Source organism: Amblyomma americanum, chromosome 2 (genome assembly GCF_052857255.1).
Source record: "Amblyomma americanum isolate KBUSLIRL-KWMA chromosome 2, ASM5285725v1, whole genome shotgun sequence".
NCBI lineage: Eukaryota > Metazoa > Arthropoda > Arachnida > Ixodida > Ixodidae > Amblyomma > Amblyomma americanum.
This window is the reverse complement of record NC_135498.1, coordinates 37,945,008-38,047,243: the sequence shown is the minus strand read 5'-3', so window position 1 is coordinate 38,047,243 and position 102,236 is coordinate 37,945,008. Positions and strand designations below refer to the sequence as shown.

At 45.5% G+C, this 102,236-nt stretch overlaps 1 protein-coding gene and 1 pseudogene across 5 annotated transcripts; one reads left to right on the top strand and one right to left on the bottom strand.

Moving 5' to 3' along the window:
* The first annotated feature begins 4,551 nt into the window (after positions 1-4,551).
* LOC144121020 (lithocholate 6-beta-hydroxylase-like) lies at positions 4,552-79,002 on the top strand. 5 transcript variants are annotated; one of them, XM_077653926.1, is made up of 15 exons: positions 4,552-4,928; positions 11,993-12,089; positions 13,043-13,095; positions 13,464-13,560; positions 14,995-15,114; positions 16,659-16,747; positions 18,787-18,932; positions 19,428-19,543; positions 22,190-22,277; positions 24,592-24,749; positions 25,035-25,123; positions 27,635-27,772; positions 28,977-29,139; positions 31,152-31,261; positions 32,773-34,491. In XM_077653926.1, the coding sequence occupies exons 1-14, from the start codon at positions 4,876-4,878 to the stop codon at positions 31,242-31,244; spliced, it is 1,500 nt and encodes a 499-aa protein (XP_077510052.1). In that variant the 5' UTR covers positions 4,552-4,875; the 3' UTR covers positions 31,245-31,261; positions 32,773-34,491. The 5 variants fall into 5 exon arrangements, with proteins under 5 accessions (XP_077510052.1, XP_077510053.1, XP_077510050.1 ...); XM_077653927.1 differs by having other exon boundaries at positions 31,152-31,272; XM_077653924.1 differs by lacking the exons at positions 11,993-12,089; positions 13,043-13,095; positions 13,464-13,560; ... (9 more) ...; positions 31,152-31,261; positions 32,773-34,491 and adding exons at positions 55,070-55,166; positions 56,015-56,067; positions 56,371-56,467; ... (8 more) ...; positions 77,384-77,546; positions 78,812-79,002 and having other exon boundaries at positions 4,593-4,928.
* Positions 79,003-86,453: 7,451 nt separating this feature from the next.
* Positions 86,454-87,882, bottom strand: LOC144118486 (ubiquitin-conjugating enzyme E2 Z pseudogene; annotated as a pseudogene).
* Between the last annotated feature and the right edge of the window lie 14,354 nt (positions 87,883-102,236).

The following is a 102,236-nucleotide window of genomic DNA, read 5'->3' as shown; positions in this document are numbered from 1 at the left end:
TGAGTTGCCCCGATTACTAGCGTTGCCTGGGTCAGCGGTGACGACTGGAAATTCGATGTAAACGTAGTGAACTCACACTGAAGAGACGGTGCCAGAAACTGTAACACAAAGAGTGTTACTCCAGCTTAACATGACGACTTCGTTTATAGCGTTTATATCTCTTTGTTTATAGCTGATACACGGCTAGCACGCGGATGTAAACGCTCAGAGGAGTTAATATTCAGACGACCCGTTTCAAATTAAGGCGTCACAACTGCCGCAAACGGTCTGAGTAAAGACCCAAGTCACTCGTAAGTTCACTGCTGAAGCTTAGAACCATTTGTGAGCACTAATTGTAAAAATAAGCGAGGAGCTGACGGAACTTACCGAAACTACAGAGCTTAGTGTGCCTCAAAGACCAAGGCAGAAACCATGGATGTCACATAACAACACATACAGTTTGATATCCCTGACGACTTGTCCTACGATTCCGAACAAGTTTTTTTTTTTTCTGTCCGTTCGCGCAGGTACCTCTGAAGCACCAGCCACGCCAAATTCACCCCGTCACCGATGGTCCTGTGATGCTTAAGGCCATTTCGCGCACCACTACCGTCAACTGAAATTGATATTTAACGTTATGGTACGTACAGAACTTGGGAGCGACATTGGCCTGCATGGGGGTATAAGGACAATGTTTAAAGTGCGGCCACTTCTCCTGAAGCAGGAAGATTATAATAAACTGACATTTAACGTCGGCTTATAGTTGCATACGACGAATGAGATATGCTTATTCGCGCATTGCTCTGCAAAGCAAACTTGGAATATAAAGATTGGTTGCACAAGCGAGAGCAGATGCCATATTTTGTAACGGTTCATCCAGTTTTACTTTCATTTGACTCTTTGCAACTGGTAACTGCTGCCAGGGACGCGGGCTTTGAGCGATCATTTCACGGTGGAGGTTGCAGGAACACGCCCATGATCCCACTTGAATAAACGCGCTCCATGCCAATGCTGCACTGGCGGACTAACACAGAAGGCTGCCGCATTTGACACATACGACGTGCTTTATCGGCGCTAATCCTGTCCCGCCCAAGAATTTGTGTATTGGTTGTGCTACAAACTGGCTCAACGAAGACCGCATCCAGCCCGGCTGTGTCAGACTTGTGCCAGGCACTGAAGAACAATGCCTAGTCAAAGCAAAAGAGCAAAAATTCCTTGGAATATGGTTTCCACGAGGACCTAAGTAATCATCTAAGTGCTGAGCTGGCGCGTACTGTAGGTGTCCCAAGTAAGATAAAATGCTTAGTTCCACTTTGGCTAAAGAAGCAAATGTAGCAACCACTTTTCTATTCCAGGTCGTGCTACGGCATATTGGTGTGCGGTACAACTACACTTGGAAATTATAAGAAGCTTTTAATCTTACGAAAAAAGTCCTTAGATGCTTTTAAAATTACCATGGAAATCCACATAGGCCAACCGCCCCTTTGTTTTTTAAAATATGACTTCTTAAAAGCAGACCAGCTTTATTACTTTAAATTACTTTACATCCATGACTCAGGCGATTGCCTTAATTATCAAATTAGACAGAAAAAACGGCGCATGCCTAAAATAAGAACAAATTATTGCAAACAATTCAGCGTATACCATGTAAACCTTATGTTAAACAAAACAGAAGGAAAAGTAAACTTGCTCTCATCCTCCAGTGCATTAAAAACCGCATTAAAAGTTTTATGCTTGCAACAGGTATTCATTATGAGAATTGACTACCTGTCCTTGTGCTTTTTGCCCTTATACTTCTGTATCTTACTTCGATGTTTTCATTGGCTGTGTACTTGCCTAAACAGACTGTTTTTAGAATGTATTATGTAAATACATTTTCAATCTCTGTTTTTCCCACATGTGAGACACCACTTTTTGTTCAGGTCCTATGATAAAGGGATCACTGTCCTTATCTGTACATGTTTACGACTTTTTTTGAGAATTTTTATGTTTTGTACTTAAAAATCTGTGTGTTACAAAGTTATATATGTTTTCGCGTGATATGTGAGTTTTCTGTTGCATTGAAAACAACCCCTAGATCTGCTTGCCCCTTTATTTCGTCTTTTTTCCCTGTACGCGCACTGCGCTCGACTGCAGGGGGACAGAGGCCTCGTCAGGCATTGTAACCTTTAGCCTCTGCCCCTGCAGCAGGCCCTGTATGTCTGTTCAAAAAAAATAAAAATAAAATAATAATAATATAGGGTGGCTAGAGGTAGCGCCACATGTAGACCGGCCCTGCCCTTGATTCTTTGTTTACGTCCCAGCTTTCTGTTGCTTTCTCCACGAATTACGTCAGGACAAAGTCCTATAAAATTGAAGTGGAATGTCGCAATGTACGGCTTCAGGACAGCGAAAATATTTCGGAACGATTCCATCAAGTGAGATGCAAACTACTCAGAAGGCCCTCGAGACCATTCTGTCAAGACCGCGTCTCGCAACCGTGTTAAATTGCAACGTAACAGTTGTCCGTGTGTCATAACAACCGCTGCAACCTTTAACGTTGTTATCACCTTAACTTCTGGGGCTTGGTTTGTACTTCAGTCACATTTCGATAGTGAGGAATCCTCTGGAAATTGTATTAAAAGAACCAAAGAGAGATAACTGGTCCGAGAAAAAGAGCACGGGCAAAGTATTCTGCCCATCGGTGCAGTAGTACATTTTTTATCCCAGCAGTGACACCTCCTGTTTATGCAATATCTTTTTTTTCTATATGTGAGAATTTTTCCGCACTTTTCATAGAGGCGTCTAGAACAGGAGATCCTGCTCTTTCACCTTTTGCTGGACTGAGAGAGAAGATTGATATAGAAGACGGAGCGTGGTGTGGAATATGATGTACAAGAAGCCTGCCACACTAAGCGGGAGGGTGCATTTCTCGTGTGATATCTGCAGCCGACGGGAGTGCATTCAAGTAACCCAGCTTCCGAAATTCCACACTTTCACGAGTACATCGGCTGCTCTGAGAGTTGCTGATTCAATGGCAACTCAGACAAAAAAGATTGCATGGAATGCTTTTCACACGTTTGAAATTTGATGAGCACAGTCTACAAACTCACTTTTCTTCAGATGTTCTAATGGGCAGAGACCATGCAAAAATATATTGACTATATAGTTACTGCGTCCAATACGTAATAATAGAGGTAGCAGGAACCAATGTATGAAAAGTAGCAAGCAGTATGTCAGCCTCTTGCAGGTGCTTCATTTGTGACTAAATATGCGACTGTTCTGCGGTGGAACGGCTCCATTGGAGAAATTAAAACGCCATAACTTTCTCAATTCTTGTCTTGCGCACATGATAGCTCTCCTCAAAGTTTTAACGCTTTGTGATGTGAACAATCAAAACAGAGTGAGAGCGTCATGAAAATAAACACGTGTGACATAACTGCGCTGTCTTTAGAAAAAAAAAATGTCCCATTTTTTTTTCTTTTCCAAAGAGGTAGCCTCAGTTGATGAAATGCTGTTTTTATAACGCACACAAACACACGTCGCTGCTAGCCGCAACTATTCTTATGGAACCTGCGCGACACAAAGCGCAAGTTCGCTTTGTCTCCTCCCTTCATCTAAGTCGTATCACCAATCTCGGTTCACAACTTTGGGACCATGTTCTGACATTTTTTTCTCGCGTATATCTGCGAAAGGTGCCGGATTTCAAAAATATTTTTGCAATACCAGCGTTCTTTTCATGCCCTCCTCTCTTCGCCTCTTATCGGTTTTGCCTGTGCAGTCTAAACTAGAAATAGCTTTTCTACCACATGACCTTTTCTCGCACCTTTATTAATTGCGGCTCCTTGGAGGTCCTCAAGTGAAGGCATTAACTCTTCTGCGAGTGCCCAAGATCCTTTTAGTCTCAGCCTGACGGCCACTAACATCTGTTCTCAGCTAAAGCTCTGAAGTCATTGACAAGATATCTATAAACGTACGTTCACAGCGTATCTTGCAGGAACTGCGAATGGCTAAGCATATAATATCTCGAAGGACGTGGAGAGCTGCTTACTATCGTTAGTCAGAGCGAGCTTCGTTATCGAAAGAACACCATTTCTCAGGTTCTTTTGACACCTCAGCATACCCTGAGCGCTTCGCCTGAAGCATCAGCCCTTCTGAGTGCACGCTTGTGTAAACTGGGTAATTGCTTACGTGGAAATGATAGTAATTCACCCGCTAAGGCAATGTAGCGAAACCAGAATAGAAACAGCTCCAGTCGCAGGAAAGCCGGGGTACAGAACACTAGTGCATTGTTTTATTTACCATATTACTTGATGACTGACGCAGACAGTTTCCGAAAGACACCTTGCAGTAAAGCTGAAGTCTGGTAAATGCCACCACTCTAGGGCCTGTTTCATCGAAAGCCGTCTGCTGCTCAGCCGCGCGCGTCCGTGCGACGCAGCCTACTGACAGCCGTTCCATCCGGTTGTTCTTTTCTCTTTCTTTTCCTTTTCTGTATTATCTCTTGCTACTTTGTTCTCCAGACTGCTAGCCGGCGCCGCGCTGTAGGGGCCCTCTCCCTTTGGCCAAGGACTCGTTACGTAAGAGCGTGCCTTCCGCTGTGCGGGCCCGCAGAGAGTGCGGAGCTTCAGCCGTCGCTTTCAGAGACGCCACTTCCAGAGACGCCACAGATCGAGTCTCTCCGGGTGCTCCTTCGCAACTTCGCAAGTCAGTGCGCTCTTGGCTGATCGTAGCAGCATACACTTCGGTCGGTGGGGCGGATCGCGTCCGCGTATTTGTGCGACGCAAACGGCACTGTGGATAACGACGATTTACCAGCTTTCCGAGCAAAAGTTTGGCTGTTCGGGCGATTTACGAAAGGGACAGCGTCCAGGAGTTTCTCCTCAAAACGGAGTCCTGCCTTGACGACCATAGACCATGCTGCACGTAATCTTCACGCTTGTGGTCCTCCTGACATCACTTCTGTTTTGGTAAGTAACTTATGCATGGTCGGTTTATTCTTGCCTCGAAGCGAACATATGCATCCAGCGTTTGCGATAGTTAAAAAATGCCCCGGCGTTTTTGATATTGCTTTTGTTTTTCAGCCACTGGATCTTGAACATTTCACTGTCCTAACATTAAATGTCGCTGCTTTTTGCTCATCAACAGTTAGGGAACTTTCACTTCCTTAAATGGAATAAAGCAAAACAAGCTGTCCCTTACCGTATTTTAAACGGAAGTTGTACTTAGCGAATTAATGTTCAGTTGCACCAAAACAGTGAACCTGGTACAGTTGAGGACATGGGCAGATCGGATATGATCGAAGGGCGCAATGCCACTCTGCTTGTACTGGGGGTCAACTAAAGTTGGCAGGCAAAGTAGATTTTTTGAATTGACAAAGTTTGAAAACAGTCATGTCAACTAGCACTAACATGTATTAAGCAGCTACTCATTGACACAGAAACGTAGCAATCTTAAAGTTACAAGGCCGTCTTGAAAACAAAAGATCAAATTCATTAAACAAACCTCTTGGCCACTACTCAAGCAACAGGTGTCGAAAATGTGTTCAGTCGAAGGTACTCGAGCTTCAGATAAAAGCAATTATGGCGTTGTGAATATTCTCAGAAATTTTTTGTTGTGCAGTGAATTTGGTTGTGGCACCATCAAGGGAGAACAAAGCAGTGTGAAGATTCAGTGGTTCATCCTGTTACACGAAAAAAAAAAATCTCCTCGCATATTTGGACCGGTGACTCATTAAAATTTTCGCGCTCTATGTCTGCATTCTATAAACGGAACGGAGGCACCATATCTGAACATATATACTGTACAAAGTTCTAGTAGGAAGAAAACAGACGCGAAAATCAGCTGGGGGATTTTTAATTGAGCATAAATGAAAAAAAATTCCCGCATGTTGCATGTTCCCGCATTTGAGTGGGCCTCGTAGATAATGGTGGCGATGGTTCACAAGACATATCCCAATTTCTTAGCTTTGGCCTTAAAGGTGATGAATAACCTCTTGAAAGCTCAGCAGTAAAAATTAGAAACAAGCAAGCAAGCCATTATTCTTCACTTGACCGAAATATGACAAGTTCAGTGGCTATTGTGGTTCAAACACAAAAATGTGGCAACTGCTTCATTGTGAACTGGTATGTGACACGCAACTTGAGTCGGGGGAAAAAAGCCAGAAGACCAATGCAATTCGTGATAATGAACCTGAAGCAGCAAAACTAGCGGCCGTAGTGGCATTATCTATATAATAATGACAAGTTTAATGCTCTGCAATAAGGAAATATGCTAAAAATTCCAATTACAAAGTCCAGCGCTCTGTAGCAAACCAGGAATAGCCTAGTTTTTTAGCCGTAGCTTAATTCTCAATGTATTCCGCGCAGTTGACTAAGGATAGGTATCGAACATAACGGGCATCATATCATCATTGCGCTGCTGTGGTATCTGCTGGAATGGCATATGTAGTTATCATAGCCGCCCCCCCCCCCCCCCCCCCCCTCAAAATACTTTTTCGGTATCATACCTCTCATACTTACTTCTTACGATCAATAACTTTCTTGCAGAAAATTTTCGCGTATCTCCAGCGTTCTTCAGTGGTCAAATGTAAACACTGTTTGGCTCATAAGTATGCGTGAAACTTCGCAACGATCTTTTAAACGCTTGACTCATCCTACTTGGCACGCCCGCTGAGGCAGTCGAAACGCTACAAATAGCTTCATTTTAAAGCTGCGCTCAGAACACGTTCATGCGAAGGATCCGCCTCCGTGGTTTCTTTCCTTTATTTTTATTTCGTTTCTGCTGACTGAGTCATGCTGCGCAAGCGGACGGGCGCGTTCGTGTACACAAACTCAACGCCTACGTGCCAAGGCTAGCACTCAATAAAGGTACCAAGTTTCTTTTTTGTTTCTTCCATGTTTTGCTTAGAAGGCTCCCCTCTTTACGGAGCCTAACCCAAGCGGCGGCTGCATAGACCTGGCGTAGGCGCAAGGTCGCAGCCCGCGCATAACACCGACACCATGTGCGTCGAATGTGCTAAGACGCAGGAATGCAGTGCGGCCCTTGTCGCACCGCTGGAGTCAGACGACATGTTACTTTCTTTTTTTATAGCTCTTGCTACGCAATTTCCCTTAGCTCCTTAACTGAGGTCTTCATACTGAGCTGTTTTCTTGTACTTTTTATTTCTGTGTGCCCACGTCACAGAGATGGATGTTTAGAAACTTGGCCAAATCTCCAACCTGTTTATATTTTTAAACTACGGACTTCTTGCGCTTTCATTGCACCGAAGGCACTTTCGATTCCATCACTTAATAAAGAAATCACATCAAAAGGAGGCGAACTTACTAAACGCTTGTCGCACAACAAGCAGCGCTGTAGGTGTGATCTGTTACTGCCCTGTCGCGCCGTTTAGCAGTGGGAAAGGCCAAGTGACTGTGGTCAACGGGAAATGCAGCACTGGGCGTATATGTCTGACCGCTCTTTTCGTTGTCCCTTTACACTGTTTCCTGCCTGTTACATGCGGTGTGTAAGCCCTCGTCGTCCAGAGAAGCACGTCCTCCAAGACAGACTGTCAAGTGCTAAATACACATAGTTCTTCTCATTATTCTTGAGAACTGATTTTTTAGGAAAAGCAGCTGATAGCCAGGGGCCTACCGGTGTGTTTGGGTGTTCTTCAGGCGACTACTAGCTTTCTGGTTATTGCAAAGGCATTTCAAGTGCAGCGAACAACTGAGACTTGTCGGCAAATTTCAGTCGAACATTCCAGCAGCAAGGCACATGCAGCGAACCATGAAGGAGGCGCCTGCTACTGGACAAAAAGATTAAAAGCTAGAAAGCCGAAACGCTGCCACTCTGCACATCGATGCCTGGGCTCCTCGCGTTTGACCTGGCTGTTTTCCGAATGCGCTCGGTGCTCGGCTTTTCGTTAATTGAACCGTTAGGACTACTTTTGTCGGTCCCTTCCTCCAACATTTATAGGTGCCGGGTACGAACCTACTTTTACACCCATTAGTTTCCGCTCTACAGGAACATGAAGGAACCCAAATTCAAAAGTGTTTCTGCAACATAGTCAGAAGGGAAACCACTAGTGCCGAAAAACACACACACACAGAAGAACGACGTAGGACGCCGTAAGTCGTTCTTCTGCTGTGTGTTTGTTTTTCGGCGCTACTGTTTTCCTTTCTCGAGTACAATGAACAGTCTAGCCATAATAGAAGTTCTTCTAAACATAGTCAGCTTCCTCCCATCCCATCTGGCTTCTACTGGTCCCTACGATCAATCTTTCTGTCGAAGAGATAATTAGAAAGCGCGACATAATGATACTTGCGGTTCAGGAGCTAACACTGTAGCAAATATACATGTGGTATAGCGATCACGTTGAAGCATGTACTAAAGGCTCAGTTACTGGAAACTCATCGACGTCTTCATACGTACCTTCCGAGCAGAATGAACGGCTAGCATTTAAACTGGCTTACGCAACAGCATGAATGACAGCTGAGATTCCCGCTATTTATTTCACACAACAGTTCGCAGCAACAGTACGAGATTCTGGTATGTGGGTGATCTTCAGCGACTGAGAGGACGCAGTGAAGTCCCTCGACAGCGCGAGATCGATATTGTAGAAGATAGGCGGATGTACGAAACACTTAGAGAATTCTCCAAGGCTACAAACGAACAGCATGTCGTAGTCTTCTGGTCGATACACCATCGTGACCTTATTCCTGGAAACACCGATGCAGATGCAGCGTCTAGGTAGAGAGAGAGAGAGAATGAAAAGGAAACGCAGGGAGGTTAACCAGATGTGAGTCTCCGGTTTGCTACCCTACACTGGGGATGGGGGATAGGGGTTAGAAAGATGACAGAGAGGAAAACGAAAAAAAAGGAACGTGCACACATGGAGACACACACACACAAGGCGTTCCAGTTAGTCTTTCACACAGGCCGGTAGATTGTAAGAAGCGCAAAAGCGCTTGCACGGCCTTCTTCTGCGACGGTAGGTCATTTCGATGTTGTAGAATTCTTTTTTCGGATAGCGGTTGGTCGTCCAGTTGGTCAAGGTCGTGGCTAAGGCATGCCCTCTGTGGTCTGTACTGCGGGCAGGAGCACAATATATGGCCAATTGATTCTTCATGGCCGCAGTGGTCACAGGTTGGGGTGTCGGTCATCCCTATGCGGAAGGCATAGGCTTTAGTAAAGGCAACACCCAACCAAAGTCGATATAAAAGCGTGGCGTCTCTACGGCGAAGCTGTGATGGCGCTCGAAGACTTAATGTTGGATCAAGTGAGTACAGTCGCGTATTTCTTAAATGTGGCTCATTCCATTGCGACTCGGTGTACTGCCGAGCAAGTAGGCGGAGCTTCCGTGCCGCGTCAGTTCTAGAAAGAGGAATTGGGACGTGGCGCTCCTCAGTATGGGCTGAGCGGGCAGCGTGATCCGCCCGTTCATTGCCGATAATCCCGCAGTGACTTGGAAGCCACTGGAACGTTATTTCATGGCCGGCATCACTTATATGGTGTAACGTCTCTGTAATATGGAAGATTAGTTGTTCGTGCGATCCGCGTCGTAGAGGTGACAGTAGAGACTGCAGTGCCGCCTTCGAATCGCAGAATATTGTCCATTTGTGTGGCGGTTCATCACCAATGTGATGAAGGGCAGTTAAGAGCGCTGCGAGCTCTGCTGCCGTCGATGTTGTCGCGTGGGTCGTCTTAAATTTGATTGTTGTAGCTTTCGCTGGAATGACGATTGCCGCCGCGGAGCTGCTTGGAAGGACAGATCCATCAGTGTAAATATGCGTTGAGTCACGGTAGTTCTCGTACAAATGTAGTAGCGTGAGCTGTCTAAGGGCTGGTGATGAGAGATCAGCTTTTTTCGAGATACCAGGTATTGCGAGGTTGATTTTTGGCTGAGCGAGGCACCATGTAGGGATCGAAGGTCTCGCAGCCGGAGTGAAACAAGCTGGCAATGATTCTTCATATGCAGTTATCGTTTGGCTGAAAGATGTGTGTGGCCTGTCCGCTGGTAGAGAGGCTAAATGGTGACGAGGATTCCTGGCTAGATGCCTTATATGGGTCCTGAGTACTTCAATTTCAATGTGGGTCTTGACAAGGTGGTCTCTAGCGATTGCTATCGTAGCCACTGTTGAAGCACTCTGAGGCAGGCCAAGATAGATCCGGAGCACTTGACCCTGGAGACTTTGTATTGTGCGTAGATTCGTTTTGTCTGTGTTGTTTATTGCTGGCAAGCTGTCTAGGTAAGCTAGTGCCAATGTACTTCACCTTCTTTTCTTCCAATCCAAGGAAGTAAAAGGCTCAGTTCATTAATGATCGCGTGAGTTGGTGCGAGCGTAAATATCTGGTTCGAAGCAGATTATAGAAGTTAGGACCTTTACCACATCAATTCATTGTCACGGCTTACAATTCCGCTATCACTTAACAGTTGTTTGGAAACACTCATTCAACGCTTACGGTCGGGAACGGCCTACATGAAAACTTTTCCACATAACATTAGGCGTCCGGGCAGTCGACGATGTGTGTCTGTCAATGAGGACAAGAATGTAACTCATCGCTTGCCGAATTGCCTTGATCATGGCGATGTAGGACCCAACTGAAGAGGTATATTGACCACACTTGATAACGTGCCTTTCAGTCTCCTAAAGCTGTTACGTCCATAGCTAACGCGTGGTCTACGAAAACAGGCAATTGTAGCGCTGAAATCTTTCCTCGGCGACAGCGGATCTTTTCGATGAACATGTTTAGACGCTGCTTAATTTTCTATACGTTAGATTCCGTACTTGAATGACCGTACTTGAATGATTCTTGCATTCTACTGTTTGTGCACAAACAGAGACACTTTATTTTTCATTATTTTTACAGTCCAACAATAATTTTTGCCTGCTGTTTGTATAGCCGGAGCATGTTCATTAGTTGCGTGGCAAACAGTTTAGTGTGTTGTCATTATGTGCCGGAGATATTACGACCTTACAGTTGCATCGTTATGTCCTGCCTTATTGTTTATATTTAACTTATTTTGGTTTAGGCTATTCATGATTTTATAGCGATTATGACGTGTACACTTTATTTTGCATTTCAGTCAGCATTTATAGCGCGTGCACTGCATAACCACTACTGCGTATTTTGCGCCGTAGCTGTGTTTTGCTGCCTATTGTGCCACCATTGCCAGTGTGGTTTACTCTTTTTTGTGAAAAGAAGTTCCGGCGATGCTTTCAGTGACCAACCTCTCCCTTTATATTCATTTCAGTAAAAATTTTGGGGGTTATTTCGACAAGCTACGTGCATTGAAAAGGTACCTCTGCCTGCAAGCTTCTCGAAAGCGCATGTATTTTGGCGCGATGTAGCCAAAATATGTTGAACCACGGCGCCGAGGGTAACCGCGTTTTAGAATTCTAAAAACTGATATGGATATTACATATCATGGGCGGTACCCCTCTCAATAATTAAGGAGCCCAACAATATAGTTCAAAAGTCCACTAATTAATATTAGGTAAAAAGCCTGCTAGTTAGCCCGTCTTAGCTGTATTCTGATGTACTACACCGCTGACAATGTCATGCAGAATAAAGCGCTCTTCTAAGGGAAAAAGCCTATGAAAAAATTTATACAGTCTTAGGTGAAGCACCTTGTATATTCGGCTGACTTCCTTGAACTCTCCTCCAAAACCTCAAAGAGAGGGGTCTTGAAGTCAGACCCCGCATCGAGTGATGCTGAACATTCAACTCATCAGGTAGGAGCGCCCAGTTTTCGAGGACAGTGCGTATAGTGACCTGTAATGCACGCCTGCTCTGCGAGATTAGTGCCTCCGAAATTTGTTCTAGAAGGAAACCCAGTATAATGAGGGTAAATAGCCTAGAATCAACAGCCACCGTGACATGTCATATTTGTAATAATTTACGTAGATTTGGCTATCGCACTTATATTAAGTGCTGTGAAGCACCTCTAGCCTCTATAACCTTTTTAGCATTGTTTTAAAACCTAAGTATTCATTTAGCTTGGTAATTGGATTTTGCGCTTTTTTTCTGTGAATTCCTTCACTTGCAGGTGGGTCCGAAAGAAGTTCACCTTCTGGAATGACAAAGGGGTGACACACCTAACCTTCTGGCAATACTTGCGATTTTGCGTCGACATCTACACAAAGGTACTTCGATAGTAGTTTGTTCCTGATGTCAAATGGAGGGTATAGAAACGTCATCTACAGACGCAATCCTTCTTAACATATTTCGATAAAGTTTATTGTTTTATCCAGATATCTTTAAGTGCCGCGTTCAGCGGAGAACCCGGCGTAGTTGGCGTAGTCGCTGGTGTGTGCGGAAAAGCCGGATTGGTCGAGAGTGTCGTGACGTCACATGTTAAGCTGTGAAATTAAGAGTGATTAAAACATTAGAAAACCGGTAATTATAAGCTCACAACATGGCTCAAACGTCTTTACAGCATGTAAGTATATAACTTAAGTGAACTGCCATGAAAAGAAAATTGGGGCAATTAGGAGCCCCTGACCTTTGGGTTGTGTGTCACACACGCTACCCCTAAACCACGCAGGCTCGTACTGTTCGGTTAAAGGGGGGCTTTATACGCATGTCGTCTGGTCTTTCACGCAATGGCCTAGAGGAGGCGCTGACAGGATCTATTAACGCTATCGTATACCCTGAAAGACAGAGGTTAAGTGTCCCCCAAATTTTTCTCTCAGTCGGGCCTTTCAAAACGGCGGTAATGAGATGTGTGGACCGTCCAGGAACCTGACCGCACGTTTTCCAGAGCCGTAAAATTCCCAATGGGTGGGGGGGCGGTACGCGTGAGAAAGTGGTGCCGGGTGAACATTGAAAGAAAAAATCACATCCTAGTTACTTGCTTTATTGCTTTTTCTTCCACAGCCACCGCATTTTAACAGTTAATTACGTTTCATATAGCCCTAAGGACGTATACAAATACTCTTTTCTGGCTCCGTTATGCACTTATCCAACCCAGAAATATTTCCCTGGTATCAAAAGATCTCGATAGAAGGCTACTGATGAAAGCCTTAGAGTTTTTGGCGACGGTCAGCTTTAGGCGTGCAAAATTCTTTCCTGCCTCTAATGTCATATCTTTTTGCAGCCCCTCAACTCTGTGATTATACGTAACTACACTCGCTACGGCCGTCTCTATGGGTGAGTACGAAATGCTCTTGACTTTGACTGCGCAGCCCTTGAAAGAGGTTTTGTTTTGTTAGGGTAAGTTTATCTAGTTTACGTCAGGCCACATAAAACGGCTCAGACAAATTTGAGAATAGTGGACATGTAAATGAATAAGCGGCCTTCGACAGATAACTCATCTGGCAAAGTCGGTGAGACAGTTCTCTGTTTTAATAATAACTACAATAACTGAAGGAAACTAACAATGAACCAACTAGCCCCAGCAAGCAACCATTCTCTGTACTCGCTTCCTAGATGATATTAATGCAAGCCTCAAACCTAGAACAGCGCAGTCCAGGCATTCGGATTTTTAAAAGCAATGGACGCAATCCCTTCCTTGACAGGTCATATCAAGGCACAGTGCCGTTGCTTGTGGTCGCAGACCCAGAGATCCTGCGCGAGGTGCTGGTCTCCAAGTTCAAGAACTTTTCAGATAGATCGGTAAGACATTACAACTTGTTCGAAGAGTACCAGAGATGGCAAAGTCCTGCGGCCGGGCTGTACTCGGCGACATCTTATTACGGCAATTACGTTTAAAGATACGGGGGCGGAGCATAACTGTGTCAATCCGCTAAATAATTCAGCTACAGGGCAGTGCGCCTGGCTATATCCAGGCAGCCTGGCACGTTTCTCGCTACTCGGTTGCTTCGATTTTTCGCTGTTGTAGCTGGTGCTATCTATAAAAACTTCTTGTAACACTACGTTCATAGAAGATTCTTTATAACAAACGAAACTGCTTTTGAAAGCACTGTGTACCACTGAAAATGGGCAGTTATATTAGAAGTATAGACTAAATAAATATTATTACTAACAACCCATGTTTTAAGGAGAAACTATTAATTTTTTCTGGACACTATATTTCGCTGCGTAGGACGAGAGCTTTGACTTCATTCCGAAGAAAATGGGTCACGGAGTATAGATAAGGAGAACTTTGAGGAATAAAAGCGCAGGGATCAGTTTTACGGAAACGTTTCTGAGAAGCTTAGCGCAAGCGTCGCTGCATTACCTACACCGTAGCGTTTGCAGCATGGTGTGAGAATCCGCCTCGCAAGTAGGTGGTGTGCGGGGTTCAATCCACAGTTCCGCTGAGTACCATTCAGTGGTGCAGTGAGTACAAGCTTTCCCCTGGCCTAATGCGTGACTTCTCGAGGTGAAGTGCTTGAAGATGGGTCTTTTATCCCCCCCCCCCCCCCCCCCCCTCTGCACAGAGAAATGCTTTGTACCGTGGCGCTCTTTGGCCAAAGCTGATTTTTCACCACCAGAATTCAAAGCCATCATCACATAGTATGTACATCACCTGTGTTTATGCAAATGAGTCAAGATGCCTGGTAATTCGACTGCTTCAAGCATCTGCACAAAGCTCGTGCTTGCATAGCGCTTTGGTCATGTGTACATCAACAATCTAGTAAGCTGTCAGGGGCCTTGTTAGAGAACCGCTGAAACCTTATCAGTGTTTTTTGTAAGCGTTTTAGACCCGCCGCGGTGGCTCAGTGGTTAGGACGCTCGACTACTGATCCGGAGTTCCCGGGTTCGAACCCGACCGCGGCGGCTGCGTTTTTATGGAGGAAAAACGCTAAGGCGCCCGTGTGCTGTGCGATGTCAGTGCACGTTAAAGATCCCCAGGTGGTCGAAATTATTCCGGAGCCCTCCACTACGGCACCTATTCTTCCTTTCTTCTTTCACTCCCTCCTTTATCCCTTCCCATACGGCGCGGTTCAGGTGTCCAACGATATATGAGACAGATACTGCGCCATTTCCTTTCCCCAAAAAACCAATTATTATTATAAGCGTTTTGGAGCTTAAATAATGTGAAACCACGTGATGAAAAACGCTTCTTGGCATCCGCTGCAAAGGGGTCCCCATTGGTCGCTGCAGGAAGCTCAGCGTGCCAGCAGTGAGGTGTGGCGCAAGTCCATCATGAACCTGTCCGGCGATGAGTGGAAGCTGGCCCGGAACATCTTCACGCCGGCACTTACCGCCAGCCGGCTGAAAACGGTAGGCACCTTCTGTCGCTTTTAGAGTTATTCTGCTCAGCGCTTGCTTATAATGATGCATTGTCATGCTTCCCTTATTTTACTCGTGGACCAAGATGTCACCACCCTGCAAGGGCAGTACGTTATTCTTGCCACGCAAGTTCGCAAAAGTATACTGCGGCGAAGCTTCATACTGTTTGTGTTTACAGCAAGGACATTCTGGCAAGAGTAAAAAGGATATTCTTGGAGCATGGCTGTCACAGCCTGGAGCTGGCGCCCAGTTATTTTCACTGGTTTGTTCATCTGAAAAAACAAACAAACAAACATGTGGCTGGAAAACTATTCGCTGACACAACAAGATAGATAAGGAGAGGGGGGAAAGGCAGGGATGTTAACCAGAGAGGCTTCCGGTTGGCTACCCTGCACTGGGGAAGGGAATGAGGGGATTAAAAAGGGAAGGGAGAAGGAACGGGAAACACAGTTACAATCTGTCAATGAAAGCAGTCGCTCGTAAAAAAAACAGCACAGTGCCTTGTAAGCCTCGGTGGCAGTCGACTGTTGTGGCCACGGACCGAGGATCTTGTCCTCTGCGAAAGGGCAAGTTATGACAACAAGAGTTATGACGTGGTTTACAGGGTAGGCGGGAGACCACCGAATCCAAACGATAATTCCGAAGCTAAACAATTGTTTCGACAATGGAGGCAAAAATGCGGAAAATGAAGAAGTGGGAAATTATTACTGTCTAGTTAAAGTTTTGCGGTGTACGAATTTTGCACAACTGTACTGGCCTTTGTGTTTTTACTTTCCGGACACGCGAGCGCCATGCGCTGGATGGATGGAAACAAGTTTTGTTTTTGGAAACAACTTTTATTCGCCATGCGCTTTTGCGGCTTTGGATGCGTAGGCGTGAGAAGCACGCAAGTGACTGCTACAAGTTTATTGCGAGGGTGGTTGACCTAGCTAATATCGCACAGTGATGGTGGTGTTCTTGAAATCACCGTGTGCTCATTTCACTTTGTTCTTCGAAATGCGCTATCGCATCATCACAAGCCAGGAGTGGTTTTCCCATAGTTGCTGTTAAAACATAGAGAGTCAAGCTTACTTATCAGAAGTTTAAACTCGGGAACGTCTCGAAAAAAATGTTTTTTTTTTCTTCCAATTTGTGGGCTGCCTGTTGAGATCTATCTTTTGAGTGAACGGTGTGATCCATACGGCAGGACCACCACGCATGTCCTCGCCAGACATCAAATGCGTTGCATATTAATTGACTTACGCCGCCACGGTGGCTGAGTGGTTATGGCGCTCGGCTGTTGATCCGAAATACGCGAGGTCGACCCCCCCCCCCCCCCCCCCCCCCACCCTCCCCCGGGCCGCTTCGGTTTCATATCGATGGAGGCGAAATGCTAGAGGCCCGTGTTCTGTGCGATGTCAGTGTACGTTAAAGAACCCTAGGTGGTCGAAATTTCCGGAGCCCTCCACTACGGCGTCTCTCATAGCCTGAGTTGCTTTTGGGATGCTAAACCCCCTCAAACTAAACTCAAGCCAAATTAATTGACTGACTTTCAGATTCTCATCAAAATCAAAACGATCGCTGAAAGAATGACATCCCGGCTTTTGGAGGCGGCGGCGCAAGACAAGCCCGTGAACTTCTCCAAGTGAGTAACAACCGTGTATAGGACGAACAGGCGTCAGGCGTGCTTTAATTTGGGCCGAAGAAAACAGAAACACTGTTCTCTTTACTCTAAACTGGTATCTTTCGGGATCAACTATCGCTGTTAAGGGGCAAAGCCGCGAATGTCTTTTGAAGCCGTTGGCTCGCCAAGCTTACGTAATTCAGAGCACAGAAAATCGATGCCTTTCTACACGTTGAAGAGTGCCTGACACGTAATGAGGAAGAAGACATATAATACCACAAGGCGAAAAAAGAAACTCACTACCAACTATTGATTTTTAAATTTGAGGTTACATTGTGTTTCTGTACTCTTTGGGTTTCTGCGGACCTCTGGTATGGTTGTCTTTTCGAGCACTTTTATCGCCCATGCTGCACCTCAGCATGGAATTAAGATTGCTTACGTAGTGCACAGACCTCACAAAGTGACGCTTTTTGGCTTAGGCAGCCCTTTTTGCTTAATCAATTATCCTATTGTGTTCGTTTATTAACAAAAGAACGTAATAAATAAGATACTAGCTAAAAAGATACATCAAATTAATGAGCTATGACGATAAATAAGTTAGGATGTTAAATAAAGCATTCGCAGACGACGTGCACGTCAGCAATGGTGAGGTAAGGCCTTGGACACTTAAGTCTTCGCCGTTTCCCGCTTTCGCGGAATAAAAGAGCATCCTTCGCTCTTTTACCTCTGGCATTTCTTTTCTGATCCAGGCAACACCACATGTGCTAAAATAGCGGCTCAGGTGCAGTGTAAAGGTCAAAGCGAAAATTCCTCCCCCGTGCACTTTTGTTAACAGTGAATAGTGTCGCAGTGCTGTCGGCAGACATCATAAAAAAAAAGTTAATATGCTTTGGGTCCGCAAACGGTCGTTCGCACGAGATGGCCGCGGCGTGCGGTTACTGCTGGGACACATAAAAAAGCAAGCTGTTTCCGCTGCTCCACTTACCTTTCCACTCTCTTTCTTATACACTTTTTGCGAATGAAGTCTCCTAATATTGAAATGACTGTGCACCTTGTAGGCCCGACGTCACCGAAGCCAAGGAATAGCCAACGCCGTAGTGAGATGTCCTTTTCATTCACCACTCCCGCGCTTTCAGCACTCGTAGCGACACCTATATGCTCTCGCGAAAACTGTTTTTTTTTTAAACCAAGTGTAGAACAGTAAAGAGTGGTGGCGGTAATTAAAATAAACCATAACAAGGGAGCTGCGCAGTTTGTTCTAGCGACTGTAAAAATAACCGATCCCGACGACACAAGGCCAGCTTTCTCGTGCAAAAATTTTGAAACTTAATTTTAAAATTGTGAGACACTCTTATGGAAACATTGAAGGTAATGGTCCATTATTGTGATACGTAGCAAAATCTTTCTTTTAAATTGTTTCCAGCGCTCACATAGTACAGTTAAGACTGCCATAGAAAACCAATGGGGAACGCTTTTGACGATAGCACAAACGTTCAGAGAGAGAAAAAAAATACAAGACTGCCGTCTGGTGATCTGCGGCTATATTGATTTAGTGAAATCTTACATTGTATGAAACAATTGTGTACATAAACCGTTTCCTGCTAAATAACGCTTTTGTCCAGAATTGCTGGGTATGCACACAGGCATTCCAGAATTAGTTTCTTGTTCTGTTAGCCGCAAGAGATAGATTTTGTCGCGGCGCATTCGAACTTTCTCGGAATGTTGCGTTTGTCTGAGTCCGAACAGAATAAGGAACATGGGTGCTGCGGAGCGTTGCTCACTACGAAGCTCGAAGAGGCTGTTGATATCAATGTTGTCCGTAAGTGCCTCAATTTTACAAGTCGGCTGTTAAATAATCCCTAACGAAACAAACGACTTTTGTCGGCATCACTAACCTTTAGGCAAGGACAAGGGCGGATGATATCGCAGCGATGAGATAGTCAGAACCAAGATCCCTGCCCCGAGCTGCATGCTCTTTGCTTGTCTTGGAGTTCATTTATGAGATGAGCATAGATAACACGTAATCGTGAGAAAAAAACTGAGATTTATACTTTGCGCAGGTTGGCAGAACACGCATCGCTCGACGCTACAGCAGCACTCAACTACAGCGTCGACTTAGACAGCGAGAATGACCCTAACCATGCGATGATGAAGTGTGTCGATTCTCTCTTCAGCAATACTGCCGGTTGGAAGGTGCTGATGATGTGTAAGTTACTTAGTAGCATCAGTTCGGGGATTGAAGCGGAAAAAAAGTATTTCTGAATAAAGCAATGAACGAAATAAAATTGTCTCTGGAAGTGGCAAATTAACCTTTATTTTAGTCTTATAAATATGATTGAACCTGTCAAATACTTTAGCTAAAGGGCATTTCATGCATGCAGTGGGACGGGTTTTTCATGGACGGGACGGGACTTCAACCTGTCCTTTATTTTCATCATGGCAATTCCTTAGGAGACGAGAAAATCATTTTTTTTTCATTCACCTTGCTCTCAGCGAGAATGTGCGCACTGGGGTTGTGGCGGTCGGATTAACGTGTTTCCATTTCTGACTGCTCCACGCGATTTATACTAAACAGCATTACTATAGATCATCTGCTAAGAACTAAAAACGAGGCAGAAAATCATAAGCTCCGTTTGCGGAATATTGTACATGTCACAGTGACAATTGTTTACACCTTGCATGTCGCGATGCGCTCTCGCAGTTATGATGCCTGGTCTCTACAAGGCTTTGCAGCCAGACTACCCACCAAAGTCGAGCACGGATCTGTTCAAGGCTTTCGTTTCCCACCTCATGGAAGAGCGTAGAGCTAATAACAAGGTAAAACACTGCGTTGAAAAGGTCTTTGGGCTGTCCTGGCCGAAGCTTCAAGGAACTGAAACGCCTCTACGGATGTTTGCTTAGAAAGCGAGATGGTGGAAAAGCCCGGCTCTAGACCTTACTTAAACCAACGCAATGCCACAGAAAATTTTGAAGATGTTCGCTATCTAGCAGGAAGTTTCCCCGCGGTGCATGGGAACTGACTGATATCGGTTTTTATCTTTTAACTGCTGATCCGGAGTTCCCGGGTTCGAACCCGACCGCGGCGGCTGCGTTTTTATGGAGGAAAAACGCTAAGGCGCCCGTGTGCTGTGCGATGTCAGTGCACGTTAAAGATCGCCAGGTGGTCGAAATTATTCCGGAGCCCTCCACTACGGCACCTCTATCTTCCTTTCTTCTTTCACACCCTCCTTTATCCCTTCCCTTACGGTGCAGTTCAGGTGTCCAACGATATATGAGACAGATACTGCGCCATTTCCTTTCCCCCCAAAAAACCAATTATTATTATTATTATTATTATTATTATTACTATTAACTGCTGCAGGGACGCGCTTCGTATGGTTTCATTTGCTTTTAATTTCATCCGCTCGTGACCCCTGGAGGGGAGGAGACAAACGGCTGAACACATGCACAGCATGTTTGGACGTGGCGCTTTTCCTGTAGCCGCCCTTTTTTGCCGCATCCTGTCCGTTCGTGTCACAAGAACAGCGCTGTGCCTATTCTTCCCATAGACACCGAGAAGTTTGTTTCCTGAGAGGGACGAATGGCCGATAAAATTTCTCTGGCAACTCAAATGCGCCGTCCTGCTGGCTCCTTCGTCGGCGTTGGTCCGCCAGTGCGGCATGGCTGCTACGAGCTGCATGACGTCATACCCCACGGTCTACGCCACGGGGGCAGAGCAGCGGCCAGTTGAAGGGTAGCAAATAAAACGAAACTGCAATAAATCGCTACGAAATACGCGGTCCCGCGGTATGAAAAGGTTCTAAGGCGCTCTGGCTTAGACTGGTGTTGAATGCAAAAGTTTGACAGAGCTTTACAGTCAGTTCCTATCTTACTCGTAAATATAACGCACGATGTTTAAGGTTTTACGGAGGCGTATTGAATTTTGTTACCGGCTTCTAACAATTTCGCCGCTTTCTAGTGCGGGGCAGATAGCGAAGATAAGCTAAGCATTTTAATTATTATTTTATTAGTGGACGCGAAGTACAGTTTTCCTGCTTGAAGCAATGGTGACAGGCAGACATTCTTAATCGTTAGCAGCAGATTAATTTAAGGTGTTGGCCGGGCACACTACTTTGTTCTGGCCAGAGCAGAACTTTAATAGTATTTCAGAAGAGTACAATCAGCATATGCTCGGCTACTGATCCGGAGTTCCCGGGTTCGAACCCGACCGCGGCGGCTGCGTTTTTATGGAGGAAAAACGCTAAGGTGCCCGTGTGCTGTGCAATGTCAGTGCACGTTAAAGATCCCCAGGTGGTCGAAATTATTCCGGAGCGCTCCACTACGGCACCTCTTAATTTCTTTCACTCCCTCCTTTATCCCTTCCCTTACGGCGTGGTTCAGGTGTCCAAAGATATATGAGACAAATACTGCGCCATTTCCTTTCCCCCCAAAACCAATTATTATTATTATTATATGCTGCCACAGCTTCGAATGCTTCCTTGGAGATCACGCCACATGCATGCGCTTTAGGTCTGCAGCTAGCCTTTGTTTCATGATTCCGCACTTGGCCGAGTTTTGTGACGACTGGCGCAAGGCAATTTCTCTGTGCTCATTTGCAGAGACCAGTGAGGATGGCACGCAGCTCATAATTTTTCTTTGTGCTTCGTACAGACTTTCGCAGCGTGTACACGGGGAAGTCAAGGCATCCACTCTTCGGAATATTACCAACAGCTGTAGAAAGGTCCCGCTGCAATTTCCTGCGCGCTTTTGCCAGTTACACACAAATGTCGAGCGAGGAATATGGCTACCCACCCACAGGGAGCACTTTTTAGAGGGGTGATTATACGCCAGACTTGAAGGAAGTTTTAACTTTCTTCGGCCAGAAAACATTATTTTGTTCCATAGGCGACAGCTACGGGACAGAAACAGGTAGCTGCTATTATACACTATGTTTAGCGTTCTTGATATAGCATCAAAACTTCATTGCCCTCCCTCCTATTTAATAAAATGACCCTTCGGCTTTGAATGTGAAGATTGGTGACGGACTCACCTGTGCAAATGGAAGGATGGACTCAACTTTTTTTTTACATTTTTCCACGCCCACAAACCTTGGCTACTCAGAAGCGAGCCAGACCCAAATATTCTATTCCCTTCACTTTTTCCAAGCAGTCTTGACGAGCCAACAAACTGGGCAAAAATGCGCAAGTTTTTTAGTGACGGGCATTAAGCAGCCCCACATGATTGGTCTTTAATTTCTTCTTATGGAGAACTATTTCCTGACGCATATTTCATGAAGTGAAAATGACAGCCTTAATTCTAGACAAAATTAACCAACACATAGATGCCACAATATTGGATCTCAGTCCGCATGCAAAGAAATGCTCCACGGAATTTCAGGTTTTGGTATACAGAGACCAGGTTGTTGCCTTCGAATTGTTCTGTTAATATTTTGACTAACATGTGTCCTTATTTACGGCGTTTCAGAAAGAAGATGACTTCCTTCAGGTGTTTATGGACGCAGACTACGACTGGAAGAGCGATACTGACAAGACAGAATACAGTGAACAAAAGAGTGAGAGATATGGGTTTTTTATCGTATCATGACCTGAAATTTGACTCATAAACAAGCGCAGGTATTAGCACTGTGGTATTTCACATGACTCTCGGAAAACAAAAACGGCATCGAAGTGAGTTTCGTAAAGATAGATATTTTTAATATACGTCCTTAGGAAATAAATTGCGGGCAAGGGCGCCAGCCTGGTTCTAGCGATATTTTGCTTGTATTAATATGGCTCCTTCATTTCCAGGCACTTTAGAGGCATGATTTACGTAAACAATTTTAGAGATACGTAAAACCACAGTGCAAGCTTTAGTTGATGTACTCAGTGATGCAACAACTTTGTTTTCCTGAATAGCAGTGCCGACAAATTGGCACACTATATCTGTCGAGAAGCACGTGCAGTGACTTCAGTCACGGAGTAAATAAATTAGATTCTCTTTGGCTCGCGGCTTGCATAAACGTCTTTCAGATGGTACCTTTGAAAGTCTCTGTCCTGCGGCTATTGCTTGTAGCTTTTATGAAGGCACAAAAGAAAGAAGTGAGCGTGCGTCGTGTGACCTCAGTGTTGTTAACGCGCGTAAAATGCATTCGGATTCGCATTTTGGAGGACGTTTCACTCTGCGTCAAGAATCAGTCGGATAATCTTGTTAAATATAATCATTCTTCTCGGTGGTCACTGAGCGCACCGAAGAGTAATCCTTCGTTTTCAATTAGGTGATAATTTTTTTTTCTTTTATGCAGTTTTGAAGATTCGTAGATGAGCAAATTGGTCCATTTAGAAAGTTGTAAAAATTCTTGAACGGAATGCCTAGAGATAAAAAAAATTAAAGAAGTAAATCATGCTGAAAATTTGTACGTGCTACTCAAGTTGTTCAGCCTGACTGATTGGAAGGTCCCGCTCACTGATAATGATTGTAGCTGCACTCTTAAGGACGTACCACAGCGGAGATTTGTAAAGGAGAACGATCTTGAGTGAAATTCCTAAAATAATCATTCATGCCGCGGGCAACGAGATTTTTGCGTGTAATACTCAACATTTTTCATATCGCGCAGGGAAGAAAGGTGCCACAACTACAGTAATGACATTCAAGAGTTCTTTTACGACAATTTGAAACTTTTTAAAGGAACCCTTTTCTTACCTCCAACAGGTAGAAATTTTCAGACTAGCTTTTGTTGTTTACATATCTATCTAGGAAATCAAAATACACCAAAACAATCTCGCAAGCGACTACCAGCAAATTACTACTTGCGTATTATTCTTCTTCGCCCCGCCGCGGTGGCTCAGTGGTTAGGGCGCTTGACTACTGATCCGGAGTTCCCGGGTTCGAACCCGACCGCGGCGGCAGCGTTTTTATGGAGGAAAAACGCTAAGGCGCCCGTGTGCTGTGCGATGTCAGTGCACGTTAAAGATCCCCAGGTGGTCGAAATTATGCCGGAGACCTCCACTACGGCACCTATTTCTCTTTCTTCTTTCACTCCCTCCTTTATCCCTTCCCTTACGGCGCGGTTCAGGTGTCCAAAGATATATGAGACAGATACTGCGCCATTTGCTTTCCCCAAAAAACCAATTATTATTATAATTATTCTTCTAACCCGGTTTGCTTCATTCAAGATGTTGGTGATGTTGGCTTGCAGGCCTTGCTTTTCAATGCCACAGGAAACGGAATCAGCAAGTGTAGGGAGGGGGCCAGCCCCGCCGCGGTGGCTCAGTGGTTAGGGCGCTCGACTACTGATCCGGAGTTCCCGGGTTCGAACCCGACCGCGGCGGCTGTGTTTTTATGGAGGAAAAACGCTAAGGCGCCCGTGTGCTGTGCGATGTCAGTGCACGTTAAAGATCCCCAGGTGGTCGAAATTATGCCGGAGACCTCCACTACGGCACCTATTTCTCTTTCTTCTTTCACTCCCTCCTTTATCCCTTCCCTTACGGCGCGGTTCAGGTGTCCAAAGATATATGAGGCAGATACTGCGCCATTTCCTTTCCCCAAAAAACCAATTATTATTATAATTATTCTTCTAAACCGGTTTGCTTCATTCAAGATGTTGGTGATGTTGGCTTGCAGGCCTTGTTTTTCAATGCCACAGGAAACGGAATCAGCAAGTGTAGGTAGGGTAGCCTCAGTCCGCTAGGCAACGTTCGACACTTGGCTGCCCTCTCGTCGAAACGTCCTCTAGCGTATTAAGCTCATATCGCAAAGCTTGTTCATTTTGCTTTTTCTTGTCAGCAATCCCATTTTCTGTTCTTCCTTCCTCCGTGAAGCCCGGCGTTAGTCGTTAAAAGCTTGTAATAAAATGATGGCGTTGAAACACAATCAAAATGTGTTTGCAGAGATGACGCTGGACGAGATAACAGCCCAGGGGATAGTGTTCTTCTTGGCTGGAGTGGAAAGCGTCTCTACGACCGTCATCTACACTGCGTACTACCTGGCCCAGCACCCTGATGCCCAGGAAAGGGTGATTGCCGAAGTAGACAAATTATCCCCTGAGGTACGAGGGTCACACCACGGCTTACAGGGAACAATTTGTTAGCGATAGATGAAATCGTGAATTCGTAAAAACATTTTATACAGTGAAAAAAGCCCGTGCACTTGGGTGTATGAGGCGCGTTAAAAACGGCTCACGTAGTTGACATCAATCTAAAGATATTCGTGCAACCGGACCCAGGGCTGAACCCCAACTATGCTGCTTAAAAATGCAACACATTGATGAGTTGTGTGCTAGGCAATTTGCGTTTCGATTTATGCAATTTGCCTTCTTCACTATCTTTTTCAGGGCGCATTGACCTACGACGCACTTCAAGATATGGCCTACCTCGACGCTTGTATCAAAGAGACGCTTCGTCTCAGCTCATCAGAATTTTTGTGAGCATTTTAACATTAAAACATTCTATATGTGGTGTACTTATGCCAAAATATAGAGTAAGGTCAGCGACTGAGCGATGGGGTGGCTGAAAAGTTTAGGGGTTGGGTTCTCATATGAGCTGTTAGGTATCGCCCTCGCACAAAAGAAACCGAGCAGCCGCGACGGCTGCGGGAAAAGGGCACTAAGCCTAGCGGCGACTCTGCGGTCGCCGGCGCTGGCCGCTGCTCCCCGACTGCGAGTGTAAGCTGGGTGACGTAAGCCCGCGCTTTCGCCCTCCTTCCTTGCATGATACGAAGTAAGCAGGTATTATGTGCGGCGATGATACGAAGTAAGCAGGTAGTATGTGCGGCGAGCGATTTCGAGCCTTTGGAGTGCTGTCATACTTAGCGAAGGTGCAGGCTTACGTTAGCCACTTTACACTCGCAGCAGGGAGCAGCGGCCAGCGCCGAAGAGAGCAGGGCCGTCGCTCGGCTGGAAGACCGTCCCAGCTCGGCTGCTCGGTTACTTTTGGCAAAGACGATGCAGATATCGTATTGTTAGCTAATTAACTTGCTCGCGTGCACATATGGTTCGCTTCACATGTTTATTACCACAGCGAGGAAATTGTGTGCGTATTGAAATTTATGCATTGCAATTTAGTAACAGGACTGACAGTATGGGCAGTTGGAAGAAAAGTGAACAATACATGGTGCCAGGTAAAAGACGAGCGAACAATGCGGCCCGTTCATAATTGTGTCGAAATCTGTTTCCGGAATGCGTGCAATGAGAGCGACGAAAAAAAGTTTTTTTTTTCGCTGATATAGCCTTCCTGAAGCTTGTGGCTATGCCTTTACTTAATATCTCAATATACAAAATTGTATCATGCCTCTAGAGTGTTTCAGCATAAATATACACAACGACATTAAAAAGGACACCTACCGCACATGTGGTTGGTCACAGTACGTCGTGGGTTTGGCCAGCGTCTCAAGAGCCCCACTTCGCACAGATACCGGTAGAGAACGCGTGCTATGGTGATCTGCCGCAATTAAAGCTCTCGCGTATGACAAGGGCATAACAAAGTATAGCTTATTTTCTCTGGCAGTCGACTAACCACCGCCGGCCCTATTCCATATAACCGATGCTTGTAGAGGCGACTGACGAATACAGCAAATCTTAGTTTTGTGCAGTCTGGGCTCAGGATTGCAGCGCCAAGAGGAAAGCTCTTAGCAGTTTGAAATATGTCTCGATGGCAAAAATAAAATTTATAACCGAATAGGAAAAAATGTCTCAGCGATTAAGGATTTCCAATAATGCGTTTGGGGAGCCGCCACGGTGGCTGAGTGGTTATGGCGCTCGGCTGCTGGCCCGAAAGACGCGGGTTCGATCCCGGCCGCGGCGGTCGAATTTCGATGGAGGCGAAATTCTAGAGGCCCGTGTACTGTGCGATGTCAGTGCACGTTAAAGAACCCCAGGCGGTCGAAATTTCCGGAGCCCTTCACTACGGCGTCCCTCATAGCCTGAGTCGCTTTGGGATGTTAAACCCCCCTAAAACGAAACCAAAACCAATAATGCGTTTGGCTATGGCTAACACAGCTGTCTCTGCGTTCGCGAATACTGTGCCGACGTGACGCGATTGGCCATGCGTTGGTTCCTGGGCGTAGCGCGCTTAGACGGCTCCTCGATGCTGGTGACGTGCAGCGCTTAGTCATGCGTTGGTGACGTCATAATCAATGAGTTGAACTGTCCACGTGACGGGTTACGCCAACACAGACGCCAACGCTCGCACCACGAATGTCCCACTAACAGCTTCGCTGCAAGAGAAGTCAGTTGAAAAGTAACTCAGTTGTGCCAACGTCCTCAAAGTTTTAAGCACAGTCAGGTCACGTTTGGAAACTTGAAAGAAGTGCATTTTAGTGCAACGTTTAGGAGAATCTCTCAAGGTGAAGCGGATTTATAAGAAGGGGTAATTACTCATTAGCATTCACTCGAGCGAATCCATATGGCTACAGAGGCAACCTATCCAGCTTTGAGCTTTCACAGAAACTTCGCAGTTGAAGAACAAATCCGCCCGGTGCGGTCGCTTTATCAAGGAAGCTAACCAGGACGACCAGCAAGCAGATTGTAAGGCGAGACCGAATTGATGAACTCGAAGTACGAACGATTATCGTACAATGCTCAGGAGAACTCCACAAAGTGGAGTAGATTTGTATAAAGGAGTAATAACTCATTAGCATTAACCCGATCGCAATCATACGGCTTCAGAGGAAAGCCATGCAACTGCCACATTAACTTAAAATGCGGAGTTTCTGTGAAAGCTGTATAGCTTGCCTTTGTGGCCGTGCGGCAGCGCTTGAATGGATGGTAGTGAGTAATGACTCCCTTACGTGAATGTTGCGCAGCACTGTGCTAAGGACTATCATTTTTTGCGGCACCATTTTTCGTGGGTACAACGTTAATGCGGTTTTCCATGGAAGGGACTCGCACGAAGGGAGTACCTAACCTGCTTTTGCGTTGCATTTTGTTCTTCGCAGTCTGGCGCGGGTCTGCACAGAGGAGACAACAGTGGCCGGCATCCCTTTCAAGCCGGGAATGTGCGTGGACGTCCCGTTGGCGGGCATTCACCGCGACCCTGAATACTTTCCTGAACCTGAGAAGTTCAATCCAGACAGGTAGGCGAGAACGATTAGTCGAAAGAGTAAATACTGCGTACTACGCAGCAGAGATGTGATAGCGGTAGCATAGAAGCTCGCTGAGTGCGCACGACTTCGCCACAATCTGTACATAATACGTTCGCTTCTGTATTCATCGGATGTGTTTCAGGCTCAAAGAGGTGGCCTCAACGTGCGAAACGGATGCCATGTTTTTGGCTAGAAGAGTGCGGTGAGGGGCTAGTTGGTACGACATTATCGAAACAATGAATAACGGCGCAAAAAGGACGGGACAAGAGAGAAGAAACAAACACACGAGACAAGCTTGTCTCGTGTGTTTCTTGTCTCGTGTGTTTCTGTGTTTCTTCTCTCTTGTCCCGTCCTTTTTGCGCAGTTATTCATTGTTTCGATAATGTTTTTGGCGCCTGATAAAGTTGACATCTTGAATGTAAACATTTCGACAAAAATGCTCATATTTCTGGCCTTCGTGACGCGGCAGGGTTCCTTTTCCGGCACCTAGCGAGCGCGCATTGCTCGCGCGTGACTCCCACCTGCGCCCACTAGGGTGACTTCAGGCGGCGGCGATGCGTCTCCTGAAACTGTAGCAGTGGCAAAGGCGAAGGTTTGAAAGCGCCTCTCCTGCCCCAGTCTTTTAACCCTGAGGAAATAGGCACGCCTGTTCATAATCGCCGCCGGGTTTTTATTCATGAGACTTGTGGTCGGAGTGTTCGTTCCTTTCTGTATACTTGGCAGCTTATGCTCAGCTGTAAGGCAGAAGGCATAGTCAGCAAAAGGACGCATACACATTCATCGTTTCCATCTAGAATGTAAGTCAGCCAGATCCATGCAACCGTAATGTTGTTTATAAGGCAGCGGTTTCTCAGAGCCTGTTTTTATAAGGGATAAATGGGCAGTGCATTAGCACTCGACTCAAAGAGCACAACTATCTCACATAACTCCAAAACTTCAAATAGAGATTTGAGAGTTAGAATCGATTCGCGGTTGGGGAAATAAGAAACACTACAGAAGGCAAGGGAAACGTATAAGCGATACAGTCGATTTTCCACGGAATGAAATCGGTGAGTTTGTGCTTCAGCAGACCAAACGTATTTGTTTGTTAGCGTCATGTAAGGAATGGTTGGACTTAGAAGATGTCTTGCTAAGCCTTCTTTTTGTTGCTCTTTTTACGTGTATATTTATAACTGCAAATAAATTCCTTCAACAGGTTTCTGCCCGAGAACAAAGACAATGTGAAGCCCTTCACGTTCATGCCTTTCGGGAATGGACCACGCAACTGCGTCGGCATGCGGCTGGGTCTGATGCAGGCCAAGACGTTTCTGGCCTGCTTGCTTCGCCGCGTGAAACTCGAGACATGCCCTGAAACAAGGGTGAGCACATCACTCGACAAACAAGGAAGGCGCGTGACAAGTGTTTCCGAGTGCACTCTTTGACGTCCCTCCAGTCGTCACTGTCTAGATTGCTGATGTGCTCTCCGAACTGCATTATTGCATTCCTGCACTGTCTGGTTGTTTAGACTACGGAAAGCTTTTAACACACTACAGAAATTTCTCGCAACGTAGAGAGTGAGCAATACGGCATGTCACTTAGGTAGGAACTAAGTGGGTTGTTGTGAAGCGGGAAGGAAATAATGAGATGAAAGGAACGAGAAAATAAGCCCGTCTGAGTTGCGTCACTGTGTTGTGCTGCAGTGGTCACCAGCTCACTGCGGGCTCGCAGGCAACGATCGCGCTGACGGCGCAGCGATAGCGTCGCAAGGCGATGCCTCTGTGCTGGAAACTATTCCCTTTTCTCGTAGTGATGGCGCCAGACTTGTGGCTGCTGAATCCTGGCGGGCGCAACGCTCACTTTAGTGTGATTCGGAGCGTCAGTGCAATCCCTTACTTCATATCGACCTCACTTGTGACATTCGCATGCCACGCAATTTAGATAGGCGCGACCGTAATTCCTTGCACCGAATTCGCTGGGAATTTTCCTACACAAAAGTTTTTCTTCATCAAATTCGTGCATCAAGCAGCCCTCTTTGCCCGACATGGGATGTGTTCTAAGATCTTGAACACTTGGTCTGCTGCTGCTAGAATTTTAATACACATCGCAAGGTGTTGCTAAGTACTTTATGACTCCGTTAGGAAGGCGCCCTGTGCTTGGAGCATGTCCTTGGATCCTTGAGTGATGTGGCTTCGGCTGCGTGCGGGGCAAGATCCCTACTAGCTTATCTTAGTGACTCGCGTGTGATGGACACCCTTTGAACGTCCTGTGTATTTGTGAGTGCGCGAGTGTTGTGCATGCTTTATATCACCTTTCACCTCTTTCTTTACTTTCCCTCTTTCCATTCTATTCCTTCAGCCTCATTTGGAGTAGCATGCAAGGTTAACTACCACACGCACCTCTCCTGTAATCATTAAAATCTATCTCCCTCGCTCTCTCTCTCTATCATGCTTTAGCCGGAGCGCCCACAAACGAGAAGAAACGTCTTATAGAATTAGCATTTGTAAGCAACAAGGCTACATACGACATAAATATACTGTGTCTACACAATAAGGCGCCAGTAAAACCTAAAGAAGCATGTTGACGATCCTCGGAAGGCTTGGGGGAAATCAACCGATCCCACATGATGCTGCACTGTGCGTTACATTGACTCCATATATACTTTTCTTAAGCCTTTAATGTAAAAAATGATGCCTTAATATTACTATGTGCAACTTTCATGCATCTTCAGATGACTTTCAATTCAGGAACGGACGCTTGTTGGTACCAGCGTAAATAAGCTTTCCACAATGCGGATTCACCCTCCTGAACGCTTGACTGTAGTTGATATTCCCAAGAAAGAAGCTACAATGGTGTCGTTCGGTCTCTAAGGCCTTTGCGAGACCGCTGTACGGATTAAGTTAAAATTTAATGAAAGGTTAGTACAACGCCACTCTAGTTAAATAAATAAACGCCAGAAAAGCAATGCCTTCAATCATTTCACATACAACCACAGCGTGTGCACCAACATCCAGCTGTGTGTGCTAGTACACATTGCAAGAAAGTCGTGGTAGTTAAAACGCTGTAATTTTCAATGTCCCGTCGCTGCCAAATAATGAGCAGTAAAGCAGTCTACGTTGATTTTCAGAGTGACATCAGCACTGATAACTGCAGGAACAAATTATAGCTGTCAGATTCTTACGCATTGACACCAAAAACAGATCTGTACTACTGACTATATCAAGCGTTATGTAAATTTCTGGTATGAATGCGCTAGTACCTATGTTATGAGCAGGTTGGTTCGCGCATGTCTTCTGCATGGACTAACGGCATCAAAGTGAGCCTTGCAAAGTTTTTTGTTTCATTTCGTTCTAATGCTTATATATATATATATATATATATCGTTTTTGCGCAGGTGCCTTTGAAGTTCAAGTCTCGTATGCTTCTTCCTGTAGCGGATGGTCCGGTGATGCTTAAAGCAGCCGCGCGTAACACTTCGACCAGCTGATTCGCGGGAAGACAACGGTACGCCTTGAGTACGTGCAAATAGAACGCATGCGGGAATTCAGAGAAAAGTAGTTTGTGCCGGAGAAGTTTATTGGTTCTGTTGAGAAAAATTTGATTGTTCTGAATTACACAATTTTATAGAGACGGCAAACCGCTCATAGCTCAAACATGCCGAAACAAAATTGCTAGTCAGATGAAATTCTTCATTTTTGTGTGTAAAAGCTTCTATAAATTAAGCTTTTAGGTCAGCTATACAAGACTAGGAACTACTAGGACGAAACAAATGTTAGGCTTAAATCCAGTAAAATTAGCGGAATCAAAGATTGTTGAGCATGAGAATTAAATTTCATATTTTGGCAGCAGTGGTGGCCTAAGAATTTGAGAATCTTCCCCGTATGCGGGAGGTGTGGGATTCGGTCCCCCGTGCCCCGTGCCGCGGGTTCGATCCCGGCCGCGGCGGTCGAATTTCGATGGAGGCGGAATTCTAGAGGCCCGTGTACTGTGCGATGTCAGTGCACGTTAAAGAACACCAAGTGGTCGAAAGTTCCGGAGCCCTTCACTACGGCGTCTCTCATAGCCTGAGTCGCTTTGGGACGTTAAAAATCATTCCCATCGGTTTTGCAACCAGTAAAAGCTGGTTTGGTTTTATGGGGTTTAAAGACCCAAAGCAACTCAATCTATGAAGACGCCGTAGTGGAAGGCTCCTGATTTTCCCCACCAGGGGTTCTTTAACGTACTCTGACATCACACAGTACACGGACCTCTAACATTTCTCTTCCATCGAAATGCGACCGCCGCGGCCGGGATCGAACCCGCGTCTTTCGGGTCAGCAGTCGAGCACGATAACCACTGAGCCACCGCGGCTGCTGGTGTGGGTAAAAGCTTTCCCCTGCCTGGTGCTCGGCATGTCTGGGGCTAAAAATTTGTGAAATGGGCCTTTGACCCCCACTTTGTGTAGACAGAAAAGCACCTCGTAGCATGGCGCTCCTTGGCCAAAATTGGCCTCGCGTAATTACAATTCATCTTCATGATAATCAAATTTCGAATTTTCGGAACCCTGGACCGGCTTTCTTGTGTTGCTTTCTATTTGTACATTCACTTTTTAACTTTAATTATTTTATTTTCTTCAACAAAATGCGTGCCCATTTTTTTGCTGTAATTCTATGACTGGTGTTAGCCGCTACGCTGTATCGCTACAATTTTTTATGCAATTTTTTCAGTGCCCTTTCGCACCTATTAATTTTTATCCCTTCTGACATTTGCCTGAGAAAAACACCTTCTGACATTTGCCTGAGAAAAACAAAGGAAAAAATACAATAAACCTGAATTCTGAGCCGACCCTAAACCGTACCATAGGTGCTGCCCGAGCAGCTTCGGGTACTAAAGTTGTCGACTTTTATGGCCAGTGCGTTAGAATGCAGATCCGTTTGCTATGTGGTTCCTATATTTCACATCCTGATTTGCTGCTGTTCGCTCGATCCATTACTATTTTCAATTTGATCACCCTCTTACTTTTCTACATTACGCAGGTGCTGTGTGCCTAGCCACCTACTTCGGAACAAGCGAACCGCCTTTGTGACGTATTCCTTGATATGCCAGCCGACTTCACGGGAGTGACTATTATTGGGCATGCTTGAAGCTGTCTCTTAATTTCCATGCTGCAACTCCGGAATTTGAACGGCGCTGCAGCGCCGAGTCGGTGGTTTTACTGCAGCATTGAGTCGGTGATTTTACTGTATTTCATAGGTATCATAGCGCTACATGTCTATTCCTAAAAGATTACAGTGTCATCATGAAAAGTATATCTTTCAGCAAGCGCTCTTCATTTTTTTTTTAACTTAAACGTTCAAGTAGAAATGAGATCCCCTGTTTGCATGGCGGCTCGAAAATTCACGGGTATTTTTCGGTGCTAAATCTTTGCTCTCTTTCTTTTTTTGCTGGTGTGTTCATCAATGAGACACCTGCGAGATAGCAGGAAAAAATACATGGGGGGCACGGGGTAACGTTTCTTTACAGATCTTGAAAATTTTATGTCTTACTGAATCAGTGCATAAAAATTGAACAGAATCCAAAGAAGTCGCTTTGAATCATTCAGCCTACTGGAAGAATTGAAAGGAGAAGGATATTACCAAAATAGAGGCCTATTTTGTAAACTCTGCGAATAAATTCCACAAAATTCGTCCAGCAGTGTTGCCTATTTTCACTAAAATTGAGGTTACGTCTTCGAAGACGTAAGCATGACGCAACTGCATCCTGTTTTGTATCTCCCATCCAAAGCAGTTCACCTGGTGACCCAGCCAAGCTAGCTTACAAACCTCTTAATACAACTTTTAATAGCAGTTATTACAGTATATTCGCGTGTATGGTCACACTGTTACGAACAACTCTAGGTAAACTGTGACAATGCTTAGGCGACACGTTCTGGCATTTCAAGGTTGCGATTTCAGTATGGCGGCAAATTCTCATTACAAAAACTAGATTTGAGCGTGACCCTTCCCTCGCTCATTTTCGTACTTGCGAATGTGCGCTCGAAGCAGTGGCTTCAGTTTCATCTGGAGCGCCTGTGGTATTTTGGTGGTGCGTTAACTTGCAGCTTGTAGCACGCATAATTCTTTTTTGACCAGGAATTACTGCACGGCCATTGAAGTAAAGTCACTTACTCGTTTCGTTTGCCAGTGTGCTTTGAGCACGCCACAATGAAGGCCCGCAATTCGCTTTTTTCCCGCCCATTAAAGGAAAAAAAAACCGTTTTCAGGAAGAAGTTTTTTTAGCCTTGGTCTCCGGAAAATATTTAAATGACCTGTGCTATGACCTTTTAAGTTTTCTTTATATTATTTTGTATTTCAGGTTGCGGTAATTCAAATTGTGGTGTCTACCAGTGTTTCTAGCGCAATTCAAACCTGTTTAGCGTGTAGTACATTAAGGTAACGGCGCGTAATGTCCAAAGATCGAAGTTGAGGTGTTCAGAAATAGTTGCTGTTTGGAGTGAATATTTGTTGTGATGACGTCACTTAAAAAATTTTGATGTTTCACCTTTTTGTAAGCTACTAACAATGCATTTCTTATGTGCCAAGACTTCGTATCTCTGCGTGTTGTTTTAGTCACAGTGAAAACAACTGCCGTAGGCGGGTAAATCGTTTTGTATCTAAAACGTTTGTGATTGTATTAACTTCTATTTTGATTTTGTGTTTTTCAAATTAATATGCGTTCCTGTAAATTCAAACAAACAATAAAAAACTGTATACTCATTCGCAAAGCTCTTGGTTTCGACTTTACTTTGTAGATGGTTGAACTGTTGCTAAGGGTTCGCTGTTTATCCAGAGAAAATGATTGGTGACCAACTCACTTCATTCCTTTAACCCTTTCTGGACCAAAAAATTGACGTACAGAGAGTAGCATGTGAAGGAAAAAGATTATTCTAAAAGGTCAGAAAATTTAAGTTCCGTCGGTTGTTTATAAGTTTTTTTGCATGATTTCAAATGGAATGAGCGGGGCTTAGTTTGGGCGAAATGCTTAGTTTTGTGATTTCTTTATAATGCCTCAGTTGTTAGCCACCGATCTTATTCAACTTTTTCTCATGGGAAATGTGAATAAGGTCGGATGCTTCATCTTTACGCACAAGTACCTTGCTTTCGGACATCGTGGCAAATTTCCATTCGTCTGTCTTTTTTTCCTCTTAATCGCTTCCGAAGGCAGCGCCTTGTTTTCTTTTTTATGTCCAATACTCGTTCTCAAAAATTGGAGTTTTTCTCTGCAGACCAAGCATCGAGGAGTCTGTTTTCTCCTTTCTGTACTTTGTGAGCAGATAATTGCGCTCACTGCGTCTTACGAAGCGAACCACTTTGTTCTTGACATCCGTTTTAGGAGTGCGCACCCAATGACATTTCTCAATGTCCACCACACTATCAATGCTTTGCCCGATACGGTCGCCTATATTGTTTGTCTCATCAAGTGGGTCGTTCCCATCCAAGACGCCCTTTATCTGGAGGTTGTTCAGGTGAAGGTATTGTTCGAGCTGTTCACATATTTGCCATAGCCTCATATTATCGCCTTTCAATTATGTGTTCTGCCTGAAAAATTCCTGCATCTCAAGCCTAAAGTTCTGGTTTCTGTTGCAATAGCTTTTACATCATTACATATGTCAGTGCAGTAGAATATATCATTCTTAAGCCCCCGAATACCATCTCAGAAATCGCACCTCAAATTCTCGACAGCTTGCGTCATCTCACGCAAGTGTGCTGCTTCCTATTGCTCTTTCCAGCAATTTTTCCCGTCATTGAACACGCAAGCACTGGTAGAACAAAGCACAGGTGGCCACTGTCGATGGTTCAGCAGCTGTGCAGTACAAACGTTCCCTGAATGTGTGGCACAAAGTTCCTCAGCTGCGAAAACAAAGAACGATGGGCTTTATATCCGTGCTGTATGTGTACCGCTACCTAACTGTGCAATGCAGATGAAGGGGTCTATTTTATATGATGCGTTGTCTTCGAGACGCTGCCCTAGTTCTCACGGGACCAGAATTTCGGCGCTGGCGCTCTTTCCAAAGCACGTGTGGCAACCTTGAGCGAAGCGAAAACGGGAAGTTGTCTTCAATAGAACGTCAAACCTCTAAATACGCTGATGCCATGCTCTTGAAACTCTGCGTTTTTATTGTATGTAGATAATTACATATAGCAGACACGTCTTGAAAAACTGCACGAAAAAGGAAAGCTTGTAAATAGGAGAAAACTTGTACACACCAGCACAGTGGCATATTTGACAAAGCATGAAGAAAGTAGTAATTATCTTTTCAATACATTTTTTTTACACAGGCGTGTGCATTTGTAGCGAGCAACTAGATTCGTTAGTTGTTCTGTGTGTTCTATTCGCGTATGTTGGCGTGCGGATTGTGCGTGTTATAGCCACATCAATTTCTGAATCTCAGTGTGGGCTTCCGCGAAAAACGTTTGCATGGTCGATGTTATTATTATTTTTTTTGCTAGTAAATACGCGTGCTGCTCCTGGCCTTGCGAAAAATATAAAACATGTTGATATTCGTAGCGGATACGGCAGTCTCTCTCCCGTGTGCCCCAGAGCTATAGCGTAATAGCTTTAATGGCGTTATACCATCGTCTGCCTAAGGATGACAAAGGATGTTAATCTTTAGAGCGATTAAGGCGTTCGTTTCACTGTCGTGACTGCGCGCAACTCTACCGCGATTACGATGTCTAGTGCCATCTGAGGAGCGAGTCACAGAAAAGGTGCCTTTTAGAGCGAGCTTTGACTTGTCGCAGGAGAAATTGTTATGTAAGCTGCATTGAATGATGTTTTCAGAATGACATCAGGTTCTTTAACTGCGTAGTTTATAAGATAGTACGAATCGTGCTTTACAGTGCTGAATATTGATTCAGCACGGCCATCTGAAACATTTCTTGAATGCATTTGAGGGATTAGCGTAGATGAGCCACCAAGAGAATATAATTTCTTTCTGCCACTTAATAAACTCTTCTGTTGGCACCAGCAATCACCCGAAAATTTTAAGCCAAACCCTTGGACACGCTCACTTCTCCAGTACCTAATAAAGGCAACGAAAAAACTAGAAAATAAAATTCTTCTCTTTCAAGCAGCCGTGAAATTTGTAATGACTAGGCGATAAATCCAAGGCCTGTGCACCACTCCTAGGAGCCAAGCTTAAAATTGTTGGCCTGGAACCTCCTAGCAAATGCGTAACGCGCATTAAAGAAAATTTTCCACCATTTTCGAGCCACTCACTCGGAAACGACATCTTTATCTTAATTACCGCAATCTTTACTTCGCTCAATTGCAAAAGAACCGTGTCATGAACTGTATTTCCGCAAAAATGTAGTGCTGGGTCAGAACTACATTTAACGGAGAGTCAGTGTGCTCAATTAACATTGAATATACAAAAGTAACGCAAACCTTAGGCTAATAAAAACGTATTGAGGAGCACGGAGTGCGGTTTGATTGTTAAGGCCGCAAGCGCTCACGTTTAGTGCTTTCCTTGCTCGAACGAGATACAAATGCGGCTCGTGGTAGAGTCACGCATGTCGCATCACTTTCTAGTGGTTGTGTTTAATAATACAGCGTGAAAAAAATTGGAGGACGCGAGAGCGTGTCGCAGAGTTGTCGATGACTACACGGAACGCCATCGCCCGTTCGACGCGACGCGTGGCCCGTTGGACAGTTTAAGGAAAGGACGCTTGGCTCACATATCTCGGCGGACACCCGAACCGGCCCGTAAGTGAAGGAAATTGAAATGAACAATTGCTTTTAAGGAAAGGCAACGACGCCTGCCTCACATTTCTCGCTGGACACCCGGATCGCGCAGTAAGGGAAGGGGAAATCGATCGATCGATAAATAAATCAACCAATCGCTCAATCAATCAGTCAATTAATTAATTAATTAATTAATCGGCCAATAAATTGGTCGATGATCAATCAATCTATTGATCAATGATGAATCTATCGATCAATCAATCAATCCATCCATCAATCGGTCAATCAATCAACCCATGCATTCATCATTCAATCCATCCATCAATCCTTAACGCCGTCGCGTTATAATCCCTTCCCTTACGGCGCGGTTCAGGTGTTCATCGAGATGCGCCATTTTTCGCTCACAGCCTAAAAGACGCCGATGCCGACGACACCGGCTTTTCTTAGGGTGCCTCGATGCCAGCGCCGCCGGGGTGGAGACAACTTCAGCGGTGCCGCCATATTGAATCACACGCGATTAGCGCGATAACGTTTGTAACGGCGCCGTTGAGGCTCTCACGTGCTTCAAAGTGCTTTAACTTGAACGGCCTTTTGCAGCGAGAGGTACACTGGGCTACCAGTCGAGCATTTCGCGGTACATGGGAGAGGTCAATTGTGATTCAATACGGCGGCGTCGCTTAAGTTGTCTCCACCCGGCGCTGGCATCGAGGCACCCTAGCTTTTCCGCGACACGAGCTCCTTAAGGCTATCGCGTTAAAAAAGCGCAAACTTCGGCGCGCTCATGTTTGCCAGCGAACACACCGGCGAGTGCGCGATGGCCTGAAAAGCGTGCCGTGCGCAGCGCGCACAGCCGGCGAACAGAATAATCGAGGAGGAAAACGCGGGAGTGGAGGAGAGTGTCGCTACCATCGCAACTTTCAATATGAACCCGTTGTTCTTTTCCTTTTCCTTTTCTGTATTATCTCTTGATACTTTGCTCTCCAGACTGCTAGTTGGCGCCGCGATGCAGCTGGTCGCGTCGCGCTGTAGGGCCCTCTCCCTTTGGCCAAGGGCGCATTGCGTTAAGAGCATGGCTTCCGCTGCGCGGGCACGCGGAGTGTGCGGAGCTTCATCCGTCGCTTTCAGAAACTTTAGATCGAGCCTCTGCGGGTGCTCCTGCTTAAGTCAGTGCGCTCTTGGTTGATCGTAGCAGCATACACTTCGATCGGTGGGGCTGATCGCTTCCACGTATTTGTGCGACGGAAACGGCTCTGCGGATAACGACGATGTACTGACTTCCTGAGCAAAAGTTTGGCTGTTGGGACGACATAGGAAAGGGACAGCGTCCAGGAGCTTTTCATCACTACGGAGCCCTGCTTTGGCTACAGAAGACCATGCTGCACGTAACCGTCACGCTTGTGGTCCTTCTGGCATCACTTCTATTTTGGTACGTAACTTATGCATGGCCTGTTTATGTTCTTTTCTTGCCTCGAAGCGAACGGATCTGTCCAGCATGATGTTCTCTCGGGGACAAAAGTGGTATACTCCACGCAGCGGGAGACGGAGCAACGGAAAAACAAGGGTGCCTCGATGCTAGGAGAAACTAGTGTTCCTGTATATGCTCCCCGCATGCTCCCGGCGGGAGCATATACAGGAACACTAGGAAAAACTGCATCGTAACGCCATCTACAGGCGGCATCTGGCATCGAGACAGCCAATGGGAACCCTTTGTAATCTGCAGACATGTCGCTTGACTCGTTTCAATGTTTCATGCATGAGCTCGCCAAAGTGCCGAGCGGCGCCGTTTGTGCCGGCTGTGAAGCCATATCTGGAACGCTCGTGAAAAAAAAAGGAAAACTTGATAAGAGAGCCACCAGATTGCTACTGCTGCGGCGCCGCTTGACACTTTTGCGAGCTCATGCACGAAAGATTGAAACGAGCCAAGTGACGTGCCTGCAGTTAATAAAGGGCTCCCATTGGCTGCCTCGATCTCAGATGCCGCCTGTATATGGCGTTGCGATGCATTTTTATGTAGTCACTGGAAGGGGACAAGTAACGCTACCATTGCCGCCGACCCGCCGCCATATTTGGTGCAGCGTCGCTGAAGCGACGGCCGCGCGCTGTGCATTTTATACAGAATAAATTAGTTTTTGTGAATTGTGCGTGTTTTTAGAGCAGTGAATGAAGCATACCGCTATTCACTTGCTGATTAGGTGGAAAAATTCTGTAATTATTAAGGTGGCAGCCTTTCTAGGCTCATGGAACAAATATTGTCCGCGGCTGTGTGACCGGATGTGTCACTCGTATTACACTGAAGGCATGTGAGGAGAGAAATTTGACCTTAGCCGATTTGCACCAAAATCGTTTTCCAGCCTAATTCGACTGCGGCGAACACAATGGCGACCTCCAAATTTGGCCCCGACCAGTCCCAAATTTGGCCCACCCACACTGAAATTTGACCTCAGCCGATTTACCCCGCCGCGGTGGCTCAGTGGTTAGGGCGCTCGACTACTGATCCGGAGTTCCCGGTTTCAAACCCGACCGCGGCGGCTGCGTTTTTATGGAGGAAAAACGCTAAGGCGCCCGTGTGCTGTGCGATGTCAATGCACGTTAAAGATCCCCAGGTGGTCGAAATTATGCCGGAGCCCTCCACTACGGCACCTATTTCTCTTTCTTCTTTCACTCCCTCCTTCATCCCTTCCCTTACGGCGCGGTTCAGGTGTCCAATGATATATGAGACAGATACTGCGCCATTTCCTTTCCCCCCAAAAAACCAATTATTACCTCAGCCGATTTGCACCGAAATTGTTGTCCAGCGTAATTCGACTGCGGCGAACACTATGGCGACCTCCAAATTTGGCCCAGACGACTCCCATATTTTGCCTAGTCACCCCTGAAATTTGACCTCGGCCGATTTGGACCAAAGTCGATGTCCAACCTATTTCGACTGCGGCGAACACTATGGTGACCTCCCAATTTGCCCCGGACCAATCCCAAATTTTGCCCACCCACCCCTGAAATTTGACCTCGACCGATTTGGACCAAAATCGATGTGCAGCCTTATTCGACTTCGGAAGACGCGATGGTGACCTCCAAATTTGGCCTGGGCCACTAAAAGAATCACAAACAACGCATAGGAAGGCACAAATGCTTTGCGCATTATCGATACCCGGCGGTTGCTGCACCCAAAAGCGCAGCACCTAGGCATTCTTCGATGTCTTTATGCAGGCATCGAATCGGGAGCGCGCTCCGGCGCGGCGGCGAGAGAAAACGAATGCGGTACTTTTCCCGTTCCAGTGACTTTAGTTCTCTGTTGATCCGGCTCCCGCTCCGTGAAGTATACCACTTTTGTCCCCGATAGTGCGTATTTTCCACAGTTAAAGAAGCGCCGGGTGTTTCTGATTTTGATTTTCTTTTTCAACGGCTCGACCTGGAGTATTTCACGGTTCTAACATTAAATGTCGCTGCTTTTTGCTTATCAACAGTTAGAGAACTTTCACTTGCTTAAAAGGAATAAAGCAAAACATGATATCCCTAATCGTATTTAAACGGAAGTTGCACATAGCGAATTAATGTTCAGCTGCACCAAAATAGTGAACTTCCTACAGTTGTGGGCATGGGAAGATTGGACAAGATCGAAGGGCGCAATGCCACTCTTTGTACTCGGGGTCATCTAAAGCTGTCAGGCCAAAGTAGCTTTTTTCGAGAAAGGACGTTTGTTAACAGTCATGTCAACTAACACTAATATGTTTTACGCATTCATATTTGAACAGCGCAATAAAACAACGGGACACAACGAAGAAAGGACACCACAAGCCCAGTTCGCAGATTTAATGAATGTAATTTCTAGCAGCGCTTGTGGTGTCCTTTCTTCGTTGTGTCCCGTTGTTTTATTGCGCGGTTCAAATATGAATCAATACCAACTCGCCCAGTTCGCAGCTTTAATGAATGTATTACGCATATTCTTATTCACATACAAACGTAAGAATCTTAATGTTTCAAGGCCGCTTTCAAAAGAAAACACCAAATTCAGTAAGCAAACCTCTCGGCCACCACTTAAGCAACAGGCGTCGAAAATGCTTTTAGTCGAAGGCATTCTAGCTTCAGATAAAAGCCATTCTGGCATGGAGCATATTCTCAAAAATTTCCTGTTGTGCAGCGAATTTGGTTGTGTCACCGTCAAGGGGGAACAAAGCAGTGCGAATATTCAGTATTTCATCCGGTTACACGAAATAAAAAAAAAAGAAAAAAAATCCCCTCGCATATTTGGACCGGTGACTCATGAAAATTTCGCGCTCTATGTCAGTCTTGTAGAAATGGAACGGAGTCGCCATGTCTGAACATAGTATACGAAGTCCTAGTAGGAAGAGAAGAGACGCGGAAGTCGCCTGGGAGATCTTTAACTGAGCATAAATTAAAGAATTGCGGCATGCTGCATGTTCCGGCAGTTGAGTGGGCCTCGGAGACAAAGGTGGCGATGGTATACGAGACATATGAGAATATCTTAGCCTTAAAGGCGAGGAATAATTTCTTGAAAGCTAAGGAGTAGGACGCAAAAGCAACAAAGTGGTTTTTGTTCACTTGATCGAAATATGAAAAGTGAAGTGGCTATTATGGTTGAAGCACAATAATTTGGCAACTGCTTAATTGTGAATTCGGTAAGTGACACGCAACTTGAGTCCGCGGGAAAAACCGGTCGACCAATGCAATTCGTGACAATGAACCTGAAGTAGCAAAATTAACGGCCATAGCGGCATTATTTATTTAATGCTAACAAGCTTGATTAATGTTCTGCAAGAAGGAAATATGCTGAAATTTCCAAAGTCCAGCGCTGTATAGCAAACCAGGAATAGCCTAGTTTTATTGTTGCAGCTTAATCCTTAATGTATTCCGCGCAGTTGACTTAGGAGAGGTTTCAAACATAACGCATATCATATCATCATAACGCTTCTGCGTTAGTTGCTGGAATGGTATATTTAGTTAGCATAGCCGCAGTTGTTAGCAGCACCCGGAGTCTTTTGCTGCTCTGGTGGCTACTGTTTATGAACATCACTTTAAAAATATCTTTCCGGAATCATGCATCTCACACTGAATTTGTACGCTCAATAACTTTCTTGCAGAAACTTTTCGCGCATCTCCAGGCTTCTTCAGTGGTCAAATGTAAACACTGGTTCGTTCATAAGTAGGTGCGAAACTTCGCAACGATCTTTTAAACGTTTGACTCATTCGATTTGGCACGCTCGCTGAGACAGTCAAAACTTCATTTACAATACAAAGAACTTCATTTTAAAGCTGCCCTCATAACACGTTCATCCGAAGGATCCGTCTCCGTGGTTTCTTTTCTTTATTTTTATTTCGTTTCTGCTGACTGAGTCATGGTGCGCAAGCGGACGAGCGCGCTCGTATACATAACTCAACGCCTACACGCCAAGCTGGCACTCAATAAAGGCACGGCGTTACTTTTCTGGCTCTTCCATGTTTTTCTAAGGAGGCTCCCCTCTTTCACGGAGTTTAACCCAAGCGGCGGCTGCATAGACCTGGCGTAGGCGCAAGGTCGCAGCCCGCGCATAACACCGACACCATGTGCGTCGAATGTGCTAAGACGCCGGAATGCAGTGCGGCCCTTGTCGCACCGCTGGAGTCAGACGACATGTTACTTTCTTTTTTTATAGCTCTTGCTACGCAATTTCTCTTAGCTCCTTAACTCAGGTCTTCATACAGAGCTGTTTTCTTGTACTTTTTTTTTCTGTGTGCCCACGTCACAGAGATGGATGTTTAGAAACTTGGCCGAATCTCCAACCTGTTTATATTCTTAAACTACGGACTCCTTGCGCTTTCATTGCACTTAACGCACTTTCGATTCCATCACTTAATAAAGAAGTCACAGCAAAAGGAGGCGAACTTACTAAACGCTTGTCGCACAACAAGCAGCGCTGTAGGTGTGATCTGTTACTGCCCTGTCGCGCCGTTTGGCAGTGGGACAGGCCAAGTGGCTGTGGTCAACGGGAAATGCAGCACTGAGCGTGCAAGTCTGACCGCTCTTTTCGTTGTCCCTTTACACTCTTACGTGCCTGTTACATGCGGTGTGTAAGTCCTCGTCGTCCAATACGGACTGTCAAGTGCTAAATACACATTGTTCTTCTTATTATTCTTGAGAACTGATTTTTCATGACAAGCAGCTGATAGCCAGGGGCCTACCGGTGTGTTTGGGTGTTCTTCAGGCGATTACTAGCTTTCTGGTTATTGAAAAGGCACAGCATACTGCATTTCAAGTGTAGCGAACAACTGAGACTTGCCGGCAAATTTCAGTCGACTGTTTCAGCAGCAAGGCATATGCAGCAAACCATGAAGGAGGCGCCTGCTGCTGGACAAAAATATTAAAAGCTAGAAAGCTAAAACACCGCCACGCTGCACATCGATGCCCGTGCTCCTCGCGTGCAACCTGGCTGTTTTCCGGTTGCCCTTGGTGCTAGGATTTTCGTGGATTAAACCGTTAGGACTCTTTTTGTACGTCCCTTCCTCCATCTTGTAAAGGTGCCGGGTACGAAGCTACTTTCACACCTGTTAAGTTTCCGCTCTACCGCAACACCATGAAACCCAAATTCAAAAGTGTTTCTAGAACATAGTGAACTTCCTCCCATCTACTATGGTTTCTTTTGACCCCTACGATCAAGCTGTCTGCCGAAGGGATAATTAGAAAATGCGACGTGATGGCACTTGCTGTTCAGGAGCTAACACTGTAGCAAATATACAGGTGGTATACCGATGATGTTCATGCTCAATTACTGGAAATTCATCGACGTCTTTATAAGTACCTTCCAGAAAGAATGAACGACAAGCATTTAAACTGACTCACGCAACAGCGTCAGTGAGAGCTGGAATTCGTGCTATTTATTTGAAACAACAGTTCGCAGCAGAAGTATGAGATACTCGTATGTGGATAATCTTCAGCGACTCACAGGACACAGTGAAGTCCCTCGAAAGCGCGAGATAGATATTGTAGAAGATAGGCGGATGTACGAAACACTAAGAGAATTCCCCAAGGCTACAAACGAACAGCATGTCGTAGTCTTCTGGTCGATACACCATCGTTGCCTTATTCCTGGAAACAGCGATGCAGATGCAGCGTCTAGGTAAGCCAGTGCCAATGTACTTCACCTTCTTTTCTTCCACTCCAAGGAAGTAATGTGCTCAGTTCATTAAAGACCGTGTAAGTTGGTGTGAGCAGAAACAACTAGTTCGAGGAAGACTATAGAAGTTACGACATTTACCGCATCAATCCACTCTCACGGCTTACAATTCCGCTATCACTTAACCGGAGTTTGGAAACTCTCATTCAACGCTTGATAAATTGCCCTTGATAAATTGCCTTTCAGTCAGCTAAAGCTGTTAGGTCAATGGCTGACACGTGGCTTACAAAAACGGGCAATTATAGCGCTGAAATCTTTTCTAGACGACCGTGGATTCTTTGGATTAACTAGAAGCTGCTTAATTTTCTAGACGTTATTTCCAACTTGACTGACCGATTCTATTTTATGCTGTCTATTGATGGCAAACAGTTTTGTGTATTATCATTATGTGCCGGAGATATTATGGCCTTACAGTTGCATCGTTATGTCCTGACGTATTGTTTAGTGTTCACTCATTGTAGTGTCACATTATTTATCATTCTATAGCGATTATGACATGTATAGTTTGTTTTGCATTTCAGTCATCAGCATTTATAGCGTGTGCATCTCATTACCACTACTGCGTATGTTGTGCTGTAGCTGTGTTTTTCTGCCTATTGTGCCACCATTTCCAGTGCGATTTATTTCTTTTTTTGTGGAAAGGAGTAGCCGGCGCTGGTTTCAGTGACCAGCTTCTCCCTTTATAATCATTATAAAACAAAAACCATATTTTTGGCTATTTCTATGAGTTACGTGAACTGAAAAGGTTGCTTTTCCTGCAAGATTCTCGAAAGCGCGTGTAATTTGCGCGACGTAGTCAAAATTTGTTGTATTACAGCGGCGAGGGTAATCGCGTTTTCAAATTCTAAAAACTGATATGGATATTACCATCGGCTGCCCGCCTCTCAATAATTAAGGAGCCGAACAGTATAGTTCAAAAGTTCACTATTTAATATTAGGTAACCAGCCTGCTAGTTAGCACGTCTTAGCTGTGTTTGGATGTACTAAAATGCTATGCAGAAAAAAGCTTTCTTGTAAATCAAAAAGCCTTTTAAAAATGTGTGAAGGTTTAGGTGAATCACCATGAATATCCAGTTGATTTCCTTCAACTCGCCTCAGAAGGCTCTGAAGGATAGGTCTTGATATCAGACACCCGCGTGAAGAAAAGACCCCCGCATCCAGATAATTGCGCTCACTACGTCTTACGAAGCGAACCACTTTGTTCTTGACATCCATTTTAGGAGTGCGCACCCAATGGCATTTCTCAATGTCCGCCACACTATCAATGCTTTTCCCGACACTGTCGCCTATATGTTTGTCGCTTCAAGTGGGTCGTTCGCAACCAAGACGCCCTTTATCTGGAGGTTGTTCAGGCGAAGGTATTGTTCGAGCTGTTCACATATTTGGCATAGCCTCATGTTATCGTCTTTCAATTATGTGTTCTGCCTTAACAATTCCTGCATTTCAAGCCTAAAGTTCTGGTTTCTGTTGCAGTAGCTTTTACATCATTACATATGTCAGTGCAATAGAATATATCATTCTTAAGCCCCCGAATACCATCTCAGAAATCGCACCACAAATTCTCGACAGCTTGCGTCATCTCACGCAAGTGTGCTGCTTCCTATTGCTCCTTCCAGCATTTTTTCCCGTCATTGCACACGCAAGCACTGGTACAAAACAGCACAGGTGGCCACTGTAGATGGTTCAGCAGCTGTGCAATACAAACGTTCACGGAATGTATGGCACAAACTTCCTCACCTGCGAAAACAAAGAACGATGGGCTTTAGATCCGTGCTTAATGTGCACCGCAACCGAACTGTGCAATTCAGATGAAGGGTTCTATTTTATATGATGCGTTGTCTTCGAGACGCAGCCCTAGTTCTCACGGGACCAGAATTTCGGCGCTGGCACTCTTTCCAAAGCACTTGTGGCAACCTTGAGAGAAGCGAAAATGGGAAATTGTCTTCAATAGAACGTCAAAAATCTAAATACGCTGATGCCATGCTCTTGAAACTGCGTTTTATTGTATGCAGATAATTACATATAGCAGCCACGACTTGAAAAATTGCACGGGGAAGGAAAGCTTGTGAATAGAAGACAGCTTCTACACACCAGCACAGTGGCATATTTGACAAAACATGGAGAAAGTAGTTGCGTTTTCAATACAGCCCCGCCGCGGTGGCTCAGTGGTTAGGGCGCTCGACTACTGATCCGGAGTTCCCGGGTTCGAACCCGACCGCGGCGGCTGCGTTTTTATGGAGGAAAAACGCTAAGGCGCCCGTGTGCTGTGCGATGTCAGTGCACGTTAAAGATCCCCAGGTGGTCGAAATTATTCCGGAGCCCTCCACTACGGCCCCTATTCTTCCTTTCTTCTTTCACTCCCTCCTATATCCCTTCCCTTACGGCGCGGTTCAGGTGTCCAAAGATATATGAGACAGATACTGCGCCATTTCCTTTCCCCAAAAAACCAATTATTATTATTATTATTATTTCAATACACTTTTTTACACGGGCGTGTAAATTTGTAGCGAGCAACTAGATTCGTAACTCTGGCGGTAATCCTGCAGGTTACGTAGTTTCTTCATACTTGAATCATAACCTGCGTCACAGCCCTCGTCCTGTCTTCTGTATTATTGCTGTGCTCCGTGTAGTTTTGTGAGCTGATGATTGCGAGGAAGAAGATTGCTCTGCTGCCCGCTTGCGCGTGTCCGTGCGACGCGGCCGACTGATAGACGTCCCGTCCGGTTCTTATCCCTTTCCTTATCTGTTTTCTCTCTTCCAACTTTGCACTGTGAATCCCAGCCACTCAGTGGTGGTGCGATGCACCTGGTCGTGTCACGCCGAAGGGCCCTCTTCCTTTGTGCAAAGACGCATTGTTTCACCCATCAATTTCAGGGGATCCTTCGCTACTTATCGCGCTCTTTGCTGAGTGTCGTGCCGTACACTTAATTGGATGTGGCGTTTCGCGCCCGCGTATTTGTGCGAGGGAAACGGCACTCTGGATAAAGACGATTTACTGCTTATAGAGCCAACAGCTTGGATGTTCTGACTAGAGAAAGGGACAATCACCACCTGCTTTTTCTCGGCACGGAGTCCGCATTTGACAAGCGAAGACTATGTTGCACGTTGTCTTCACGCTTCTCATACTCCTGGCATCACTTTTATTTTGGTACGTAGCGTTGCATTTTCGGTTTATTTTGCGTCGTTCTTGCCTGAAGGCGAATGTATACGTATCCAGTTTGACTTGTGTATTTTGTCGTAGTTATAGAAGCGGAAAGCAGTTCTGATTTCGGCTTTGCGTTTTTGCCGCTGGATCTTGAGCTCTTTATAGCCGTAAACATTAAATGTAGCGGCTTTCTAATTCTAATATTGAGAGAACTTTAACTCCCATAAGACTGATAAAGCAAAACAAGGTGCCCTAATTCCGCATTTTGGCAGAATATCTACTTAGAGAGTTAAAGTTCATATGCAGCAAAGCAGTCGACAGTCTCCACAGGTGGTCATGTGCAGACTGGACTTCAGCGTAGAGCTCAACGGTGTTCTTTGCTTGCTCTCGGGGCTAACGAAAGTTTGCAAGGCATTGTAATTTCTTGCAGCTAAAGAGTTTGAAAACATTCCTGTGAACTCGCATTTATTTGTATTACGCATCTCTTCATTAAAGAAAAATTGTAACAATCTTTCTGGTTCGAGGTGGTTGAAAAAGAAAGGTCAAGTTCATTCACTAAACCTTTTACCCGTCACAGTAAGCAACAGGCGTCGTAATGTGTTCAGCCCATCGTTCAAGGTACTCTGGCTTGAAACAAATGCCATTCTGGCATAGTGGGTACGCTTAGAAATTTTTTGTTGTGGAGTAAATTCAGTGAAAGTGCCACCATCAATGGAGGAAGAAAACGATGGGAAGATTTTGTAGTTCTTTCTGTCGCACGAAAGCAAAGGGCTAAAAGATCCGCGTGCGTATTTGCAGCGGTGGCTCATATATTATCTCGCACTTTAATTCAGCCATGCAGAAACGAACTGGAGGCTCCACATCCAAACGAAACCTTCTAACCTAAGCTGGAAAGGTCATGTCAAATTTATCATCCGCAAAGCTAACCGCATGCTACGATACTCAATACGCAACTTTCATGCAGCCTCTGCTGACACTAAGCTTCTCTTTTATAAAAAACTTGTTCATTCACAACTCCAGTATGGATCGTCAATTTGGAACCCAGGTATTAAAGTTTTGATTAACCAGATCAAAATAATTCAAAACAATGCAGCTCGCTTCCTCTTCTCTAACTTTCATTGCAAATCCAGCATATCTACAATGAAATCTAACCTAAACCTCTTATCACTGGCATCCCATCGTAACTTCGCACGGCTATCTTTGTTTCATACGATCTTTTACCACGATATCCTGCACGATGAGTTGCTGATTCCAGCTTCATATGTGTCGTCACGTTTAGACCACATTCACAAAGTTGGCACATTTATATGACATTTATATGACATTTATATAAGACATTTTACGATTCATTCCTTCCCGGCACATCAGTATAGACTGGAATCGCCTTCCCTCCTCTGTTGCAATGATCACCCAGCCTTGATTATTTCAGTCTGCCATACACAATATATAGTTACTAGGAAGTTTTGTTACTGTATAACGGATCACCTTCCTTGTTTGTTTCATTTGTATTTTGCTGCTCTATGTGTACTCTGACATGTGAAATTACAAATAGAAACTGTCTATTAGGTTGTAATCATTCATCCTGCCGTATGCACGCACGCTTAAGACTGTTACACTTATATTGCAGACATTCACATTATTTGTTACTTCTATTGTAAAATTCTTGCTGTGTTTATCGATATCGTTGTATTAGCCCACTCCCCCTCTGTAATGTTTCCACCTTGAGGGTATCCATAAATAAACACCAGAGTTGAACGAAGTATACACTAGCGCGAAGAGAACAAGCGCTGAAATCAGCCAAGAAATATTTAGCTGAGCATAAACTCAACGATTCCGGCCTACCGAGTGCTTAGTGATCCGAGCAGAAATGAAATGAATTTGAATGGGCCTCGCAGAAAAGAATGCCGAGGGTAAAGAAAAAACACCAGAATGTCACGGTTCAATCTATTACGCGACTTCTTTAACGGCCTTAACGGCTTTTTAATTTAAAGCTGATGAATAATTTCCTGAAAGCTCAAAAAATAAAGTAAAACGCAAGTGAGCCGTAATTGTTCAATTCATCGAAATTTTAAAGGTGCATCGGTTGTTTCAAACATAATAATGTTGCAGCTGCCACAGGTATTCGGCATGCCGCACGTATGTTGAACTGGGGCAGAAAATAAAAAAAAGGCCAATCCAAGTCGCGAATATGAATGTGGAGTAGTAGAATTAGCATTGGTAGAAACATTTGTTATGTTCTACTAACCAGCCTAATGAAAACTAAACATTTTGACAGATTTGACTGCCTGGTTGGGTTTGAATACTTATAATAAACTCTAGCATATCTGCAACCAAAACCTTTAAATCGAAACCCAATGTTTCGGAGCCGGCTCCATAACGTTGGCTTTTAAATAAAAGATTTCGGTTGAAGGTGTGTTAGAGTTTATTATAACTAGCCTAATGCTCTCATTTAATTAAAAATATTCCAGACTGCTTCCAGATATGCTGAAAGTTTCAATTATAAGGTCCTGCGCATGTAAGGAAACTGGGAATTGTCTAAATTTTATATCCGTAGTCAATTCTCAGTTTTGCTCGCATTTACCCAGGGAGAGATTTCGAACATCGCGCATGTTATAACGCTCCTCTGTGGGCCGCTGCAATGGAATATCTAGTTAGCGCAGCCCCAGTTGCTACCAGCGCGCGTAGTCTTCTGCTGCTGTGATCTTGAGAGCTCAAAACCAAACCTAACCTTTAAAAAAACTTTTGAAAAGTCGTTCTTGCCATGCTTACTTCTTAAGCTCAATAACATTCTCGCGGAAACTTTTCTCGAATCTCCACCATTCTTCAGTGGTCCAATGTAAACAATGATTCATTCACGAGTGGGCGTGAAGCCTCGCAACGATCATTTTGGCGACTGGCTTATGACGTTTGGGATGACGTTTCGGCTGCCCCACGGGAGCCGAAACGTCATCCTATCTTTTCTTTTGGTCAGCGCCTTCTTCGTTCGTCCTGGCTTATTCTACTTGGGTCTCTCGTCGAGGCAGTCGAAACGCAAAAGACATCTAAAGATAGAATCCGCCTCCAAGCTTTCTTTCTTTTATTTTTTATTTCCTTTCTTCTGACTGAGTCACGCTGCGCAAGAGGACGGGCGCGCTCGTATCTCGTGTACATAAACACTCAACGCCTATATGTGTCCCGGCTGGCACCCAGTACAAGTACCACGTTTCTTCTCTGGCTCTTCCATGTTTTGCTAAGCAGGCTCCCCTCTTTCAACGAGTCTAACCCAAGCGGCAGCTGCAGAAAGCGGGTGCAGGCGCAAGGGCGCAGCCCACGCATGACGCCGTTGCCATGTGCGTCGAACCCGCTAAGACGCAGGAATGCAGTGCTGCCGTTATCGTACCGCTAGAGTCGGACGACGTGCTGGTTTCTTGTTTATAGGCCTTGCTGAACTATTTATCTTAGCTGCTTAACTCAGTTCTTAACACACCGCTGTATTCTTGCACTTTCTTCTGTTTGCCCAGATTATGGAGAGGAATGTTCTCAAACTTGGGTGAACACTCCGTCTTATTTATATGGTACATTTAGTACCACGTACTTCCGGCGTTTTCACTCCACCTGAGGCACTTTCGATTCCATCTCTTAATAAGGAACTCGGAGCAAAGGAGGCGAACTTACTGAACGATTGTCGCACACAAAGCTCTGCTCCGTGTGTGTTATCTTTTACTGAATACTGAATATTCTCAATCAAGCCTTACAGGGAGGACTGAAGTTCCAACCTTGAAGCAGGTTATATTTTACAGTGCTAATTGTATGGCGTACATCATTGGGCGCGTCCCGGCAGGACCGAAGCGTTTGTTTACCCTTACAAAAATTTCTTTTGACAGTCTATCACTGTCCGTAGACTTCTGTCTATAAAGTCTGTATACTCTCTTAGACAAACCTTAGAGGACACTCTATAGACAATACAAATCTTATAGAGAGCCTATATACAATCAATAGATTTATGACCATATACTTTTAGTAGATATTTGTCTATAGAGAGTCTATAGACTATGAATAGACAAAAAGTAATATCTATAGGAAGCCAATAAAGCCTATAAGAAGTCTATAGACTGTCTATAGACCATTTTTGTAAGGGTATAGGCCGCGTCGCGAGGCAAAGAAGAAGAGAAGAAATGGCTGACTGTGGTGTGATTTGGAGGGCAAAATCGCTCAAATAATGGCCCACTCTACCCTGGCGACGCGACTTAAGTAACGAACACAGTCGCAAGAGCGAACTTCCGCGTAACGTCACATAGACAAAGTACAGTACAGCGTCGGTGGCGGCGCAGGGAACGGAAGTCAAATCCACGTTTCTACGGCATCATTTGTAATTGTGAGCAACTATGAAATATTCTAAGCTATCCTTATGAAGATGTTGATGGCAATGGTCTATTATTCGAATGCGTAGCAGAATCTTGCTTTTAAAATTTGTCTTGGGCTTGCACCGAGTAGTTTAGTCTGCCATAGAAGATCAATGGGGTGAGTTTGTGACCATATATTGCGTAAAATTACAAGCGTCCCGACGAGGGATCCGCGGATATATGGACAGTTAGGCAGAATCTTACTATGTGCGTAAAAAGAAAACTTTGCGTTGAAAAAAAAAAACGCTTGTCTAGTATTTCTGCGCATGTATGTGCACAGAAAAAGGCTGTCCTTGCAAAACCGCGCCGCACATTTTGTATATCGCGCTCGAATTGCTGCAGCGAAGATACAACGGCGCAAAGCGGTCCAGTAGTCAAAGCAGCAGGACACTTTTTACGAAATCGCACTTTTTACGAAATTGATCGCATTTTGACTCCTTGTAGAATCTACCGCATTTCGATCAAAGCTCACACTTATTCAGATCGTTCGTTAATATGTCAAAACATTCTCTACTGATATTAGTGAGGAGGCTGCCGTGCTGGCAAGTCAACTGAGCCTCATTTGAAAATGAGTCAATATGAGATGAATTGCATGCAGGTGAACTGAACCTCAGTAAATATAGTTTGACAATAATTTCCCTACTGCTTCATTTTATTTCGAAGAGCGCTCGATAAAAAGTCGATCAGTATTATTCGAACTCGAACATTAAAGTAATCTTTATAAAACATTCACTTTAAGCATTGACAGATTGGCGCAAAAGGCAGAAAAAATGTTCCAGATATGCAGAAGTGTACGCCAAACATTGGTTTCAAAAACTGGATTGTACATTTGTTTTCCTGTTCGTCTACTAACGACTGACATTACGTAACATATGTTTGCAGCTAGATCTCTCGGCTGGCGCCAACCACAGATTGCGTCAATGACGCCGATGTTTTTTTCGACGTCTCCGATTATTTTCAACTCGTTACTAAAGCTTGACGATACACACTTCGTAGTGAGTATAAAATATGCGCACATAGGTTTGAGACAGCTGAATATATAGGTGTGGCATGTTTACTCCGTTGTAATGCCGCCTCCACGAACTTATTGCTACTTGCGTCTTCCAGAGTGATGGCTGAGGGTGATTCCACTTAATAAAATTTGGTGGCTCCGGTTACTAAGATGTTTCAGAATGTTTCTTGCACGCTTAAAAACATATCGTTGGAGTGTATGCGTGATGCTTGAGAAAGGACAAATCGTATGACGGACAGGCAATTTTATTTCTAGAAAAATTGATTTTATAATGATCTGCTAACTTTGCTGTCTAATTTCCACTCCACAGAACATTTAGAGTGAGCTCTATTGAGTCTCAATCTCCACTATGTACTATCGGGCCGGAATGAAACGCGGACACGGGAACGCGTAGCCTTTGGTTAGTTTTGGTACAGCGCGCGCCGTCTAGCAGCGTCCGCGATAAGCTGCTGACGTGTGCACTGGGTTTGTGGCTCTGCCCCTAGCCGCCCTGTGAGGAGGCATTGCTCGATTTGCCGCCTGACATCTGTGATGCGCAAAATTAGTGTCAGACATCACGCCCAAGCCGCCGTCTCTTGCACGGTGATAACCGAGTGCATTCGGCACTCGAAGCTTTGTCATCGCACAGCGAGATAACGCGGTCATCGAAAGGACCGAAACCGCAACGTCATCCCGCTCGCCAGGACCGTGGACATGACTCAAAGTGACGCGGCTAGCGCCATGCAGGCGCTAGACGGGGATTGCCATACTGCGGCAAATCGAACGATGGCTCCACAGAGGGCGGCTATAGGGACAGAGCCACAATCCCAGTGCACACGTCAGCAGCTTATCGCGGACGCTGCTGGACGGCGCGCACTGTACCGAAATTAACCAAAGGCGTCGCGTTCCTGTGTTCGCGTCTCATTCCAGCCCGATTGTACACTGTTTCACCTTGAATGAGGTGGAATTTGTTATGGAAACTCAATGGAAAACCTCAATACAGAGTCACTTCAATATTACAAGGCTCAAATAAACAGTCTGAAATAGATCTCATTTTAAACTCAAAAGATTTTTGTAAGCTACCGTGGCTTCTATGGGGCACCGGGCTAGTGTCAGCGAGAGCCCTGAGGTTCATGCGTGGAATGTTTTTGTCATTTTTCTCTACCTCTTGTCGGTCTCATTGAACACGCCACTTAATGCCTCGGAAGAAGCGGTCTTGAAATCAGTTCTCACATCCATCGCTGTAGAACGTCCGATCCATCACGTAGGAGCGGCGAAATCTTGAAGACAACGCGTGCAGTTACCTTTATAGCGCGCATGGTATTCAAGATAAATACCTATGAAATTTTTTGCTCAGTACATGAGAACCCGATAATATGAGGTAAGGCGCATGGAATAGACAACAACGACCATGATGTTCCCTCTTTGTAATCACCACAAATTTCGTGTGCCGTGCTTCTATTGTGCAGTGTGGAGCAGCTACAGCCTTTCCAATATTTTGTAGCGACAGCTACATTACGGTAGCATTTCGAGCCTTCAGCGTGGCGGCGCCGTGGGGGTGGCGGCGCTGCCACCCTGCGGCTGCGCCGCCACGCTGCCACGTGGTTGGTCACGTGGTGCGGCGCAGCTGCCGCTGCCGGCGGCGCGGCGCGCTGACGAAACCGAGCTGCAACAGCTGTGCGCATGCGCCGTGTCAAGTGGGACGAAAATGAAGAAGGAACGCCCAGCGAAACGGAGCGGCGAAAGACTGACTTTGCAATTCGACTGAGCAAGTGCCACTCGGCCAGCTGTAGCTATCGCGTCACTCCGAGTTTAACCAGAGCTAAACCACGTCCAATTTCTCTTTGTTCAAGCTTAAACTTTGATCTAGCTTGCTGATTGGATTTTGTGCTTTTTTGTGTGTGTGGATTCCTTCACTTGCAGGTGGGTTCGAAAGAAGTTCACCTTCTGGAATGACAAAGGGCTGCCACACCTCACCTTCTGGCAATACCTGCGTTTTTGCGTCGATATCTACACAAAGGTATACTTCAATAGTTGCTTGTTCCTGACTATACACCCCAGACACGAATCTGCCATATGGGAGCAAGAATGGAGTAAGCAGTCCTCCAGCACACTTCATTTTAGGAGCAGGCTGTGCTGCCGAAGTTTATTGTTGCCAACAGAGGTCTATTTCCACTGCAAAGTGTGTTACCTTGATCCTGTTAGCAATGAAAAAAAAGCTTTTAAAAACGGCACCCAAAGTCTTGGGGTTTAAAAATGAAGGGGACTTAAACCTCGGTTAAAATGTTCATGACTGCGAGAATTTCGCATGTTTTGAAGAGGGAATTTGTTTCCTTGGCCGAAACGTAAGCATTTCATTGTTCAGAGATTAAAATCTACCTCAGGAATTGGGCAGCGCACCTTGTTCCAAGAAGGGAGTGCTCTAGAGGACAGCTTATTCTCTTTTTACTCATATATAGGATTATTTGTGCTTAGAGTGTAGAAATGGGTCACTATAGGCACAAGGCCCACGAATATCTGTCATTAAAGATTACTGTACCATCTCAGTCAGGCTCTCAAAGAGGGCGCTAACGGAACATCTTGATAGTTCGAGAACCTGAGAATATAAAAGAAAAAAATCACCGCCTAGGTACTTTCTGTAGTCTTTCCACAGCTGTCATATGGTAGTAGATAAAGTTCAGATAGTCCTGAGAACTTGGGCAAGTACTATTTTCTGGCTTTCTTACACACCTTTCCAGCCCATAACTATTTCACTAATGTGAAAAGTTATCGAAAAACGGCGACTGATGAAAGTCTTACAGTTTATTTGAGAGTGACAGCTTTGGACATGTAAAATTTTTTTGTTGCCTCCGATGTATCTTTTTGCAGCCCCTCAACGAAGTGATTATACAATACTACAAACGCTACGGCCGTCTCTATGGGTGAGTACAAAAAGTTGTTGAATTTGGTTGCACTGCCCTCGATACAGCTTTTGTTTTGTTTTATTTACTTAGTTCATATCAGCTTGGACAGGCGCTGACTAGCAACTGTTAATCAGCTGAAAAGAGTGGACATATAAATAAGAAGCCCTCGATAGATAACGTGTCTGTCGAAACCAGATAAGACTTTCCTCTCTATTAGCTTATTACATCATATTAATGCGCTACCCACTTCAACCTAAAAGAGCGCATTCCAGGCGTTTAAATTTGAAAAAAAAGTAATGGACGCCATCACTTCCTTTAAAGGTCATACCAGTGCACAGCGCCGATGCTTGTCGTCACAGACCCGGAGATCCTGCGCGAGGTGATGATCTCCAAGTTCAAGAACTTTTCGGATAGATCGGTAAGACTACAACTTGTTTGAAGAGTACCTGAACTAGCAAAGTTCTGCGGCCGTACTATACTTGGTGACTACTTGTCTTAGCAATGTAGGGAATGTATGGGGCGGAGCTTCCGTGACTGTGTCACACCACTATATAGTCGGTCTTAGGATGGTGCGCCTCGCTATATCCAGGACGCCTCGCGCATGGCGAGCTGAGCGTGTGTTCACTTGATATTCGTTATAATAAAGTAAGCTGCTTCTTACGGGGCTCTATGCCATTGAAAATTGGCAGTTATGTTGAAATTACGCACTAACAAACAAAGTTTACCAATATTCCATGTTTTAAGAGAAAACTAATAATCGCTGCCGTGGTCTATATTGGGTGCGTAGTACGAGATGGCTTGTTCGTCACTGCAGATTTGGCTCGATTGCCAAGAAAAATGCCCATGGAGAATAAATAAGGTCAACCTCGAGGCAGAAAAGCGTGTAGAGACGCGTTTTACATCAACACTTGGAATCATCGCCACAGTGTAGTATGGCATGGACGCTACCGTGTTTACGAAAGGGGCATCGGAACACGTGGTAATTCGTCTGCGTCAAGTGCCTGTACAAAGCTAGCACTTGGTTAGCCCTTTCGTCACGTGGAGATCAGCAGTCCAGCAAGCAATGTCATAGCGCGCAGGGTGTGCTTTCTATGGATTTGTTAGAGGCTCGTTAAAACATTTAGCTCTTGATTAATGCATGCGGAACAACGTGAAGAAAAGCCGGTTTTTGGAATTCACTACAACACGGTTCCCACTGCTCGCTGCAGAAAGGTCAGCATGTTGGCAGCGATGTTTGGCGCAAGTCCATGAAGAACCTCTCCGGCGACGAGTGGAAGCTGGCCCGGGCCATCTTCACGCCAGCACTTACCGCTAGCCGGTTGAAAACGGTAGGCATCTGCTATCGCTTTAGGAGTACTCTGCCCACCACTTGCTTATAAAAATACTGTAATGTTTCCCTTCGTTGACTCGTGGAACGAGATGTCACCACCATGTAGAAACATTAGGTTATTCTTCCCTCGCGGACTCTCAGAAATATGCCGAGCTGTGATAGGAGTACTTTTAAAGGCAAAATTTTCATGAGGACCTAATTTTTGTGTCCTTCGCGAATAGCAGAAAATTAAAGAAAAATGATCCCGTTAAATGTTTGGACAACATGACGATAGTTTCCAACTAAAGAAATGTATCCGAGATCAGTATATACGATCTGCTACCAGAAGTGGAAAATGCAGTGGCAGATTGCTGAAGGCGGGTTCTCTTTCTGAACCATCAGCGCGCTTACCAATCAGTGTTGCGCGTTGTTACGCCAACACCGTCGTTGCAAGCGCCGCAGAATGGGGAAATGTGCCCTAAATAGGTGTCACTGCAAAACTTGCTGAAAAAATTTTTTTTTGCTGTGGAAGGAAAGATATCATTAGCTGCTGTGGTCTGGATGTTTGATTAAACTGTAAGCAAGACTTTTAGCAGGCGCTCGCCCCGTTGTTCGAGCTAACTTATACTATGATCTTAAGTTGCATCGGGTATAATACCTGTGTCGTTTGCACATGATTGTACCTTCTTAAGAATACTTCAGAACACGCAAACAAGTAACTTGTTTCTGTGGATCCTACAGCACACCGTAGCGCTCCATGCTGTGCACGCGAATAAGGCGTTTAATATTTAGGAACCACAGCACAGAAAACAAAGCTAAATAAACGATTCGGCAGTATTTTGTAGGACTACTCAGTGCGCTGAAACCTCTGGTGCCTGAATACTGGTGTACTGGTGTACTTCTGGCATTTCCAGCGTACTGAAAATATATTAGTTAAGCATGTGCACTGCTGACAATATTTAAACAAATAAAATAACTTAAGGCCTAATGACAGAGCTACACATAAATTAGTAACCGCGATGCTAAGAGACATATCTGCGCTAGAATAGACCAAGGCAGTGCCATTACACTAAGTTTTACATCTTGCACACTACATTGGTGGGTGTTCACTTAGTGGACTTGTACCTGCTTTATTGAATTCTCTTGCTCTCGGCCTCTTTATTTTCTTTTTCCGTTTTATGACACGTACGAAGGCAGCCAATACTTCCGACCGAACCATATGCATTCCGGTCGACACTCGCAATAATTTTTAACCTAGTTTGACCCAAACGAAGGGCAGATAAGACACGCCCGGACAGCTTCGAGGTTGTACACCAAGTAGATCTGTTCTTTTTTTAGACAAATAATAGGAGAGAAAAACGATTTATAATTGGGTATTTGAAAGCGAGACCTGCAAAACGCTGGGAGCACTATCGAACGCATGCACATCTACCTCACGCTTTCGCTACCTTGGACGCGGACGCATAACGAGCGTTTAAGCGACTGCTAGCAGCTGAGGTGCGAAGATGGTCAACCTAATGGCAACCAGCGACCGCGGAGTCCTTGTTGTCACCGAGAGCTCAATACACTTTGTCCTCAGAAATTAGCTACCGCATCCTTACAAGCAAGCAATGCATTTTATATGCTTGCCGTTAATACATGGAAATTAAGTTTACTGATCAGTAGATTAAACTCAGGTTGGAAGCACAATATTTTACGAGAGTTAACTCTAACTCATCACTATTCGCGATTTCGTGTGGTCTGCATCACCCTGACATCACAGCGCGATCCGTGGCAGCAACTAGAAAACAGCGCATCTCGCATTGAGACTTGTAGCGCCATCTACAATAGCATTGTAGAAACAACAACCTGCTACGTGCCATGCCAATGATTATGTCATGGTCCAATATGGTGGATATAGGTGGAACTGTGTGAGTATGACGTCAGGGGACGAAATGGTGGCATAGTTTCGGTTTATCGAATCCAACATGGAGGCCATTGAAATTGGTTATGTCCTCTCATCTCATTCCCCCTCACCCCCTCCCCTCTTAAAATATTATCCTTTGACGGGCAGGAAAACTCTCTCGTTATGGGACCGCTATATGTGTATCAATTCACTTTTTTCATCGCAGTTTGAGGGCTGTCTGTTGAGATCGAGGTTTTTAGCGAACGATGTGATCAGTGTGGCGAGACAAAAAGCCTAAAATTGGTCGCCTCATTTTTTACTTATTAACAGATTGTCATCAAAATCAAAACGATCACTGAAAGAGTGACGTCCAGGCTCCTGGAGGCGGCTGAGCAAGGCAAGCCTGTGAACTTCTCCAAGTGAGTAATAACCGCACGTGGAACAGAGGAGCGACGCCTACGCTAGTATTTGGGCGAAAGGAAGCAAAACAGTTTTTTTTAGTTGAAAAATGATCCGGGTGTAGTATTGCTGCGAAGGTGCTAAGCCACGAATTTCGTTCGAGACCGATGGTTCGCCAAAGTTTCGTAATTCAGAGCACAGAAAATTGGTGTCTCTCTACACTGAAAAGCGCCTGACATGTAATGAAGAAGATATGTAATACTAGAAGGCAAACAAATGTGCTGACTTGCACTTGATAAACAATAAATTGCAGGTTGCATCATACTGCCTTATTAAACCTGTCCTGTGGCAGCTCCTGCTACCCTATCGCCGCGAACGTCTTAATCTCATCCACCCACCTAACCTTCTGCCGCCCCAAGTTACGCTTCCGTTCCCTTTTAATAATATCTGTTACACCCTGAAGCACCATCAGTTATCTTGCCTTTGCATTACAAGCCTTACCCAAGCCAAATTTTTCCTCTTGATTTCAACTAGGGTGTTATTAATCTGAGCCTAGAATCCAGCTAGCTCGCGTAGTGCAACTTTTGAAGAGACCAGGTGATGTTTTAAAAGCGTTAGCTTTTATACATCACGTTTCGAGATTTCGAGGGGTCTGCTGCCACCCTGAGATCACAGCGCGATCTGTGGCAGCAACTAGAAAACCGCACATCTCGCATTGAGGCTTGTAGCGCCATCTACTATAGCATTGTAGAAATAACCACCTTACGCGTGCCAAAGAGGACGTCATGGTCGAATATGGTGGTTATAGGTGGAACTATGTTGATATGACGTCAGGGGACGAAATGATGGCATAGCTTCTGTTTCTCGAATCAAAGATGGCGGTCGTTAAAATTAGTTGTGCCCTCCCATCCCTATCCCCCTGCCCCACCTCCAAAAATAATATCCTATAAAGGGTAGGAAAACTGTCCCGTTATGTGACCGCTATATGCCTACACATTCGTTCTGCTATACAGGGTATACCAATTACATACACCTTCCAACCGGTTTGCGCATCATAGGCAATTTTTGTTTTGCAATTAATTGATTAGCAATTAAGATAATTTTTTCTACATGCGTAAATATTGATTTTAGACAGCAAATGTGAGCAGCAAAGTTGAAAAGCACCTTCAGAACCCCTCATTTTATTTTTTTGTGATAAAGAAAGCCTCACGTGTTTCTTTTTTTCCGAGCTCCAAAGGAAGTCCGCGAAATACAAGAAAATCACCTGACTAGCGCATTCGCGCGCCACAGTTGTGCTGCTCTCAATCCTGGCTTGAGTGAACGAAATCAGCTGCTGGGCAGGCGCGATGACCCCGTTGCCTCCGGCAGGCCGATATGTCGTAGATGGTATTGCAAGCGTGACGGTGCAACCACCGTCGACATATCGGCCTGCCGGAGCAATGGGGTCGTCGCTCCATGCCAGCAGCTGATTTCGTTCACTCAAGCCAGGATTGAGAGCTGCACAATCGGGGCGCGCAAATGCGCTAGTCACGTGATTTTTTTTGTATTTCGCGGGCTTTCTTTAGAGCTCGGAAATAGATACACGTGAGGCTTTCTTTATCGCATATAAATGGAATGAGGGTCTCTGAAGGTGCTCTCGAACTTTGCTACTCACATCTGCCGTCTAAAGTCAATATTTACGCTTCTAGAAGAGTTATATTAATTACTACTTAATTAATAGCAACAGAAAAAAAATTGCCTAGATGCGCAAACGCCGACTGGTAGCGATATGTATGTATGTAAGTCGTTTCCCTGACCTACATCAAGCACCTTATTTTCTCAACGCTTAGGTAAAGTTAGCCTGGGCACCCTGTATATACTCCGACAAAAAGGGGCACCCATACGGGAACAGTTGTGTACCGACTTTGGTAGGCAAATAAAACCCTATGGGTTGTCTTATAGAAATAAAACCACAATTAAATAATAGGTAAACATTATATACATGCAATTACTGATTGAACCATTACCATATCACACTGTAAGCCGAATTCTAGGCCGACCTTAACCTCCCAATCAAAGCAAATTCCGTTTGGGACGTATCTTGAGGGGGTGTAACTCGACAACGGGTAGACGTGCATCGCAATTTTTCTGATAGATGGCGCTAGGCGTCGATCGCTCCGCAAGTTGGAAAAGTTATGCTACTTTTCCGAACCGCTAAGGGTTTTCTTCACTGGCACCGATGGATGCGGAAAGGCTTTCGTTTTACGCACGGTCAATAAAGCTAACGCATGTTGCTTCAACGTCTTCCAGACGGTGGCGGCCTTTTTTGGCACAGGTTCTATCCGCGAAATATTAGCGAAGACACCACCACTAGACATCACTTTGTAAACGAGCCTTTCTAGTTCATTTAAATACAAAAGAAGATAAGAAGACACGAGCGGCGCGACATGATCAGAAAATGCGCTGGACTTTAATCACGCAGTCAAATTTGCCCGTTTTCGTGGCAAAAATAAACAGCATTTGATATTTGAATTCTGTATTTTTTTTAGAACAGGCAGCAACAGGTAAAGTATAATGGGGACGCAGGTACAATGTACACGGAAAAGTGGCAGTTCATCCCTCATGCATTTTTCTTTCATAGTGAATACTGCTGCAGCAGTATTGTCAGTCCTCGAATAAAAAAAAACGTCAGTTTCGTTTGTGTCTTCTATATACTATTCTCCCCTGATCGGCTAAACGCGCGATTGCTGCTGGCATGTAACAGAAGAGGCCGCCACCGTCTGGAAGACGTGTCAGCAACGAGCGTTAGCTTTATTGGCCATGCATAAAACGAAAGTCTTTCCGCATCCAGCGGGGCCAGTGAAGAAAACCCTGAGCGGCTCGGAAAAGCAACATAACTTTTCCACCTGGCGGAGCGATCGACGCCTAGCGCCATCTGTCAGAAAAATTGCGATGCACGTCTACCCGTTGTCGGGTTACACCCCCACAAGATAGATCGCAAACGGAATTCGCTTTGATTGGGTGGTTAAGGTGGGCCTAGAATTCGGCTTGCGGTGCGATATGGTAACGCTTAAATTAGTAACTGCATGTATACAATGTTTACCTATTATTTATGGTTTTATTTATATACCACAACCTATAGGGTTTTATTTGCCTATCAAAGTCGGCACACAACTGTCCCCGGATCGGTGCCCCTTGTTGTCGGAGTATATATAGTGGAACGAATGTATACACATATAGCGGTCCCATATTGGGACAAAAATTACTGTGGGACGATAAAAAAAACAAATAAGAAAGTACAACGGGACAGTTTTTCTACCCGTTACAGGATATTATTCGGGGGAGAGGGGGTGAGGGGTCAAAGGGATGGGAGGACACAACCAATTTCAATGGCCGCCATCTTGGATTTGAGAAACTGAAACTATGCAGCCCTGACGTCATACTCACATAGTTCCACCTATATCCACCATATTGGACCATGCCGTCATCATTGGCAGGCATTTGTTTCTACAATGCTATTGTAGATGGCGCTAGAAGTCTCAATGCGAGATCTGCTGTTTTCTAGTTTCTGCCATAGACCGCGCTGTGAGCTCAGGGTGGTAGCAGACCCCACAAAACTTCGAAACGTGATGAGTAAAAGCTCACGCTTTTACGAGCTAGCTATTTCCTCTGCCCCACTCAGCTGTGCACTTTCTGTCTCATGCAATTTATTACCAATGACGTCGCCCAGCATTGAAGCAAATGCGAAACTTGTCCCGACATCAGCGTAGCTAAGGAATTGCCACCGTCGTGATGATCCACCCTGCAACCGCGCTTGCGCTTTGAACACTTGTATTCACAGGTCTCTACTTTAGCGAGAACCATTTCTGAGTAAGAACTGTTGTGCAGTGAAAAGTGGTCTCGATTACTGAAATGAAAAGAAAAAGAGCACGGAAGCTACGCGGTTTTCCATTCTTCGGGCTGTCAACACTTCCAATCTCGAGGATGCGTGTTACTAGACCTAAATTTTTTGACCCGCATTCCAGAATCAGAGCTTTTCTTTTTCTCTTAGCGACAAGACACAGTTTGTCGTGGCGCATTGAAACACTCTCGTAAAGTTGCGTTCATCTTTGAGTCCGAACGGAAGAAATAACATGGAGGAAAGGAAGGGAGAGTTGTCGACTTTGAAGCAAGAAGAGGCTGCCTGTATTAATGTTGTCCTGAAAGAATCTACTTTAAGGACTCAGCTGGTAAAAATCCCTGAATAAACAAACGGCTGCTTGACGACATCAGTAAACTATAAGCAAGCGCATAGGTCGACGATATCAGAGCGATGAGGAAGCCAGAACCAAGAACCCTACCCCGAACTGCATGACCTTTGCTTGTCTATGAGTTCGTTTATAAGATAAGCATAGATCGCATGTAATCGGCAGAAAAAATAAATTCCTAATTTCTGCAGGTTGGCAGAACACGCGTCCCTCGACGCTACGGTAGCGCTCAATTACAGCGTCGATGTGGACAGCGAGAAGGAGACGGACCACCCAGTGATGAAGTGTATCGATTCTCTCTTCGTCGACGATGGCGGCTGGAAAGTGCTCACGATATGTAAGTGATTAGGTATCATAACTTTGCTTGCTTGAATAATTTTAGGTACCTTCATTGCCGTATAACTTAAAAGCGTTGGGATGATAAGAGATATAATAATGAATGATAACCAAGTATATTAAAGGCGAAGAGACGAGCTATTATTCATAAAATAATGATACCGCAGTAATAAACGGTATGTAATAAAATTAAAAATATTCACGATGGCGAACAATGCTTCATGAAGAAAATGAGAAAATAGGTTTGCCTCTACGTGGCTTACACACGCTGTTCTTAGCGGAAAAACACAGTTTCCGAAGACTGCCGAACGGGATAGGCATGCACAGGCGGTGAAAGAAAAGAAACGCACGCCTCAGTTGTAAATACACGTTCATTTTACAGTTAGAATTACGAATTAACCTATCGAATAGTACACTCGAAGTCCCATAATGCACGCAGCATTCATTCTGCAACGTGTAGGAAGCATTTAAGAAAAAAAAATATTTCTTTTTAGCAATTCCTTTCAATCAGGAGACGACGTAAACAAGATTTTCAAGTCCAGCTATCTGAAGCAAAAATTATAAAAACTGAAAAATTGTAAGACACTGTTCTGGAAAAATTGAAGGTAATTTTCCATTATTTTGTTATGTTGCAAAATCTTTCTTTTAAAGTGTTTCCATCGATCGCATCGAACAGTTAAGACTGCCATAGAAAACCAATGGGGAACGCTTTTGATGATAGCAAAAACGTGAATAGAAAAATAAGTAAAAGGCTGCCGTCGGGTGATCTGCGGATATATTGATTGTTATAGTGAAATCCGACATTATACGAAAAAAACTGCGTTCATAAACGGTTTCCCTCTCGAAAATGCTTTTGTTCAGAATTGCTGGGTTTGTTTTCATCCCCCTGCTCTTAATGAGGTTCTTAATGAGGTTCTTATTGAGGGCGTATTCTTGGAGTAAGTTTGTGGCAATAGAATTTCCGTCTTTAGACCCGTGACCGTTTGGATTGAATAACACTGGGCAGAAGGATTTTAGATCACTTGCTATAATCCAAGCTAAAAATGAGACAGATACCCAGAAGCTCCATTTGCGAAATATTACGCGTCTTAGCGGCTGATGTCATAATGAAAGTTGTTGAACTAACGCTCATGTCGTGATATGTTTTCTCAGTTATGTTGCCTGGCGTCTACAAGGCCTTGCAGCCAGACTACCCACCAAAGTCGAGCACGGATCTGTTCAAGGCTTTCGTTTCCCACCTGATGGAAGAGCGGAAGGCTAAAAACAAGGTAAATTATTATGTTCATAAAATGATTTTGTGCTGGCCTGCCTGGATATTGATTAAATTCGAAGCGCTCTTTGAGCGTCTTCGTAGAAAACCGGAATTGTAGGAATACCCGTAGTGCTCAATACCTTGCTTAAATCAGCGCAATGCTGCAAAAAAAAAACAAAAAAAAAACGTTAAGAGTGTTCACTGTCTGGTGGGAAGCTGCCCGGCTGCGCATACCTTCGGATAAGTTACCGATGATCATTTCGAACGTTTCATGGAACCAGGAGCGACATTTTCTGTCATTTCGTTTCATTTCGATTTCATTTCATCGTGGCATCAGGAGGCGAGAAAGCAAAGTGATAATGACAGGCGCGGCCTGTGTGGATGTGGCGTCGCTTCTATAGCCACCCTAATTTCGTCGAATAATGTCCGGCCATGTAAAAAGGTCCGTGCTGCGCCAATTAGTGCTACTACAAGCGCACAGTTTCTTTTGTGAGCAAAAAGAAGAGCCAATAGAATTTGTCAAGCATTCAAAATGCGGTGTCATGTTCTCGCACCGGCGACAATCCGGCATTGAGGCATGACCGTGGGGCGCGTTTATGCAAATTGCATCACGGGTGTGCCAGGACCTACCAGGGCGAGCACGACGTCATGGCTGACTGTCTACGTCACTGGGAGCAGCGACCAATTGCAACGGACCAAATGAAACGAAAACGAAACGAATTGTTACAAAACACGGCCACAGGATAAAAAATGGCTAAAAGGTGCTATGGCTTAGAGAGGTGTTGAACATTAAAGTTTCCACAGGGCTTTACAGTCAATGTGATATCCCCCTCGCAAAAAGAACGCACGATAAGTTCCAGCTTTTACGCAGGCGTATCGAATTCTGTGACTGGCATCCGAAAAATACGCTGCATTCTTGCGCGCGTCAGCGAAGAAAAGCTGCGCATATAAACTATTAGCTTATTAGTTGAGCCTTCCTGATCGAAACAGAGATAAACAGACAATTGTAGTCAGCGACAAAAGATTAATTTCAGGCCGTCGGTTCAGCACACGGCACTTCTTTTTATGGCCAGAGGGAACTTTTATATAGATGCCAATAGGACAACTGTCGGCGTATGCTGCCCCAGCTTCGGGTGCTTCCTTCTAGGTGACGCCACTTACCTGCACTTTCGCGCTCAGTAGGATTTGCAAACGGCTGGCGCAGGGCTATTTTTTTGGGCTACATTTGCAGAGACCGATGCGGGGTAGCATGCAGGAGTTTTCTTGTCCTTTCTTACAGATTTCCCCACTGTGTACCCGCTGAAGTCAGAATATCTATTCTTTGTAATGTACGGAACAGCTGCAGAAAAGTGCCGCACGATTCCCTTCCTGCTTTCGCCATGTGCGCACAAGTTTAGAGCGACTATCATGGCGGCACAGATTGAACGGCTTTTGAAACGTTTGTACGTCTGACACGCAGGCAAGTTTGCCGTGCTTTGCGTAGAAAACATTGTACCATAAGTACCATTCGATAGCAACAGACCACGGCTATTACGCACCAAATTTATCGTTATTCGCACGTTATGCAGAATTTTTTTTCCGTAATTTTGGTGCAAAGAATATGAAATCCCCCCCCCCCTGTGCCCCCTGTCTTTCCCAGAAAACAATTTCAACAAAAAAGAAAAAATTTGCAATGGCTTAGGTCGGTTATGCCAGGATATTTGTTGCGAGAGGTGCAGTCTTTGCCACAAGTAACCAGGCTGGACGGTTTGCTTCGCAGTCGTATATTGAAGCTATTATGCCCGCCCTCAAGCTCTAAATCTCTCTAAGCTAAGGAGACCCCTTCTCCTCACTTTCCGAGAACTTTTTGATTTTTTAGAAAAGTCGTAAGGAATCTACTATTCGAGTGAGAAGCGAGCCATGTAGCCTGGTTACTTTTGGCAAAGGCTGTACACTTCCCTTGCTGAGCGTGTTTTTCGGAAACTCGAATGGTGGGATCAGTCACAGGACGGGCCTTCACATCCTCTTCTGTCAGTTCCCGTTGACTAACGCATTCCATAGGCTTCATCTCGGAGGCTATGCGCCGTCTATTACGCTCGGCAGTCTGGCATCTCCGTGTGGCATGGCGTTTCTCTCTCAGTTCGGGCGGCTCCGCATCTCTCTTCGCCTCCTGACGCTCATTCTCTCTTTGTTGAGTCAGTGGCAGGCGACAACCTCAAGATCGGAAGAGTCAATCTTCTCTTGCCTATACCGCCGTTTAGCAGCGGCCGGACTCTCCTTCTCTGCATCCATGTCAAACGTTGTGATACAGCCGCCCATTACATCTCCGCCTTTTATACGCAATGCTGCGCATGCGACGCGCGGTTCGGGTGATAGAGCGGCGTGCGGCGAGGCGGCGACGAAGAACGCGGCGCAGCTGTGGGGTTACTGCGGTATCGGCGCATGCGCATAACTGCTCATCTGCGTGACGTCACGCTCGGCTCCGACGGTGTAGTGGGCGCGCGGCCGCGGCGACGGCGAAGCGCACGCAGCAACTTGCTCCTCTCCGGTTGCCATGGCAACAGCGCATGCGCTCAAATGGCCTGTCCCATGTACCACGAAATGCTCGACTGGTAGCACAGTGTAGCTCTCGCTACAAAACAGACACTTCGGACTGCCCGCAGCGGTGGCTTAGTGGTTAGGGGGCTCGTCTACTGAGCCGGAGTACCTTAGTACGGACCCAACCGCGGCGGCCGCGTTTCGATGGAGGCGACACACAAAAGGCGCCCGTGTGCTGTGCGATGTCAGCGCACGATAAAACTCCCTAGGTGGCCGAAATTATACTGGAGTCCTCTACAATGGCACCACTTTCTTCCCTTCTTCTTTCACTGCCTCTTTTATCCCTTCGCTTACGGCGCGGTTTGGGTATCCACCGATATGTGTGACAGTTACTGCGTCATTTCCTCAAAACCAATTTTCAATTTTTTATTTCGGACTTGAAAGAGCAGTGATGGACTCACCGGTGCGTGTGTAAAGATGTACTGAACTGAACTTTTACTTAGGATTTTCCACTTCCACAAACCCCCACCCCCGCCCTCCCCATCGGCACGAAGAATCGGGCCGGCTAGGACCAAACCACTTCTTAGTTCCTTTCACTCTCACAGGAGCCTTCACGACGCGGAAACGCAATTAAAATTTTTCACATAACTACGGTCGATGGTGATGTCCGATAAGCAGCCTCAGTGTGTTGGTCTTTGTTGTGTTATCATTGAGCGTAAGATCCTCACATACATTTAATGGAGTGAAATCGGTCGTAATCTGGAGAAAAATAACCAAAATATAGACGCCACAATATTGGTTGTAGTACCGCATGCAACGAAATGCTTGCAATAAATTGAGGCTTTAGGTATGTTGAGGGCTCAGTTGTTGCCTTTGAATGTTGTCGTTTAGGCTTCGAGGACTTTAAATGATATGTGTACTTATGATATTTCAGAAAGAAGAAGACTTCCTTCAGGTATTCATGGATGCGGATTACGACTGGGAGAGCGCTGCTGACAAGAAGACAGAAGATAGCGAACAAAAGAGTGAGAAATACAGCTGCCCTTATATATCACCGTCCTAAGGTTGGCTGGCAAATAAGGTCATGTATTCACACTGGTGTATTTGAAATACAAGTTAAAAAAACACAGAATCGAATCTAACGATGTCAGATACTTTAAAGTGCAAAGGAACTAATTTGGAGACAGAAGCATCAGCCTAGTCCTGGCGACATTTTGCTTCTATTCTTATGGCTGCCTCATTTATGAGCAATTTGGAGACCTCATTTCAACGTCCATAAAAAAATAATGCAGTACTTAATTTGATGCGTCAAAGGATACATCATCACTGTTTGCTTGAAGAGTGATGTCGAACTGACACACTATATCTAAAGGAGCCCGCCCATTGACTTTAGTCGCAGAGAAAATAAATTAGGTTCTGGTTGGCTCATGGCTTGCAAAAACATTTCCTAGATGGTTACGTTGGATGTTCCCAGCCCCCGGCTGTTTTTTATAGCGCTTATAAACGAAGAAAAAGAAACGGACTGAGCGTGCGCCCTGTGGCCTCAGTGTTTGGTCGCATGCCCGAGTTGCATTCAGGTTCTGAATTTACAGGCAAGCTTTAATAGTCAACCGCATAATCTTACCTGCCTAAATTTCGGCATAACTTTCGGTGGTCACTGAGCACACCTCGCAGTTAATGTTCTTTTCCGAATGGCGTGGTAGTATTTCCTCTTTTTGCAGTTTTGATGATTCGTATATGCGTGCACGGCCTCATTTAGAAAGTTGCAGAGATTCAATGGATAAACATTAAAAATCTCTAAAAAAAGTAGAATTATTTTGTAAATTTTGTACGCCCTACCTAAGTTGTTGTGACTGACTGCTGATGCTCCCGCTCCCCGATAATATTACACCGGAGATGTGCCAGTATGGGCAGACCACATCGGATATTTGTAAACCAAAGCGGCCATGAGCAAAATTATAAAAATAATCATTCATGCCGAACACAACGACATTTTTGCGTGCAATACTCGACGTTTTTATTTTCGTGTTATGAAGAAAGGTGCCACAAAAACAGTAATGCCATTCGATACTTTCCTTGCGGCACTTCAACACTTTTTAAAGGAAAGTTTTTTTGTATCCCCAACAGTTAGAAGTTTTCAGACTAGCTTTTGTTATTTACATAGCTATCAAGAAAATTAAAACGCACCAAAAAATCTCGCTAGCGAGCACCAGGAGGCTACTACTTGTGTTCTATTCTTCTAAAACGTTTTGTTTCTTTCAAAATGCTAGGTGAAGTTGAATATAATCCTTATTTTACAGCACAACACAAAACAGAATGAGCAAGTGTAGGGATGGTAGCTTCAGTGCACTAGGCAACGTTTCGACAACAAGGCTTGTCGTTGGCTGCCGCCTTGTTGAAACGTCTTCGGCCGTATTAAGGCTCATCTCGCAAAGCTTGCTCATTTGTTTTGCATTGTCAAGGATCCCATTTTCCGGCCTTCCTTCCTCCGTGAAGGCCTGTATTAGTCGCTAGAAGCTTGTAGGAAAACGATGGCATTGAAACAGAATGAAAATGTGTTTTCAGAGATGACGCTGGACGAGATAACAGCCCAGGGGATATTGTTCTTCTTGGCTGGAGTGGAAAGCGTCTCGTTGACGGTCATCTACACTGCGTACTACCTGGCCCTGCACCCTGATGCCCAGGAAAGGGTGATTGCCGAAGTAGACAAGTTATGCCCGGAGGTACGAGGGTCACACCACAGCTTACGTGAAACACTTTGTTAGAGATGGATGAAATCGTAAATTGGCAAACGCATTTCCTGAATAGAAAAAGCCCATGCAGGGGAGTCTACGGAGGACTTAATAAAAAAGAGAAGTAGTTGAAATCAGTTTGAGGATCATTAATACAGCCTGTCTTATGACCTAAGCGCGCAGCAGTACAAAATGAATAATATTGGTGAGCTCTTTTCTGGAGCAGTTGGCGTGTCTAATTCTGCTGTTTGCATTTGTTCATTCTCTGTTTCAGGGCACATTGACCTACGATTCGATTCAAGATATGACGTATCTCGACGCTTGTATCAAAGAGACGCTTCGACTCAGCTCGTCAGAATCTTTGTGAGCCTTTTGACATTAAGATATTGCATATTTGGGATTCTCATGTTTAGACATAGGGTAGGCGCAGTTATTGACCGAGGGGGTGGCTTTTAAGTTTAGGGTTGGGTACCCGTGAGCTCTTGGGTACACATGTGATATTGTTAGTTAATTAACTTGTTCGCGTAAAAACATAATTTGCCTTGCATGTTTAGCAGCGGAGAGGGGAAATTGTGTTGTGTTGTGTTGGGTTTTATGGCACATAGGCAGCTAAGGCCATCATGCGCCAAGCTCAAGGGAACGTGGAAATTGTATGCGCACTGGAGTGTATGTGTATTAATATAAAATATCTGCCAGTATGAGCAGTTCAAAGTAGAGTGAACTATATACATGGTGCTAGGTAAAGTACGAACAGCACTTCCCGTTCGTGGTAGAGTGGAATTGAAATTTGCATATTAGGAGTGCGATGGGATAGATCAATTTTTATAATCTGTCAAGCAGCCTAGGTGAGCTGGAGCAGCAGCTTGCGTTGAAATTATTGGCTCTACAGCGCAAATGAATTAGAATTTCAGTGCTTTTAAAATCGGTTATGAGAATTTGAACAGTGTTTATGGCAACAAAAATTGCCAAATTGTGATGTCATAAACACACGGAAAGACGAGTATTGAAAAAGAAAGTGTGGGAACGGAGAATTTAATAATAAAAAGCTTCGAGTTTGTCTTGGTTAAGGAGTGCGATAAAGAATGAATGGATGTTACTATAGGGAAGCGGAAAAATATAAAACAGACGAAGATAGTAATCACAGTGCACTGGAAGATGAGGAAGCTGATATACAAGAAGTGCAGGCACGAATAGTTGTCAGATTTACACGGTTTTGTATAGATGACTGACTTGTGTTACCGGCTGAAAACTAGTAGCGAACTGATTTGGCCGCCGCGCTGTCTAGTGTAGTGCAGTAGTGTCTATAGTGTAGTAGCGTAATGCTGCATACTATTACACACTTTTACAGTAAGAGTAGATTGAAACCGGATAAGGATAACAAAAGCGGGAAGACAGGCAAACAAAAATATTATGTGCTGCACAAGAAAAACACACTCGGTTTATCAATACTTCCGCGGAATGTTTTTCATGCCATGCAGGTGAACATCAAATGCACTGGCAGTCCACTTTATACAAATTAAATGTTCTTTTATATGGTTTTAATTTCATTTTTGTGCTCCGTTTCACACGGACCGTACACCCGGTTCCACAACCTTGCGAGCATGGAACACGACTCAAGCTAAAAAAACAAAAACAAAACGATTTCTTTGCATTCAATGCTTATCGTTTGAGATTTAATGGTGCAATGGGTTCATGAAATAGTCAGAGTTAGACTGCACAAATCTATTCCGTGGTACGTGCAATGTAAGGGATAAAATAAAAGTTTTTTCGCTGATATAGCCCCTGTTAAGCTTGTGGCTACGGCTTTAATTAATATGTCAGAATTGAAAATGTTTACGTTCCTCTTCACTCTTGCAACGTAAATATGCGCAATGGCTCGAAAAGAGATACCTACCTCTCGTGTGATAGGTCATAGTGCCCCTTATCTCTGTGACAGCATGTCGTGCGTTTGGCCAGTGTCTCAAGAGCACTACTCTGGACAGATGCCGGTAAGGAAGGCGCGTCAAGGCGACCTGGGGTAATTGAAGTTCTCGCGCATGGCAAGGGTACAGTGTAGTAGAGGAGACAGTGTATCACGCAGGAGAGACTCCCCATGAGACGTTTGCCCCGTCACTAGCGAACGAAGCGGTGGCGCTGCGGTCGCCTACTGTTGAACGTGTTCTTATGGAGTTCTGGGTTCGTCTACAAACAGAATTGATGGCTTGCGTTCCGTCGCGTGCCTGGTGCATAAAACGAAGAAATATTTCTTTTCAGTTGCACAGCCAGTACACCGAAAGTGCTTTAAGCGAAAAAATGGAAGACGACTTAGTGCGGTTAGGCGAAACACGAGTTCGGTGCGAAAAAATGGAAGACGATTTAGCGCGAAGACGAGTTCGGTGGGCTAGCACATCCATTTTGACTTCGGTTTCGGTTGATGGTTTGGTTTTGAAGGACAAGCTTGCTTCTGGAAAAGATCGGCGAGATCAGACTTAAGCTCTGCCTGGAGGGCATGACGCGATAGCGGTAATGGTTTAACGCCTATATACGCCGAATTGGTGATTCTTTAGTTTACATTCATAGACCGCTAAGGTTCCTCATAGAAACTTGGAGCAGTAGTGCAGCGGTTAAGCGATACGTCACTGTCTTGCGATGGCAGGTGTCGCCACCTGTGGTGCTTGTGATACCCAAGTTGAACTTCCCGAACAACCTCAAGGTCGCGAAGAGAGGTGTCGGGCTAAAAAACAAAAATCGGCGAAATCTGAGAGTGGCGATTTAACTGCTAGCGCACTAATTATGCGACCACACAAACACCGGGGTAATCCACCCGTTTCTGGCGACGCTGCGACCTAATCTTCTTGAAGTGGGCTGCAACTGGGGATGCCGCTTGGAACACACAGGGACTCCTGCTCGTTACACTGTCTATTCTAGTTCACTGTCGCAAGGGCGTGTAACCAAAGTATAGTGCATTGCCTCCTCTCCTAGTCGTCTCATCAGCAGAGAGCCTATACCGGTCGCGCAGGTGCTGGTTGTGATGAGTGGCATTCAGAGCAAAGCGTAGTTGACGTAGTCCTGGCTCAGGACTGCACTTTGCAGTGGATACGTTGTCGATGGCGAAAATGAAGGTACTAAGCGGACACAAAAAAGCGCCCTAACAATTAAGGTTTTCCCTTAATCCATGTGACCTGCGCAGCTGTTTCTGCATTCGCCATTTGCGATTGAATGAAAAGACTCCATCAAATTCTCTGTGGAGCGCGCTGAGACGGCCACTATAGATGACTCCGTCACGCGACGGTGACGTCATGTTCACGTGAGCCGCACTGGTCACGTGATGTTTTGCGACAAAGAATAATAATAATAATAATAATAATAATAATAATAATAATAATAATAATAATAATAATAATAATAATAATAATAATAATAATAATAATAATAATAATTGGTTTTTTTGGGGGGGAAGGAAATGGCGCAGTATCTGTCTCATATATCGTTGGACACCTGAACCGCGCCGTAAGGGAAGGGATAAAGGAGGGAGTGAAAGAAGAAAGGAAGAGAGAGGTGCCGTAGTGGAGGGCTCCGGAATAATTTCGACCACCTGGGGATCTTTAACGTGCACTGACATCGCACAGCACACAAAGAAGACGCCAGCGCACAAGATCGCGTCAGGAATGAGCCACTAAATAATAATAATTGGTTTTTTTGGGGAAAGGAAATGGCGCAGTATCTGTCTCATATATCGTTGGACACCTGAACCGCGCCGTAAGGGAAGGGATAAGAGAGGGAGTGAAAGAAGAAAGGAAGAATTAGGTGCCGTAGTGGAGGGCTCCGGAATAATTTCGACCACCTGGGGATCTTTAACGTGCACTGACATCGCACAGCACACGGGCGCCTTAGCGTTTTTCCTCCATAAAAACGCAGCCACCGCGGTCGGGTTCGAACCCGGGAACTCCGGATGAGTAGTCGAGCGCTTTAACCACTGAGCCACCGCGGCGGGTAGCCACTAACTGCTTCGCTGAAAAAGAAGAGAAGCCGGTTGAACAATACCATAGTTCTGAGACAATAGATCACTTCCTGCTGTTCTGCCGCCGCTTCTCTCAGTTGAGGAAGCGTCTTTTGCAAATTCCATTTCATCAACTGGGCTTGCCTGTGTCCTCCGCGGTTGTTCTTTCCATTGGCGCTTCTTTGCTTGGACGAAGCGACAGGAGTGTGCGCTCTGCTGTGCAAAATTTTCTTCAAGAAACGCAGCGACTCCCATTCTAATTCCTTCTTCCCGCTCTCAGTCAGTACGACATTGAAACATTACAGGCATTGTATAATATTATGCATATTAAGCCATTGTCCCGTCTTCGATCTCCAAGTTAACAGGACCCCTGTCCTTGCGTCTTCCAATCTGTCAGACTACATGCTACTACCACTCCTTTTCCCGTCAAAACTTTCCTGTATCCAGCAATTAACCGCCTGTGTCTTGGCCACACACCCGTAGTGGGTATGTGCCAGCAACGTCTGAGGTCTTCTTCCTTCCTTCTATAGTTCTATCGCCATGCTCAAAGTTCTCAGAGCTATCAGGTTATTTTGAGGAAATTAAAAGATGTGTACTTTAGTGTAATGCTTAGGGGACAACCCGCCAATTTGAGGCACTTTTGTAATATATGTGTAATTACTCATTAACACCTACCCGAGCGCAGCCATACGGCTACAAAAAAGAAAGACGTACAGCTTTCACAGAAACAAATCCGCGCTGACTCGCGGAGCAAACAACGGGCAACAATTTACCCGGACAAGCCGATATATCAACTAAGCTAACCAGGACAGCCAACAAGGAGATTGTAGGGGGAGACTGAAGTGATCAAGAACTCTGAGTGAAGCCGTGTTTGTGCTGACATCCTATTTGAAAACATGATGTGGAGAAATTCTTGCCTGCTTCTGTTTGCCTCTGTTTACTGTTGTTGTTTTCATACTTTGTTAACGCTTATTTAAAGGTTTTGTATATATATCCTGCTGATCACTGATTGTGACAATGTTTGACAGTGACCTACGTTGTTGTGTTCGATGTTCCGCCCCCCCTTTATGTAATGCCCCTCCCAGGGGTCTTTAAGGGCCAATAAATGATGATGATGATGATGTTTAAGGGAACTCTTAAATGTGGAGTAGATTTTTATTGAAAGAGTTTTAGTCATAAAAATTCACCCGACTACATACGGCTACAAAGCAAAGCTATACAGCTTTCACAGAGACTTCAACTTCGAAGTTTCTCTGATAGTTGAATAGCTTTCCCTTTTAGCCTTATGGCTATGCTAGGGTGATTTTGCGTAGCAATTCTGTGAAGTGCTATCTTTTCTTGCAGCATGGTATTTCGTGACTACATCCTTCAAGTACTCTTCCATGGGAAAGAAGCACACTTATGCTGCAGCAAACCCGATTTTACATTTCATTCCGTTGTTCGCAGCATTGCTCGCGTCTGCACAGAGGAGACAACAGTGGCCGGCATCCCCTTCAAGCCGGGAATGTGCGTGGACGTCCCGTTGGCGGGAATTCACCGTGACCCTGAATACTTTCCTGAACCTGACAAGTTCAATCCAGACAGGTAGGCGAGGACGATTAGTCGAAAGAGTAAATACTGCATACTGCGCAGCAGAGAATTAACTGGTAGTGATTGCATTGAAGCTCGCTGAGCGCGCAGTAACTTCGCGACAAACTTTCCGTTCACTTCTCTATTCATCGTATGTCGTTCGGGTTAAAAGAGGTGGCCTCAAGGGGCGAAACTGAAGTCGTGTCTTCGGCGCCTTATTAGCTTGGCGGCTTCAGTGCGAACATTCGGCGACAGAAATGTTGACATTTCTGGCATTCGCGACGCGGCATGATTCCTTCCCTGCCACCTCGACAGTGCACATTGTGGGCACGTGACTCGCACCCGCGCCAACACGGGTGGCTTCGTACGGCGGCGTTGCGTCGGTAAGAAGTGTAGCAGTAGATAATAATAATAATAATTGGTTTTTTGGGGAAAGGAAATGGCGCAGTATCTGTCTCATATATCGTTGGACACCTGAACCGCGCCGTAAGGGATGGGATAAGAGAGGGAGTGACCAGATGAAGGTTTGAAAGCACCTGTATTTCCCTCATATTGTGAGCTTTGGCGAAGGAGCCAAGTCGGCTTCAAAATGTCGCGCTTCTCTACATCACACTTATGTTCGATGTGTTACCTTCGTTTCCGTAGATTGGTAGTTTGTGGTTGGTTGTAAGAAAAAAGGCAGAATCAGCAACATCGCTAGTACGTGTTTACCGTTTCCATCGAGCATGTCAGCTGGCCAGTTTCACATGCAAGCTGTATTGTCGTTTTTAAGGTACCGTTTTCTCGGGGCCGGATTTGACATTGGACAAATGGGCCTAGATGTTACCACTCGGCTGAAGAGCGCAACTTCTCAAATGAGCACTTCAAAACATCAAGAACAGACATGAGTGCTCAAATTGGTTCGCGATTGAGGAAACAGAAAACTGCTCTATCATCTTCAGCGGGCAAGCGAGACGTAGATGCGGGGAGGTCGACACTTTCCGTACAATGAACTGTGCAGGTTTGTGCATCAGTAGACTCAACGCATTGCCGTCGAATAAAGAACACTCGCACCTAGAAGATGTCTGCCTAATCTATATTTTTTGTTTGCTTTCCGTGAAGTTATGACTGCGACAAAATTTTCTCGCCAGGTTTCTACCTGAGAACAAAGACAATGTGAAGCCTTTCACGTTCATGCCTTTTGGGAACGGACCACGGAACTGTGTCGGCATGCGGCTGGGAATGACGCAGGCCAAGACTTTGCTGGCTTGCCTGTTTCGCCGAGTAAAACTTGAGACTTGCCCTGAAACAATGGTGAGCACATAACTTGAAAAAGGAAGAAGGTGACACATGTGTGTCTCTTCCCACTTTTTGAAACCCTTCCTGCTCTGACTGTATAGCTTGTTGATGAGCTCGCTGAATTGCTTTGTTACATTCCTTGCTTTTTTGACTGACTTGGGAAACCTTTTAACATGCTACAGAAATCTTTCATCACATTGGAAGGAAACAATCCTAGGCTTCTTTTGCGCGAAAAGGATGTGGATTGGGATGAAGAGGAAAAAATAATTGGGACAAAGCATTGATAACAAGTGCCCACTTAAGCACATGTGAAAAAGACACATGCTTTAGCCGCACCGCCGACAAACGAGAAGAAGCGTCTCATACTCAAAGGACTTAAGGATTTGTAGGAAACAAGGCACAAAAGTATCGTGCACTGAGAGTAAGGAGCGAGTGAAAGCTGGGTAAGAAATAAGTGAGCGAGGTTCAGTACATTTGAGGGAAAGCTACTGAACTTGCATTCTGTTCCAATCTGCTGCACATTGACTTCGCTATTTCATTGACCTTCTAAGGATGCGAATGTAGCCTCATATGATTTGTAGCAATTTTCTGCGTGTTCATATCGCTGTGAATTCTGGACCAAATGCTTGTAGCTAGCAGCATAAATACAGAATCCACACTGCGGGTTTACCCTCCTCGATGTTTAATGGTATCTGAAACGTCCAAGACAGAAACCCTTGCAAAATCTGCGTTCACATTGAATTTAAAGTTACTGGTAGGTTTTTAAAGCGCCACTGCATGTAAATAATTATGAGTTGCAAGAAGAAAGCCTTCAATCTTTCTGAAAACAAAGCAAATTAACCATAGCGTATGAAGAAGCTTGAAATCGTGTTTGGTAGAGCGTATTATAACAAAGGCGTACTTGCTAAAACGGTGCATTTTTCAGTGTCTTGTCCTATTGTTCGCAGATACTGAACAACAAAGCAGTCCACTTTGGTTCACAATTGACATCGCTGGAAACTGCAGAAGCAAATAATCGCTGTTACATCCTTAGGGAAGGAGATTAAAATACAGGGACGGCTGGTGTGCTTGAAATCGTCACTACTACATGAATGTCTGTAGTTGCGACGATATCATGCGTTACTTAAATTTGTGCTTTGAAATTGATGGCACCTGTTTTATCCACAGGTTGGCTTGGTCATCTCGTCCATGGAGTAATAATATCAAGCAGGAGCATTGCAAAGCTTTTTTTTAATTCGTGTCCACCCAATCTCTACAATGTTTTGTTTTTATTTGCGCAGGTCCCCTTGAAGTTCAAGCCCCGTGTGCTTCTTCCTGTAACAGATGGCCCGGTGATGCTTAAAGCAGTCGCGCGTACGACTTCGACCAGCTGATTTGCAGATCTCTCGGGAAGACAACGGTGCGCTTTGCCTCGGAGCATTGCCTGGGTGCCTTTTTCTGAATACAGCCTTTCAAAGAGTTCGGAATGATATATCTGCGCTCCTGCAACATTTCATTGTCATCATGAAAAGTACAGCATCATTCAGCAAGCACTCTTCGTTTCCGTGTTTTTTTTTTTCGATGCTAAATTTGAAGTTGGAAATGAGGCCCTCTGCATACGATGCAGATGGCTTGAAAATCTATGGGCATTTTCGGTGCTAAATTTGCACACTCTTTTGTTTTTGCTCACGTGTCCATCAGTGAAACGAGTACAGGATTGTAGGAAAAGGTGCAAGGGGCAAATTTTTAAAGTCATTATGACGCTTACTGAATCATCGCATAAAAATGGCAAATGAGCTATGACTCTTGCATCGAATCGTTTAACCTACTAACGAAATTGAAAGGAGCAGAGGTTTCTTACAGAAATATTTGATGCCAGTTCAGAAACTTCAGACAAATTCCCCAGATTCAGCAAAAAGTGCTCCCTATTCTTGCTTTCTTAGAGCTCAAGGAAGAACTTTCATTTCTGTTTTCTGCTAATATATGAGTATGACACAACTGCATGCAGTTTTGTGTCGCCCTTACCAAGTAGATCACCTGGTGTCCTAGCCAAGCTAGCTTACGAAGCTGTTGATACTACTTTAAACAAGCCGCGCGGTGGCTCAGTGATTACAGCACTATGCTGCTGACTGGAAAGACGCGGGTTCGATCCCAGCCGCAACGGTTGAAATTTGATGGAGGCGAAATGCTAGAGGCCCGTATACTGTGCAGTGTCCGTGCACGTTAAAGAACCCTAGGTGGTCGAAATTTCCCAAGCCCTTCACTACGACGCCCCTCATAGCCTGCGTCGCTTTGTGACGTTAAACCCCCATAAATCGTAAACAAACGACTTTTAACAGCAGTTATTAATGAATACTTGGCCGAACGGTAATGTTTACGTAGCAAGTGTTGATAAACTACCACAATGCTTTCGCGACATGTGACAGTATAATCAAGTGCTTTAAGGATGGCGGCAAGTTCGCATCACACAGCCTAAAAACGAGCGCGACATTCTCTCGGTCTGCTGAATACTTGTGAATGTGCATTCATGTACTTGCTTCCGTTTCATATGGAGCGCGCTCGCTCGCTGCTTGTAGTGCGCAGAGTTTTTCTTTGATCATAAATTACTGCACGGTCAATGTTTTAAAGTCGCTTGCTCGTTTATTTCTCCAGTGAGCTTTGAACAGGCCACAATGCAGACCTGCAATTCGCCTTTTGTTCCCCCCGCTTGTGAAGGGAAATAAAAATGTAACGGATCACTTTTGGGAAGAAAATTTTGGAGCTGTGGTCTTCGTAGAAGAGGTAACTGTCCTATGCCAGCGATTTTGCGCCTCGTTTTCATTTTTTAAACCTCTGTACCAGCGATTAAACACCTAGCAGTGTTGCTGGCGTATCTCAAAACAGTTTAGCGTGTATTTAAAACAGATGACGCTCGTAACGTCCGAAGTTCGAAGTTGTGGTATTCAGACACATTTGGTAATTCGAATGAATATTCTTTGTGATGTCCCTGTTTAAGAAATTTCGATGTTTCACCTTTTTTGTGCGCTGAAAACAATGCACATCGTATATGCCAAGACTACTTGTTAGTACGCGTTGTTCCTAACCGGATTGAAACAATTTCCGTATACCTTTCGGATCTCTCTTTCAAACCCAGCTTTCAAACCAATGTTCAGAAGTTGGAACAAGCAGGCATTCCAACGTCGATCTTAAGCGGAGTAGAAGAGGCTTTGCTGAGAAAATTGAAGAAAGAATGCAGTAAAAAAGGCCATCAAGATGAGGTCCCCAAACGCAAAAGTTGGCCGGTTGTCATCCTTCACACCCATAAGGTTGCGCACAATTTGAAGCACGAGGCAACAAAATACAAGGTTCCTGTTTTTTTTCCGCCCCCAAAAAACTGGCTGCCTTGTGCGTTAAAAGTGATCCCAAGTAGGCAAACAAAACTGAATTTAGAAAGAGACGTGCAGCTCCGTTTGTAAAATGTGCCATGGGAGTCATCAGATTCCTTTCATGTGCGGAAAGAAGTGCATCGGCCAAACCAGCCGCTGTATTAACGACCGATTAGCAGAACATAATCAGGGTTTATAAAATGGTACTGCATCACATTTGCCTCATCATTGTAAAGCCTGCGGAGAAAAAGAATGATTAAGTATGCAGCAAGGCTGAAAGAAACGAAGGTTTTAAACAGAAGTAAGGACCATACAGCCCGTGAACTGTTGGAGGCTTTTTATATCAAAAGCAACTGTACCGTAGTACCCCATCTAATACCATTTACAAGAATGAAACTGCTTTTTTAGATACACGGGGATGAGACCAGCGGCAGCACACAGGCCTAAATGATACGTTCGTTCCTTGACGGACCGTTTGAGAGCACTGCAATCGCGGCGCGCAAGCGGGCATGTCACGTGGTATTTTTGTATTTCGCGGGCATCTGCAGTGAGCGAAAAAAAAAAACTGATACGGAATAGATGGTTTAGTTTGGTTTGGTTTATTGAGGTTTAACGTCCCAAACCGACTCAGGCTATGAGGGACACCGTAGTGAAGGGCTCCGGAAATTTCGACCACTTGGGGTTCTTTAACGTGCACTGACATCGCACAGTACACAGGCCTCTATCATTTCGCCTCCATCGAAATTCGACCTCCGCGGTCGGGGTCAAACCCGTGTCTTTCGGAGCAGCAGCCGAGCACGGAATAGATGGAAAGTTAAAAACTGTTCAATCGGACCTTTCGCCGACCGTTCAACAACTTTCCCATTGGCCTTTCCCGCCCATCTTCGTTGCTTGCAAAGTTGGTTAAATAATCTCGACTAATTATGCAATTAAGCACAATACAAAAACAGTTTGTCTTGATTCATACAACACCCAGCATCTTGTCTTTGGTCGCGTCGTCTTGGAGTGCCCCGGCGTATTTTTAAACCTGGCTTAAGTTAGCTGGGACACCCTGTATATCACACGGTATGGGCACGCTTAATCTACACAGCAATAGAAAGTATCAAAGAACCGACGATTGGGCAGTGGGAGGAAATGCTGTCCAGCTCAGACTCGAAAGCTCAGTAGGAGCTGAACGAAAAGGCTAGAGCGGCAGCATGATCCAATGCACTCCCGGAATAGGGGGACCGACCGCCAATTTTTCTTGAATTAAAATGTTTTCATCATCATCATTGCTTACGAAATCTGGTTATGCTGGAGACATCTGTGTGCTTCATTTTTAGATCTTTTAAAGATTAAGAAAGCTCCATTTTCAGCGGTAGTAGCCTGTTTGTCGTTAGAATGGTACAGGGCGACTTCAATTCGTCTTCTGTGTTCCTTTAAGCGCAGAAAAAAATTCAAATATGCTGCGCAATGCTGAGAAATACGAACCACACAATACATTCCACCAAAAATGACGAAAAAAATTGTCAGACCACAAGGCAAACAGCGTAGACGTTTTTGCACATAAATATGTAAGTGCTCAGAACTAACAAATCAGATCAGCGTTGTTAAGTGACTTGAGTAATGATGGTAGTCGACGCGGCTACTCTCATCGTCTCGTTCTTTAATATTTGGCTTTAGCTGAATTCCTGAATTCCCCGGCGATTGTATGAAAGCAGGCTCATGATTGTAAGGGTTGTCATCGCGTAACGACTGGATTGAAAGCAGGACGCTTTCAATTACCTGAACCGGGCTCCAGGCTGATACGGCCCACATCCCAAGCATGTGGAGGCAAACCTTAGCGTTGGCGTTAAGCAATAGGTGCAACTGCACTCGGCCTGCGTCCGTGATCATGATGCAGACGCCTGGCGGACAGGTAGGGTAGTCTAGAGCGAAAAACTGAAAAAAAAAGGCCGCCACCGTCTGGAAGACGTTGAAGTAACGAGCATTAGCTGTTTGGTTTACTGTATGAAGAAAGCGAAGAACGCGCCCGTTGTCCAGTTCCACCCCCTCAAGATACGTCCCATAAGGAACTTGCTTTGTTTGGGGGGTCAAGGTGGGCCTAGAATTCGGCTTGCGGCGCGATATGGTAACGCTTAATTCAATTAGTAATTGCATGTATTCGATGTTTACCTATTATTTAATTGTGGTTTTATTTCCATACCACACCCCATAGGGTTTTAATTGCCTACCAAATTCGGTACACAACAGTCCCCGGATGGGTGCCCCTCGTCTGAGTATATATAGCGGAACGAGTCTTTTCTCTCTTCCTGGCAACGACAGACAGACAGACAGACAGACAGACAGACAGACAGACAGACAGACAGACACGTATAGCGGTCCCGTGACGCTACAGTTTTCTTCCCGTTGTAGGATATTTTCTGAGGTGAAGGGAGAAAGGGATGGGTGGGCACAACGAATTTTGATGGCCGCCATCTTTGATTCGAGCAACCAAAACAATGCCGCCATTTCGTCCCCTGATGTCATTCGCACATAGTTCCACCCCTAGCCACCATATTGCACCAAGACGTCATGATTGGCACGCGGCACGTGGTTTTTTGCACAATGATACTGTAGATGGCTCTGCAAGTCTCAATGAGGGATATGCTGTTTTGTAGTGGCAGCCACAGATGGCGTAGTGACCTCACGGTGGTAGCAGACCCCACGAAATCTAGAAACGTGATTAGTAAGGGCTCACGCTCTTAAAAGCGACCCTCGATGCCGAATGTCAGCGGGGCTCACGATGAGGGTGTGGACCTTGGGGACATCTTCCTGGGATGATAAGAACAGATCGTTTGGAGGTTTATTGTAAAAATCTGATACGCTGCTATTCACTCGGAGCAAGCTTTGTGGAGGCACTTCCTGCTCGTGAGGGCGCATTGACATGCGCCATTGGCAGAAGGGATGACGATGTCGTCTTGTGGGTGAACGCGCTAGACAGATAGCCATACGCAGCCACTGCGCTTTTGCTGGCGATTGCTGTTGAAAATGCTTACTGAAAAAATCGATTATGAACGCCATGACTGAACCCGCCGCCGTGGCTCAGTGGTTAGGGCGCTCGGCTACTGAGCTGGAGTACCCGGGTTCGAACCCGACCGCAGCGGCCGCATTTCGATGGAGGCGAAACACTAAAGCGCCCGTGTGCTGTGTGATGTCAATGTATGCTAAAGATACCCAGGTGGTCGAAATTATTCCGGAGCCCTCCACTAAGGCACCTCTTTCTTCCTTTCTTCTCTCAGTCCCTCTTTTATCCCTTACCTTAAGGCGCAGTTCAGGTGTCCGCTAAGATGTAAGACAGATACTGCGCCATTTCCTTTCCCCAACCAATTTTCATTGCGTTTTCCCCATGATTGGAGTCCCTATTTCGGGATTCTATTGTCGAAGCTGCTATGGCGGCCCTGTTTGCGAGCCATTTTTTCTCTCATGGCCTACGTCGAGCAGAGCGGCCTCCCACTGATTATGGATTGGAGAAGCGACTGGGGATATGGGCCTTGTTTTGTTGGCAGGCCCATAGCGTGTGATAGAGGCCCGCGATTTCTCCACAGTGCCTACATTCTGGCCTGCGAACCTTTGGCTACCAGGTGTTTAGTGATTAGGGACTGCGAAAGATATTGGTATGCATCCTTCTTAATTCTTTCGAGGGTTTCGCAAATTCTTACCGTTCTAGCCTCTGGTTTTGTAGGATGTATGGTGTAGGAAAGTGTGTACAACGACACAGTATATCTGTCATCTTTCTATGATGGTCGGTGCTCGAAGAAGCAATTCACAGTTAAGGTCGTGAGTACGTTGCCCCCTACCCCTTAGTACCAAAGGGAACATTTTCTGGTCCGCTTTCAATCCTTTTCACGTTGACGATCCGAGCGGTCTTGTCACCAACCCGGACCTTGAAGTAGTTTCTACAAGTGGTCTGAGAGTGAGTCTGAGATAAAGAGTGCCTGAGGATGTGTCTGGATGGCGAGGGCTCTGGCTACTTTCTCGGCAATCACAACGCGTCTGGATTTGATTGACGCGAAGCCTATTAGTCTACCTCCGTGATTGGTAGCTTTTTTACAGCAAAAGCTGTACTAGCTTTGCACAAGCCATTTAGCTGAAGCAATTTAGGGGGTACAACTGTAGCCATGTAACGCGTTACGCGTTTTAGCAGGTGGACACTACTGCCACGTACGTGAAAACGTGATTGAGCTGTCCACTGAGTCAGTTATGCGCCTTTTACAACAAAAGCTGTAATAGATTTGTAAAAGCCATTTAGGCGACAGCGGCAGCCGTGTAACGCGTTGATGGGCAACACCGCCGCGTACCTCAAAGCGCGATTCAGGCGCTGACTGACCCAGACAGCCAGCTATGCGCCTCAATTTACAGACAGAAATTACCGCCACCTCACGGAACAGTTGAGGTGTCAAATGACCAATGAGACAGCTATGCACCCAACAAAGCAACTGAGGGAAAAATTAAATAATAATAATAATAATAATAATAATAATAATAATAATAATAATAATAATAATAATAATAATAATAATAATAATAATAATAATAATAATAATAATTTGTTTTGGGGAATGAGAATGGCGCATTATCTGTCTCATATATTGTTGCACACCTGAAACGCGCCGTAAGGGAAGGGATAAAGAAGGGAGTGAAAGAAGAAAGGAAGAAAGAGGTGCCGTTGTCGAAAAAATGAAATGAAAATTGATTTTTGAGGAAAGGAAATGACGCAGTAATTTCCTCAGATATGTCGATGGGCACCGGAACCGCGCCGTAAGGAAAGGGAGGAAGGTGGGAGTGAAGGAAAGAGAGAAAGAGGTGCCGTAGTGGAGGGCTCCGGAATAATTTCGACCACCTGGGGATCTTTAACGTGCACTGACATCGCACAGCACACGGACGCACTTTGTGCGTTTCGCTTCTGTCGAAACGCGGCCGCCACGGTTGGGTTCGAACCCGGGTACCAGATTGAGGTGCCGAATGACCCAGTGAGCCAGTTTATGCACCTTTCCTTTCCTCAAAACAACAGAGGGTTTACACTGCGAATAAAACAACACTGGGAACTAGGCTACTCCCTTCTTGCAAGTTGGCATTGGAGTCCGTTTAGTGTGCCGGGAACGCGAGAATACCACAAGCGGAAGGCGACCACGTCTCGCTTGAGCGTCCAGAGGCCAAAACGGGCCTTTGAGACGCACAACCGGACAGTCACCTGTCAAAGGTAAAAATGGGTCTGTTATTCCAGACCACTCGGCTGCTAATGAGAATCAGCTTGCGCTGATTAATGCGCTAAGCCAATAAGCTTAAGTCTAATCACAATTTTTTTGTTCTCAAAACGAACGACATCGAAGCAGTTCGTTGGTTTTGAGAAAAGCAATTGGCGAGGTACGTAGATTGACGAGATATGTCAATTTACGTGGAGAAGATATCTGTAGGTGGTGGGCAGAGCGTCACCTAAGACATTACAGCCCGATAATCCAGTGGAGCGAGTTGCCTCAGCGCTCAGAGGTCGCGCTATTGGCCTATATGACATGACGTCCGACCATCCTTCCAAAAGAATTACGGTGAAGGCTGAAAATCTTCTGCTGCATCCCAGAAATGTGCACAATTTTATTTTGTGTAACTTGCGTGCCTCTTTACGCAGGGTGACCATTAGAAAATATCGCACATTTAATCAGTGCTTAGAGGTGATTTGGCTCCTACTGTTGCAAAGGCTGCTTGGTTCACGAGTTCCAACGAAAACGTTCGCTCAGAGTAGGGTAAAATACCTTTTTTTCCCAAGGATTTTGTCCCAAAGAAAGCCGAGCAACAGACCAGAGGAGAGCTTGTACGCAATGGAAAGCTTGTATGTTCTTGACGGCACAGGGGATGACACCCCTCACGACGTTCCACACGCAAGACTGAATAACTGAATGAGTCAGCTTAGAAGAAAGTATTAATGATCAGAGGTTCAGGGGTTATAGTCAAGAGCCATTCCAGAAGTCAACTGCTGGCATTCATTTGTCGTAAAGGGGCCTTATCTAGGCGCCCAGTTTCAAGAGACTTGTCAAGGTTCGCTCGAGGTGGCCAGGGGACGTCACGAGTTATTCAATGATTTTCTTGTCCGGCGCCAGCTTCAAATTTGTTTTTCACCTTCTCGTTAAGCTCCTTTAACTCCGTCAATAATGTCTCATATTGGAACGCCTCTTTATAAACACACAAATACAACATCGCTGTACCGGTTAAGTGGAGATTTTTCTTGATGATGTCTTCATACTTGGTGTATGACTCAGCGAAAGACTTTAAGATACGCTCCCTAAAGAGTCGTGGGCACTCAGGATCATCCCGGAGAGCACCTTGTACCATTCCGCACACAGCCACTCGAATTGTCTCGTGTTTGACAAAATCGTTGTAGCGGCCAGAGTCACCCGGGCTCTTTTCATTCATGAAAAAAGCAGGCTCATTATGGTACGGGTTCTCGTTCATCAGTGACTGGATTGAGATTAGGACGCTCTCCAATCCCTGAGCCGGACTCCAGGCTGGTCCGGGCCATGTCCCTAGAATACTGAGGCACACCTTACCACAAGCGTAGAGGTTCGGGTTGAAGCTCACCCTGCCAGCATCTGTGGTCACCATGCGGACGCGTGGTGGACTGATGGGGTAGTCCTGGGGAAACTTCATGAAAAACTGGAAGAACCCGCCCTCGTAAGGCGTTCCAGTGGGGCCCAGAATGAGGGCGTGGACTTTGGTGACGTCATCTTGCTCGGGGGAGATCAAGATGCCCTCTGGAGGGTTGGCGTGGAAGTCTGCAATGTCCTTCTTTACCCGGAGTATGCTTTGGGGAGACGGCACCTCGTTCACGTACTTGAGGGGGTCCCAGGTGGCTACTTGCTGTGACATTTCGTCGGAATTTAGGCTGTAAGCGTCCACAAATGATAAGGACAAAGTTTTGGATGGTCACCCTGACGCAGCCACAGCGTTGTTGATGCTGGGCTCTGCGTTGTGTGCAGCCTTCGCCAGCCTTTCTTCTTTCTCACTAATCTTGGGGTCGATGCGGATTTGAGTTTGCTCTCGATCTGGGTCTTACCGTGGAAAAGAAGGTAAAGCTGTCTAAATCCGGATCTAATAAATGCCTAATCGAATATAACAAAAGAAAACGTAATTTAAATTACGCCGCATGCAGGGACAGTTGCTTGATACAATTTCTCTGCCTGAAGGGCATCGCTGTCCTCATCTGAAAAGTATTATTGCGCAACCATGTTCTGCCCACCCTGGATGGATGCGTTTGAGCTGTAAAGTGGATGCAGCTCTTTAGAATGGAGAGGCGGTGGCGACCTATGCCTCAGCAAACTTAATTGTAAAAAATTAAATACTGTTTCAATTTACGATGGGTAGATACCTTGCGCCCACAAACCTCTGATGCCAGTGCGTCCGTGTGGCGCACAAAACGCACATGTAACGGTCAGCTTCAGATTTGAACGGGAACAACAAAAGTAGATGCCGTTTGAAAATTATAACGATGTCTAACCCAGGGGCATAGCATCAATCAGAATTAGCCGTATAGTCTGAAATAAAGTGCCTAGAAGCTGTAGAAAACGGTGTCAGAACACTGTGGTCGGCCAACGAGCCGACCGTAATCACAATGCTTACAACCGATACAAAAAAATTGTGCCGGATCATAGCGCACCTTGAAGCTCCGCTCAGGTCGGCGAGGGAGACTGTGAAGTTATTATGTGTGATGAGTGTTTTGCGGAAGCGACTCATAACCTCCTCATGCAGTGCTGCGGAGCGGGCATCCGCATTATTTGGCTCTCATTTTCATCTCCTATACTAAACTGTTTTTGGCAATGGCGCAAAGCGTACCCGTAGTTTTTCTGCATACATAACAAAATGATCGGTGACGTAATCCGTATCCAATGGCACTGCTGCCACCGGCACAGTGCGGCTGGAGGTAACAGTTTGGATTATTCCTCCGAGGAAAACATGTAAACAAATGTTTTCAGTGTAGTTTTCTGTACATTGTACCTACGGCGTCGTCGCTTCGTGCAGAAAAGCCACTTACATTTTGCCGCAGAATGTGAAAGTATGAAACCTAATTCCAGAGTCAATGTAATTTTAAAGCACCGCGGATTACGCTGATAGCGTTACCCCGATTAGGTGTACTGGGCGCGAGCGCAGCCCATAGAAACATGCCAACGAAACTTTGCGACATATTTGCCTTTTTTAACTGGGTATTAATGGAGGTGGGCATTCGTTAGCACTCGAGAAGTACTTTGGAGAATAGTGTGACAAAATATGCAACGAAATTTTGACGGTGACATCGTTATAAAGCGTCACGATAAATGTGTGTTATCACTTGTGAAGGACATACCCCTAACTGGCGCTGTAGCCTCAAGCTTCTCGTGAAGTCACACATGCTGCCTTATGCGCTATATTTGCTCATTAACACAGGCGTTCAACTAGACACCTCGCATAACTAACGTCGCAAAGCAATTCTGTAACGCAGCGATGAGAAAATATAAAGTGAACCGCGCACTGTAGCAGACAATGGCGTAGACAATACCCTCAGACGTCTCTGGCGTCCCCCAGCGCCCCTCTATTTGTTAACACGGCGATGATATATAGGTAAGAATCGCTTTTTCTTCGCTAGCGATAAGCGGACGGATGATAACTGTGATGAGGGATTAGCTGTAAAAATGACAGCGAGAAAAACAATCAAACTATCCCGAAGTAATTTTACTCGAGTTAGATATATATTGTTCACGCGCGAAGCACATTATATGCCTGCAGTAGAGATGGCAGGAAGCAATGTCCCTTATAGACCAACGTTGCAATCTCAGGCAGAGAAAACATTTTAACTACTAAGAGAATTAGTAAATGACGATGGAATGCATTCTCAATGTGGCATACACGGACACTGTTTAGACGGTGTCGCCTATTGCGGCCGCACGCTCATGACGCAAAACTGGCGCAATAGATGGAACGAACTGAACACGAAGGTGAGGTGAACACTGCTTACGCCTCACGTATAAAAGTAGGGAATTTCTAGCACCACCAGAACCGAAACATTTGGATACCAGAGGTGCTTAACATTCATTTGAAGCAAGCTTTTGAAATCAGTCGGCAGCGGCGCAGGTGTGTCTAGGTGTGTCCTTGACCATAGATCACTTTCCTTTAGAAAGGAGGGTAAGCATGTAGGGCGGTATACGGTAGACTGGGCTCCCCTCGTCGCATGAGCCAAGTTCGAAAAAGACAGCACTGCAATGACGTATCACAACGTTGGTGTAAGTTGCCTAGTCCTAAGCACCAGAGCTGCATTGTTGGAAATTTCCATCAGTTTTAAAGTGGGACTAGCTTCCGAAGTTGATAACTTCGATCAGAGCTTTCATTCATATGGTATTAGGGGCATGCAGAAGAAGTCGCATCCAGCAATTTTTACTGTAGTATCAGACATGTATTAAGTTTTGGGGCACTGAAACGAAATGCTAAAACATAAGAAAAATAAAAAGCATACGAATAGGTGACAATACGTAAAAACAGCCTGCTGCGTGATAGAATAATAGCAGGCCTGTTTTCTTGTCCTAAGGAGGTGAGAATATTAGTGGAACCAGCAGATTTCGCAACATATACGACTAAAATATTGAGAAACCAGCGGGATACAACGTGGTCGTATATGATCGAAGCCTGTAAGGTAACTAAACAGACATGATAGTTAATCGAGAAGATAGCACTGAGCAGTGCTCTATGGCTGGCTGGTTGTTGCCCTCAAATAAAGGTGGCACATACCCACTACGGGGGAATGGCCAGGACACTGGCGGTTAATTGCTGGAAACAGGAAAGCTTTGATGGGAAAATGATTACTAATAGTATATAGGCTGACAGATTGAAAGACGCAAGGACAGGGGTCCTGTTAACTTGGAGATCGAAGACGGGACAATGGCTTAATATGCATAATATTATACAATGCATGTAATGTTTCAATGTCGTACTGACTGAGAGCAGGAAAAAGAAATTAGAATGGGAGTTGTTGCGTTCCTTGAAGGAAATTTTGCACAACAGAGCGCATACTCCTGTCGCTTCGTCCAAGCAAAGAAGCGCCAATGGAAAGAACAACCGCGAAGGACGCAGGCAAGCCCAGTTGATGAAATGGAATTTGCAAAAGACGCTTCATTAAATTACAGAAGCGGCGGAAGAACAGCAGGTGGTGATATATTGAATCAGGTTCGGCATAAAAATGGCACAATGGGGAAACCGCCAGGCCAGATCTGTGAAGATAGATATTTAGAAAGGGAACGCGGCAATGCAGACGCGTGAAAGAGACCTTAGTCTGCGCGAGCGCCAGTCTTTGCTGCTCCAAGGATGAAGAAGATGCTGATATTCGGAGGAGTGTAAGAACCGAGGCAGCAAATCCCTTAAATATTGTCACGAGGTGGTGACTGCAGTCCGGGGAGCAGAAACGCTGCAGAATTGGTGTCTAAACAAAACTCTTCCTTTGGTCTGACTTTCGCCCACAATGGACTAAATCAATCGGCGGCGTAGTAGCAACAAGCGCGCTCGGCGGTAGTCGAACAGAATGCCCGCCGCTGTCGGCCGTGCTCAATTTAAAGCTGATAGCGAACTTTCGGGATAAAGCGTGCAAAGTTACTAGAACATTCCTGAACAACGTAGAATCAGCTCTGCCTGGATGCGACCAATCGAGATAAATCAGGTAGTGTCTTGCATCGCAAACAAAGCGATAATGCGGTGTGCCGGCAGCTTTGAAGAATGAACAAAGAAACACTGCAAAGATTCGCTGCATTATTGTGTAGCTGCGAAACCTCACCTCAGCTGTATATGCACAGGTTGGCAGGAAATCCAAGGGATGAAGTGGACGTTTTAGAGGAAGAGGCGAAGGAAAGCGGATTAGACAACAAACTCCACTAATTTTACCTTTCCGGAAATTAATATCAGAACTGGCTTGTGTGACACGTGCAGTGAAGACAAGAGAAAAAACACTAAAGGATTGGGTTTCAAAGGAAGGAAGACATAGGCGGCGGTGGCGGAGAGTGAGGTAGAAAAAGAGACGAATCTCGCTGCTGGTGACGATGACGATGTGGTCGCCTTTAATGCGAAGGCTGCGCCTCGCAGCACGGCGATGACATCGGCCGTCGCTCTTCCTAAGTTTGCGGTTCGCTGCTTGCTTGATTTTTTTTCTGTATGATCTCATCCTTGAGAGTGACGTGCTACGTTGCTTGGGCGACAGTGCGGCTCCGCTTGTGCTCGTTTAATGTGTGGTTTATCTGCCACCGCTGGGAGCAGCAGGAGTTTCATTGAAACGACTCAAAGCTGGTGTCGGAACTGCAGTGCCTCTTGCGAAGAATAGAAAGCTTAAATATGTTACCGAAAGCAGCAATGACAAGACTGCTCGTCCAATTCCTTCAAGGGTGTTTTCAACGAGCTTTGGTACAGTCGCTTAGACAGCAAACTCGACGATGTTGGGCAGGAGCGCAGGCAGGTACTTGCAAGAGTACCGGCTAGCATTTTCGAGGAGTGTGAATTTTGCGTACAACCTCCTAAATATATTTCAGGAGAGAAAGAGCAATTGTTCCTCGGTGCATTTACCGCACTGTAGGCTTCAACCCTGCACACCAGCTCCGTCAGATAGGCCCGATAACTATACTTTAGTACCCGCCGTGATGGCTCAGCAGCTTTGACGTTCACCCGCTAATCCTCAGTTTGCAGAATCCAATCTCAACGCGGTGACCGCATTTTGATGGAGGCGAAATTCACCAACGCCCGTGTGCTCTCCGTGGTGATGGTAGCGTAAAGAACCCTGCAGGTTGTCAAAATTATACCGGAGCCCTTCACTACAGCATTCCCATAGAACATGTGTCGTTTCGGGACGTTAAAACCACATTCACTGAGTACCTTTACTTTATTGTTCAGTCCTTTACTTTATTTTACTTTATTGCCCGTCCATTTCAGATTGCCCGCCCTATATGTCCCTTACTGCAACTTTTTCAGGCTCCTTCTTTCCCAGTACTGTTGTGGATTGGAATGCCCTCCCCACCGATATCGCTGCCATCACGCAACCGTTTGTATTTTCAGATGCTGTAGGTAAATGTATTTCAAGGAAATGACTTGCACTTGTTGATGAATATGTTAACCAACCCCTTATGTAAAACCCCCTGAAGGGGTCTTTAACTTGAATAAAGTGAAGTGAAGTGAAGTCAAGCTTATTATCCTGCTCATAATGTGCAGCACGGCGGCCGGCATCCACTTCAAGGTAGACATGTGCCTGGACATCCCAATCGCGCATGTACACCTGTACCCACGTAACTACCTCGAGCCGGAGAAGTTAAAACTAGAGGTACACTTGCTAATGCTTGTCGTGGTGACCGCTAGTATAAACTAGCAGCGTAGACTTGACACATTGCGCTATACATGCTGATGGCATTGGACCCTGCCATCAACTACCTCTGCGGACACATGCGCACGCAACTTTAAAGCTTTCATCACGTTAAACTATGTCTAATAGTACTATTTATAAGAATAAAACTAATGTTCAACTCTCTCATAAAGGAATAACAGTTTGTGACAGGCTGTGAAGCACTGGAATTGGGAAGCAAATACATCTAATCATTGCAGGTAGTGACCACAGGTCCGGAGCCCTAGAAAGAAATAGCAGAATAAGGATGGGGCGGAGCGCACTTGGCATTTATTCTGAAGTCGTGAATAGCATCTTGCCAGGATGTCTCCAAAGAACAGCATAGTAGTTGTATTTAGCAGTGCTCCGCTACGGTACAGAAACATGGAGACTAGCGAATGGAATGGAACGTGTGTAAGCACTCCTTCTGTTGCACTTACGAAAACCAAAATTGACATGATAAGTGCAGATGCTGTGTCGTGTTGATGGTCACGTGTTTGATGATGGGAAGGTTGCATTTTTCTAAAAACTGACGTTGCGTATATAAACGCATCTTCCGTAAGGAATAAACAGTTGTGAATTTGCGCGCGCGCGCGCGCGCGCGTGTGTGTGTGTGTGTGTGTGTGTGTGTGTGTGTGTGTGTGTGTGTGTGTGTGTGTGTGTGTGTGTGTGTGTGTGTGTGTGTGTGTGTGTGTGTGTGTGTGTGTGTGTGTGTGTGTGTGTGTGTGTGTGTTCTTGTGCCGCATTTAGCGAATTCCTTCGCATAACCCTTACTGAAGCCTAGATTCTAGGTCATTGGAGTAAGCCTTCATTGCAGAGGACAGCTTTGAAGGCACTTTTCAAGTTCTTGAAGGATTCAGGACTGAGTGCAAGGTTGTGAACTATCAGTGTGTGCCCGGTGTACCCTGCAAGTAATGGCCAACGGACATGTGGAAAAGCGATCATCTCCCTTTGTTTTCTCCTCTTTCTATCTCTCCCTCCGTTCCCCTTCCCACGTGTAGGGTAGCATACCGGGCGCTACCTTGTTAACCTCCCTGCCTTTCCCTTTCTCTTTCTCTCTCTCTCTCTCTCTATTGCCACAGACATCGTGACTGCTGCGGGCGCGGGGAAAAACAAGTTGATCCTCTTCGGCCTCGAGAACTAGACACGTCAAGACGTTTCGGTTCGGATCCGCTCTCCGTCAGCGTGGCGAGACCTCGCGGTGACGTATCCAGCGAGCTCGTCCCACCCGGCTTCGGAGCACTTCTTCTGCCGAATAATGGGCTAACACTCACTCGTACCCTGCTGGTGAGTCGGACGACTTCGATTCCTTGGCATAGTTTGTTGCTAGTCGGCGTTATTTCTGCACCAGCAATAAACGCAGTATAACTCCATATATCTCAGCATATATGACTGCCCAAATAAATGCCATAGTGGAAAGTGCAGCACTGGCTGACGAAGGACATGGAGAAGAACTAATAGCTTCGCAGCTGTGCACGTGGTTTGAACTGTCAGCCACGGATAAGCAGGAAAAGCGTATTTGCCCCCTTTTTAATCACGTATACCTCAACCAACATTTACTGCCCAGGCAAACGTCATAATGAAACGTGCAGCGCTGGCAGACGAAGGACGCAAAGAAGAACGCATAGCTTCGTAGCTGTGCATGTGGTCTAAAATGTCAGCCACGAATAAACAGGGAAAGCGTACTTACCCCCTCCCCCCATTTGTTCCCGTATGCCTCTACATAAATTTACTGCCCAGATAAAGGTCATTATGAAAAGTGCAGTGCTGCGAGACGCCGAAGGGCACACAACTGTTCAGTTGTACAAGGGATTCGAACTGTCAGCCACGTAGAAGCTGGGAAGCCGTATTTACTGCCGTTTAATCCCTCATACCTCAAGGCTAATTTACTGTCCAGATAAAAGTCATTATGGAAGATGGAGCGCTGGCAGATGAAAGAAAGACAAGCAGCTGCGCAATCTCAGCCCTGGGTAAGCCTGGAAAGCGCACTTGCCCGCTATTTAATCCCGTATACCTCAGCTTAAATTTACTGCCAAGATAAACGTCATAATAGAAAATGCAGCGCTGCCAGACGAAGGGCATAAAGAGGAACACACAGCTGCGCAGCTGAGCACGTGTGGTTTGAACTGTCAGCCACGGATAAACAAGGAAAGAGTATGTAACCTATGTGCCCGTAGGCATCAACGTAAGTTTACTGCCCAGGTAAAAGTCATTATAGAAAATGCATTGCTGCCAGACGACGGAAGGGCACACAACTGCTCAGTTGTATAAGGGATTTCAACTGTCAGCCATTTGAAAGCTCGTAAACAGTATTTACAGGCCTGTTTAATCCCTCATACCTCAATGTTAATTTACTGTCCGGATAATGCAAGAGGCCTAAAGTTACGAATCGCAAGTTTTCGGAAATATGTTTTCAACAACCACTTCCCGATATTAGTCATCTGTGAACCTAAATTATCCCAAGCAATCAGGCTTTCCGGGTACGAGCCCTTCTTTGCTCCGACATGCGGGGAGCGCAGCAAAGTTCTGGTCTACATCCGCACCGACATAACGTACGTTTGCTGCCCAGTTGAACCCCACAATGACAATCAGTACGTGTGTTTCATAGTCAAAAAGTATCCATAGAGTTCACGCTGATTGCAGCGTATGTCTCCCCTCCTCTCATTTGGAATGCGAGAGGTTGAAGACAATTATGGAGGGCACACGGGCTTCTTGGATTATTAGCGGAGATTTCAACGCCCACCACCAACTGTGGGGAAGTCTTATAGTCAACGCCAGAGGGAGGAATCTGGCCTTATTTGCTTCAGAAAATGAACTTTACGTAATGAATGACGGCAGCCTGACATACCTGCGAGGCGGTTAATACAGCAGTTGCCTAGACCTGACGCTAGTTTCGCGGTCTCTGCGCCGGCGCGTCCAGTGGTTTTGTGATGTGGAGACCCACGGGAGTGACCACATGCCCACCTACCTCAAGATTGCAGGTCTTGAGGCGTCCGGCCAAGCTAAACACGCGCACATCGATTGGACGGCATTTAAAACTCGAATGGAAGAGGCGTGCAAAGTACCCCTCACTTCCAGTTTGGAGGACATTATAACAACAGCGATGAAGGCTGCTAGAGGCTTCCTCACGTCAACTAGAATGCGCACCGAATTTGATGTCGAATTAGACCACCTACGTGGTATTCGTCGGCGTGCAGAAAGACGTTACAGGCAAACCAAATGCGAAAGGGACATCACAGAGGCGCGTCGTGTGCAGAGGAAAATCAGGCGACGAATGGACACGCTGGCGGAACAGCGCTGGAAGTACTTCTGTCAATCTCTGGATCCTCGGAAGCCCATGTCCCTGATTTGGCGGACAGTGCGGTGGCTCGAATGCTTCCACAGCAAAGATAGCCTTTCTATGCGTTGGCTCTACATCAAAACCGTCACGAGATTGAAGTTGCAACTGACTTCTGCAGGATAATCGCGGGTGCAGTGACTACCTCGGGTTGCCAGCGTGTTCCTCCAGCATCACGGGATTCAGCGATGGATGTTGTCTTTACTCGTGAGGGACTTGGTGCTGCCCTTGCAGAGTGTAAGCGTTCGTTTGCACCAGGTCCAGACGGCATTACATATGCTGCGCTTTGACACCTTGGCCACGACGCGCGTAGAGAGCTACTCAGCCTTTACACCACTCGTGGCAAGACGGATTTGTTCCTCCCCAGTGGAAATCCAGTCGCATGATACCATTAGTAAAACCAGGTAAATCCCCGCTCCGCCTGCCATCATACAGGCCAAAAGCTTTGGCCAGTTGTGTGGGAAAAGTCATGAAAAGAATGCTTCTGGCGCGTCTTGAGTGGTACCTTCAGCAGAATAACGTGTATCCTAATGCCTTGGCGTGTTTCTGACGGGGTCGCTCCTCTATAGACAACGTCATTGATCTTGTGTCCAGAGTAGAGCAACAGAAACCCCAGAAGCGCATGTGCGCGGCACTTTTTCTTGATATCAAAGGTGCATACGATAACGTGACACATGAGGCCATCCTTAATGCGCTAGAGGCTGTTGGAATCTGTGGACGGATGTTTCGGTAGATCCAAAGCTATGTGACCAAAAGGACATTTTTTATTATGTGTGAAGATGGCTCCACACCCGTGCACTACACCTACCGGGGCGTGCCCCAGAGCAGAGTGCTCAGTCCTACTTTGCTTAATCCAACACTTATAAGACTCCACGAGTACCTACATAATACCGTCTATATCTCTATGTATGCCGATGACATCTGCATCTGGGCCTCCTCTGTGACGCGCCTCCAGGTGCGAGCAAGACTTCAGAGGGCAGCAACCAATAACTTCCTCCCATCTCCGAGAGCAACGTCTGAGCGTGTCAGCCGAGAAGTGCGCTATAGTGGCATTTACGCGCAAGAGCATCACTCGTTATTCGCTAACTATTGATGTCCATGATATTGCCTATCGTGCTCCTCATCGTTTTTCAGGAATTATCATAGACCGTAATTTATCAAGGAGCCCGCATTGCACCTTTGTGAAGAAACATCTAATCTCTATCACACACCTGCTGAGATTTCTTTCGGAAAATCATGGGGCTCCTCGATTATGTCAATGTTGCAGCTGTACAGAGCACTCTTTTTGGGATTTTTTTTTGTGGTATAGTGCACCAATGCTTTCAAGGACATGCAAGACGAATTTGCGTGCCCTCCAAAATATACAAGGTCAGGCACTTCACACATGCCTGGGTCTCGCTTGCAGCGCATCAACAGCTGCTACCACTGCAATTGCACGGGACTACCCACTCTCGACGTATATAACCCTTGACACCCTGCGGATCCACATACGGCATCTAACATGGATTCCCCAGCACCACCTTGTGTCAGTGGCTGATCAAAGACCACACGCAGCGTTTTCAAAGGTTATAACATCCCACCAGTCGTCCATCCCATCACAGTTCACCTCGGCAGCACGGCCTTCCTCTGCACTGTGGTGTCTCCGGGAGCCATGCGTGCGCCTTACAATTCCGGTCATAACGAAAAAGTCAACTTATCGACACCGGTGATTAAACCGTTGACACTCTACCTACTCCACGCCGCGTATAGTGACCGCACTCATGTGTATACAGACGGTTCGGTCTCAGGTACAAGTTCAACCTACGCCCTGGTCATTCTTGCGAGACAAACCAGTATTATTCAGCAAATGTCGCATCGGACAACCTCCACCGGGTCAGAATTGGCCGCTTTTCGTGCGGCTGTGCAGTACATCGGTGCATAAACACCCCACAAATGGGCTCTGTTCTGCGACTCAAAAGAAGCGCTACAATGTCTGAATTCTGCTTTATGCCATGGCGATCACGATCAGCTCGTAGCTTAACTAAGACATCTCCAACACCAGGCGTAGGAAGAGGGTCATGACATCGTCTTGCAGTGGATACCGGGACACTCTTGCATTGTCGGAAACGACGCATCTGACGCTGCAGCTCGAGCCGCTCACGGGAGTGCCAACATTGTTCATATACCGTTGACAAGAGCCGACGCAGCAAGACATCTGCGAATGCTTGGCCGAAGAGAGCTTTTAGCGTCATGGTCTTCTACTGGGAACTCCACATGCCGGCTGCACCACCTAGACCCCTTACTCCAACTCAGTCCTCCGTCCGGCCTCTCCCGCTGCGATGCTACGCTGTTGTGTCGCCTGTGGCTGGGAGTGGCGTTCACAAAAGCCTACTCCCACTTAATCGCAATGGCAGACTTTCCTGCGTATGAGAACACCTTCTTTGTAACTGTCCTCGGTTTCAGCGTGAGCGTGCACTCCTGGCTGCAACACTCCGCCGTTTAGATCCTCGGCCCCTTAGTGAAGCCAATATTCTGGGTCCTTGGAGTAAGCCTTCATCGCAGAGGACAGCTTTGAAGGCCCTTTTCAAGTTCTTGAAGGACTCAGGACTGAGTGCAAGGTTGTGAACTATCAGCGTGTGCCCTGTGTACCCTGCAAGTAATGGCCAACGGACGTGTGGAAAAGCGATAATCTCCCTTTGTTCTCTCCCCTTTCTATCTCTCCCTCCGTTCACCTTCCCACGTGTAGGGTAGCATACCGGGCGCTGCCTAGTTAACCTACCTGCCTTTCCGTTTGTCTTCCTCTCTCTACAGCCCAGATAAAAGTCATTATCGAAGGTCAGGCGCTGCAGGCGAAAGACAAACAGCTGCTCAGCCTCAGCCGCGGATAAGCCTGGAAAGCGCACTTACCCCATATTTAATCCCACATGCCTCAACTTGAATTTACTGCCCAGACAAAAGCCTATGCAAGTTGCTGCGCTGCGAGAAAGCGGACGTCGAAAAGCGCACATAACTGTCTAGTGGTGTGGCGTTCTCTGCACATTCCATAGTGACGGAACACCGCGAGCTAGCACAGCAATATACGCTGCGCAGTTGAAAGTGGGTTTTTACATCCTGGGATTGAAGTTCACAATATGAACAGTCACAGCCATGAAATGCAAAAGTAATAGTTTCTCTGGGGAGTTAGCTGTGATAACAAATTTGTGTAAACAAAAATAAATAAGAAAAGTATATGGTTTAGTAAACTAGTTGAGAGAAAATTGACGCCAACCAATATTTTCTTTGCCCAACGTTTCGGGACCAACTAGGTCCCTTCTTCAGGGGTAACTAAAGTGTGCCAGCAGCAGGGGGTGCTGCCTTCGCTCTCCATTTGTTAGCACGTGGCGCAGTACACTAACGTACGCAGAGGGTGGCTTTCCTGGAGTCCTATTCATAGCCTTATATATATATTGAAAGGGGGTTTAATAGCTCAGGCAGAACCAGGCGCAGAACGAGGCCTTCTAGGCGTCCGCGGTTATTCTAGAGCCCGGCAGCAGCACGTGCTCAGCGATAGCACTGCCGCTACCTCGTTGTCACATCTTCGTCTTTACAATGGCCCCCGGGGATGAAAGGAGCCATCCTGGCGACTCAAGTGGTAGCGCAGATCAAGGGGTCATGGTAAGGCTTGAGGCGACTGACGTGCACCGTTTCACGGCCACGACGGTGAAGGTCAGAGGAGGGTGTCAGTGGTTCGACGACATAGTTCACAGGGGAAGGTTGAGAAAGAACACGGTAAGGGCCTTGATATTTGGCTTGGAATTTGGACGACAGGCCAGGAGAGCCAGCAGGGATCCAGAGCCAGACAAGTGAGCCGGGGGAAAGGGGTACGTGAGTTTGACTACCGGAATCCCGACGCTCTTTTTGTCGATTCTGGTCAGCGGACGTGAGGGAACGGGCGAGCTGGCGGCATTCCTCGGCATACTTGGCAATTTCAGAAGCAGTTGCGCATTCAGAGGCATCAAGATGGTAGGGAAGAATGGTGTCAAGCATGCTTGTAGGTTCGCGGCCGTAAAGAAGAAAGAACGGAGAATAGCCTGTGGTGGACTGGACGGCGGTATTATATGCGTAGCTGACGAAGGGAAGAACGAGGTCCCAGTTGGAATGGTCGGGACTGATATACATGGTGAGCATGTCACCGAGTGTCCGGTTAAACCGTTCGGTGAGGCCGTTGGTCTGAGGATGGTACGTTGTGCAGGTTCTGTGAACGATGCGGCACTCTTGCAGAAGCGCCTGGAAAACCTCGGATAAAAACACACGGCCGCGGTCGCTCAGAAGCTCACGAGGGGCGCCGTGGCGGAGAATTAGCTGGCGGAGAATGAAGAATGCCACGTCTTGCGCTGTAGCCGCCGGAAGACGATGTGACAACGACGAAGATGTGACAACGAGGTAGCGGCAGTGCTATCGCTGAGCGCGTGCTGCTACCTCGTTGTCACATCTTCGTCTTTACAATATATATATATATATATATATATATATATATATATATATATATATATATATATATATATATATATATATAGAAAGGACAGGCTCTGTCCGAAACGTCGACTCAATATAAATCAATGGCTAAATGAAGCGTTTTCAACTTTGAATTTTTGCCTCTAGCAACCAAATACGTTTTTATATATATATATATATATATATATATATATATATATATATATATATATATATATATATATATATATATATATATATATATATATATATATATATATATATATATATATATATATATATATATATATATATATATATATTGCATAGGCGATATCTAGAAACAGTGCGCGGAAAAGGGTAATTTTTAAAGTTGAACGTAATAACAATGGGCATAATGAGCTGCGGTAAGTTTGGAAACTATTTTGTTATATTCAGCAACTGTGCCAAATTAGTATTCAACTTAACGCATTAAGCTTAAATTCGTATCCGTTAAAGTTTTTTATGTTAATGGACAAAAGCCAGGAACGTTAACAGAAAGAAAAGTGGTGCTCTTCAGGCATTTCATTTGCAATTTAAAAGAGTATAACGAGGTATCTTGTGTAGAAATTGGTCAAATTTTATTGTTGTGTGGACGGACTGACAGATGAACCGAAAGACAGAAATCTGCGGACAAAGAGAGCCGAAAATATAGCCGATAAATACAATGTTAAAATAAAAATTTGCTGATATATGGTCCCAAGCGTTATCCTGCTTTACGCGCGCACGCACGCACGCACGCACGCACGCACGCGCGCGCGCACACACACACACACACACACACACACACACACACACACACACACACACACACACACACACACACACACACACACACACACACACACACACACACACACACACACACACACACACACACACACACACACACACACACACACACACACACACACACACACACACACACACACACGCACGCACGCACGCACACACACACACACACACACACACACACACACACACACACACACACACACACACACACACACACACACACACACACACACACACACACACACACACACACACACACACACACACACACACACACACAGGTGCGTGTGTGAGTGTTGTAGTAGATAGAGCGCGAGATGTAACGATGCTAAGAATCCCTATGCACCACTTGA

Excerpts from the sequence above, each read along its gene's own strand:
- LOC144121020 (XM_077653924.1), top strand. The coding sequence starts at position 4,876 with ATGCTGCACGTAATCTTCACGCTTGTGGTCCTCCTGACATCACTTCTG. Across the intron at positions 64,206-65,356 it reads CTGGAAAGTGCTCACGATAT|TTATGTTGCCTGGCGTCTAC; the intron begins GTAAGTGATTAG and ends ATGTTTTCTCAG. Across the intron at positions 68,999-70,538 it reads AGAAGATAGCGAACAAAAGA|AGATGACGCTGGACGAGATA; the intron begins GTGAGAAATACA and ends ATGTGTTTTCAG.